This window comes from Ascaphus truei, chromosome 3 (assembly GCF_040206685.1).
Source record: "Ascaphus truei isolate aAscTru1 chromosome 3, aAscTru1.hap1, whole genome shotgun sequence".
In the NCBI taxonomy this organism is placed as follows: Eukaryota; Metazoa; Chordata; class Amphibia; order Anura; family Ascaphidae; genus Ascaphus; species Ascaphus truei.
In genome coordinates, this window is record NC_134485.1 from 31,263,115 (window position 1) to 31,407,293 (window position 144,179).

The window sequence follows — 144,179 nt, forward strand, 5'->3', positions numbered from 1 at the left end:
ATACTGTAGAAGGATGTGTCAATTCTCTTGTCAGAAGCTTATCCTCTCTAATCATTCCTAAATATGGAGCTCTTGACGAAGGGTAGAGATGTTATTTGTGTTTAAATGGGCCTTGTTTTCTTATTCTCAAAGAGGTCACCTTAATTGCTCCCCAACATTGTTTGACCAAGTTAAGATATATAGTGCATAGGTAATGATTTCCAACATAGAGCTTTCTTCCAAACATAGCACCACACATTATTTATATAATAACAGTTATATTAATGTGGGTTTCATCATCTCAGCTGGGTGCTAAAAAAGGGTCTGCTTATTCAGCTTCACATACACGACATCTATGAATACGGTGTCGTGTGTATTTATCAGGTGCCCCTGTGAAACTGATCACATTCCTTTAGCATGTGTTTTGCTAATCCAAAAATTAACAGAAATAATTCAATAAATACAGAATTAATCACTTTCCAAGTACCGAGGATCAGCCAGTGTTCTGTGAATAGCACAAACCTGATGAAGCAATTAGTTCACTCTGTCAGCTGTTTCTCTGTGACTAAAATGGTATTGACTTTAGTGTAATTATGGGACTGTGGAAGTCAGAGCTACAGTATTATGTGTCCAGCATGGAACTACATGTTGATCATTTGAGTATCTCTCGAGCCTTTCTATTAGCGGAAATATTGCAGCATGCTGGCAACTTTGTGTCACATTCATGAAGCAATGTGTACATCTAAATATGAAATGGTTCGATGCAGTTATACATATTCAATGTGATATTTGCCAAACTTGGCATCTTAACTTTAATGAGCACCAAACAGAAAAAGATGGTTATTTTCATGAAATATATCAAACAAATTCCATAATACTTTTTCTATTCGAAAAATTATATTCTTTTTTTATTTTATTTGAGAAGATTAACACTGCCCTGCTTAATATCCCACACCTAGGCTACGGATACAAAAAAAGGAGAGGACTGGGATTGAATGAAATGCATTCACGCGTGGTCTGGCCTATTAGATACCAAGAGAAATCCCAGTGGGCCACTGGATCAGCTCCAGCAATGATTGTGAAACTACAGAAATCTTGAATAGACTCGAAAAACTGTCTGAGTCTCCCATGACAATCTGTGTATGACTGCGGCTGGAGTGCGGCTGCAATGCATTTGGAGTACCGTTGGAGTGCCTTTGGAGTGTGGCTGGAGTGCCTTTGGTGTGCCGTTGGAGTGCCTTTGGAGTGTGGCTGGAATGTGGCTGGAGAGCCTCTGGTGTGCCGTTGGAGTGTGGTTGGAGTGTGGTTGGAGTAGGCTAAGACACCAACCTCTGAATTGGAAGACCCCTTTTGATGAACAGCACTGTCTGTTTTCTATGTTGTGCATGTCACTTCAGTATCCTGCAGCTCTCTAGTGCAGAAATCCATTGTACCTGCATGAGTAGTATACGTTGCTAATAAACAGTAGAAAGGACTCTAGTATAAACCATAAGATAAAGCATCTTCTGTACAAAATGTCATTTATACAGATTTATTTTCAGATATAACGTGTGTGTATGTCTTTATTTATATTGCACCATCCATGTACGTAGCGCTTTACATCAGTAATACATGTCACATTATAGGAATAAGCGCTCCTGACCTCTGCAACCCCAACAGGCCTGGTTTCACAGATATCCCTGCTTCAACACAGGTAGTTCAGTCAAAATGACTGAGCCACTGATGAGCCACGGGTGCTGATGCAGGGATATCCTTAATACCTGGCCTGTTAAGAGTTCTAGAGCAGGGGTGCGCAAACTGGAATTCTCTGCGGGGGGGCGCGGGGTTTACAGAGGCAATGTGTGCTTCCTGAAGGCATTTAAATTAAATGCCGGGGAAGCGGCGAAGGCCTCTGTAAAACTTCACTTACATTGGCTCAGACGGCTTCTGGAGACGCGTCGCCATAGCAACGTGACGTGAACGCCGGAGCCAAGGTAAGGAGAGGGGCACGAGGAGGGGGAGGGGGGGGACAGCTGGCAGGGGGGAGCAGGAGGAAAAAGATTGCGCTCCACTGTTTTAGAGGACTGGAGTTGAGAACCACTGGATTAGACAATGCAATGGCCTTGATAACATACAGTTTAGAGCAGTGTTTCTGAACCTTATTTGGTCATTGTACCGCCTTGTCTCATTGTGACACGTAACGTACCCCCTCTCAGATGCCATTTTGTATGCTAAGCTACGTATATCCTCACAGAGACAAGATACAACAACTCATATTGAGAATCCAAACAAAGATTATTTTTGATTTTATACAAACCTCATTGCAGCACAGAAAACGTTGCACAACTCATAACGCCACAACTTATTGTGTGTTAAGACGGCTGCTGCTTATTAGCAGCCAACACTTCGTCTCTAGGCGACGTCTTTGAGAGAGTCACACGAATGTCATGTTTGACTTTCAGTTTGTTCCTCGTTTTGGTATCAAACGGGCTACTTGCCCTTGTATGTCTTCATGATCCAATACATTTGTATTTTTTTATCTTAGTTAACGGTCTCTCTCTAATCATTTTTTCTCTGCATAGAAGAGTGCTCTGCTTTATCTCCTCCATTTTTGTTCCTCGTTTTGGTCTTTATAGTTCAAAGCACAGCAAATCCCGACTCACAAAAGGGACAAGAACTTGGTAAGCTTGCTTGGTCAGATTGGGATTTGCCTCCACGTGTTTGCACCAGAATTGATCCCGTTCTATTGATTAAAAATCAACATGCAGTGTTTAATTATTGCGCAATTATGCAGTGTTTAATTAATACTAATTTGTTCAAGAGAGACGGTAAAAGGGCTCTGTAACAGGGACTTATCTCTGTTTAAATAAAAAGCCTCTAGTGGTCTGAGAAATCTAGCAGAGAGCTGGTTAATTGCAGCTAGTCAATAAACCAGCTCCACCTGGGTAATCAGACAAGGGAAAAAAAAACCCCTGCTGTTCAGCAGAGAGGCTGTGCTGAGATCAAGACACCCGGACAACACTGACCTGAAGGGCCACCTGCTTTGAGGGACCACTTGAGACTTTGGGGGTGATAGGCTGGTAAGGGGCTTTTCCTCCCAGTCTTGCAGATAGGGACTGGGGAAGTAAGTAAGCCCTTACAAGGGATACTGCAGTTTTTTTTTTTTTTCAACTTTAAATTTTTATTGGAAAAATACATATATAGCCATTATTCCACAGCCCATTATCGTCTTTCCAAATTTAGTAAACATATAACATATTGCCTCTGAGACTCAACCATTTGAGGCTGTACATACAGGACTAGACAAACTAGACAGGGAAACAGGGGAAGAGGGTGGGGGGAGGGGGGGGGGAGGGGGGGGGGTGGATGGCCAGGCAAAATCGTGTCTTTTTCTTTGTGTCTCGGCCCTAATGATAGGCCAAAACCAAGGGGTTTATATGTGGCGGGTCCTCCTATGGGTTCTTTTTAGTATTAGAGTTATCTTATCTTGGGGCCGTGTAAAGGTCTGTTCTCCGCGCGTCACTATGTCTTTTTGTCTAATCTGACCTCAAAGGAGAACGCATTTATTTTAATTAGTGCAGGATTGAGGTGGCCTCCACTCCGGGGATGTCTGCCTGGGTCAACCATGGATCCCAGACTTTTAGAAAGTTTGTGCCGGTGTCATTAACTAAACTCGTTAATTGTTCCATCCGGCAGACGTGCCAAATTCTGTTTTTGATCTTTGGGATAATTGGTACCTCCTGCTGTTTCCATAGTGCTGCGATCTCGCATCTTGTGGCAGTGGTGAAATGCGCGATTAATTTATGCGACGCATTCGATATACCCTGGATCCGCCTGCCCAAGAGGAACAGCCACGGGTCCAAGGGGATCTCTAAATCGAGAATCCGCTGAATCCAGTCTCTGATTTGTTCCCAAATAGGGGCCACTTTAGTGCAAGACCACAGCATATGTCGGAGATCTGCAGGCTCCCCACACTGTTTAGGGCAGAGAGGGGAGTAGCCTTTTACAAATTTCGCTAGGCGCGTCGGAGTGTAGTACCACCTCATAAGGACTTTATATGCGTTCTCCTTTAATGTGGTGCAGATTGAGCTTTTTGCTGCCGCCTTAATAATTTCGTCCCATTCATCGTCCTCTAAAGTCTTGCCTAGATCGGATTCCCAGTGTCTCATATAACTCAGTCTGTTGTCTAGAGGCGACTTCTGACAGACCACTTCCCTGTACATTCTAGATGTGAGTCCCCTTGTGTCCGTAGCTCTAGAACACAGCTGCTCAAAATTTGTTCGCGCCGGTCGAATTGGCGTCTTATTGTAGAAATTTCTGATCTGGAGGTACCTAAAAAATTCGCTGTTTGGGATATTCTTAGAGGATTTAATTTGCTCAAAGATACTGCAGTTTTTATACAGTATATGTTTTGCCTTAAACTGCTGTTTAAAGGGACAGGCTAAATAAAGCCATGTTTTCATTTTCCCAAAACTGTCTCCTTTTGTGTACGTCTGCACCTGCCTCTTACAGGTCCCTTACCCAAACGTCATATAGTACATATGTCATATTCTGTATACACACAATATACCTTTCACTTCTTGAAATAGATCTCATGTACCCCCTGATGAGGCTTCATGTAGCCTCTGGGGGTCCATGTTTATTACACTGATTTTTATCCTACAATGTTATACTATATCTTATAGATATATTTTAAAATAAAGTGCTACCTCTGTTTTTTGCTTTTATTTGTTGGGATACTTTGGTGGATTCTTCCTGGAATTTGGATAAGAACCCTGGTTAACAATGTGTGTGCAGAATAATAACTCTACATTAGTCATCTATCATTTTCTGAAAACGGGATTGCATTCAAAGTATATTGTTTGTATACTTTAGAATCTAGATTATATCAAATTCTTTGCAGGTGTGAGATTATCTTTTTATCACTAGCAGATTATTATTGTCAAACTACATTTGTACAAATTTGAAATCAAATCATAACAATAACATAATACACAATAGTGTGCATTACAAATCAACGATTATGATAAAATCTAAATGAGGTTTTGTGGATCTTACCTCATCCTACAGTGGAAAGTCCCTGGCTAAGGAACTAGACACTAATGAAAAAAGGTTACATACAAACAAGAAGTCACAGAGAGAAGTGATTTATTAAAGGGGAATGTCGAGTGACCTACTGTATATTTATTCTCTGACATTTTAAAAATAATTATGTTATCTTGTTACATATGGTAAGATGTTACTCTCCTGAAAATCAACAGTTATATTACATGAGGTCACAATATCAGTAGCACTCCTTTTTGACAAAAATATATACTGTATGGCAGGGGAGCGAAACTTTTTAAGTTGCACCCCCATGCCAGGCCTCCCCCAGTCTTGCGCCCCCTCTCCTACCTTCCACATGCGTCAAATAACGCTCCGGGGTCACGTGACCCGCGGCGTCATTTGACGCCGGCGACGACCCGTCACATGACCCCGGAGCGTCATGGAGACGCGTCTGAAACAAGGTAAGTTTCCTTGATCCCCGCGATCCCCCGGCATGAAATTAAATGCCTGGGGAAAGAGCGCGGGGCCTGTGCAATGGCCCGCGCCCCCCAGACAAAACTCCCACACCCCCTGGGGGGCCCGCCCCCCAGTTTGTGCACCGCTGATGTATGGTGTGGTAGGCTTAGGCTCTGAGCTAACAGGGGCTGTTCATGCCTCCTGGAAATCAGTCTTATAGGCGAAACACTCCTTTTTGATTCATGGTATTGATTACTTTGAAAATTCACAGAGACAGAAACATTTTAAAATCTTTCAGGCAATTTTTAAAGCCTTTGATGATCATCTTAAGGTCCAGATCCAATTACTGTGGAGAAAAACCTCGCTCAAAAAAACCCCCTAGGTGGTATTAGCGTGCTGCCAAGGGAGTGTACATATAGGATTGGAGGTATGTGCCTAAAGGAGGCACCAAAAGATCCCTTTTGAAAGGCGCACAGCAAAACCTTATAGTATAATATGGTCAGGGGTGAATAAATGTGTGCATAAAAATAAAAAAGTTTTATTAAATGTCTTTATTAAAAATCTTTATACAAATGGTATTGTGTGGTGTAATGTGTATAACATAGATAAAATAGACTAGGAGAGTCTATAGTACTACTCAGGTACCCTAGTAGCTACCAATGATGAAACAATGCTATATATTTACTACTGGCAGTTGATAACTGAAATTTCTGCAGAGTTGTGCTATTTTTATTTGCAGGATTATTTGCTGCGCATATAGCGCAGTGTATTGATCAACACTATGTACATTGGAGCAAAAATAGTCAGGTAAGGTGTAAAACACTACGGAGGAAATTCAAAGTTTTACTTATAAACTTGGAGCAAATACACTGATACAAAGAGGAAAACAGTTAGTGTAGCAGTCTTAGTCAATGCTTCATATCAGTGTTGCTGTTTTAAATGTTTTCCTCTTAGCACATGTAGTGACTGCCAGATATAGTTATAATGGATTGGATATCCAGCTCCAAAGGGTTAAGTGCTGGGTCTTAGGCAGGAGAGGTGTGTATGCTTCCTCAAAATATAGTGGGATTCTGCACTGAAAACGGGTCAGGTTTTCGCTATAGGTATGTACAGTGTAGGGTATTTCCCTTTGTGTGTTGACATATACATGTAGTGTACAATTATACTGCAGATCTAGACTCAGTCACGATGTTGTGCTGCATAGTGCAGGTTTACTGTAGATAGTGTGTATATGCTTCCTCAAAGTGTAGTAGGGATCTGCACTGAAAACGGGTCAGGTTTTCACTTTGATACACCCTTTTAAAGAGGTGTCTAAACTTTTCTTGCAGCATTTTGAGCTCACTGTGAACAAGGGAGGAAAGGTGTTTTAAACTATCTGCAGCTAATCTGCACTGTGCAGAACGAAACTGTTACTGTGTCTAGACCAGCAGTGTAAATACACACTGCACATGTGTTATATATGCTAACACACAGAGGGAAATACCCTAGAGTGTATATACTCAAAGTGAAAACCTGACCCGTTTTCAGTGCAGATCCCTACTACACTTTGAGGAAGCATATACACACTATCTACAGTAAACCTGCACTATGCAGCACAACATCGTGACTGAGTCTAGATCTGCAGTATAATTGTACACTACATGTATATTGCAACACACAAAGGGAAATACCCTACACTGTACATACCTATAGCGAAAACCTGACCCGTTTTCAGTGCAGAATCCCACTATATTTTGAGGAAGCATACACACCTCTCCTGCCTAAGACCCAGCACTTAACCCTTTGGAGCTGGATATCCAATCCATTATAACTATATCTGGCAGTCACTACATGTGCTAAGAGGAAAACATTTAAAACAGCAACACTGATATGAAGCATTGACTAAGACTGCTACACTAACTGTTTTCCTCTTTGTATCAGTGTATTTGCTCCAAGTTTATAAGTAAAACTTTGAATTTCCTCCGTAGTGTTTTACACCTTACCTGACTATTTTTGCTCCAATGTACATAGTGTTGATCAATACACTGCGCTATATGCGCAGCAAATAATCCTGCAAATAAAAATAGCACAACTCTGCAGAAATTTCAGTTATCAACTGCCAGTAGTAAATATATAGCATTGTTTCATCATTGGTAGCTACTAGGGTACCTGAGTAGTACTATAGACTCTCCTAGTCTATTTTATCTATGTTATACACATTACACCACACAATACCATTTGTATAAAGATTTTTAATAAAGACATTTAATAAAACTTTTTTATTTTTATGCACACATTTATTCACCCCTGACCATATTATACTATAAGGTTTTGCTGTGCGCCTTTCAAAAGGGATCTTTTGGTGCCTCCTTTAGGCACATACCTCCAATCCTATAAGGTCCAGATCCACAAGAGGGTGCTATGTTTTAGCATTCATGTGATTGCTAGTAAATGCCTGGCCAGCTTAGCACGATTTTGTGGATCAGGGCCTCAGAGACAGTAACTATAAGTTTTTTTGAAGCTGAGATGATTTTTGTGTTTTATAGAGAAAATTGTAAAATGTTCAATTTGTAAGGAAGTAATATCTCGAACTCTAGAGTATCTGCCAACAGAAAGAATGATCATACTGTAGGTTCTCACTAAATTATTGTAGAAGCATGTTCCTTAATGATTGTGTCAATATATATTTTTTAAATAGCATCTTTTGACACATTTGTTTTAAAACATTTTTTATTGGAAAAATTTTCATACAACAATATTTTTGAGATGATATTCATTTTATATATTTTTTTACATATCTTTTCATTTCACATTACACATTTTGGGGATACACAATCTCCTCGCTTAACATTCCGCTTCGTTAATTAACCTTTTTTTTACCTTGGTTACATTTCTGTATATATCTCTCGTGTAATATCTTTTCCATCTTCCGCGCATGGTCTTTCCATTCTTAACATTATTAACAACATCATGATTTTATTTTCTCTTTTTTTTAAATAGTGATAAAGAAAATAAGCGCAAATAACACCACTTTAAACAGGATAAAAACAACAAATATCCTGCCCTTGAAAAAATGCAACTCCCGAAATAGGATTCAATCCCAATCCAAACAGCAAATGATGAAGAACAGCAGGTGCACAAATTTCATGAGGACATGGAAGAAAATAAAACACCAAATAGTGCAATATTGTCTATTACAACAAGATACATTCAGTATTGTAGACTCTATAGATTTTACACTCACGTGTTAAACGTGATATTCAGGCAGTGTGGTTGTTAGAAGTAACCAACTTTAGTGGTATCCAGACAGGTATTCCAGATCAACACAGGCAATACTCCATAGGAGGGGAGGGAAAATCCACCTGGAAATTCCATGGGGTGGCCTTCATCCAGCAGTGCACCAACAGGGTATGAAGAGGATGTGTGTAGTAACATTATGTATGTATACTGTAGGGGAAATGTTACTACACACATCATCTTCCTACCCTGTTGGTGCACTGCTGGATGAAGGCCTCCCCAAGGAATTTCCAGGTGGATTTTCCCTCCCCTCCTATGGAGTATTGCCTGTGTTGATCCGGAATACCTGTCTGGATACCACTAAAGTTGGTTACTTCTAAGAACCACACTGCCTGAATATCACGTTTAACACGTGAGTGTAAAATCTATAGAGTCTACAATACTGAATGTATATTGTTGTAATAGACGGTATTGCTCTTTTTTTTAAAGCCTGTAACTAACTTTAATGAACATAACAATCCATCTCACCAGTTTAAACCCCTTCTTTATACCTGTTTTAATCTCTGTCTGTCTTGATTTTCTCCTCCCCCTAACTACAATGTCCATCCTTCTTTTCTTTTTCCTTGTTGATCAAGGTTAGAAATGTGCTTTCTAGGTTTTAGTCTCCTTAGGGTATTCTGTTTTTATTTTGTGTGAGTAACTATCTGAATAGATACGATGTCGTACCTGCAAATAGTTTTTCTATGTCCACCATGTGGCTTTTTTCAAACAGGAATTAACCATCCCCATTTCTTGAACTCCTTTTGGAAACTCGCCTCTATTTTATCCATGCTCATCAGTTTGAATAAATATGCTTTAACTACGTCTAGCGTTGGAGGTGTTGAAGATATCCACTGCAGCATCATCGTTTTAGTGGCTGCTAGCAACACCACCTCAGAAGCCTTTACTGCTTTGGTTGTGCTACCTTCCTCATCTAGCCACGATTCTATGTTGGTAAATAATAACACTCATGTTTTGTGACTTTGAGTGTTTTTGTTATACAGACCATAATTTCATCTCAGAATTTCTTGCTGAAGCTGCATGACCACAGGCAATGTTTGAGCTCTGCCCTCGCCGTTTGGTACTTGGGGCATTGATTGATAGCTCCCGCTAACGGATGTGGGTTTTTGTTGAATGCATACGCCCTGTGTTTTGACACATTTTAATCCATTTGAGTATAATATTTCAACAGATTGGCATGTACTGATTCGTATATTAGTAACAGTATTGACCGTCCCTTCTTTGAATCCAAGAATCAAAGTCCCATTCATTATATTTAAGTTCATCTAGGGAACTTGAAATGCTGTAGAATATGTTGCTTTTACATAAAGTAATAGAGACACTAATAATAAATGACGGTCTTTTTGAATTTGGTATAGCTCCTACCTCTAAATATATAAACATTAATCTAATGTTCCCAGCACTCAAAAGAGACCAATTGAAAAGGTAAATGCCACATGTTTTAATGGAGAAGAAAAGCACAAACCCGTAAGGGGTGTAAGTAAATCACAAAACTGTAACATATGTGGCAAGGGAGAAAGGAAAAAACAAGGTGAAGGGAAAGGTTGGGATGGGACAGGGGAGGGTAGCAAACACTGTGAAGATACAGGGGAAAGGGGGGCAACGTTTTGGATTTTTTACCCCTTTTTCAGGCCCGTTCCCAACGGGCAGAATTATGTCCAATGGTACTTCCCTTGTCCCTATGTCCAAAACAGTACTGAGTAATCAAAAGTATAAGTCTACCGGCTAGTATAAGTCCTTAGCATGGTCCAGTATCCTGGGGTGCTTATAGATGTCCGTGTTCTCTCAGTGGGGAAAAGGTGCCGACATTTGATTACTCGGTACTGTTTTTAGCTCTCTTCTGTGGCATCGTTCCCCATCGCCTATTAATAAGTGAGCATTCACTTGACTGTGCTGTGTTGTCTACCAAGTAACTTTGGAACTCCAATTTGTTGCTCTATCTGACTCTCTTCAATCCACAGTTAGGAATTAAATACCCCCTTTTTCTACTGAAAAGTGCTGAATTGTTTGTACACCTTTTCCCTTTGGGATTCAATCTATGGATTATTTTTGCATTTTTTGCATTTTTAGGGAGGATTTTTTTACAGGGTCAAGGGAAGTACCATTGGACATAATTCTGCCCCTTGGGAACGGGCCTGAAGAAGGGGTCAAAACCCTGAAACGTTGCCCCCCGTCCCCTGTATCTTCACCTTGTTTGCTACCCTCCTCCCCTGCTCCCCTCGCCTGTCCCACTCCCCCCTTTCCCTTTCCCTTCTTTTTTCCTTTCTCCCTTGCCACATATGTTATAGTTTTGTGATTTACTTACACCCCTTACGGGTTTGTGCTTTTCTTCTACATTAAAACATTTGGCATTCACCTTTTCAATTCGTCTCTTGAGTGCTGGGAACATTGGATTTATGTTTATTGTTTGTTTTCAGGAAATAGGGTTCCTTCTTGTTTCACGCGGCACCGTCCAAATCCTTATTAGCTTTCTTTTGCGTGCTGTCTATTTTTTTTTATTTTTTTGTCTTGTTACCTCTAAATCATGAACCAGGCCCTTTCAATAAACAATGATACCATTTCAGAGGTTCCAACATGGGGTACATTTTGATCTCCTAACTACGATTTGTGGCATGTAATTCAAAAGAGTAATGAGCAAGTAATCAAAAGAATGGAACAGGGTAACAAATAGATATGCGGACAGTATGTGGAAGGCATCTTGGACATGTGACTGAGCAGGAAAGGAATACAAATAATCGAAAGAATAGAAAACATTTCTGAGTAGTAGAAAAAGATAAAGAAACTTGGCTGTAGAGTAATTTTTTTACATGGTAGGGATATGCCCCTTTATTAACAAAGCAGCGCCATGCCCTAAAACACATTTCAGACAACTTAAAGCCTATTGACTCTCATCTCATAGCGCTCTTTAGTCAAAATGGACTTCAGTCTTTCAACTGGTTAGTGTGTCTGAAGTAATACAGTATATAGGAAGAAGGTGTGACCTGCCTGCATTTTACCCTTTAATAATGGTAGCCTTTCATGTGGTTGGATCAGGTTTTAATCACAATGACCATTTCTTGTGATCTTGGTTAAGATTCTTAGGGTCATATGCACAAAGCGGTGCTAAGCTATAAAAAACACTATAGTCCATCCACCTACAGTACATGAGTCCAACTGCCTTACAACTTGGCACCACAATGTAAATACCGCCCTGTATCTTCTTGTGCCTAATTAACCCAAATCAGTCGATACTGTAGTTCTAAGACTAAAAGTTACGGGAAAGGCAGCTGTACAGTGTTATGTACAATGTCAGCACCGCAATGTATCATCAACAACAACAATTATGGTTAGAATTGATGTTGAGAGAGCTCAGAAAACTAAAATGGAAAAAAAGTGCACTGGTGTTTAAGAAGCTAATCTTAAGCAAATGTTACACTGAGGAGGAATAAGGACGTCTAATACTGGCTGTGCTTCAGATACCTATGAAATAATAAAAAAAAAAAAAAAGCACAATCCCAAATGTATTATTAATGGTAAGTTATCTTTTCTGAGTGTACAATGTCTGGCAAAATACTTCCTCTAGTATTCCTCTAGCAAAAGTATGTTGTATAAATACAGTTCGCCATGCTGTGTGTTTATGCAGGAAGCAGATGTACAATTGAATTAAAGGAAACTGTTGCCAAAATATTGCTACATACTTAATGGAAAAAGTAGATGTCCTCATCGTGGTCATTCAGAAATGTACAGTCCTCTCTTTTCTCTGGGAATTAACAATTGTTGACTCTGCATTATTCTAAATCTCTTTTTATAGTTTTTATTATGATATCATTTTTCCTTTTTCTTTTGTTTCACTTCTGTTAAGATTTTGCTCCTTAACTTTAGCTGTGACTGATGCATTAATATAAACTGTGTGTGTCACTGCAATATGCTTTCAAGCATTAATATTATTAGGATCAACTGATTCTGGTCTGTAACTGTTTCATAAGCCCATAATATATATTTTCTTTAACTATGCATGCAATGTCTTGTATATAATGTATACCCTGTTCATTTATGTAACTGTATTTGTAACCATGTATTATTTGTCTTAACTCTGTGCCCAGGACATACTTGAAAACGAGAGGTAACTCTCAACGTATTACTTCCTGGTAAAATATTTTATAAATAAAATAAATAAATAAATTCTTTAGGGATAAAAATAGAGAAAACAAAGCTTTTGATCCTATTGGCGTTGGGTTTATCTGTTATGTATAGTGCTCCTCTAGCATGAGCCAAACACACTGTGATTTGTTATTTTGTATACTGCAAATGTCTATTGAATATACTTCTATCTAGATATATATATACTTCTATCTAGATATATATACTTCTGTATAGATATATCATTTTTATATATGGATACATTTTTATATACATGTTCTTTACTATAATACTTTGGTAGTGTTTGCCTCTGGATTATTTCAGTATTATTAATATGTACAGTACTGTACCTGAGATTTTACATGTTTTGAATTAAAAGACCGAATAGGGTTAATATTAGGGCTATTAAAAGGCTGGTGGGAGAGCTGGGCCCCTGATGAAGCGTTGTACACTGCGAAACGCGTTGGGATAAATGAGCAAGGTGGACATGGGGAGATAAGGATGAACAGCAGTGGTCACGAGGAAACCAAAAGTGACGTCAGGCACCATGGACGGAGCTTACATCGGGCACCAGTGAGGTTCCCCGCAAATATCAATGTTCTGATTCCTCTCCTTTACTGTGCCTATTCAAGTTGTAAATATGTGTGTGTTTTTAATATGATGAAACGCTCTTTTGTTATGTTTTTTATGTACAGTGTTTCACTATTGGAGTTTCTTGTTCCATTCCTGTCCAAACATGATCGAGGAGACTATCGATATATAATCTCGGATGAGATGTAAAGCTAAAGCCACAACTATACACCGCCTATTTTATAGACACTTCACGTGAGTGAATTTCGTCTTTTTTAATCTATTTTTAAAAAATTGAACCTACTACACTATATATATATATAATATATATATATATATATATATATATATATATATATATATATATATATATATATTTTTTTTTTTTTTTTTCATTCTTTTAATTTTTTAGAAATTTGCACTGGAAATCTTCCAAAAGCTTCTATACATGGACATAATGGATGTTTCTTTTTTCCTAGCAGCACCCCAGGCATACGTGGAAAGCACAGGGCCATAATAGTATTGACATTTTGTACCTTTTTTATTATTTATATTTACTAATGAGACTTGTATTGTGTTATATGCAGATATCACATACATTGTTATAGTGAGTTTCCATTTCACTAGGTGATTTTTCAAAGCATATACTTTTTCATACAGTATCTTAGTTATTTTTCACTCAATCAAGTGAGTGCTCATTTATTTTATTCAATACAACTTGCACTTATTTTCACTTAGAGGTTTTTGCTTTTGCATTTGCATTTAAGTTTTGGCAATGTTTGCTCTGGTTAAGCACCTAATTCTTGTGTTGTATAAGTATAGCATGCATCTCAGTGCATGGCACAGAAATTGGGTGCATTTAAAGAGATGATTTGTGTATTTATTATTGCTTCATTACAATGCGCACTGTCCAGGCAACAAATATTTAAGGGGAAAAAACAGATGACAAATAATTACTTTTGTATGTACAGTTTTAATTGAAAAAATATCTTACTGTACAGTACATAAATGGAATTGTAACAAAGAGCTTTCAAATACATTGGAAAATACAGTGGTAAGTACTGCACCATTTAGCACCTAACAAAGATTTTCCTGCCAACAAACATCTTAAATTATAACAGAAAAATAACCTATTTAACCCTGTAAAATTATTTTGAACGCAATTACAGACATGACTATGTTGTTAAATCACATGATTGCTCTGTATGACGTTTGTCAAATCTATTTTTCCAACAACTATGTCCAATCTATCTCTCCAAGTACACTGTATTAAGTAATTATATTGAACATAACATATTTAAACAATTCTTTCTTTTGTCCACAAAATTATATATATATGCTCCCTTCAATGAAAAGAAGATTTTAAAAAATCTTCACAAAACACAAAAAATTACTCTCTTCAGTTGTCACCATGTGACCTTACCATGGTCCGTCTTCACGCAGAACCATTAAAAGAAAGATGTGTCACTTTCACTCTCTTTATAACTCACTTATGAAAGTATGTTACATCGAATGCATTTCTGGGAGTGTTGGGTAAGTTATTCCAACATATTAAAATATTTTTAATAAGAAAGTGCTGATGTATTTGTCATTTGATCAGAGAATCTTGTGTTGATTTATTATTGCACAGTATCTGTCACATGATAGTTAGGAAGAGCCCTGCCTTTTTTGATACTGTATTCTAAGTTTTTCTAACTGTTCCTTACATCGGGAGTGAGCTAGATTAAGGCTCTGGTTCTCGTTAGTCAGGTCATCATATTCCAGAGCTAGATGAGCAGCATCCAAGTTTTCCTTTTCTACTTTATCCAGTCTGGCAATCAACTCTTTTCTAGGTAAAGAAAAGAAAGAAAAAAAGGTTTATGTTCAATACTTCTATTTTCCTTTGTAATGAGATTTAAGAGTTTATTCATTTAAACCAGCAATCTGCCCTTGTGTTTTTTTTTGTAAGATTTATGTTATTCCCAATTGGAACATAGAATTGGGAAATTATTTTATCCCACTGGAACCTTCTACATGGAACCACTTCTGAGCTGAATGAGTTTAAAGGTATTCACGTCAACGCGTAGATCTGCATTTATGATTGATAAATATTCTCACCGACCATACTGTATCTTTTTCGCTCCATTGGTAAGCTGATAAAATATGGATACGCTTTTTGTTTTAGGTTTTTCACTTCTGCATTTATGATGTACTATTTACTATAATTAGTTTTTTTGTGTGCCAAAATCAATATAATCTTTAAGGATAGGCACATTGACAGGTTCGAAATTTAAACTTAAAAAATGTGGGTGTTGGCTTCAAACTCAGAGTCGAATTAAATATGAGCCAAAGCCCAAGAAAAACTTATTCTCTGATTAATTTTTTAGTTTTTCCCATTTTTTTTCTTATTTAATAAAATGGTTAAACTTTTCAAAAACTCTGCAAACTTTTGTGAAAAGTTTGACCAAATTTCACCAAAAAAAAAAGACTACTACTCTGCATAATGCTTAGCCAATCCTCTGGTTAATAAGAACTCTGAGCAAGTCCTCCGCCAATCATCGGAATTTTCTGCAGCTGTAAGATGCATATGACCCAACTATGTCAAACAGAGCACTAAGCACAAAATACACACAACCCGTAATCAATGTAGTTTGGGGTATTAAGTGTAAAATTAGAAACAAGAACAAAAATGAAACACCTCACAAAAGAGGTGATTCCAAGACCTTAATAACATGCACCCAAAACCATAGCGTGCTTAATATTAAAAGTATTGATAAAACCACAAAGGATGAGAGGAGGATGTGTATAATCAATCTGGACAGGCATTATTATTTACCTTTGTTTCTAAGCCACACATTTTAGGGTATATTAACAATTCTTGGTAGGGCAAGATACCTCCCATAGGGCTATTGCAGGGTTACAGCAATTAGTTAGGTATCATCGCTACTCTAATTGATAGTTTGTTGATATACAGCTACTGTAACACAAAACAGATTATTCTGAAGGCCTACAGTTCTCCACTTATCTCTATTGTTTCTAATACTGAACTACTTTTAATATTAAGCATACTATGGTTTTGAGTTTTGAGGTGTTTCCTTTTTATTCTTGAGATCCAACTATGCAACAATAATTTAAAGAGTTGTTTGGACAGTCCAACTGAAATGATGCATGACATCTACAGTATCTGTGCCAAATTTAGATTTGTGAAGTTCCATGCATAGTGCATAGTGTTTTTGCACTATGCACGAGAGATTATCATTGTGTGATGTCACAACTTTGATTTACAATAAATGTTTTAACAGTTGTTACACTCCTGGGTACATATCCTGGCTTTTCACTAATCTTCCCTATTCCTCATATGTGCAAGGAAGTTATTTTTGGTTAATAATTTATTTCCTAAAGTCTCTTGGCTGCAAACTTTGGTCCAACTAGATTTTTTTTTTTAAAAATGAGCTGCCTATTTATGAAATAAAATTATCCTCATTTGAAGCAGTACCCGGATGTGCTATTTTCTTTGATACATCTGGCGCAATTCTTTTTCACTAGCTTTGCCCCAGTTTTGCAGTCAGGAGTAAAGATCTAAAAATGTGTCAAAACTCGACCCACAAATGATTTGCAGAATTTTTAATAATATTCGATTCGCAGACAAATATTGTATGTACTGTATGCAATTTCACAAGTGGCCACCATTAGAACATGTAATTCGACCTGACATTTGAGGCGCACAATTCTACTTAACCTGATACAAGAGCTATATTTCAGGGCTTAGAACGTTTGAGCGAATCGAATGTTGTCAAGTCGAATGTGCGCACAGTGGCGGCTTGCGGTACTGCATACATTTGAACCAAGGAAGTCGAATGTCCCCTTTTTGAATTCGAGCTGCGACTATTTGTGCTTGAGAATAAACACTATATCCATGGCCAAGTCAAATGTCTGTGAATAATTCACACATCTCTCATCAGGAGACTTTAGTAAATAACTCCCTTTGACCTGCGGCATCAAAAGCATGACTTGTTCAAACTACCACACATTTGTCAATCCTGAACAGGATTGTAGGTGAATGTAAACTCTATCAGATACATTTATAGAGTCTTCTAAATTACTTTCAATTACTGATTGGGTGCAACCCTGCAGAGACAATGGACTTTGGCTCATATTAACTAAGTGGTGCTCGCAATAAGGCACCTTCTAGTACCAGGTGTCCTATGGCACATCGTCACCGGCATTAATAAATATGGGCCTTTATATCTAACGACTATACAATCAGTCACCAAATGTCTAAAGCTGGTTGTTTTTCAAGGACAAGGTACTTACTTTCTTTCTTCCAAAAGTAAAATTTCCCTCTTGACCTCATGATATTCTTCAGCAATTTTGCAGTGCTGCTTAAAGACTTGCATGGATTCTTTTGAGGTATTACATGGTGGAAGTGGCTGCAAGAAAAAATATATATAATATATTTACCGTACCATTCGAAACTGTTATATCTTTGAAAATAAATGTGCAGCTGTATTTACATAGAATAAGATACAATTATAGTAGAATGATTTTTAAAACTGCAATGAAAACACATAGGGTAACACAACTCAGCCCATGCAGGCGCATATTTACAAAGCAGTGCTTTGTCATAAGACACTTTCTGAATGTGCTTTATGGTGTTTTCAGGAGCCGAAAGGTCTTGTGGAATAGCATCACTTAGTAAACATGGGTCCTAATCTCTTAATTCAAGCACAAAATAATATGACCACAAACTTTGACTGATCCTCAGATTGAGCCTCCTGTGCTGAAGCTGGGACATCCTAAAAACCTGACCTGTTGGGGGGGCTTGAGGACTGGAGTTGAGCACCACTGATGTGGGTTCTGTATCTAAGATGACAATTTCTATCAAAGGAGATGAAAATCCTTCAAACGTTGCTATTCTCCTGCTTCCATTGCTAAAAAACAATAATCAAAGTGAACAGGAAAACAATGCAGTATTTCAATTATTCAGTCAATTAACAGGAATAATTTAGCATTCATGCTGTAATGATTCTCTTTTCCGAGGAAGGTGAGAGTAAGGATGGAAATGGGCACATTTTTTGACAAAGCACAAATTCACAGCGAAAACGGCTGTTTTTCTCGCATTTTTTTAACTTTGGCAAAAGTTTAGGGGAAAAAACACAATTCAGGTTTCAAATAATTAAAAAGTATGAACACTATTAGTTACCACAGTGATGGTCAACTCCAGTCCTCAAGGGGCACCAACAGGTTTTAAAGATATCCCTGGCTCAGGGGCAAAGCTATAGCCCGGGGGCCCGCGCTCTTGGAGGGCCCGCTCCCCCCCTGGTATGCTGCGGCTGACGGGGGGACAAACCGCGACCTGGTGTTTGCTGGCAGGCTGGCGGCCGCACAAAGCAGTTGCCGCCGGGCCCAGCTCTCCCCTGATGCAGGTTTCTCTCCCTCACACTCTGTCCTACACTGGCGTGCGCCGGAACGCGCTGACTTCGGAAACGCTGAATGCGAACAGTGTGAGAGAGAGAAGCGTGCAGCAGGGGAGAGCTGGGCCCGTCGGCAACTGCTTTGTGCAGCCGCCGGCCCGCCAGCAAGCACCGGGTCCCGGCCAGAGACTATACTAAGTTGGGGTATTTATTATGTATTGGGGAGGGGGTGTATTTATTATGTATTAGAGAGAGGGGGGTGTATTTAATATGTATTTATTATGTATTGGGAGGGGGTGTATTTATTGTGTATTGTGGACGGGTGTATTTTTATTATGTATTGGGGAGGGGAGAGTGTTTTTATTATGTATTGGGGAGGGGGATGTGTATTTTTTATTATATATTGGAGAGGGGGAGGTGTATGTTTTATTATGTATTGGGGAGGGGAGTGTGTTTTGATTATTATGTATTGGTAGGAGGGGGAGGGATGATGAGACGGGGGAGAGATGATGGGGAGAGATGAGAGAGGATCGGGGAGAGGGTGGGGGAACGGGTAAAAAATTGCAGTCAGTATTAATATTAATCGGGCCCTGAAATATTTTTTTGCCCGGGGGCCCGTGCATTTCTAGCAACACCACTGTCCCTGCTTCAGCACCGGTGGCTCAGTCAACAACTGAACCAAAGATTGAGACACCTGTGCTGAAGCAAGGATATCCTGAAAACCTGATCTCCATGCCACCTCTTTCCCTGCTAATGGTATTAACCCATGTAATTTAACACCGGACAACCTTAAAATTCACATTGCAAAAGAAGCATCCCAATAGCCTGAACTCATGGCTACTGTCCCACATTCAGTCGCTCTTACAACCATTGTGGCTAAGCACTGCCACCTCCTGCCTGTGTAAGTCTCCCAACTTACCACTTAGATTGTGAGCTCTAACACTGCTCTCTTTTCCCTTATATTTTTTTATCCTTTTTATTTTCAAACCTTCTGAACTTTTATTTTTGAAACACACAGCGCTGATTTTGCTGCAAAAGAAATTTCTACTCATTTTCAAAAATAGTTGATGATTAGAAATTTGGGGTTCAAAGTTCATTCGGACATTGTTGCCATTTTTGGAAAAAAAATACAAACTGAATTTAGTCAGTTTGCCCATTACGTGTTAAGAACATGTGGGTATGAGCAAGACTAGAAGTGTGTGTATATTAGCTGATCGATAATATAAATATATATATATGTAGCCGGGCCCCCTTTCCCTCCCTTACCTCAGACGTGGGAGCGGAGAAGGTGGAGGTTACAGCTCCACTGCGGTGTGCGCGGGTGCCGCCGGAGTGGCAGGCGTACCCGCTGGGTGTAGGGAAACTGCACCGGAGTTCAGGAGCTCTCGGGGGGGACCGGGGATCAGGCAGTGGCCATATTTGTTCTGGCACATGCACGGGGCCCAGGTTGCGCATGCGTAGAGAGACCAGGGTTCCGACGGCCACTGTGGAGCTTGCGGAAGCGCAGTACACATGTGCGCATGTGCAGAAGGACTAGAGTAGCGACGGCCATATTACAAGGGGCTCCGTAGGGTAAATACACTCCCCAGAGTGGCCTGGGAGATTTCCCATGTGGGCAGTGTTAGCCAATAGGGCTCTGTGACAGGGTAAATAAAAGCCACCAGTTATATGCCTGGAAAACCTATGTCTAGTCTGCAGTGCAGCACTGACTAGGTTAACTTTAGCTGGGAACCTCACGACAATTAGTTGGATCCCAGCTGCCTAATCAAGGTGAGTTAAAACCCAGGCTGTAGACACATGGATCTTGGCTGTTGATGAGAGAGGAGTAAGAAGTAAAGAGATTCCTGAAAACAAGGTCTGAGTAGCAAAGTAGTTGTCTTGTGAACTGTCTGTCCCCTGCATAGAAAAAGGGTAGCTGCCTTATATATAAACTGTCTGCTAAAGAGAAACTGTTTTGTTTGGTTTGCTGAAGAAAAAGCCATTTTTGTTTTTGCTGATGGAAAGTTATTTTTGTTTTGTGTGCTGTATATCTTTTAAGGCTAAATAAAACAGCCTTGTCAAGAAACCCACGTGTATAGTTGCATGTACCCTGCAACATATGGTGTTAAGAATTGGGAAGGTTTTTTTCAAAAGGCTCCTGCAGTTAAAGGGCCACACACACACACACAAGAATGGAAGAAATGTTGAAAGAGTTTCTGTGTGAGCAAACCAGACAGCAGGGACAGTTAATGCAGGAGCAGGCCCGGCTGCAAGCGGAGAGAGATGAAAGACTACAAGCAGCACAGGATGAACGGATTGCCAAGCTGCTGACCCAATTCCAAGGGTCTGCCAGTGCAGAACTAGCAAGCAGACCCCCTATACTCCTGAGGAAAATGGCTCCGAATGAGGATCCAGAGGCTTTTTTACTGACTTTTGAAAGAGTTGCCGAAGCTCAGGGCTGGGCTACAGATCGCTGGGCAACTGCTTTGGCCCCGCTCCTCATAGGAGAAGCGCAGGCCTCATATCAGGGTCTCCCAGCAGATCAGGCAATGGACTACCGACAAGTAAAAGCCGCCATACTGGATTGCTTAGGTCTGACCCCAGATACCTACCGGCAGCAGTTTCGGAACATGAAGTACACCGCTAAGATGAGACCCCGGGTCCTCGCTCAGCGATTATTGGACTTATGTAAGCGCTGGATACAACCCGAGGAGTGCACTAAGAAGGCAATTCTTGAGCAGGTGGTTTTGGAACAATTTCTACAAATAATACCCCCTTCCGCACGCTCGTGGGTAAAACGCCACGCTGCTGAAACCCTAGCTTTGGCGGTCCAACTCGTAGAGAACTTCCTTGGGGCTGAGCAGCAGGCGAGTGTCCTGGACCCGACTCCACCGGCACTTGCGGACACCCAAAGAGGGAGGTCGGATCAATGGGGAACCTACGGCCCGTCACGGAACCGCCAAGTCCAACGGAAGAAGCAGTCATTCCAGCAAGGACGGAGTCCAAATGCTGGTCCCCGCAGAGACCCTCATCTCCTTCTGGATGTCGGCTCATCGCAAAGTGAGAAAAACTTCCGAGGACGTCGCCCACAGGACCCACCAGATGCCTGGTCTCCAGTAACCGGTCCAGTGGAGCGCTATCCACAGCCCCCTCCTGCGAGGGAACCCTCTCCATGTTCCGCCTGTGGAGAACAAGGCCACCGGTATGTGGACTGTCCACTGATGGAGTGTTCATTCAGCAGAACCGTCGCCTCGGCTTTTACTGAGGAAAATTACAAGCCCTGGCTACTTCCAGCCCTGATTGGGGGAAAAAACGTCCAGGCCCTTGTAGATTCGGGCTCTGGGAAAACTCTGGTCCTCCAGGAACGGTTACCGCCCAACGTGTGTTCTTTTGACTCCCCATGGAGCATAGAATGTATACACGGCAATGTAAAACGCTATCCGACGGCCAAAATCCGGCTACAGGTAAAAGGTCAGGAGGCTTACCTCGAAGTAGGAGTCGCTCCTTGGCTCCCTGCCCCCGTTGTGCTCGGTCGGGACTGGCCTTTCTTTTCGGACCTAATGGCCCCAGTCTTTGACGAGGAGCCTCCTTCTAGGGCTCAGGAGAACCCTGGCAAACTGTTCCCCTTCTTGGCAGACCTTTTTCCCAATAAACACCAGGTTCAAAAGACTCGGAAGCAAAGACGCTTGGACAAACAGGACTGGTTGCAGAAATCTGGGTCTCAAGGTGACCATTCTAGTAGTCAGAGGTCACAAGTGATGGCTGGGGATGGCCAAAGGGAGGGGGATATGGGCCCTGGAGATTTACCAGACCTGTACCTCCCTGACTTTCGCCAGAAGCAAAGGGAAGACCCAGTCCTTGCTAGACAGTATGACAAGGTGGTGAAAATTGATGAACAGATTTTAGATGCACAGGGGGTGATAGTATTCCCCCATTTTGAGCTATCAAATGATATCCTATATAGGGTGAATAGGCAGACACAAACAGGGGAGGTCACCAGACAGATATTGGTTCCCAAGACATTTGTTAAATCTGTATTCACTCTAGCCCATACTGTCCATTGGGGTGGTCACCTGGGCAGGGATAAAACATTGGACCGTATTTCATCCCGATTCTATTGGCCAGGGATGCATAGTGATATTGCTAAGCTATGTGCAGCATGTCCGGAGTGCCAGCTAACTAGTCCAAAAGGACAAAACCAGCTGCTTTGGTTCCTCTACCCTTGGTGTCAGTTCCCTTTGAAAGGATTGGGGTAGACTTGGTAGGACCTCTAGAACCTTCTGCGAAAGGATACAGGTTTATCCTTGTAATAGTGGACTATGCAACAAGGTAAGTCTGTCCCCTGCATAGAAAAAGGGTAGCTGCCTTATATATAAACTGTCTGCTAAAGAGAAACTGTTTTGTTTGGTTTGCTGAAGAAAAAGCCATTTTCGTTTTTGCTGATGGAAAGCTATTTTTGTTTTGTGTGCTGTATATATTTTAAGGCTAAATAAAACAGCCTTGTCAAGAAACCCACGTGTGTAGTTGCATGTACCCTGCAACAGGCTCCCCAATCTCCTGAGGAGATAACTGATACATTTGGCATGCTCAGTATCACGTGCTGGCAGTTGGTTCCAGGAGGCAGAAGGGGAAGATCAGGTCTGGGTGTCTGTGGCTCCCAGACTAGACCTAGATTACCCTTCAGCCCCCAATTAGGACCCATCCATCCTCAGTTTGTGGCTGCTTCAGAGAAAGGCCCTCAGATAGGGACATTTTCCCCAATAGCCTTGATAGTGGTAGGATTAGTGACAGGACGCCGCGCAGTGACTTGCGGCCTGTGGTCTGGGACTAGACCACCTACGCTATAGACTCTTAAAGGTGAGAACCTCCAATGGGAGTTCATCCCACGCAGAGGCGGACGACGACATCGCTGCATCAGCGGATCCCTGTTTGTTGTTCGTCAGTACCCGAGTGCTGGAGTGCCTGGGCAGGTATCACACTAAGTGCAGCAACGGTTGACGAGATAGCGGTATTCCATACACTTTTGGGTGGGCCCTGATATTGGGGGGAAAGGACATCAGGGATATTGGTGTACAGCATCCTATGTACTTTGGGGACACTCAGTTGGTGTATTGGGGGGGGGGGGGGTGATATATACTGTGGAGTGCAGGTTGCATATTATATGTTCAGTAAAACCCGTTATTATATATTGTGTGTGTTTACTATTGGTTCCTGTGAGGGGTTCATCCTGCTACATTGGGATCCCTCGCAGGTGGAGGCGCTGCACCGAGGCGAACAAGAGATCATCCCAGTGGCGGAGGCTCAGGCCTTCTGGGAGCAAACAGGAAACGGCAGTACCAGTAGTTCCTTTAGTTACGGGTAAAAGGGGCTACATATACATATTATATTTTTAACGTAGTGAGTGTTTGAACTAATGTGTTTGTGTTTTTCCTTTATGTCCTGTATAGTACTTCTCTCCTGTACCTATCGGCAAGCATGAATATTGCCAAGTGATGGAGTTACACCCTGATGACACATTGACGCGTCCTCATTGCTTGGCTGCATTCAGCTTCAGTATCACGCTGCCGTTGACCTCTCTGTTTTGATCTCTGGGAGGTGTCACATGGCACTGGGGGTATATATGTCTTAGATAAGCAGGACTGATTTTTATGTTGTATACTATAGGATCCCTGGTGTACTGCTAGAATCTTTTCATGCCTTAAATATTTCTCTCTGTTTCGATTTCTGGTACAGTAGGTGTCACTGAATTGCATAGCTCATTAACAGGACTGGTTTTTATGTTGTATACTATTTGATCCCCGGTGTGCTGCTACAATTTTTCAATGTTTTATACAGTATATTTCTCTTCTGTTCATGGGAACTGAGATAGCGATGAGAATTTTCCTGTGAAGTAATAGGAGCATGATGTGGGTCTGTTAGTGTCGCACCGTACAGAGATTGAGGGCGTGATTGGGTTCTGTAATTAGGATTTTGGAATCTGTGTTGGGGAGGAGTCCATTTGGGTTTCCGCACTACAAGGGAGCAGCTTGCAAGAGTTGCCATTAGAGCTTGATAAAGGGTAATTGCAACCTGAAATGTTGCTTGTGTTACTATGTTTCCTGCTTCCCATCTGACGGAATGAAGGTGAGGTTTTTGCTAATGCTGTGGACGGTTTTGTTTTCTAGTATATATATGTGTGCATGTGTAGATAGAAAAGTAACATCACCACATATGTGACCGATTTGTGTGGCGCAGATTGAAAGGAGAAATGTGATGCATAGGAGCACACTTTAATAGATCTGATTATAATCTGTGTGCTATGAACTCCTCCTTTTTGACACTCCTCTAAAAACAAGCTGATGCACATGGCACAAAAACTGGTGTCAAGTTTTTGATACATTGGTGCAAAGTGGTGCAACATGAATATGACAATTTGCTCCACAATTGCCTTAGTATATAGGCCTCATAGAATGATATATAATATTCTGCCAATAGATAGTAGAGGTAGTTTGGAGTCTATGCTAAAAAACTCTGGACGTAATAGTAAACAGTTGGTGAACCAGATCTGCGTAAATTATTGTCTGAAACCCCAAGACATCAGTGTTTTCAGAGAAACCAAGGGAAACTAACATGGTAGTGCATTGTGTTAATACAGGATCTGCTTCCCAAGTGGCATCTCCTTTCCAAAGAGTGTGTTCTCCTCAGCGTGCACTGATAACACATTGATGACAGTTTGCAAAAGGGAATATGTGAACCCACTGTGATGGTGCTCGTCTCAAATCAGGAGGCGGACCTGCAGAGCTGAGGTACAGATGCAAATAAACCGACCACAACCCAGGGACATGATCCTGTAAGACTATCCGTAGTCTGTATGAAATCAGGGGTCAGGGCTGGCGGCAGAGCTGTAAAGTCCAGGGGACAAGCAGAGGTCAGGGCTGGTGGCAGAGGTGCAAAGTCAAGGAGGCAAGTGGAGATCATGGAAGGTGGAAGGCAGCGAGGTCAGGGTCACAGTCAGGAGTCAGCAACAGGAATTCAAAACAGGCAAGTGGGTAAGGCGTACCTGCAAAAACCAACAGGAGCTGCAAACACAAAGAAATTTGCTCGGTGACTCACAGAACTTTGCTCGGCGACTCCCACCAGGAAGTGCAGCCTTATATTGCAGGCTGCCAGTAACTAAAATTGACAAATTGAACAGAAATGGCAGACAGCCTGGAAAAAATGAACAGGCAGCAAAACCCGGCACAGATCAGCAGAATCCTTACACCCACTGCTGGTCCCTGGGCCTCACCAATTCTTGTCCTTAAATTTTCTGGAGCATTCAGATTTTGTAAATATTAGAGACATCCCTATGACAGTATGTTACTGTAACAGGGTACATCCATTCTGCCTGTCTTTCCCCTCCCTGTTATGTAAGTCCTGCTAGCTGCAGGCTATGACAAGTTAATTCTGTGGGCTTGTGACCCCCCCACCCCCACATGCTTCTCTCTGATGGACAGAAGTAAGGTGGTGACTATGGCCTGTGTAAGCCTGTCAGAGATAGGTATAGACCATGAGCACGCCCCTTCTTCTCCTGATGAGGGGCAGTGCCAAATTTAATCAGTCCTGCTCTGGATGAGAAAGAGAGCAGTAGGGCTATGAGCCTCTCCCATCGTGGGATGAGCGTGCCCACCTCCAGCCCCTGGGGCTTGGGGAACATCTGATTCGACCCACAGATGCCCTGTAATATCTGGGGCAAGCATCATCCAGAGGCCTGGAGCCTCTGAGACCCTGCACCGCTGTATGAAGAAGATATGTAGTGATTGCCAATAAAGACCAATGCTTACTGTCCATCTATAAGAAAGGATATTTGAGAATGTGAGTTCGTCCATACATGCCAGATGACGAATAATAATCTGTCAAAGGGGTATTCACATCCTAAAAATGGCAATAATGGCTTGTCACCAGACAGCATAGAGATTGGGATGGGCTACCATCTTTGGGATTTGTTCTATAATCAGCTCTGCACGCTGGAACGGGACGAAACACTGAATGTCATATGTATGGTAGATATCTGTGTCCCGCCTTGGATTTGACCACTTAATCCCTCCTGACAAATGGTACCCCATTAATATCACTTTAAGAAGAGGACCACAACCATGCCTTAGGAAACAGTTGGAAAATGTCCCCTATACTCAAAAGCTCCATTATGACCATGGGAGACAATAGCTTTCTTTCAAGGTGGGGGATCTGGTCAGAGTATGCACACATCCTAGATTAGATGGCAAAGGAGGTCTCACTGCCAAATACGGTACCTCTATGCGCCTAAATGCGTGACATGTATGTGGTACCTAAACGGTTAAAATTAAGAAGCACTAGATGTGCTATGTATGAGCTTCAATGCAGTTAAAACTGCCCATTAGGAAACTTCTGGTTTTAACTGCATTGAAGCTCATAAATAGCACATGTAGTTCTTCTTAATGTTAACCCTTTAGGTACCACATACATATCACTTATCCCATGCTGTTCACTTGAGTCTGTCTAATTTTTCCCCCTATGTTGGATGGAACCTCTCACTTGGATGGTATATAGTTGCGAGAAAAAGTTTGTAAACCCCAATGATAATTACGGAAATTCCATTGTTTTGCCATGATAACCTTCTTGAATCAAAACGAGCATTTTGTTAAATATTCAATAGGGTTTATATTAACGAATTCCATGTCTTTTGAAACAAAATGATGTATGAATTACACAAGCAATGAGCAATTAAGAGTCAGGGTATGTGAAAAAGTAAGCGAAACCCTGTTTAATCAGCTAAATTAAATGGGATAATTATAATTGGGTGTTTATATTATTAGGTACTGTAGATCTTCAGGTAAGTTTGGACGGCCCCACCCTATATAAAGGTCAAACATTTTGTGATTTTGGTCTTCACTATACAGGTGTGTGGAAACACGTCATGCCACGATCAAAAGAAATCTCTGAGAACCTCTGAATAGCAGTTATTGATGCTGATCAGTCTAGAAAAAAAAGGTTACAAAAATCAATTTCTAAGGATTTGGGACTCCACCAATCCATTGCCAGACAAATGGAGAAATGACCACAGTCAATCTAGCCAGCAGCGGTCGTCCTAACAAAATCTCACCAAGGGCAAACCGGCAAATCACCAAGGAAGTCACAAAGATTCCCAGAGTAACATCCAAGGATCTGCAGGCCACTCTCACCTTGGCTAATGTGAGTGTTCATGACTCAACTATCAGAAAAAGATGGAACAAGAATGGTGTTCATAGAAGAATAGCAAAGAGGAGATCAACGCTCGTTTAAAAAGAACATTGCTACCTGTGAAGTTCGCCAAAGAGCACAACACAAAGATTCACAACACTTAAAGAACAATGTTCTCTGGACAGACGAGTCAAAGGTAGAACTGTTTGGTCATAAGTCTTTCAATGAGAAATCTTATGTTTGGTAACAACCAAAACTGCATTCTAACAGAAGAACCTCATCCCAACCATCAAGGATGATGGTGTGAATGTGCTGGTTTGGGGCTTCTTTGCTGCCGCAGGAGCTGGACGACTTGCCATCATTTCCACAACCATGAATTCTGCAATATATCAGAAGATTCTAGTGGAGAATGTCAGGCCATCTGTTCGTGAGCTGAACAAAAGTGGGTCATGCAGCAAGACCATGATCCTAAACATACACGCAGATCTACAAAAGAATGGCTGCAGAAGAAGAAATTCCACGTTTTAGAATGGCCTACGCATTCATCCCACGCTCTTCACCACAACATTTAAATTAAATACTGGGGGAGGCGTAAGGCCTCTGTAACTCCCTCATATATATAATAATAATAATATAATAATAATAAAATAAATAATCCTATAATAATAATAATAGCATGTTTTTGTATAGCGCTGCTAGTTATACGTAACGCTTTACAGAGACATTTTGCAGGCACAGGACCCTGCCCCGTGGAGCTTACAATCTATATTTTTGGCGCCTGAGGCACAGGGAAATAAAGTGACTTGCCCAATGTCACAACGAGCTGACACCGGGAATTGAACCAGGCTCCCCTGCTTCAAACTCTCAGTGCTAGTAAGTGTCTTTACTCACTGAGCCACTCCCTCTCCCTCTCTCTGACCTGCTCTCAACCGGGTCTTCGGCGTCGCCATGGCAATGTGGCAAGCTGGTAAGGAGGGGGGGGGCGCGTGGGGGGTGGCGGGGGAAGGGGGGGTAGAGCAGCCCTGCTCTACATCATGATTTTGCTTCTTCCAATACAAGGCAAGACTTTGTTGATTACTTCAAGTGCAAGGTGGAATCTATCTGCAGAGCAATCCCCTCTGTTCCTTCCACACCCATACTTCTACTCCTACTATATGTATATTTCCCAATATACCACTTCCATTGTAAGCTCTTTGGTGCAGGGCCTCCCTTCGCCTTATCTTGTCATTTACAGGCTGATCTTATTTTGATATTATAATTTTGTAAAGCAATGTGTACACTGTTGGTGCTGTAATTAAATTATACATACAGGCAGTCCTCGGTTATCCAACAGAACCCGTTCTGGAAGTAGCGTTGGATAGTGAAACCGTTGTAAAGTGAGTCCCATGTTAATCAGTGGCGGTGAGCGTTGGATAACGCATTCCGGCGTCGAAAAGCAGCCCATAGGGTTGCATTGTAAAGCGTTGGATATGCCATTCGTTGTAAAGTGAAACGCTGGTTAGCGAGGACTACCTGTACTGTATATACTGCTGAAGTCATATTGTTTATTCCAGGGGAGCGCAATCTTTTTTTCCCTGCGCCCCCTGCCGGCTGTCCCCCTCTCTCGCGCGCCTCCTCCCCATAACCCCGCTGCATCATTTGACTCCACGTTGCCATGGCGACGTTCTCCAGAAGCCGTCTGACCCAAGATTAGTGAAGTTTACAGAGGACTTCACCACTTCGCCGGCATTTAATTGAAGTGCCTTCTTGAAGCGCCGGGGCCTCTGTAAACCCTGCACCACCCGCAGACAATCCACAGGCGGCAAAGTGCAGCGTTGACGCTGCTACATTTTGCCGCTACAACCGAAAATGATATTTGGGGCTGCAGTCACGTCACGTGAGCTGGTTCAGCGAACCAGTTCGGTGACACGTTCGCCCCGCCCCCTGCCACACCCACAAACACCGCGACCCAACTCCTGCTGCCAAGTCACAGATCGCTGGGCTGCAGGAGCACGCGGGGGAGGCACGGACAGACGCTCGCGTCCGTAGCATCCACCCTGAACTCGGCCTTACTGGGGCAGAGAAGCTGGCCACTCCCCAGATATAAAAGTGTGATTCCATGCAAATTACAAGGAGTCCCTGTCAGGATGTGTGTGCTAGCAGTCCCTTGGATGGGAGCTGGTGCTGCCATGACTCTGGTTGTGTCAGGGGCAAGGCTGACTCCTCCTGAGTCCTGTCCTACCTAGGGGGTGGGTGAGAACCATGGGTGAATATACTACAATCTGAGGCTATCCAGTTCCTGCTGAGGCCTACCTGCCCAGGGAAGCGTGAGGATCAATTACCTTAGGTATCAGTTCCTGCCCAGGAAGTGGTGGATGGTATATTGCCAGGAGAAGGGTAAGCAACCAAGGCACGGATAGTTTCCTGAAGCAAGCTGCAAGGTATTCTCTTACTGGGTTATGTAGGGGGAAATTTCTCTTGCCCAGAAGGAAGCTTTATGTTATGTACTGATGATGATGATATCAGGAACCAATAAAACCTGTTCAATTATACCGTTCCTGGCACTCCTGAAGTGAATTCCTTTGCTACAAGTACCTGTGAGGGGTGAATCCCTGCCTCTGGCTGGGCCTTTGCAGGTGGAGGCGCTGTACCATTATACTCCAAGACAGTATACGCGGTGGCTCAGTCTCCAGATTTACCAATAGGTGAGCACCAATAACATCTCCTAACCATATATATCCTGCCCGAGTGGATAGGGGTGTTACACTTATCATACTGCCTAGCTCAGTTAAGTTTTCCTGACAGTTTGACAAAATGTTACCAGTTGAATTGTTTTATGTACAGTATTTTTCCTATTGTTATAAATGGTGCTTTGTGTATTGTTGACAACTGTTCAATTGTTTTAGTGCCCAAATTTGGCCACGGGCATAAGTGGAGGGGCTTTAAAATCTCCTACCTCTGGGAGGTGAGGGGCTAAGAATGGGAGTATGAGCATGACCAAAATTACATAGCGCTATATAGTATTTTGCCACTAGCGTGCAGCGGTGTTTTTACTTTATTGAGTATGGCAGAGGTTCTCAACTCCAGTCCTCAAGAGGTCAGGTTGTAAGGATATCCCAGATTCAGCACAGGTGGCTCAGTCTTCAGCTGAACCACTGATTGAGCCACCCATGCTGAAGCAGGTATAGCCTTAAAATCTGACCTGTTGGAACTTGAGATGAGAACTTTTGGCATAGGATATTGGATGCCAAAAAGCTGTGGATGTTGGTTCAACATTAAACAGTTGTGAACTGTTGTTACACCTGCTGTACAGGCCAAAGTTTCTGAATGTCTCTCTGCTATATCATCCTGGATGGCCCTACGCTGCGTTAAACTAACATGTCAAAAACAGAGCTCCTCATATTTCCTCCCAAACCTGGCCTTACTACCTCCTTCCACATTACTGTTGGAAGTACCATCATTCACCCAGTAGCACAAGCACACTGCCTAGGGGTCACACTCGACTCCACTCTCACATTCGCCCCTCACATTCAAAAGGTAGCTAAAACCTGTCATTTTTTCCTCCACAATATTACAAAGATACGTCCTTTACTCTATTGCTCGACTGCAAAAACTCTGACACAGGCCCTTATTCTCTCCCATCTCAATTACTGTAACCTCCTGCTTTCCGGCCTTCCTGCCCCTCACCTGTCTCCCCAACCATCTATCCTAAACGCTGTTGCCAGGATCACTCTACTCTTTCCTAAATCTGTCTCAGCGTCTCCCCTGCTGAAATACCTCATCTGGCTTCCTATTAAATCACGTATCACACACTCAATTCTCCTCCTCACTTTTCAAGCTTTACACTCTTCTGCCCCTCCTAACATCTCAGCCCTAATTTCTCGCTATAAACCATCCTGACTCTTGCGTTCTACTTAAGGATGTCTTCTCTCTGCCCCTTTTGTATCTAAGGCCCTCTTCTGCCTTAAACCTTTCTCACTGACTGTCCCACATCTCTGCAATTCCCTTCCCTCAATATCCGACTCGCAGCCTCTCTATCCACCTTTAAAACCCACCTTAAAACCCACCTGCTTAACGAAGCATATGAGTAGCTCTGCTGATACTTTACACCTCCATACATAAACTTTGGCCCCTTGCAGACGCACTTACCAGATTGCCCTCCTACTGTCTCTGCACGTTCTTCCTACCTACCAATTAGATTGTAAGCTCTTCGGAGTAGGGACTCCACTTCATAAATGTTACTTTTATGTCTGCAGCACTTCTTCCCATTGTGTTATTTGTATTATTTGTTATTTATATGATTGTCACGTGTATTACTGCTGTGAAGCGCTATCTACATTAGTGGCGCTATATAAATAAAGACATACATACATACAATAAGATCTCTGGGGATTATTGCCTTCAACCCCGAAGAATTAGCCAAGGATGTCACACAGTACATAGGATAATAAATGTATACAACTTCAACATAGATAACAATATAAAAAATATATATATTGCACGCATGATTTGCGCCAGGGTTATTGTAACATTGATGTTGCCCCGTAACATTCTTTCCCGTAACATTCTTTCCCGTAACATTCTTTCCCGGAACATTCTTTCCCAAGCATACGGCTCAGAGGAATGAGAGGAGCGTGCTTACCTGAAGTTGCTGTTGTAGATCTGGAAAAGCCAGAGGAAAGGTATTCTTCGTGGATGATTCATCTAAAAAGTAAAGATTTTTTTTTTAGTAGTAGTAGTAACAATGCTCCAAATGATTGTCTTAATAAATGTTTAAATAATGCTTTCCACATTTTCCTCTTCCTTCCAAGTTTACTTTTTAAAAGATGGTGTTATTATTCCTATGCCTGTTCCAGTGTTTGTTTTCATAATCCTGCAAAGCTTGTTGCATTTAAGATTGTGACACATTTACAGTTGTTGTGAGATTAGGTCTAAAAAGTAATGCTGAAAACAGGCACTGTCAGCCTTAGAAATGTGCAAAGTTATCTCAGTCCAATTTGTGAATGTGTGTGTGATTTGATTCCGAAATTCAAGTAAGTGAAAAGCTTGGGAAACATTATTTTTTCTCAAAGTTTAAAAATCTTAACTAAATGTTTTGTGTGTTTTTTTCTTGCTTAATAGACCATTCACCACTACAGTGATATTTTCCAAAAGTTACATAAAATATACAAATATATCGTTGTTGTAGAGGTAAACTACATTCGTTGAGTACTGAGGAAAAAGCGATGATTTGTTCATCTTGACATTATTTCAAAATCATACTTTAGGAATTTTATGTTTTGGCAACTCTGAACGATGACAAAATAAGCACTTACAGTAATGAGTTTTTCAATAGAAATATCACGGAATTACACGTCAAAATCCATTTAATAAATTCTACCTCTACCACGGGCTATATAATCCCTGAGTAATCTGTTGGGTTTGGGTGATTTTGGGTAAACTCTTAACAATTTTGCCACATTTCCAAAATCTGTGAATGTTCCAAATTCATGTAAAAGTGCAAAGCTTTTAATCAAACCTCCGGTCAGCTTTATTGTGCAGCACCAACCTCTTGATTTGGGGGGAGGGAGGAGGGAAATGTCATCTATGTAACATATACAGTAGTTTAATAATATATATTTTTTATTATTATTTACTTGCCAGGTAATATATATTGCTATGTTCAGGCCATTTTCAAGAATACCACAAATTATATGACAATCAACAATAACAATTAAGTACCGTGTAGATATCTTGATTTCTTAAGCAACAAGTAGCCTATTTAATCTATTTGGCTAATGTGCACAGTAACGTAAAAGTATAGAGTAAGATTAGCAGTATATGGTACATAAAATTTCATGTTTAATTAATTGTTCTATTTACAAGAACTTACACTGGTACTGTAACTGGCTTCCTTAGAAAGAGTTGACCATTCTTAATGTAACAACTTAACTTATTAGTGTTAAGTAAAACGTAATGCTTTTATTTTCTTCTGGTCTGCTGATGTGTATCATCTACTTATGCATCGCTAGTGAATGATGGCATCATACTTACATTGCAAACAATGAACAGAACAAAAACAATTCACCTGAAAATGTGTGGGTTGACAGTTTTTATCACCAGGAGACATTAGACAAAGATTGTAGAACCCTCCCTCCTCCCTAAAGTATTTGTTTACACGGAAATGTTAAAAGTTAGTAAACATACTTTAAACTTGTCTGCTTTTCTTTTTATTTAAAGGGTTTTAACCAGCGACATTTAACCTTTTAAACATGCAACTGTAGTTAGTTCATTTTCCTCCTAGAATGGATACAAGCAAGGAGTACCAAATTGGGGTCCAAATGAGCTGAAAGACATTTATAAAAACACAGGGGGATGGGAGGGAAAACTAATCTGCTACTGTTATATTAGGAAAAAACCTTGTTTTCAAGCAGATTTAAGCATTGAGCTAGATAATTTGTACATGAGGAAGACTAGTACCCCATTGCATATTATGGCATGTTGTTATTGGCAGCATTGTGTGAGATCAAATCCACACTCGGATTCATCATATCAGATAAAGAAAGACAAGCAACTTTACACAGTGCAGTGGATCAAGGTTCTCCAGCTTCATCCTCAGACATATGTAAGAGGAGAGCAAAGCAAGAGGAGAGCAAAGCAAAGGCAGACCAATATATAGCAGGCAACATTAATACTTCTGTTTATATATGAATATAAATGGGAAGAAGGTGGGAACAAGTCGATTAGAAGAGGACTAAGCCCTAATGGAATCTTCAAAACTGAAAGTGGACAAGTGATGGGGGCCAGGGAGGTGCTGGCAACACCTTTAGCAGAACTATTTAACCAGTTACTATTAAATTGTGTCGTTCCAGATGATTGGAGCAGCGCAAACTTTGTCGCACTTCACAAGAGTGAACGCAAGAAAAAGACAGGTACAGTAACTAGTGAGCCTTACATCAGTGGTTGAGAAATGAATGGAAACACTGTACTGTTGAATATCTAGAATCCAGAAATGTACCCAACCCAGGGAGCATGCATGTACCGGGTTGAGATTCTGTCAGAACATCTGTCTTTGTTTAACTGAGTTTCGAAGGTATTATTTATTTTATTTATAAAATGTTTTACCAGGACAAAGTACAGTGAGAGCTCTTGTTTTCAAGTATGTCCCGGTAATAGATCAGGGTGGAGTTGTACATGGTGCTTACCTAGATTTTAATAGGTCTTTTGGAATTTCCTCTCATAGAGGACTCGTGAAAGTTACAGTGCTTGGAAGTGGATTCTCAGGTGGTTGAATGGATAAAGATCAACAATCACCTCTATGCTGATGACACACATTTATCTTTCAACCCTTGACCTGACACCTGCTGTACAGACCAAAAATGTCTCTGAATGTCTCTCCGCTATATCATTGTAGTTGGGCCTCCACTGACTCAAACTTAACATGCCAAAGAAGGAGCTCCTCATACTTCCTCCCAATCCTGGCCCTAGTGACCCCTGCTGCATTAATGTTGCCAGTACTATCATACACTCAGTATCACAACCATGCTGCCTAAGTGTCACATTTGACTACTCCCTCACATTCTTGTCTCACAAGACTTTTGTTTTTTTCTCCATAACATTGTAAGATTGCAGCCAGGGTGAAGCGAACCGCTCATGCTCGGCGCAATTAGATTGGTGACTCTGTGTGCACTCATCCAATGTGCGGTTGCGTGCTCGTGCGCGTGCACATGTCCATGCTGCTTGGCGAGACAGACAAATTTGATTTGGCTACTTGCTGATGCGTCACGTGAGCAGTTCGCCCCAATGAGGGCGAACCAGCTCTGTGACATCACAGCCGCTCCCCCACCCCAGCACGCCCCCCTTCGCAGGCAACTAGCTGGCCAGGAATCACCCGGCTAAGCAGAGCGCATGATGTCACGCGCTCGAGCGCCAGCGCGCACGCATCCAGCCTGGCCGCAGCCTAAAGATGCGCCCTTTCCCCTTTTGCTCTACTGCTAAAACTCCAGCGCAGGCCCTCATTCTCTCCTGTCTCGACTATTGTAACTTTCTGCTTTATAGCCTTTCTGCCTCTCACCCGCCTCCCCACAATCTATACTAAACACTGCTGCCAGAATCACTTTACTCTCTCCTAAATTTGTCTCTGTGTCGATTCTGCTGAAATCCCTCTCCTGGTTTCCTATTAAATCCTGTATTACTTACAAAATTCAACTCTCTTATAAGGCTTTACAATCTTCTGCCCCTCCTAATAGCTCAGCCTTAATTTGCATTGTAGAGGATTGCGCCATAACAGGGTTGAGCTATACCACTCTATGTAAAAAAAATGGTAGCATGGAAAAGGACACAATGTGTTGATAGCACTTATCTAACAAAGGATTCTAAAAGAGGTCTATCTCAAATGTTGAGCATGAGTTTGGATGTAGCAGTAAAGTAAACTTTGCATGGACCCATAAGAAGACTCTGACAGAAGACTTCCTCCTCTGTGCTGCACCTCTCTGCACCAAAGGGACAAGATGGAGGGCCCCAGTCATTTGTTAAGTTAGTTCTGGTCATATATATATATATATTCTTATAAACTAAGCACTATTTGAAGAAAGGAATTTGGTGGTATTCAAATCTGATACAGAACTCCATACCTTTGTACAGTATAACTGTTTTGGACAAGTAAACGATTTCACAGCCTGTAAGAATTTAGAAATGAATACCCCAAACAATTGCAAATGCGGACACAATGATAAGGATCTAAATAGACCAAATACCAACCACCTTAGTGGGGTGAATACTGTAGTATGATCCTGAGTACTGAAATGACTGGCAAGTGGCAACAATTACAAACCAATGCCTTCCAGGCCCCTAAAGCACTAATGCACCCAATATCTTCCTTGCCAGAGTGTCGCTCTTGCAGCTAAGGGATTAATCAGATATTAAACTATTTGGAGGTGCAGAATAAGCAACTCACATATTTTATTTATTTATTTATAAAATATTTTACCAGAAAGTAATACATTGAGAGTTACCTCTCGTTTTCAAGTATGTCCTGGGCACAGAGTTAAGACAAATAATACATGGTTACAAATACAGTTACATAAATGAGCAGGGTTATACATTATATACAAGACATTGCATGCACAGTTAAAGATAATTTTTATTATGGGCGTATGAAACAGTTACAGACCAGATTAAAATGTGAGACAGCCTTAGATTTGAAAGAACTTAAACTGGTGGTGGATGTGAGAGTCTCCAGTAGGTTATTCCAGTTTTGGGGTGCACAGTAAGAGAAGGAGGAACGGCCGGATACTTTGTTGAGCCTTGGGACCATGAACAGTCTTTTGGAGTCTGATCTCAGGTGATAGGTGCTGCATGTGGTAGGGGTGAGGAGCTTGTTCAGATAGCTGGGTAGCTTGCCCATAAAGAATTTAAAGGCAAGACAGGAAAGGTGAACTTTGCGCTTAGACTCGAGTGATGACCAATCTAGTTCTTTGAGCATTTCGCAGTGATGTGTGTTGTAGTTGCATTGGAGAACAAAACGACAAATTGAATTGTAGAGGGTGTCAAGTTTGCCAAGGTGAGTTTGAGGTGCCGAGCCATATACAATGTCTCCATAGTCAATAATTGGCATTAGCATCTGCTGTGCGATACGCATTCTGACCAGGAGACTTAGGGAGGATTTGTTCCAGTAAAGTACCCCTAGTTTGGCATAAGTCTTGGTTATCAGGGTATCAATGTGCATCCTGAATGTTAAGTGGGAGTCAAACCATAAGTCCAGGTATTTAAAACTAGTGACAGGGGTTAGGGTGGTGTTAGCGTTGGTTCTAATCTGGAGCTCAGTCGCTGGAAGCTTTAAAAATTTGGTCCCAAATACCATTGTTACAGTCTTGTCAGTGTTTAAAAACAGTTTGTTTTGGGAAATCCAGTTTTCGAGTCTCAAAAAGTCAGACTGAAGTATGTGTTGAAGGTCAGAGAGGCTATGGCTGTGTGCATATAGGATTGTGTCATCTGCATACATGTGTATTGAGGCTTCCTTACAAGCTGTGGGAAGATCATTAATGAACACCGAGAAGAGTAGGGGCCCCAGAACAGAGCCTTGCGGGACACCACAGGTGATATCCAGGGGGTTGGAGTTAGAGCCTGAGATGGACACATGTTGGGATCTACCTGATAGTTAGGACTGAAACCAGTTTAAAGCATGCTTCCCTATTCCAGAGATCTGGAGTTTGTTTAGCAGGATAGCATGATCAACTGTATCAAAAGCCTTTGAGATGAAAGCCAGATTAGAATTGGCTAGGGAAATTTGTCTTGGTATAGTAATTGCTTAATTGGGAGTGGACACATTTTTTCATGACTTTGGATAGAATTGGGAGAAGTGAGATTGGCCTGTAGTTTGAGACAGTGTTTTTGTCCCCACTTTTGAATATTGGGACAACTCTGGCAGTTTTCCAGGTCTTAGGGATATGGCCTGCAGACAGGATAGAGTTGACTATGGAAGCAATTGGTTTGGCAATGGCTGGGGCACCAAGTCGTAGGAACCTAGATTGTAGTAAGTCGGGTCCACATTGACTGCTTAGTTTTAGTTTGAGGAGCGCTTGTGTAATCACCTCTTCAGATACTGGGCCAAATTGAAAATTGTGGGCAGTGTTGGGAGGGGGTGGGGCTATGTGGGTACTCCCAGGATGAGATTCAGGTTTGTGATTTGGGCTGCGTTTCGCTAATAAGTTAGTGGCATACCCCACAAAGTAATCATTGAATGCATTTGCAATGTCAATGGGGTTTGTCAGAGTAATAACCCCCTTAGTGATATTACTTGGTTGTTGATGGTTTGAAGGCTGGAATATATTGTTGATAACCTTCCAGAAGTTAGCTGGGTTTGATGTATTTTGGTGGAGATTGTCTGAGAAATATTGTGCTTTTGCGTGCCTTGTTTGCCTTGTGCACATGTTCCGCAGGCATCTGTAGTGATTGAGATCCTTGGTAGTGCCAGTTACTTTGTAGCTTTTCCACAAGGTATCCCTGAGCTGGTAGAGTGCAATAAGGTCAGTTGTAACCCATGGAAGGTGGGCCCCCCTACCCTTATTTTGCATAGTGGAGCATGGGTAACGCAGAGTTTTAAGAACTCTGATTGGAAATAGTCGAGCGCAGAATCAGGGTCGGGAATTAAATCGATTCTGTGTCGTGGGCAGTTGGTAAGGTCATCCAGAGACTGTTGTGGGTTAAAGTTTTTAAATGTTCTAGTGAGGAGAACTTTAGGGCTTGAATGGGGCGGTTTAATTTTTCTTACACAGTACACTATTGCATCGTCACTGAAAATATCAGGAAGGATGCCAGAGAATTGGATTCTGCTGGAGTTTGAGGAAACAATCCAGTCTAGCAAGGAATGGTTATGCGATTTCTGGTTTGTCCGTGTGGGTTGCGAAATGAGTTGCGATAGGTTAAGTGACTTGCGTTGTATCTGGATTTTGTGGTTTTATGGGTCATGCCAAATTAAGTTGAAATCCCCAAGAACTAGCAGCTCACTCTTCTCATTCAGAGAGGAAATGGAACCAAGAAACTGGGTGGTATCAGTCAGGGATTGTAGAGGGGCTTTAGGGGGGCGGTAGATGCCAGCGAGCAAGATGGGCTTAGAAAAGGGGAGGCAGATTTTGCAAACTAGAATTTCAAAAGAGGGTGGGCTTGGGGGGCAATTTAACAGTGTAAATTGAAAGGTATCTGAAATAACACCCCTCCTCCTCTCTTTGACTTATCCTCTTAAAAATGGAGTATCCCTGAATGGCGATATTAGCATCAGGGGTTTTAGGGGTTAGCCATGTTTCTGTAAGAATGATGGCTTTGGGTTTATGCACAAGGCACCATGCCCTTAGTTCGTCCAGTTTGGGCAGCAGGCTCTGGATATTTATATGGGCGACAGAAAGCCCTTTTTGGAATTTAAAGATGAAATTCTTATGGGCATGGGACAGAGCTGAAATGGGAGGACCTGGGTTAGGTTCAATATCACCTGCTAAAGAGAGTAATAGTATGAGTTGAAATTTGGGTAGTTGTTTGCAAGTTGTACATTTGTGGTGTTGGCCATTAGAGTGAGCAGTGGTTGGTGTGCTAGTTTTTAGAATTCTCCACCAACATTCAGTAGATAGTGCAAGGCTTTTGAGTAGTCCAGGGTGTATGGTGATGTTGGGTGTGGGCCAGGAGGGAGGAGTTTGTAGTGTATAGAGGGAGTAACGTCTCCATGAGGCAAGGAGAAAGAAAAAAGTTAAGATATATAGCAGGTTCATTATGCCAGAGGTAGGCAGTGCTGCATGGAGCTGTTGTGAGCAAAGTGAGTGTGTGCAGACTAAACAGCAGGGGCGTGCCTGTTCCTTGTCAAATGTTTTGCTGCATTGCAATGCTGGAGTCAATTCAGGGTTTCAGTGGGCTGAGTGGGTGTGGGAGGTATTTTGTGCAGTCAGTTTTGGGCGAGGCTGCAGTGAAATAAGTTGTAAATATGTGCTTGCATTACTTCTATTAAACTACCTCTTTCCCATATTGCAAACACTGAATAGGAACATACTGTTGGAATCACTCATACAAGAGTATTAGATATCTACACCTTGAAGATGAACATTTTACCCAAGTTACTTTATTTTTTCCAAAGTCTCCAGATTACAAAATTATCAGAGACCTGCAAAACAATTTTTTTTTGTACATTAAACCGTTATCCCCAACCATTAAATGACATCTCTTGTCTAATCCCTCCAAAATGATTCCGCTATGGAATAACCCCAATTTTTCACCAGGAATGCAGGCAAAATCATATGAGAATTAGAGAATAGCAGGTATTAAAGATGTAGGAGAGTTGTTAAATAAAGAAAAACCTCTTAAATTATATTTTTCACAGAAAACCTTGAAATCTATGTGTTGAACCTCAAAACAGGTTAATTTCAAATATATACCTGGAACTAGAACCCTCAAGCGAGCTTCCTTCACACAAAATATATGACCCAATGGGAACAGGATTGCAGGCTTGACATAACAAATTAGGACTGGAGTGACATACAGTATGGGAAGGAGCCTCCAAAACCTGAATATGCACAAACATACTGTAACAGAAAACAGGTACAAAGTTATGTTTAGGTGCTACCTAACCCCAAAGATATTAAGCCAAATATACCCGGGCACCCCAGACAAATGCTAGCGGGAATGTGGTTTAACGAGAGACATGGTCCATATCTGGTGGACCTGCCCACAAAAATACATGTTTCTGGTACTCTATACAAAGCCGCCTAGAGTCTGTTTGATGTCAAGGTTAACTTAGACCCATTAAGCTTTTATTAGTAAAACCAATGAAGTCAATGCCAGGCGCCCAACAGAAACTAACCTCCCACATACTCATGGCAGCCAGGTGCGCAATCGCAGCAGCCTGAAAGAAACAGGGGTCAACCTCCCTAGACAGTCATTCAAAAATTACATGACGTTCTGTTGATGGAAACGCTATCGGCCTAAATTAAACATAGCCCAAAAAGCTGTAACAGAGTTTGGGACTGATGGATGCACAGGTAGAACAGACTTGGGGTTAGAAATAAAAGACGGTGAGTTTGGTTAAGGATGAAATATACAAACAAACCACAATATTTGTATAATCACAATGAGCCCTGGGATATAATTCTTATTCTTACATCAATTAGGTTATTTTATGCTTGGGTTAATAGGGACGCCCGAGGTTCTATTATTGATGGTTGTCTTGTATGTTGTCCCCACCACTCAAACTGCTACTCCCATTTTATTTGTTATAGCTTCCCCTGGCCATATATAAGACAACATAAAAAAATATTAGTACAAAGAAAAGAGTATTAGAATATATAAATAAATTGCAACCTCTACATGATGTAAATGTGTCAGAAGACGCATGTTCTTCCGTAACACCAGTGAAACAAATGTATAATGAATGTAGGATGCAGCAGTGTGATTTGCATAATATCACTCCAAAAAGATTGGGAAATTGAAAAGATTTATATGATAGCAAATGAATGAGTGGTCGCTTATCATGCAAGCAATGTTCTGCCACTCACACTGCATGTTATTAAAGTAAAAAGTGACAACATTATTTCACAGATGAGAGGGCAGCCACAGCACAACTCAGATAGGATTAGCAGCAACATTAAGGAACAAGACTAAACAAGATGATAAAAAGGTATTAACTTTCAATTTCTTGGCTATAAATATCGCTTATGAGAGCCATGGCTTGCCGGTACATTATCACTGTGATAAATTTAACTCCCTTTAATGCATGCTGTCAATCCACATTCCCAGTGTGTTTACTTTAAGGATAATAATTGCCTTCTTTAAAAATAGGCGAAAGAGCTAAAAGCAGAGGGATGAGTCATGCGGAATGGCCCAGGAGAACCAGGAATGACTCAATCTGACTCCTCCAGCTGCTTCTCATACAGTTGGCCAAGTAGCTGTAAAACACTTTGAGCTTATATCTCAAGCTCAAAAAGTATTGCACTTCGCAAAGTACATGTTGCTTCATTTCTGGATATAGAAATGTATCAAGTTGACGTGCATAATTTTGCCTATCTATCAGACACACAAATATGTCTGGGAGCAGGGGGGGGTGGATTAACACCTTGGCTGCCAGAGGGGCCAGCAACATATTGCTCTACAATGTGTTGCTGGCACCTCAGGCAGCCAAAGGGTTAAAACATACCCCCTGTGTCCTTCTGTGAAGTATGGCATGAAACACAAAATGATTGTAACTAAAAAATATAAACGCAGACGTCTACATTATACAAATATAGGACGTTATGCACCAATGTTTCTTGGTGGGAAACTGGTTCTTGGGTAACAGTTGGCCAAAAAGGAGCGTACAGATCTACTACTTCTTTAATTTACAGACCAAGGGTACCACGACTTTCTTTACTTACATGCTTACAGATTTTAGTCACGCGCTTACAGATATGGGCTAACATGACATGACTCTGGGTCAAAAGAACCTGTAGTCGAGACAAAAAAAGGATTTGATTAATGGGAATCTAATGGTAGGTTATAAGTGGCTCGTGAAGTTGAGAGCATGCGGTTGAGAACAAAGGGGAAATGAGAAACAACCTATTCCAGTGTTCCTGGATATAAATGGGTGGTGACTCCTTCCCAACTGCTCTTAAAATAAGGTTAGGTAGCTAGTGGTAAAAATGTTATGAAACAGAGAATCTATTGTATCTATTGTATGAATGCTAGTGTATCCATGTGGTGCTGGCAATATCCTCTTAATTTATGGATGAGATTTAGAATATAATACTGTGACCATTTTCATCCACAATTATGTCTTCTTCTTTTGTATGTAAGAGTGAACAAGAGGGGTGTCCTGGGGGTCGGAGGGGGTATGTGGGGTGGTATGGTCATAAAGCAAAGGGACAATGGAGAATACCATAGTCATGGATTGGTGGACCCATTTACTGATAAACAGCAGCCGCTAATTATATGGGTTTGTATTTGTTTTGAAGATGTAAATCTTAAGGAAAATACTATTTTAAAGAAAAAAACAATGCAGAAGTTCATTACAGCGACAAGCAGATATAATGAGTCCTAGTTCTATAGCAGTTTACAGTGAAATAGAAACTACTCCTATGTACTGAATATTTATACTGTATGTACTGTATATTTATACTGTATGTACTGTGGTACCAACTACCCAAAGTTCTTAAGAGAAAAGTTAACTTAGAGCATCAATGAATACATTGGCTATTTATTCTCCATGATGAAGACTGTATCAAAATGAAATACATTAACGCATTCTTTGTAACAGAGAAGTTTATTTCTGCTGAAACCCCATAATCCACAATAACAAATAGCAGGAATAATTGTTTCCCACTATTATTTTATCCTATGTTTATGTACAGTGTATTTGGATATTTAACATTGGAGGAGGAGTGGCTGCCTAGCATGTAATACCACAATAATGGCAGTAACATACCCTAGCTTTATTTCAGTGCCTCCTGTTTGTGACCTTGTTCAAGTCGCCTTAATGGTAGTTGCTTTAGAAAGCAGACCACTAGACTGTAAAGCGATGGCAATCGGAATTTATGGTGCACGGTAAACTCTATGTACAGCAATGCGCACGGTGTAAATATAATTTGTTATATAATTAGTTCTGTGAATAAGCAGAATGAGCACTTTATAAGCACAAAACAATCGAGTCAATGGCTACAAAAATAACGCTGATTGGTATGCGAAGCATTATTGCATACCGTAGTACATTTCGTAATGGGCCTGTCCGAGCATCTATTGAACAGCTGCAATTTATATTTTTAGTTGCACTACTCTGAGACGTCTTTAAATCGAGGTGCAAATACAGTGCCATAAGAATGTCTTAATGGACCAATTGCTACAGTTTGGCAGGCTAAATTGAGAAGGTGATAGACTTTTGCACTTTAATATTAAACCAGCTATGAATTTTGCAGTGTATGTTTAGAAACCTATCTGTGGATACGTACTTCATGGTTCACGGCAGTTAGGGCAAGCTAGAAACGGTGAAGGAGAAGAGGGGGAAGGAATGTGTGCTGCATATATAATCTTCTGGCAAAAAGTTTCGGTACATCTGGAGGTCTCTTGAAGGAATGTATGGTGGTACTGTAGGTAAATGTATGACTTCTCTAACTGCGGGTTGGACACTTCAACAAACATTTGGCTGTATTATATATTTATTGCAGCCACCAAAATTACCATATCAATCCAGAGAGGAGCATTTTCCCAATGGAATTTGAGTAAATAATCACAGTCTAGAGGTGGGACATACAGTACATGGGGTTTATACTGAGCTCACGAGATGCAGCTAAGTGCACAGCCAAACATGTTTTGCTTCTAACTTCATCAGTTACTGTTTAAGAAGCTTGTTCATTTGGTATTCTGAATGCCAGCTTTTTACCTTGTTTTTTGCAATATATACAACACGAGGTTTACAAAAGAAAAGATATTTTGTGCAGGCATTCAGCAGTACATTTTAGCAGTTGGGGGAACACATAAGTTATACATTCTGCCAAGAACAAATGGAAGTACAGCGGAGGTCATTTCATGTAAGTAAGACTACTGGGTACTTCAGGAACCATACTGAAAAAGTACAATACATTCTTTGAAACTTGTTACCACTTCCAGACTGAAGGTTGTATCCATCATAAGGAAGCAGTACATATTAGTAAGATTGATTGTACCTTTAACAGATGAATCTTTGTAACCCAAAACAACCACACACCTGTTACTAGTCAACAAGACACACTAACGCACAATAGTTGAGAGGAACCTTTTTAACAGCATCTAATTTACATCCATCGCTGTGCAATGATGAAATCACTAACATGTGATAACATGGCTGAAACTTTGCAACGAAGAACTGAGCTAAGAAAATGGCTGGTGTATAAAGATAAACAATGATGTGTCTTTCAGGGATAGAATGTAACGTTTTCTTTTAATCCATTTCCGGTCAGAGCATTTTAAGGGGAGTTGCTTTTATTTATCCGTGGTGTTATTGATTTACCTTTGGTAGTGGAAAGAGTATAATATTCTGGGGGTTATTAATTAAAAAAACAACAGAGCTGATCAGGGCACTATCGCAGTTGAATATCCTGTCTGTCTTTGCTTAGCATTGTGTTAGTACTAAAATTTCCCTGATTCTGGAGAAGTATAGATTCTTTATAGATAAGCTACCTTTCAACAAACTACCAAATAATTATTCATATACGTAAATAGTGAGTACAGGGTTCTCAATACTTTTATAAACATATTATTTCATGGTACAGGCAAGGCATACCCCGATTTAAGGACACTCACTTTAAGTACACTCGCAAGTAAGGACATATCGCCCAATAGGCAAACCGCAGCTCGCGCATGCGCCTGGCAGCATGTCCTGAACAGCAATACCGGCTCCCTACCTGTTCCCTAACTGTGCGCTACCAGGGAGACTATAGAGCCTGTTACAAATGCGTTATTTACATCAGTTATTCACATATATGACGATTGCAATAAAGTACATACATCGATAAGTGGAAAAAAGGTAGTGCTTCACTTTAAGTACATTTTCGCTTTACATACATGCTCCGGTCCCATTGCGTACGTTAATGCGGGGTATGACTGTACACACAAAAAGATCTGAGTGGTTTCAACCTCTCCATACAGTACATACTACACTTTCATTAAAAGATAGTGCAACCTGTGACAAATGTCATCATAGTGGCTATTTATGAAAGTATCCCGACAGCAAAAACAGGGCAAACCCAGTAAAACATACTGCACCAGATTTATTAAAGGGGAAAATTACCATTGCCTTCAGTGAGATTATTTTTCTTTTCTTTGATAAATCTGTTTTTGTAATTGTAATACAATGGTTCCTGACACTGAAACCTTGTAAATCAGCTATCGCCTTAATAAATCAATGCTAGGATATAGCTTCTATATATAAGTAGGTTTTTTTTTAAGCAAAATAAATAATAAACAATGAAATGCATAACTTTAATCTATCTGCTGTGGATGTCATTTGTAGAGACGTGTGAATTATTCTCAAGTGAACCTAAATAAAGCCATTTTTGTGCTGTTTTTTAAACTGTAGGGGAAAAAAACCAACGTCATTAAAAACATCATGCAATTGGCTATAATAATAGTCCTAACCTTATTCATAGAATTTATAGAGATTAGGGAATAGTGATTTAACCTGAAATTGTGTCGTTTCTAGCATCAGAAGCCGCACACAATCCACTGATCACATTTTAACTAGACCTGTTACTTTGCCAGCTCTGAAAGATCTAATATTTGTATTATTGTTTCCCGAGCAGGGCCCTCGTTACCTTGTATCTGTTTGCGCTTGTTTCTCCTTATTTAATACGTGATTCTGTCTATGTAATTTATGCCACTCTGTTCCCATTGTACCACCCTGCGGAATATGTTGGCAATGTTTGATTCCTTTTCTACGATTCATGAAGCATGAATGGTACCGTATGTAATGCTACGTCTAGCTTTAACATTGGATGATATTACATTGATGGGCTAAACAATGGAGTTTTCTTTAACTCATTTCCCCTGTAAGTGCAAGAAGCTCAGGGACAGATGGAAATACTGTCCACTTAGGGGTCAATTTATTGAAGTCAATACGGAGGCAATAGTAATCTAGAAAACTGCACCAGAGGTCACAAAGGAAACACATACAAATCATTTGAATTGGGTTCTGACGCTTTTGAGGGCACCAGTTTTGCAGGCAGGAGACTTTGATAAATATACAATTCCACCAGCTTCCTTTTTTTGTGCGCCTCTGTGACTATCCAATGCATCTTTAATCACCTAACTATATTTGCCTGTCCAATGTCTTTTGGAAGACAGATGCACATACAAGGTTGCCACATGGCTTCAGATTAAACGCCTGTTTTAGCCAGCGATGCTTTTAATATATAAACCAATGGAAGATCTAAATACCCAAACTGACTTCACTCTTTGCCTTTGAATCTATTAATGGAAACCTCAACTACATTATATACTGTAATATCTATGGCCAATGCTGTGTTTTTAATGTAGAACGTATAGGCAGCCCCACTTCCATAGGTATATTCAATGCATACCCTTGATTTTCATCAAGCCTCACCCTTGTTCAAGAAAGTCCTTGTAACATTTACACAATAACTACATTGCTTAAATATCCTCAGTCAAACAAGTTAATTTGGGGTATTTGGCCCACGATTCCAAAAAATATAATAAAATGAATTTATATTTAAGAAGATTATATGTATCCAATACCTGTAGAGTCATTAAGGCTGAAGGAAATTTGAACTGGTTTGTCAGCAGGTATCCTTGCTGTGCTGATCATGTGGGCAGTGGAACTGTGACCTAGAGGCTTCTAGCTGTGTTATAACTGCAAAGGAAAACATAAAATACATGTCAAGCCCTTTAACTGGCGATGAAGATAATCACGTTTAGGATATTGCAAAGGAAAAGTAACGAGAATGCACGAAAAAACATGGCGGGCGACTGAAAACATATTTCAAAAGCATATTTGTTATCATAAAATAGAGTCGTTGTAGGCTTAAAGACATTTTAGGGGACCAAGATAAGAGTTCTTCATAGGTAGCATTATAATAATAATAGCATTTTCTTGTATAGGGCTGCTAGTTTTATGTAGCGCTTTACAGAGACATTTTGCAGGCACAGGTCCCTTCCCATGGAGCTTATAATCTATGTGTTTGGTGCCTGAGGCACAGGGAGATAGGGTGACTTGCCCAAGGTCCTGACACTGGGAATTGAACCAGGCTCCCCTGCTTTAAGCTCTCAGTGCCAGTCAGTGTATTTACTCACTGAGCAACTCCCTCTCCCTATAGAATAAAGAGTTTTAACAGGTCTATTTTCCATGTGTACAATTATAAGTAAAATAATAAACTAAAATACATATGTATGTTCTTGTATGGTTCAACATGTTAGATGTCAAAGAGGTATATTTTAGGTGTGCCCACTAAATCTAAAATTTCACCTCCAAAAGTTACAACACTACAAATAACCATTATTAGCCCAATAATTTGCCACGTAAACATGTACAATAAATCATCAGGATAAAATGTCACTATAAAGATTTTTATCTATGCAAATACAAGAGAATATTCTTTGCTGAAAATCATCGTTCGACATTGTGGTTTTGACTACGTAAAAATAGTATAGCTATTCCAGTCATAAAAAGTTAAAGGTATGTCTGTGTTCTTGTTTCGCTATGTCGGGATATGCAGTGTATGTCCAACAAGTCATGAGCACTGCGTTTCCCCCACAGAGATTACAGTCTCCGCACATACTGTATTGTAAGTCACAGGAACATTATTACCCTACTCGCTGAAGGGAACTACTGTGAGTAGACACTGAATTATTCTTTTCTGGTTTTAACTCCAGCTCTTTAGCCACTGAGCCGTTCTTTGTTAAATCCATTAGATATTGATCAACACAACAGAAAAAAAAACAGAAAGTCTCCTCATGTAAAATAAGCTTACAGAAATTCCAGCTTCTGGAAAAAGCAACATGTTGTTTCTAAATTTGAAACATTATTCTAACTTCTTTTTGTATGCTAATGCATTCATTCTACATTCTATCCACTTTGCAAACACAGCCTGCACATCTAATTGCACTCTCTTTCTTAATAGATAGAACATATTGTATCTAATTAAATCTGGTATCTACTTAACCTCTATCTGTATGCACTGGATGGGAGGACAGCATGGCAAATAGATGTGCTTGTTGCATTACGCTTATTTCTTCTTCCCACTTACTGGGCATATCTTGTACAACCTTTGCCAACACATTTCCCCCCTTGTTTCCACGCGTTACAAGCATGCTGGCTCTGTACATACTGTAGCTACCGTCACCATATGGGGTGGCAGAGCAGGGTGCTGAGTTTGAAGTGCCTAAGCAGGAACTTAACCTGCAGCTGCCTGACTAACACAACTGCCTGCAATACTGACAGTTGTATCTTTCCCAAATCTGTATGAGAACGCAGATTAAGGGATGTTACAGCTTCACCAGTCTGGTTCTGTTTCCACACCTGTTGCCTTACCTCACTCAGCTGAGTGTGTCTGCACTTGAGTAATCCTCCCTGGGTCAGCCACTGCCTTGGCTTGTCTTTGCCTTTATGGAGTGAAGAGTCAATAAGAGTAAAGTCGGCACCTGCTGCATAGCAACACACTGACAGGGTTTGAGAGGCTGGGGCAGCTGTTATGGCCGCATGAGACTACCTGCACTTCTAAATGGCTTTCCCCCCTCAACCACCAGCACCTTCCTTTTTCCGCTTCTCTCCTCAATCCTACTTTCCCTGCCCTTCCTTCCTTACACTGCACATTTAATATGTTGTCATGCTTCAGAAGGGAAATTACTCCCGTCAGGGGGGCTTTAAAAAAAGTGACAACCCTTAAGAGAGTTCAAGGCTTTTAATTCATTAGTCCTGGCAAACCTAAAATACAAACAGACTTACTTCACGGGACAAGAATGTTTTTTCAGCATGACCCAATCAGTGTCTGTGTCTATTCCAGCTAACTGGCAAAGATAGGGTGACTGCAGTCAGCAAAAATGTCTGTGTCTCCAATCAGCTGGGGATGACATGGCCAACTTGGAGAGGCTACAAGCAGGTTATCAAATAATAGGGTTAGTTATTAGAAGAAGGCTCAGTGTTTTACATCCCAACAACCACTGTAAGTTGAGAATATGTAAGGTTCACTTACCCTTACAAGAGGCTAAAATATCTATTTAAGTTTTTTTTGTTTTTTTTTTCAACCTTAATTAATTTTATTTTCACTTAAACACAAAGTTGTCAACCTCCACAGTTGGGGACAAATGGTATTTTAATAGAAATGTACTGATTTGTAGTAGTGAGACTCCGTCGAAGTCTACAAGATGTGGATGCTAGAAATTCTGTACCGAGAATGCCAAAAATCTGTGACATTTGACAGTTCTATTTCTATCAAGTAACATTTTAAAAAATAACTGAGTTGCCTCCCTGGCCAATTGGGAAGCTCTCCTGATAGCTTCATTTCCTTGTTCTGGTAATGCTTTATTACCAGTCAAACGTGCCCCAAACGGACCAGTGAAGCAAAATGGGGATACAGTATTTATTAGAGATGTGCACATTTTTTTGCAGACATTCAACATTTTTCCACGAGTATGGCATTTATCCGCAGGTGCGAATATTCGTGGCTCAATCTGCAAACAGGCACAGTAACTACTTAAAAAAGTAATAATAATAATATTTGGCAGGCAAAGTATTTGGGCACGGCTGCCCCCGCAACGGTGCAAATGTCGGCATTAGGGGAAATTTCTGTGTACATTCACAATCGAATAATATGAACGGAATAACAAATTTTTGTTTTTACAATTGCCTGTCAAATTGGAGAATATGGTTTAGGAAAATTCGCCTGAATTTTCCCGTGCCAAATTTGAGGTTAAATATTGGATCGCAAATCAAATTTCGTCAAAAATACTGCGAAGAAATTTTTACACATTTGTCCATCTCTAATATTTTTAAAGAAGACCAAAAAAGGCACCATTAGTATATCTATCTTAATAATATTCAAATGAAATATGTGTTGCGTGTGCTTTTTCAGAGCAGTTTCAGTGTGGTAATTTACAATACTACTGTGAATAGACAGATGGATTTGAGTAGAAATATATTTTGACTATAAATGAAGGCTTGTTCAATAAGAGAGGCTCAATTTACAGCTAATTACTTAATCTAATAACTCATGACCAATATTTAAATAATGAAAAATACCTGTCACGAACAAGGCCTTCTGTGCACTTTCAACTCTATTATGCAATTTCAACCATATATTGCAGTTAGCACTTATTTACTAATTTAATGAGTAAACTATATGCCAACATATTTCCGGTCTAGCAGCTGTGCAGATAAAGAACATTTATTTGTTTAGGTATGAGGACCAGCAACAAAAAAAAAAGTTAAAATGTGTTATTGGAACCATTTTTAATTTTCTTTTAAATATTTAGCTACAGTATCAAACAGTACAGAACCCTATAGTAGAACTATCAAAATCAGAATTAACAATAGTGTCATTGGGAATCTGAAAGAATAAGACAATGGTATACAGTAATTGAGTTTAGCCTGGACATCTCTTGGTTCTATGGAATTGTACATCCATTTTATATATAACAGTGTTTCCCCCACTCTCTGGGAGATCTGCCTATTACAGAGTATTTGATGCTGGCTACCTGCTGGTTCACAGGATGCTGAGTCGTCCGTGGGTGATAGTGAGGACATCAGGACAGGCTTCTGGGGTAGATGACTAGTCTATCACATGGTGATCAGCGCCTCCATCTGCTGCAGGCTCCAGGGATGTGGAGACAATCCCTGCAGAAGAATTTACTACTACTCCCCCTGATAGATTGCACACCAGGCCGGAGTATATTTGAACACAGGAACACTTTATTGTAGTATCAGATGTATCAGCATACACTGCACAGCACACTTCTTGGGTTTCACCCCCATGATGCTCCTGGACATCCACCCCTGGACAAGGGCACCAAGGGCAGTCCTTGCTCTTCCCTGGCTCCCTAATAGAGTCAGGGGTAAGGTAATTACTCCTCACTCCCCCAAGGGGGAGGGGACAGTAGCTGCCAGATCCCTGCACACTTCTGCGTGATACCTGTCTCTCTCAAGGGGGGAGAGACATTAACTAAATTTGAGTGTGCCGCCCATTAAGTACAGAGGGGTAAGGTCCAAGGTCTGAGCCCAGGATTGGGAAGAACACAGTCCCTGGCCCACCTCCTCCCCTAACACTCAAGGGAGCGGCTCTGTGGGGAAAATCCCTGCATTGGCCCTGACACTGTCTGCACTGTTACCAAGGCTGACATGTCAGGGAGGGCAGACTAGTAGCCAAGCCAGGCATGGCTACATATATGTTAACTGAGTATTTACAAATGTGACCTGAGCCATTTGACATGCTGGAAAATGTAGTAAACAGGACATAACATATAGTTGATTTTGTATAGAATTCATAATAACGCTGGCCTAGCATATCACAACATATCAACACTTTTAAAATGCTGTCAGAAAAATGGGTCAAATCTACAGGAGATATGATAAGCAAATTAAATATGTTGTCCACAGTGTCCCCCAAAATGCTTTTCCAGTGGATTCCCATAGGCATGTGCCTGTGTTTTCCAAAAGTCTGTAGAGTTACACTTATTTCCTGGAAGACTGGTAGGTGGAATACCAGAATGCCAAAAATTCCAAGACTCAAATTCAGTATTAGATTGGATACATATATATATATATATATATATATATATATATATATATATATATATATATATATATATATATATATATATATATATATATATATATATATATATATATATATATATCATATTTGCTAACAAAAATAGCCTTGCTATAGGTATAATTATACTTGAATTTCCACTGTATTGTTGACATTCAGTTTTAGAATTGCGATACTTTATAGAAGCAATCCTCCTCACTCATTTTATTTTTATCCCTCTTTTATTAAAGAATGGGAACCGGAAGGGCCTTTCCCTGGTTTTCAAGGTAATTACTGCTGTAGCTATTGGATTTAAATCTCCCTCCTCGAGTAACAATATGGTCGCCAAATTTCGCCGGAGCCACAAGCCAATAGGAATCTGCAATGTCATTGATTGGGTCTTTCTATGGGACGCAAATTTAAATACCTTTATAAAAACAGGAAGTGAGCTAAAAATAATGCAGTTCGGGTTCAGAGGATCCCCCAGGTTCCCATTCTATCATTACAAAAAGGATCAGGTTGGCAGAATTGCTGTATTAAATTAGATGGATTTATTTTCAAATTATACATGATTTTCTTATTGAGCTGGGTAATCAAACTTTTTTTTATGAGCTTATCAATGCCTTTTTCATGTAAACATAGATAGCTGTTAAAATTAGTATTTCTTTATTTTTGGGATGTTTACTGTAAGTAAAGATAGAGCATTGTATCTAAATACACATATAAGATGCCTTTGTAACTACTGTATACACACACACGTGTGTGTGGGTGTGTGTGTGGATATGTGTGTGTGTAATAAAAGACTTACCGACAAAAGGTGGCCATTTCCCAGAATCCCTTGCTTTAGAGGAAGCACTGTACACTGGCGACACACTTTATTCGAGCTCGGTTGGTCCCACGAATTCGGGTATACCCGGGTGTATTGAGGTTTGTGACTGTTTTCTGCCCGAGTGCATTGAGTTATTTTCCAGGCAGGGATTGAAGCATTTTATTCCCGCTGGCTGCAATACTGCACATTATATATATATATATATATATATATATATATATATATATATATATATATATACTGCATTACAATTCATGAATTTATGCCATCTGGTAGACACGCGAAGCATTGCAGCCTATTAAATCCTAATCATTATCATTTAACAGATCAGCCGCCCATCAGCCAGGCATGAACCCAGGCTGGGAAGGCAAACGCAACGGGGCTTGTCAGAGGTGAGGAGCGGCGCATTCCAGGTATCTGCCAGGTACATACCGGGTATTTGCTCGAATAAAGTGTGTCGCAGCAGTATGCTAAGTGATAATGGAGAAAAGCACGGTTGCATACCGGTCTATGACATGTGAATCTGCTCATGAGTAATATTTTTATATGCTATATGCTATACGGTGGAAAGTTTTTAGTCACCTTTTCACCCACCATAACCTAAATAATGTGTAGTGAAGACCTACCCAAAGTCTCAAATTGCAAAACCAGTACAACCAACCTCACACTGATGAGACCCAAAAGGTTGAAACAGTCTGTCTGTGAGTGGGTTCACTGGTTTTGCATCTCATCCCAGGCTATGTTTAAAAGCTGTGTTTAAGACAGCAAGAATTGACTAAAGGGCTCCATGTAATAATGGACCTGAGACAAAAGGTGGCACTGTGTGCTCATTTGCATGTCATTTCCCAGAATTCTTTGCTGCAGTGGAAGCACCGTATGCTAGGTGATAATGGTGAAAAGCAGGGTTGTGGTGGTTTGTTCCTTTATTGTCACTGAGGATGGTCCCTTGCTCTATTACACATATACTCCCAGCACCTAGGACAAAGGGTTACACATATATTTACTAAGTGGTGCTATGCCATAAGCCATCTTCTAGCCTTCTAGCCTTCAGCCCATTCAACTTTTCTAAGAGAAGATAAAAAACACATTGTAGAAATGCTGACATGTTAATTGAGTGTGGTACCTGCCATCCACCTCACCAACATGACAATCCATCCCCAGAGGGAACATTTTTCTATCACCATCTAGAACAGTGTTTCCCAACCGGGGTTCCGCGCATCCTGGTGCCTTAGGATTTCCTTTGGGAGGAGGAAGCAGCATTGGCCTAAGAGAGGAGAGGCAATGTCTCTGTCGTGTGTGTGTGTGTGTGTGTGTGTGTGTGTGTGTGTGTGTGTGTGTGTGTGTGTGTGTGTGTGTGTGTGTGTGTGTGTGTGTGTGTGTGTGTGTGTATTTCTGTGACTGTTCTGTTTCTGTGTGTGTTTTCGATGACCCTCTGCTCCCTGTAACTCCTGTGACCCTCTGCCCCCTCTGACTCCTGTGACCCTCTGCCCCCTCAGACTCCTGTGACCCTCTGCCCCCTCAGACTCCTGTGACCCTCTGCCTCCTCTGACTCCTGTGACCCTCTGCCTCCTCTGCCTTCTGTGACCCTCTGCCTCCTCTGACTCCTTTGACCCTCTGCCCCCTCTGACTCCTTTGACCCTCTGCCCCCTCTGCCTCCTGTGACCCTCTGCCCCCTGTGACCCTCTGCCCCCTGTGACTCCTGTGACCCTCTGCCCCATTTGAATCCTGTGACCCTCTGCCCCCTCTGACTCCTGTGACCCTCTGCCCCCTCTGACTCCTGTGACCCTCTGTCCCCTCTCTAACTCTTGTGACCCTCTGCCCCTTCTAACTCCTGTGACCCTCTGCCCCTTCTAACTCCTGTGACCCTCTGCCCCCTCTAACTCCTTTGACCCTCTGCCCCCTCTGACTCATGTGACCCTCTGCCTCCTCTGACCTCTCTGACCCTCTGACTCCCGTGACCCTCTGACTCCTGTGACACTCTGCCCCCTCTGACTCCTGTGACACTCTGCCCCCTCTGACTCCTGTGACCCTCTGCCCCCTGACTCCTGTGACCCTCTGCCCACTCTGATTCCTGACCCTCTGCCCCCTCTGACTCCTGTGACCCCTTCTAACTCCTGTGACCCTCTGCCCCCTCTAACTCCTGTGACCCTCTGCCCCCTCTGACTCCTGTGACCCTCTGACTCCTGTGACCCTCTGCCCCCTCTGACTCCTGTGACACTCTGCCCCCTCTGACTCCTGTGACACTCTGCCCCCTCTGACTCCTGTGACCCTCTGCCCCCTGACTCCTGTGACCTTCTGCCCACTCTGATTCCTGACCCTCTGCCCTCTGCCCCCTCTGACTCCTGTGACCCCTATGACTCCTGTGACCCTCTGCCCCCTATAACTCCTGTGACCCTCTGCCCCCTATGACTCCTGTGACCCTCTGCCCCTCTGACTCCTGTGACCCTCTGTCCCCTCTGACCCTCTGCCCCCTCTGACTCCTGTGACCCTCTGCCCCCTCTGACTCCTGTGACCCTCTGCCCCCTATGACTCATGTGACCCTCTGCCTCCTGTGACCATCTGTCCCCTCTGACTCCTGTGACCCTCTGTCCCTCTGCCCCCTCTGACTCCTGTGACCCTCTGCCCCGTCTGACTTCTGTGACCCTCTGCCCCCTCTAACTCCTGTGACTCTTGTCCCCCTATGACTCCCTGCCCCTCTTTACCCTCTGAATGTCTGTCTCTGTCTCCTGTGTCTCTCTGCCCTGTGTTTTCTGTGACCCTGTCCTGTTGTGGGGGTGCCTCAGCAACTGAGCAGTGTGATTAGGGGTGCCCTGAGAGAGCAGAAGGTTGAAAACCCCTGATCTAAAGGGTATCAGAGCAAGTTGATAATACAGCATGTTCACCTTTAAGTGGTAGTTGTGCCCCTGTAAAAATGTTGCACTTTGTCATCATTCGTGTTTACTCTGAAGTGGAATTTTTCACACTTTATTTAAAAATTAACTATGGATTTCCCTCCTTGAAAATAAACGGTGCATCCATCATTCAAGAGAAAATAATCTTTAAGTGACATGCTAATAAGCATGTCATTTAGTAACATTTGCAGAATTGATCAACAATGCAGTTTTCTGTTCAGCTAATCTAGACTTCGAGAGGGTAAATCTAGCTATCTGTATCCACCGGCGGACCTCTTGGGGACATACTGCTGCCTCAGTCACCTGCTGCTGTGCTGGAACCTTGCAGGCCAGCAGACAAAGAGGTCATCTCCTGTGCCCCCGTATAATAAATCCCTAACTCTAGTCCCCACAATCCTTCCTTCTCCGCCCAGGAGCCCAATTTACCCCCAGCTGTCCATACATCACTAAGGGAATCTCACCCTACCATCATGCCCCCCTTCTCTTCTGTGCCCTGTGTCCCTTTTTAGCATGGCTATCGCATAATAAAGCCCATTTGCTGCACAATCCAAAGTGCCCATTTTCTTCTTCTACAGTTAGAGTATCCTACTAGTAGGGTTGCCAGGTGTCCGGTATTGAACCAGACTGCCCGGTATTTGGTTACTCTGTCCGGTAAAAAATTTGAGATAATACCGGACATGTATTACCTCTCTGGACTTAGTAACCTGCCAGCAGGGCGGCTGGAATTGTGGAATTTCCCCTGAGAAGGGATAGAGGAGGGCTGCTGCTGCTAGGGGGCTGGGTAGCTTCATCCATCCTGTTTGGCTGCTGCCGTGTAATGCAGCCAATGCAAAAGGAAAGAGGAGGGGGAGCCCCCTCTTGTGATGCTAACCTGGAGCAGACTATGCTTTGATATAATATATCAACAATATTCATTGCATGAGACAGTTCATAAAACTCAGGAATCCAAATTGTCCAATAATAAACACACTCCCATATACTAGCCACTAGCCTGCATAGGTATATCTTATGTGGTAATCTGGGTCATGTGAAGGACTGATCACATAAACGAAGTAAAATTCATTACTCACTGCTGACCTTGGAGGATATCCTGGTCCTGTCGGCGTGCTCCTACCCAGGAGTAACTGCAGAAGGTAGAGGAAAAACGGCGGTGCATCTGCTGCTGTTGAAGATAAATTGTAACCACAAAACTGCAAACTGCAAAGATCTAGGTGCAAAAATTTATTGTAGGCATATTAAAAACAGCCAAAAGATCACTCTGACGCGTTTCACGTGGTGTCCCACGCTTTATCTTTGAGTATCCACAGTTTTGTGGTTCCAATTTATCTTCAACAGCAGCAGATGCCCCGCCGTGTAATGCAGCCAATCAGGATGGAGGCGGCAGGAGCCTGAGGGTGTGGCCGAAGAGCGAGAAAAATCATGGAGCAGAGAGAGGTGAGGTGGTGTCCTGTGTGTATTTGTTCTGTTTTGTCCTGGTGTGTGTGTCTGTACTTGTACTGTTTTGTCCTGGTGTGTGTGTGTGCGTGTGTTTTTTCTGTGGCTGTCCTGTAGGGGTGAGAGAGGATGAGGGGGGGGGGGGGTGAGAGAGGATGAGGGGGAGAGAGGATGAGGGGAGGGGGGTGAAAGAGGAGGAGGGGCGGTGAGAGAGGATGAGGGAATTTGTGGGAGAGGAGCATTAAGATCAGTATTGCTCGCCATGTATGACTGCAGGTATGTTATTTATAAATGATCTGACTGTTACGTAATTTGTTCTAAATTTCACTCCAAGCATGCACCAATTTGCATAAATTTGCACCATTTCGTATTCTATTTCTTAAAAAAATCCTTGGAAGGGCGCTCCCTCCCAAAACTCCTCCCCAGACTTTTTACGAAACAGAATATAAAATTGGTGCATGGAGTGAAATTTAGAAAAAAATGATGTAACAGTCAGGTCATTCATAAATAACATTCTTCCCCACCAACGATTCTCGCACGTGTCGCACCAGTATTGTTGGACAAGCCACCTGGCAAACCTACAGTAATCCTACAGGACCAAGCAGGGGGCCCCCTCGAGATAAGAGCACCGGTCAGATAAGTAATTGGACTCTAAAAAAAACCCATGGGAGGAGTGCACAAGAATATTCTATTTTTGGCCGTTTAAGCCTACCGTATGATCTTATGATTTCTTTTTCATTCTGAATGAGCCTGTTACAGAAACTGTTGCATGGCTGGATGTGCTTTGCCTCTTGTTGCAACTCCAACATACATAGATTTAATATCATGATAATAAAGGTCTAGCATAATTAAAAGCACCAAATATGGGCAGATTAAACAGTTGCATTTTATTTGTTATAAATATATTGCACAACAAGTGTTCCAGAAGGTTATGTTTAGAAACTCATAGAAGTGATTTATGAATATCCATCCTTGACATAGCTTACATTTTTGTGGTGGAGCTATGATCTTTTTAGCTTTGCAAAGCTTAGCACTAAAAAATATGTTTCACTTGGTACTCAAGGAATAATAATATTACAGAGAGGAGGTGCCAAGATCCAATTTATGGTGTGCTTAAATGGGAGGTGGAAGCTGGACATTTATATATGTATATATTTGCAATGGAAAATCAATCAACTGATCTATTTATCTATAGATATGGAAGTAGGTGTGTGAGAGTGGCACACTACTGCTTGTAAAGAATAAATTAACAATATTGCCTCCTGGTGTTCACCCTCTGTTGACCCCGGCGTCTCAAAGCTGGATCCACGTATAGTATAGATAAGTATCGGAAATGGAGGAAGCACACAGGAGCCTTTTGTATTGTATTGTATGTCTTTATTTATATAGCGCCATTAATGTACATAGCGCTTCACAGCAGTAATACATGTGGTATTGGATAGAGTTCAAAAGAACTTCTGTTGTATTAATACATCAGAGCAGGTATGCAAACATTGACGTTTCTGGACAACCCTGTCCTTTCTTCAGACCTGCTCTGATGCATTAATACAACAGAACTGCATTAGGCAGTGAGGCATTTAAAGTGAGGTTTTTAAGTGATACAGTTAGACTACAGTTTGACTAGTGGTGACTGGGGACTGCACACTCTTTTACTCAAGACAACAAACGGTAAGCTATTCAGATCACACTATGATCCCATGCTTGTTAGCCTGCATAGTTTAACCCCCCACCCCTTTACAACTTCTTTCACTGCAGCCTCTCCCAAAACTGACTGCACAAAACACTGAAACCCTGAATTGACCCTAGCATTGCAATGCAGCAAAACACATGACAAGGTACAGGTTCACCCCTGCTGTTTAGTCTGCACACACTCACTCTGCTCACAACAGCTCCTTGCAGCACTGTCTACCTCTGGCATCATGAACCTGCTATGTCTTCTAACTTTTTTCTTTCTCCTGGCCTCATGGAGATGTTACTCCCTCTATCCACTACAAACTCCTCCATCCTGGCCCGCACCCAACATCACCATACACCCTGGACTACTCAAAAGCCTTTCATTATCTATGGAATGTTGGTGGAGAACTCTAAAAACCAGCACACCAACTACTGCTCACTCTAATGGAAAACACCACAAATTTACAACTTGTAAACAACTACCCAAATTTCTTCTCATACTATTACTCTCTCTAGCAGGTGATATTGAAACTAACCCAGGTCCTCCCATTTCAGCTCTGCCCCATGCCCCTGAGAATTCCACCTTTAAATTCCAAAAAGGGCTATCTGTCGCCCATATAAACATCCGGAGCCTGCTGCCCAAACTAGACGAACTAAGGGCATGGTGCCTTATGCATAAACCCAAAGCCATCGTTCTTACAGAAACATGGCTATCCTCTAAAACCCCTGATGCAAATATCGCCATTCAGGGATACTCCATTTTTAGGAGAGATAGGTCAAAGAGAGGAGGAGGGGTGTTATTTTATATTGCAGACACCTTACAATTTACACTGCTACATTGCCCACCAAGTCCACCCTCTTTTGAAACTCTAGTTGGCAAAATCTGCCTCCCCTTTTCTAAGCCCATCTTGCTTGCTGGCATCTACCGCCCCCCTAAAGCCCCTCTACAATCCTTGACTGATATCACCCAATTCCTTGCCTCCATTTCCTCTCTGAATGAGAAGAGTGAGCTGCTAGTTCTTGGGGATTTCAACTTCAATTGGCTTGACCCTAAAAACCACAAAATCCAGATACAACTCAAGTCACTTAACCTATCGCAACTCATTTCCCAACCGACACGAATAAACCTGAAGTCGCATAACCATTCCTTGCTAGACTGGATTCTCTCCTCAAACCCCAGCAGAATCCAATCCTCTGGCATCCTTCCTGACATTTTCAGTGACCATGCAATAGTGTACTGTGTAAGGAAAATTAAACCGCCCCATTCAAGCCCCAAAGTTCTCCTCACTAGAACATTTAAAAACTTTAACCCACAACAGTTTCTGGATGACCTTACCAACTGCCCATGGCACAGAATCGATTTAATCCCCGACCCTGACTCTGCGCTCGACTATTTCCAATCCGAGTTCTTAAAACTCTGCGATACCCATGCTCCACTACGCAAAATAAGGGTACGGGGGGCCCACCTTCCATGGGTTACACCTGACCTTATAGCACTCTACCAGTTCAGGGATGCCTTGTGGAAAAGCTACAAAGTAACTGGCACTACCAAGGATCTCAATCACTACAGATGCCTGCGGAACGTGTGCACAAGGCAAACAAGGCATGCAAAAGCACAATATTACTCTGACAATCTCCTCCAGAATACATCAAACCCAGCTAATTTCTGGAAGGTTATCAACAATATATTCCAGCCTCCTAACCATCAACAACCAAGTAATATCACTAAGGGGGATATTACTCTGACAAACCCCACTGACATTGCAAATGCATTCAATGATTACTTTGTGGGGTGTGCCACTAACTTATTAGCGAAACGCAGCACAAACCCCAAACCTGAATCTCATCCTGGGAGTACCCCTATAGTCCCACTCCCTCCCAACACTGCCCACAATTTTCAATTTAGCCCAGTATCTGAAGAGGAGATTACACAAGCGCTCCTCAAACTAAAACTAAGCAGCCAATGTGGACCCGACTTACTACAATCTAGGTTCCTACGACTTGGTGCCCCAGCCATTGCCAAACCAATTGCGTCCATAGTCAACTCTATCCTGTCTGCAGGCCATATCCCTAAGACCTGGAAAACTGCCAGAGTTGTCCCAATCTTCAAAAGTGGGGACAAAAACACTGTCTCAAACTACAGGCCAATCTCACTTCTCCCAATTCTATCCAAAGTTATGGAAAAATGTGTCCACTCCCAATTAAGCGATTTCTACACCAAGACAAATTTCCCTAGCCAATTCCAGTCTGGGTTTCGTCCCAAACACTCCACCGTAACTACCCTGCTAAAAGTTTGCAATGAAATCCAGTGTGGAATGGAACGGGGACAACTCACTGGTGCAGTATTCCTAGATTTTGCAAAGGCTTTTGACACAGTTGATCATGCTATCCTGCTTAACAAACTCCAGAGCTCTGGAATAGGGAAACATGCTTTAAACTGGTTTCAGTCCTACCTATCAGGAAGATCCCAACATGTGTCCATCTCAGGCTCTAACTCCAACCCCCTGGATATCACTTGTGGTGTCCCGCAAGGCTCTGTTCTGGGGCCCCTACTCTTCTCAGTGTTCATTAATGATCTTCCCACAGCTTGTAAGGAAGCCTCAATACACATGTATGCAGATGACACAATCCTGTATGCACACAGCCATAGCCTCTCTGACCTTCAACACATACTTCAGTCTGACTTTTTGAGACTCGAAAACTGGATTTCCCAAAACAAACTGTTTTTAAACACTGACAAGACTGTAACAATGGTATTTGGGACCAAGACTAAATTTGTAAAGCTTCCAGTGACTGAGCTCCTGATTAGAACCAACGCTAAAACCACCCTAACACCTGTCACTAGTTTTAAATACCTGGGCTTATGGTTTGACTCCCACTTAACATTCGGGATGCACATTGATACCCTGACAACCAAGACCTATGCCAAACTAGGGGTACTTTACAGGAACAAATCCTCCCTAAGTCTCCTGGTCAGAAAGCGTATTGCACAGCAGATGCTAATGCCAATTATTGACTATGGAGACATAGTATATGGCTCGGCTCCTCAAACCCACCTTAGCAAACTTGACACCCTCTACAATTCAATTTGTCGTTTTGTTCTCCAATGCAACTACAACACACATCACTGCGAAATGCTCAAAGAACTAGATTGGTCAACACTAGAGTCTAGGCGCAAAGTTCACCTTTCCTGTCTCACCCTCAAATACTTTCTGGGCAAGCTACCCAGCTACCTGAACAAGCTCCTCACCCCTACCACATGCAGTACCTATCACCTGAGATCAGACTCCAAAAGACTATTCATGGTCCCAAGACTCAACAAAGTATCCGGACGTTCCTCCTTCTCCTTCCGTGCACCCCAAAACTGGAACAACCTACCAGAGACTCTCATATCCACCACCAGCTTAAGTTCTTTCAAATCTAAGGCTGTCTCACACTTTAATCTGGTCTGTAACTGTTTCATACGCTCATAATATATATTTTCTTTAACTGTGCATGCAATGTCTTGTATATAAATGTATACCTTGTTCATTTATGTAACTGTATTTGTAACCATGTATTATTTGTTTTACTCTGTGCCCAGGACATACTTGAAAACGAGAGGTAACTCTCAATGTATTACTTCCTGGTAAAATATTTTATAAATAAATAAATAAATAAATAATTAATACAACAGAAGTTTTTTTTTTTTTTAACTCTATCCAAGGCTCCTGTGTGCTTCCTCCATTTCCAATACTTATCTGCCTATAGATATGGGAACCTGATCAATACAGAAATGTTGACGATGATACAAAGATAGATAGATAGATAGATAGATAGATAGATAGATAGATAGATAGATAGATAGATAGATAGATAGATAGATAGGTGTGACAAACGCCCCTCTTTTGTAGTGCTGACGTCTGTCTGGGTTCTTCCCGACACAGTCTTCTAGGGTTAATTATACAACAAACAGGATCATGCAAAGTATTATGCTGCTTAACTCAGGCTTCTGCCTGCTTTATTTTCATCCAAGTAAGGTACTGCAGCTTTAACATGTGAAGGTTAGAGGTACTCAGATACTTTCATTCAGCAGTTCACATATTTCAGTGTTACAATATTTCCCACACTGTTATTTCAAGAAATAAAACCAAAATCATATAAGCAAAATCCTATCCCTTTCAGGGATCTAACTACACATCAGAATCAGTCTCTCTAACAGCTGCTGGCCAACTAAACTGGTTCCCCAGCTTAAAACAATGCTCTCTCATTTAGGGTCACAAGATACAGCACAGTCTTTTAGCAACAGCAGTAACCATTTGTTTTGTCTTATCTGCTTGTGGTGTCCAGGCAAATCCTCTGGTACTGTGATACGTGGAGGAGCCGTCAACCCCGACACTGGAAACAGGGGAGCAGCGATACCCCCAGCCTCCAGGCTCTAAGGAGAGAGAATGAAATGCAAAACCTCTCTGCTCTAAGTACCTGTGCATGTGATTAGAAGAGCAGGTGAGGGAGAACTAGAGCCATTGTAATCTGTGGTCTGGATTTTCCATCCAGCTGCCTGAGTTAATGGGAAGATGTGGAACGGATCATTTTTAGCTATTCCTGCACTTTCTGCTCTAAAATGGGGCAGAAAGCTGCCTAACATCTTTGGACTATGTCACAATAGATAGATAGATAGATAGATAGATAGATAGATAGATAGATAGATAGATAGATAGATAGATACCAAAAGAGAATATTAAAATATACATATATATTTTGGGATATTTACTGAAAATAAAAATATATATTGTATTGTATCTAAATACACATTTTGGGGGCTATGTATCAAGTCCATCTTGGTGCAAACCCAGGGCATTTTCATGCTGACATGTGGCCCTTCAGTGCTTCCTGGTGGCTGCAGCAAGAGAGACCATAGATACATGGAAGAAGAAAAGCCTGAGCGCTCTCCAAGAAGCTACTCTCCTGAGCTCCTGAGCTCCTATCGACCAGCAACACCCGGTGGGCTCCCAAGCAGCACAAGGTACAGTGAGTAAATATAACAGAACAGAACAATGATATACAGCACACACTGGAAAGCAAGAGAATTTTTGCAGGGTGCAACGGACTACGGAGGACCCAATACCTCCAATATACAATATAAATAACACAAAGCCCAGCACACACGGTCTATAGATAATAGAACAAATGAAAAGGGATAATGCCAAGAAGAAATGAAATGACATTTAATATGTAACACAAACCACCAGTATAAGAACCACATCCACTACATCAAAAATTGATAACATGCAATAATAAAAAACATATAACAGGCAAAAACAGTCGGCCAATTCTCATCCCGTCGATAATCTGGTACCTCAATTGACTCACGTTGTGCCCAGCCTGTGTTTTTATTGTGAGTCTGGGGGACAGGGAAGTACCCCTCTGTTCCATTGGAGAGAGGGGGAACGGGCCTGACGAAGGGGTGTTCCCCGAAACATTGCCCCCCTGCTGCTTCCCCATTGTTTGTACCCACCTATGTGTTGTCTTGACCCTATTGTATTTGTACCTTATTCACCGCCCTCTCCCCCCTCCATTATTCCCTCTGTTTTTGTTTTTTCATTATTGCATGTTATCAATTTTTGATGTAGTGGATGTGGTTCTTATACTGGTCGTTTGTGTTACATATTAAATGTCATTTCATTTCTTCTTGGCATTATCCCTTTTCATTTGTTCTATTTTCTATAGACAGTGTGTGCTGGGCTTTGTGTTATTTATAAGGTACAGTGAGTATACACTCTATCTGCTGAGAGCTCCATTGCCCCTATCACCCTCTTGTCCACCACTGCCCCTCTGTCACTCGAACTTTCCCGTCACTCCAACTGCTCCCGCTGTCTTTCCAACTGCCCACGCTGTCTTTCCAACTGCCCCCGCTGTCTTTCCAACTGTCCCCCGCTGTCTTTCCAACTGACCCCCGCTGTCTATCCAACTGTCCCCCGCTGTCTTTCCAACTGTCCCCGCTGTCTTTCCAACTGTCCCCCGCTGTCTTTCCAACTGCCTTCCCCGTCACTCCAACTGCCTCCCTCTTGTCACTCCAACTGCCTCCCTCTTGTCACCCAAACTGTCTCGCTCCATGATCCCAAGTGCTCCACATCTTCCCCCGTATTCCCCACTGCCCCCATGTGTCACCCCCTCTCCCCCTCCCCTCCCCTTGTACTCTGTCAGGTTATATCCTGGGTCAGTGTATAGTGCTGAACAACGGAAAGAAGACACAGATAGAGCAGACACACTACCAAACAGATAAGTCCCTATGTCGTGCACTCAGTGTCTGTATATGGGAAAGTACCCTTAAACAATATTGATAAGCAAATAGACAGTGATTCTGTGATTCTGTGTTGCGTAATTAGTAGGTTAAAATAACTATTTATTTGATATACATTAAAATATTCGGACAAGACTATAATGAATATGGTGAGTACAATAAAAACATTTTAAATGATAGCACAGTTTGCTTATTTCCAATAGAGGAAAGTTATAACCAGCAAGTTGCAGCTGGTGGATAAATGCCAATAAATGCCTCTAAAAGAAGTCACGCAAGCCAAAAATGGCTAAGGGTACAGTGACCCAAAATAGAAAATAGCGACCGTGAAGGTAGTATGTACTGTCCACAGCCTTATCAGTTAGGTGACGTTTGGAGCCATGGGAGCATATGAATAAGCCAACAACAGATATTAATAATATGGAGCCAGCACTACTGCTGCGGCACAGTTTATTCGAGCATTTGCCCGTTCTGTGCCGCAGCAGTAGCCTGGCGCGCGCCCGAGTGTGACGGGCGCGCGCCGAAGCAGCGGAAGAGCGCCCTCCGATCGGGGCGCTCTCCCTCCCGCTGCCGGGTCCGCCGGGTCCCCCGGAACCCCCTGCCGCCGTCCCGCAGATCGCGGGACACCAGGGCTCCCTCGGGGAGCCCTGGACACGCGTGCAGGGGGCGCAGGCTCCCGAAGACGCGTGACCGCGCGTCTATGACGCGCGGCACGCCGAGGGGCGGCCACTAGCAAGCCGGGAAATCTCCCGGCTTGCGGATCTGGCCGCACTGCGATAAAGTGTGTCGCCAGTGTACATCCTATATCTCCACGGTGAGCAAATCTCATAAGTAGTAGATGTATAAAAATGGCTGCATTACGTTGCTCTTCAGACTTATCCCTGTAGTCCAATTGTAAACAATGGATGAGTGTGTGAACACGGGGTAGAAGCGGGTGTCTAAGCAAACCTCCCGCAGGTAACCGTTCTCTTTTTGTTTGTTTCCAGTGTATTGTGCTGCAGGCTACATATTCTGAGTCAGTGTATTGTGCCGTCAGGTTATACTTCGCACTATACACTGACACATATAACCTGATGGTTATGCATTGTTGTAAAATACAGATATAGGGCCTCATGCAGTAAGCGTCGATTATGTGAAATCGGCAATCTTACCGATTAGTCATGTTATTGGCGTTTTTTCCTCTCCGTATGCAGTAAGTGCCGAATACATTCAAAATCAACCCGAAAACAAATCCGCCCACTCTCACGATGATTAGCCGATCACACACAGGTGTATCGGCGTGCGTGGCGCGGTGCTGATAGGTTGCCCAATCACAAATCTTGCTGAATCAGGCGAAACAAGCATGTTTTGGATTGCGCGCCATATTTAAAGGCAACGTGTACTGCTAATCATTCTCTGTGTTGTTGGGAGTGAGAGAGAGAGAGACGCACAGAGCTGGCTGTTTGAAGATTTGCATATTGACTGAGAGACTTGTTGTGTATTGGGTGAGCTTTGTCCATTGTTGTTTTGTTTACATCTTTGTCTTGTTTTATATGTGGAAGTGTTTCGTGTGATTGCCTGTACATTTATTGTCTGTTTTTTGTGAGTGCTGGAAGTATGCCCGCAAAGCGTGGGAAGAGTGATGCTGGTGGGAGTGGGAGTGCTACTCGTGGGAGTACGTGTCGGAGTGAACGTACTGTTCAGGGGAGTGATGTTGCTGAGAGTGAGAGTGGTGTTGCAGGGAGTGGGAGTGCTGGTGCTGCGAGTGGGAGTGCTGTTGCTGGGAGTGGGAGTGCTGGTGCTGGGAGTGGGAGTGCTGTTGCTGGGAGTGGGAGTGCTGGTGCTGGGAGTGCTGGTGCTAGGAGTGTGAGTGCTGGTGCTAGGAGTGTGAGTGCTGGTGCTAGGAGTGTGAGTGCTGGTGCTAGGAGTGTGAGTGCTGGTGCTAGGAGTGGGAGTGCTGGTGCTGGGAGTGCTGCTGGTGGCGCAGTTGCTGATGGGGTGGATGGTGGTGGCGTGCTTGCTGGTGGGCAGCTTTTGGAGGCTCTTCCATTGGAAGAAGGAGAGTCCAGTCAGCACCAGCCAAGCTCTGACCCTAAACCTGCTCGGAAGAAACGTGTGGAGAAGCCACGTAATCCTCGCTTCAATGACCAGGAAAATACAGCTCTTGTCACTGGCATTCTGGAGCACTATGACAGTATATATGGACATTTACTAGGTAAGTGTACATTTACATTTATTATTCAAATACATGTGATCCTAGGTCATCTGAGTTTTGTTCATATGCAAATATGGCTTCACAATATCTTTCTATGTTAATTAGTCTGGAAACACAGCTTTTTATCATGCCTTACAAGGACAACTAAACACAGGCGGTCAATTTGCCATAACTGCATACAATATGAATGCAACCTTGCTTACATGTATAGGTTTAGTAGTGAATGCTCATGTGCTTCACATATTACACATAAAACAGCATGTTTGCTATCTCTTGGAACAGCTAGCAGTGTAGGAAACTGGTGCTTATATTATTATTCATTTACCTCATATATTTGATATGTTTTTCAAGGGCGGACAAGTTCAGCAAGCAGAAAAGAAATGTGGGACACAATAGTCATTGGTGTCAATGCGTGTGGGAATCATGTGAGGGACAAGCGGAATTGTCACAAGAGATTTGATGATATTAGGTCCAAATTGAAAAAGAAAATACAACACCAACGCGTGCATGCTACTGGCACTGGAGGTGGGCCCACACCACAACGTCTCATATTAAGTCCATTGGAGGAGCTGCTTCGGGCAAAATTACTTCCCGTCGTCGTGGAAGGCTTACCTGGTGACCGTGATATAGGAATTTACCCCTCACAATTTCCACCAGGTGAGAAATATTACTGTACTAGGCGTGTCGTTGCTTACAGTTATTTTGCATAGTTACACTGCTTTTTATACTGTCTTCACAATATAAGCATACCTGCATCTATATATGTATATGTCTGATTCTGTATATATATATATATCTAAATAGACATATATGTTGTAGTCCTACTAAAAGCAGTAACTAATTGAGCACGTGCCATTGCGTGCTCATTTACATGTGAATTCCCAAAATGCATTGCTGCAGTGGAAGCAATTGATGGTGGGCGAAGATGGGGAACAACAGGGTAGTACACATGTGTAACACATGTTAATCAGAAATTATTACTAGCTACAGGTACAGAACAGAAATATGTAGAATATTATTGTGTATTTATTTATTTTACTCCGACAAACATGACATTACTGCCTATTTTAAGCATGCATCAAATATATTGCATGCAACGGCCTACAAACATCACTTGCACTAACACATCTATAGTTGTTTATGAAAAGGTCCATTTTTGCTTTAAGTCATATACAGACAGCATAATGAGGCACACGTATCATATTTTATGTCATTGTTTTCATAACTTCAAAACTGCACACGACTATTTAGCTCATCTACCATTGTGTTAAAGCAGCTGCAATTAATATCTCATCACAGCATACACTTCAACAGAGGGGGTGGGGTTCAGCACACACACTAATTACAGCCTCATTTTAGGGGCAACTTAGTTCACACCATTTTCACCTGTTTCAAGTAATTGAAAGGTGTGGCTCATTAGGCTTTTTGGGGAAGGGAAAACCGTTCTTACAACCTCACTAGCACAACTGAAGTTAATCACACTCATTTGAAAGCTTCACTTTAGCTACTAAATGCCCCAACAACTCATTACTTATCAAACCGTACGTCACACATTAGTTCACTCATATCTATAGTTGAACTACTATCAACGACACATTATCACACACTGCATGTCTTGTCTTGTTTAGTCACAGCCACATTCATGTGTGCCACATCTTATATTAATGTACCACACATATCCTCTACCAAAAACAACACTTTTTGCAATATGACCACCTTCATGATAACCATTGTGAATGGTCATCTCATGATAGTTATGTACATTATGATACTGATATCACTACACAACATATGATTTTTATGTACTAATTTAATGTATTTTTCCTCACGCATTACTGCAGAACCATAGTATGTTGTATGTTAGGGAACTCAAAACTTCTAAGTACACAGGCATGTACATTGTTATTACAACTATTTATGTTCACTTTCACACACACATTTTGGGTTAAGGAAATGATGCTGTTAGATACTCATAAATACAGAACATACAATAACTGTTTGTTCAATATTTACACATGTAAATGTAAAACTTATGTTATTGTTATATATAGTTGCCCCTGAAGGACATGTGTCACCTGAGACTGAACAAGTGTCTTCACCTGGGTCAGCCAGCTCAACACACCTAGAAGGTGAGTGTATCAGTTGGTGGCCATATAATATGTGCTCTTCTATATGTTATGTTGTCATGTTCATTATTTGTTTTGCACATCTTCTTTAAATAGGATTACTTAGTGTCAGTGAAAATGAAGTGTAAGGCAACTTGTATTGTGTTAGTGATGTTAACTATCATGTAGGAGTTTTGAGTTTACAGCAAGTTTTCATTCACTCATATTTCATACTGAGTCCAAACATTATTCTTAAGTCAAGGTAGTTTTTAATGTGAGGTTATAAAACGTATGGAAACATGTTAGTTGTTACTTATGACACAGTACAATTACATAGTAACACAGCAGAGATTAACATGACATTTAATAATTTGTACATTTATTTGTAGAACATGATGAAGAGGATTATGATGATGATGATGATGACGCCACCGCCATACACACACAAATAGAAGCAAGTGACCATGAAGACGTTCCAATTGAAACTGTTTTACCGGCAAATCGTCCAGCAAATACGACATACGATGCAATTGTAGCTTCTGAGGGAAAAATTGTGGAAGCAGAAAATCGTCGCCATTCTGACTTCATGACAGTGCTGGAAAGGATGATTGCACTGCAGGAAGAAACAGTTTCACAATTGGCACATCTCCACAGAGTCTTCATTGAAGTGCCGAAACAGTTGCAAAAAATCAACACCTCATTCGAAGCATTAGTTGTTCAGCAAACACAAGCTAATTACTGGAGAATGACTAATGTACCACAATTCAACACCTCCCAGCCAGGATCTGTTCATGCAGGTCAGTTTTCACCACATTCATCTGATATTCATTCACCAGGCCCAAATGTTACCGGTCAAGTAGCAGAGATTGCTGTGCAGGTTCCTGACGACATACTACCACTGCCATCTGTACAAAATCAGCAGCTGACACCTACAAAGGAGCCCACAAAAACAAAATACAAGCAGTTACTACTGACCAGTTTTTGGTCAAAAACAACAAAAGACACACATGAAACAGACCAACCATCACTTGTGCAGTGTCTACCAACTTGCTCACAGTCACTACCCAAAAGCCCTGTAGGTGAATCACTGCCCAAAAGCCCTGTAGGTGAATCACTGCCCAAAAGCCCTGTAGGTGAATCACTGCCCAAAAGCCCTGTAGGTGAATCACTGCCCAAAAGCCCTGTAGGTGAATCACTGGCCACAAGCCCTGTAGGTGAGTCACTGGCCACAAGCCCCGTAGGTGAACAGTCACTGCCCAAAAGCCCTGTAGGTGAGTCACTGCCCACAAGCCCTGCCCGTGAAGTGCCAGAGGCCACTCAAAGTGGCTCTGCTGTGCCTAAAGTTGGTGGCAAAAGAAAAAGGAAAATTCAAGAGACAACAAGCAGGCCTGTTACTCGCTCGCAAAAGGAACAAAAAAAATAAATGTTATAATTCAGAAAATATGTCTTTGGCCTTGTTTTGTTGACTTCACATTATCTAATTACTATTGTATGTATGCTGAAGACTGTGTTGTTTCCAAACTTTCAAGTATGTTCTTGTACACGTGAAGTTTTGGAAATGTTAACACTCAATTAATGAATAGTGTTATAAATATTTATGTATTAATCGTCTGTTCAGTAATGGTCCACCTGGAACCAGTTGCAAAGTTTAGAGAAGCTGCCATTGACTTTGCAGCAAAACATTGCATTTGGGTGTGTTAATTGATGTAAGAATTGCATATGCATATTAGTCACATGCATTTATAAAAACACCTAAGTAACTGCAAACATCTTTCTTGTACGTGTACAGCAGGATTATGTGTAAATTATTACTTACCTTTGCCTTGCTTGGGCATTCTAATTTTGTCCTTTAATCATTTGTGTGTTCTTGTTTCAATAACATCTCAGAATGTATAAAAATATATATACACACACTGAGTGTGTGTGTGTGTGTGTGTGTGTGTGTGTGTGTGTGTGTGTGTGTGTGTGTGTGTGTGTGTGTGTGTGTGTGTGTGTATATATATATATATATATATATATATATATATATAGTACTATATAAACTGGTATACATGTATTTTACAAACTAATACACTTCATGCTTCCTTGTGAAAGCACACTATTTTAATAATACAGGCATAATGTTTGAGAAATATCCTAAGTATGAGACTCTAACAGTATTGTGCTTAAACAAATGTTTATTACTTCATTCAATCATGTTTCTCACCATTTAAATAGGTTTCATACAAGGTATACTTACTGCCATCAATGTTGTGTGTACTCCTACAATATTAAAAAAAATAAAATATAATATATAAATATATATATTTTTATAAGAGAGATATATTTAGATATATATATATACACACGTATTTAAACTCATGCAGACAGGGAGTTAACCAGACTTTCACATACACACAGAAATGTAAGCGGGGAAAAAACATTTCTTTTTGCAGGTGTGTGTTTGTACTGATATGCCTGGCTAAGAAATATTTTCACACAGTGGTCTTTGTTAGTGTTCAAAAAAACACTATGTGAACGCATTCAAATTCTAGGGATGTTTTTCACAAACGAGATAAAAGAAGGAGAAATGTTTCTCCCACAGTCCCATATCACAAACCACAACTGTTAACCCAATTAGACAAACAAATCCAATTGGCGTTTGAAATAAGGAGTCAAAGTAGTTAGTTTTGTTGACCTTGACAAGGAAAAACAGGAGTTTGTTAGCCATTCAGCACATTCATTTTGATGAGCAAATAACACAGACCTGCACACAGCTTTTGTGCTACTCAGACATGGCTGATGAATTCGTTAACAATATTAATCCCCTTTTAGGGTATAAGTACATGATCTGTGAAGCCATCTTGAACAGTCGCGGACAGAAAGCAAGCACACGCCAAATCGATGATTTCATTCGAGCAAAATATCCTTATTACCAAGACCGTAAGCATGCACGGAATTTTAATTCCTCAATAAGATTCACTTTATCAAGTAATGACTTTTTTGAACGTGACCAGGATAAGCTACAACACACCTATGGTTTCTGGAAGATTGCCCCGGAAAAACAATTTCTCCTGAAAGACGGCACTTATATTGTCGTGAAAGGCATATTTATTCCTAATGGCAATAGCAATGTATCCGCTACTACTGATCCGTTTGAATCGATACGTGCTGCAATATCTGCAGCCTCCATTCCTGAAACCCACATTGTACAAGAACAAAAGTACTATGATTATGTACCAAGCCTTTCAGCTGAAAATGCATTGGAATGGGAACCCGAAGAAATGAACCTACCTCCCGACCAATTATTTGAAGAAAGCAGTGGCGATTCCTATGAGCGCATCCTGGAGGAGATATGTGTCATACTGGATTCAGCGGTTGGGTCAAGCGTGGATGAAAATGCCTTGCATTTCTGGAGCGACCAGTTGCAGCCAGGCGAAGAGTTAATTCTAGAAGAATGGTAAATATAACAATCGTTATGCGTTGACTCTGCGTTTAAATTTTTTTTTTTTTTGTAACCACCATTTTCACTTTCAATGCGTGGATACAGCGTAACATTGCAGACTGCATAACATGTAGCGATCACAAACAAATTGTTTCCTAATACAATATAGTAGAACCTGAAAGAGTAGTACACATTGCTGACGGTATACATATACGTACTTTCCTATCCCTTTAAACATATTAGCAACATTTTTCCATAACTCTAACACATACCTGTTTTGTTATCATGCAACATCTACAACATTGAAAACCGGGTCCACCACGTATGACGTGGGACCCTTGTCATGGGCCAAGGCGTCCTTAAAAAGGATTACGGATGTAAGTCCCGCCCCCAAGCGACGTGCGCGCCTCAAAGCCTATTGGCTGTCATGTTTTGTTATAGTAACGGTAACTGCAGTGTGTGATGCGTGCGGCTCAGTGTTTGTAGGCGTACCCTGGGCGTTAGCCGAATGTTAATTGAGTGGGAGGAGTGTTAGCGTGCGTTTCACGCTGGCTTAACATGACGTCACACGTATTGCATTTGCGCATTGTGTTATCGGCCGTCCTTTCTGTCCAAACACGTCTGGTTTAAAAGAATACAGATGTACTCGTTTAGAATGATTTTAGTTTCATCTTCATTGTATTTGAAATAAAGATGTGATGTTTACTGGTATTTTCTACATGTATTGAACGCACAACGTTCGCTTTGTTTTGCGCATGCGCTAACAGTTAGTGAAGCCAAGCGTGAAGTGCGTGCGCACACTAAGATGTGCGCGCACATTTTTCAGTATACAGGCAACGTTCACTTCATATACATAGTTATGGCTGCTACAAATGATAATAAAAATTACATACTGATGTACACTTGTAGTTGTAACATATAAATGAGTGACGTGTGTATGTACACAATCATATAGAGCTGTGTAACGCGTTGTCACGGATACATATATAGTAAGGTGCCATATTTGACCATCATGTGTTTGCTGTATTTCAGAGATGTCGGGGAAGATACAATCGGATCAATGTATGATTTCAGAAGAGTCTACCTTTATATGAGATGATTGTGAGGAGGAGCCACCGACTACTATACTACATATGGAACTAATTTTATATAGCTTGCAGCGCTTATTAACAAACAATTAAAAAAGTGATACCCTTATGCCTATATTGCATAAGCACTTAATTAACATAATGATGTTGCAAAATAGTGCCTATTGAATTTTTCTTGAGTGTTCTTTAATGACTACTAACATTTTATGACATGGTGTGTTTTTTATATAACAACCATTCCCACTCTGCTAACACATTTGTGTATTCTATTGTGTAATGGAACGTATGACTGTCGAAACTATGTAACAATAATAATAATAATAATATGAGCATGTTCATGTATAGGGCTGCTAGTTGTACGCAGCGATTTACAGACACATGTTTCAGCCTGAGGTCCCTGGCCCGTGGAACGTACAAATGTTTTTTTGCCGCATGAGGCACAGGGAGATAAAGTGACTTGGCCAAGGTCACAAGGAGCCCACACCGGGAATTGAACCAGACTCCCCTGCTTCAAACTATCAGTGCCAGTGTGTGTCTTTACTCACTGAGCCACTCCTTCTCCCAATGTAAAGGACACTTACAACCAAGTAGCCATTTATATTTAAAATCTCTTGTTACATGGGTATGTAGATAAAATGGTTTGGGACTGTAGCAAATAATGTTACTGGCCAGATGTTATGGTCCCCTCCAATGCATGATGTTCTGAATATGACATCACCATCATGTTATGAAGTACGTTTCTGTGTATATTTCATTAACCTAACTAACTATAGTTTACGGTGTTTATTAATCGTTTAAAAATACATAGTATAGTCAATATGATGATATAAGCTACCATAATAAAGCTGGTGTTATCATTTGTCGGTGTTATACATGGATCCTACACCAATTGATAGAGACACAAACAGTTGTCTTAAAAAGTGTGTCTATGCTAGTGATGAATGTGCTCCCGTAAGTAAACAAATAAGTACAGTTATCCCCTTTTCTCCAAACACCTCTATATTACATGAATGGAAATTATAAGGAAACATACATAAAATGTGATGAAATGTGAGTAATCATTTTGTAATACAATGCACATGAAACCTCAAGAGTAGCTAAATGCATATACATGATACAGAAAGTACATATATGTAACATTTGTGTTTAAACCAATATGTTGGGTTTTTAGTTCAAATAATTATAGGAAGATTGAGGTAGCCACATCTTATGAGAGATGTCAGCAAATATACATACCATGATCAGTCATACTGCAAATATACCTATAATGCAAAGGAACAATATATAAATTGCAAACATTGACATGCCATCTTCAGTACCGTAAACAACACATCAAAGTGTGTATTTGTTGTTAAATGTGCAACACCATGTATATTTAATGACATTCAAAATGTAAATGAGCCTGGTGTACACATCATATGGATGTACATGTTACACTGCACCAATAACATTGTATGTAAGCATACTAGAAGCATGAATGAGTATGGGCATAATATGTGTATTGTGTTAGCATAAGGAACAACACAATGCTAAAATATTAGTGCTTTGTTACCCCAGTTGTATTCACATACACACAACTAAAGTACAATTGAAGAGGGATTATATAACCTGTGCAACAATAACATACCGGTGCCACATCCCTTTGTGCACACAGCAGAGAAAAGAAAGGTGTGCAACCCATATTCATCTGTGTCCTAACAGAAGGTTATATAAAAAAAAATTATTGTTAAGATAACATAATGTAAGTATAAAAGTAGAACTTGGAACATATCTGTTTTTACTTACAAGAAAAAAATGAATTGATGAGATTCTGTCGTGTCTGGCCACCACTGGCTGTTTGTTCATTTTCAGCAGCTACATGGGTGGGATGCTCGTCTACCAAAGGCTCAGCTAGGTCTGATTGTACATTGTGCCTGAGTGCAACATTGTGCAAAATGCAACAGGCAAGGATAATATCAGACACTTTTTGAGGCTTGTATAGAAGAGCCCCACCAGTTCTGTCCAGACACCTAAATCTGGTCTTGAGTAGGCCAAATGTCCTCTCTATAACAGATCTTGTAGATATATGGGCTGCATTGTACCTCTCCTCTGCTTCAGTTTGAGGGTTTAGCACCGGAGTCAAGAGCCACGGCCTAATTCCGTATCCTGAGTCACCTATAATGAATGGAGCACACATAAGCTTACATTAGTGATCAAATTCTACAATGCCAACATTCCTAAATAAAAATGTGTTTTGTGTTATAACATGTAAATGTGTACTCACCCAGCAGCCAACCATATTCAAAAGGTCCCTCTTCGAACGCATGGAAGACTGAAGAGTTCCTCAGGATAGAGGAATCGTGACTGGAACCAGGGAATTTGGGTACCACATGCATTATCCTCATCGTGGCATCACATACCACCTGTACATTGAGTGAATGGTAGTGCTTCCGATTGCGGTACACATGCTCACTCTGACTAGGTGCAATCAAAGCAACATGTGTGCAATCGATTGCACCCAGCACACATGGTATCCCTGCTATATTATAAAAGCCAGTCCTGACTTCCAGCCACTCTGTCGCCTCTGTAGGAAAATGAATATAATTCCTAGCGCGTCTATTGAGTGCATAGAGAAACTGGGTCAAGGCCCGCGAGAATGTAGATTGCGAGACCCCGCCCACTATGCCCACAGTTGTCTGGTATGACGCGGAAGCAAGATAATGTAATGAGCACAGCATTTTAACAAGCCCAGGGACTGCACGACCTCTGGCTGTGAAAAAATCTAAATCTCCCCTTATCTCCTGATAAAGAGCTAAGATTGCTGCTGAACTCAAACGATAGCGACTTACAATCTCCTCCTCACTCATCCCATCTAACAGGGTTCTCTCCCTGTACAGACGCGGACGAGGCACAACTTGTCTCCTCTGTCTTCTCCTCTGATCTCCTGTCCCTCTCCCTGTCCCTCGGCCTGTCCCTCTCCCTGTCCCTGTCGTATCCGCGTCACTGTCCCTGTCACTGTCCCTCCCTTGCCCTATATGATTGTCTTCATCATCAAGCATGTCATAGAAAAGAATGTTCCTCCGTCTCCTAAACAATCTCAACATTTTGAAATGAGTAGCTGTGAATGAGCAGGTAATGGGCGTCCTTTAAATAGGTATAATGATGTCAGGTGACATAGTAAAATGCAAGGTTTTACATGAACATAATAAAGTACTTGTGTGGCAAGCTGTGTGCAGTTGTTGTGTGTATTCTGCAGGGAATGATGATATTTGCCAATGATGTGACGTGATGCTTTGTAGAAACATTGCTTGCAAATAAATAGTTGCATGTGCAATGCATGTAAAACTTGTGAACGCAAGAGTCAGTCATGTAATGAGACAAAAAGGCTGAGATTGATGTGGGAAAAGTTTTGTGTAACATGTGTAATTAGCCATGTTATTGTGACATGTTGCCAACAATGAATAGTCGTGTGCATATGCATGCATTTCTGTAAGGAGGATAGTTGGTATAGAATGAGTTAACAAGGTGTCCCAATGCTGAATTACTGTACATGTGTGTATAAGTTAGGTTGAAGTGCTTGTAATGCTACGGTTATAATGTAAATATGCAATGTGATTGCGCGTCCAATAAGTGACGTCATGAAAATAGGGAGGACCAAACGTAGATGTAAACATGAGAATTTAGATGTACATGAACGTTTAAAGATGCGTGACACATTACAAGCATTGTGTAATGTAAAGGAACATGAATATACGGTGTATGTGTGACATGTGTGACATGTGTAACATCATGTAAACAATTGTCGATCAATGCAGTAAAATGTGTGCTATGATGTGAGGTTCTCCTTTAAGAGTTGAGTATAGTATTTTCCCTTGCCACATCATCACATGATGAGTAATGTGACCCGCAAATGCTGCAAACATGTAAAAGTATAATGTTATGCAAATAATACACGTCAGCCGTGACACAATGCAGGGAATGCCCCCCACACTGTAATGCAAATGACGTTTGTATTGTGAGCAATGAAACGTAAACAGTACTATACTGTTATACGTCCCCGCTCCATTGACTCCATTGATGTACAGAAGATTTTTTTTTTCTAAGTGCCGTTCCGGCAGCCTTAGCGATCGTTCTCCCGTCCAAACTGCCAACTTTAGTTGGCGGGAGAAATCGGCCATAACATCTCAATTTCGTAGTGCCGATCAGCCCCGATAAGCTGTTTTTTTTTGTTGAATCCAGCCGATTTAAAAAAGTGTCGATCAGTGGCGAAAACAGGCTTATCGGCAGCCGACTGGCCATAACAAAATAATCGGCTCCGAAACCTGGCGAAATCAAGCACTTATCGGCGCTTACTGAATCTCAAACCCAATTTTGGCTATAAAATGGTGATAATTCCCTTATCAACGCTTACTGCATGAGGCCCATAGCCTGTTTGTATGTCCAGTTTTCCTTAACTAAAGTCCGGACATCAATCGTTTTGTTTTGGAGATGAAATCAATATACCCAGTTTAGTTGTGTCTTCAGAGAGATGAAAGCTGGCTGGAGGAGACGTCCGTCGATGGCTTCCAACCCAATAGGCACAGATTTATGAAGAAGCGGGACCTTGTTCCTTAAAGCAAAGTCTTGATCAATAAAATTACCTCCTGAACCAGAGTCAATGAAGGCGGATGTAGAGACCTGGAAGTTGTCACCCTTGAGGAGAATGGGCACCATGATCCGGCTCGGCAAAGATTCCTGGGAAGAAGGGGAAGAAGAAATAGTGCCCAATGTGATCCCCTTATACCTCATTGAGCTTTGGCGTTTCCCGGTTTGAGTGAGCAGCGAGATAGTTAATAACCAGGATGACCGCAATAGTGACAGAGTCCGCTGTCCCGCGGGCGTTGTTTCTCAGTGAAAGATAATCGGTAACTTCCCAGTTTCATAGGTTCAGGATAATCAGAAAGTAAAGAATCAATAGGAACAAGATTGTGGATAGAAGGTCTGGCCGGGAGAGGCCGAGAGCAAGAGAGTTCGACCTTCCCTACAGGAGACGCTTGTCCACACGGATACATATCGCAATGAGATCCTCTAAATTAGTATGTCTTTCCTGAGCAGCCAGTTGATCCTTGAGGGGTTCGGCTAACCCCTCCCAGAAGGCCGCAGACAGTGCTTCATCATTCCAGGCTGTCTCGGCTGCGATGGTCCTGAATTCAAGAGCGTACTAAGCGACTAGCTGAAGACCTTGAGAGATATGAAAGAGAGATATGAAAGAGAGGATGCTGCTGTGATCTTGCGAACCGGGGTGTCAAAAACCTGCTTAAATTCTTTTATAAAGCGAAGGTAGTCCTGGGTAATCTCTGTTTTTTGTTCCCAAATGGGGGATGCCTAGGCCAGGGTGTCACCGGTCAGCAGGGCGATGATGTAGGCTACATTCAACCTTGCAGAGGGAAAACGAGAAGGGGTTAATTTGAATTGAATACCACGTTGGTTAAGAAAACCTCTGCATTCGTGGGGGTCACCAGCGTAGCAGTTAGGAGTAGGAAGACGCGGTTCAGCAGACATAGTAAGATCCAAAGAGGGTGAGAAAATCGCTGCCGGTCTCATAGGTCTATTTTTCTGCTGCTGCTGAGAAAGGTTAGCTACCTCCTGGTTTAAAGAGTTAAACTGCATCTCTAACCGATAGATACGTTAAATAGGGCTTGCTTGGCCCACCTCAATGGGGTCCACGTTTGTTGGGCTGAGCATACTGTAACGCTTGCGCTCACCACGAACAAGGTGGGACCCCGGTACTGAGGTGGGAAAGCATAGAACTGTGCACCCACAGCAGCAGAGGCACGCCTGGAGGGTGGATAGTCAAGATCGCCGGGTCTGGGTTGGAGAGTGTGGGTTAGTCGTGATACTTGCCAACGTCGTGGATAGGTGCAAGGAGGATAGTCAGAGTCCGTAGTGCCGTTGTCAAGGGTTGGAACCGGTAGAGTAGTAAATGGTCCATTTGCCGTGGTCAGGAATGGAGAAGGTCGGATGGTCTGAGGCAAGCCGGGGTCGATAATCCAGAGCAGGGTCCAAAGTCTAGCCGGGTCAGTACACAAGGAAGCAAGCAGCAACAGGTTAACAAAAGCAGAAGGTACAAGGCAGAGACAGCGACGTGGGAACACAAGGCAACCAATAACTATGCTCAGCCAAAGAGGAAGTGGCAGAGATGAGCATAAATGGAGGCAGGAGTTCAATGAGAGAAGGGGTGGAGTGGCCTCTGTAGAGGCAGGGATAAGCTGTGAGAGGCAGGAAACAGGTGAGAGCGATATTAGAGTTGACGCACAGCTGGGGAGCGGTACACACTCGTCACGTGTGCGCGCCGCATGTGGCGTCCGCGCAGCACAGGCAGAGGGGCGGAGCCAAGCTCCGTAGGAACTGTGAAAGCCCTGCATGGGCGCGCACACTCTGTAAGATGCGTGGGAGGCTGTGCAGCAGGAGGCAAGGAAGAGGCACGCTGCGGGGGACGCACTCTCAAATAACTTGCAGTGGGATGCTATGCAGCAGGAGGTAAGGAGGGAACACGCCGCAAGGGACGTGTTCCCCGATTCCTTACACACTTAACCTAGTCATTGTCAGCATGTAACATACAGTAGAGATTCAGCCTAGCCCTTGTCAACATGTAACATGCAGTACAGTTTTCCCTACAGCTAGAGGGGAGGGGACACAATAACTCGCGATTACCGACTTCAGTTTCGGGCTGGTATTGCATATAACGCCACATATCGAATTTCTACCCACTTCAGATTTCACTTCGCCCAGGTTAAATTACAGATAACTTGCGTAAATATCTTGGGAAATCTCACATAACGGACAGGCTCGGGTCAGGTAAATCCCGGATACAAACAGACTACATCTGTATGTTATACTGTTCCAAATAAAAAAAGTATCTACAAGTTTTAATGTTATTACTTAGTTTTTAAGGAAACAACAAAAAATACATCTTTTAACTAACAATGAATTCTTTGTTTCTAGAAGCCAATTACATTGGTAAGTTGATTATACAATGTATTTTCTTGGGCCAAAAGGAAATGCCTCCTTAAATACATGGAAGTATAAAATATTTCATATTTTCTTTTGTTTGTCCATGTCTGTAATTTCTTGACCAAACATCCTCAGTCTTTGCACACACCTCTGGCCATATTAGTCATCTAGATGACCTTCATGACTTCATATTGGTACACATTGTTATCTTTCTTATTGCAGTCTATTGTCTCCATCCCATACGTCCACTAAATCATGCCGACTTTTATGACACTACAAGAACAACTTCAGTGTTCAGATGTTGCCCTTGACCTGATTTAATGGTATAAATCATTTAAAGTTTGCCTGGGTGCTTTAGTAAGTCCAGTAGAAAAGGTATCAAAATAACTTCATACTAATTATACTTACTTAAGATCATTCTAGTCACTATTCTATACAATTTGAGCATTTCTATGGGTGAAAACTCACGGAAAAGTGCAAGTAAATGCATCATTGCTTACAGTAAAACCTTTGTCCTGATTACTAAATAAAAATAGTTTTGCAGCCATGTTTATGATTTTTTGTGGTTGACAAATATTCATCAAGCATGCCTGAAGTATGCGGGTACATTTAACGAACACATCACTGAAAGGTTCTACAATATTTATACATTAAGATCCATATTCATTAAAGGGTGCTAAGCTTTAGCATATCTTAACTCCTGATCATTTGTAGTGTAGAACCCTTTACTGCATATGGGCCTAAATGAGGCTACCCTTAAACATTTCCCTGAATTGCCACTATAGCCCCTGCTACAAATATATGTATACTGTTTACAATACAGAATTAATCTGCTCTAATGATCACATGTTGTGATAAGGAATACAGTCCCTGATCTGCCTGGCAACACATGATAGGAGATATGCGATTGGATAAGATGAAACCCAGATAGAATACTGCAACAAACTGTCAGATTGAGAGACAGAGGAAGTCCACCTGCCCGTCTGAGACCAGATGCAGGGAAAGGCAGTGACAGACTAGGTGAGACAGACTGACACTCACAGATAGTGAAAGAGGAGACTTACAGGAGACTGCTAGCCAATGAGAGAGGTAGTGAGAGACAGCTGCAGAAACAAATCTCCTACACACATAGAGAAGTGTGTTATGAGAAGAAGAGTTCACAGTAATAGAGATCCAGATACTTGCTGGGTTGTTAAAGAGCGACCGGATACCAGACAGCCGAGTGGCCTTTTCCTGCAACTTAAGTATCCTTTACCAATTAAACACACACCTCACGAATGTTTAACCCTTAACAGACCTGCAGCACAGGGTATACAGGAGTGCAGTGCTGGCAATTAGCCTAAGTGGCATCCACATGGGATACTGGGACTAGTAAAATGGACAATTGTGCCACATCCTTGTTTATTGTGTGTTGCAACTGTATACATGTGTTATAGGATATTGTTTTCATAGAAAGTGAGGTTGCCCAGGGGGCATAAAGCACCAATAAATATATACAGTACACAGGTCTTGTTTGGTTTAATTCAAGGAGTAAAGTATGGTGTACTAATGGAGGAAGGACTCAGGCCCCACCACAGTACATATAGACTGTGGAAATAAAGGGCTTATACCACATTTTCTCCATCAAGTGGTAGAACAAACACAAAGTGTTCAAGCCATAAGACTACAGCAGCTGAATCAGTTATTTGGAGGCCAATTGGGTATACATGGGTTGGAAATGTCCCATAGCAAATCATTTATTTTATTAGGGTGGGTTCTCAAGAGATGTGCAATTTTTTTCACTAAAGCTCGTGACTTTTAACAATATTTTTTTCATGAGACATTTTGTGAGGCACATTTGAAGACATTTCCACAACTGGGACTATGTGACCTGTTTTTCCAAAAAGTTAGAATATATCAGTTAAAAAAAAAATTAATAATCTGAGAATGAGAATTTCTTGCGTTTTGAATCGTATTTTGTTTGGATTCGAAAAATTTGTTCCAAAGCCTGATTCAATACGAACTTCACATTTTAAAAAACTGTACGAGTAACGCATTGAATGCCAGAATACGCATTTCGAAGCCTGTGATTTACTTGGTGTGTTTTTCGGTCTTAAAAAGGCCATCAAATAGTCCTGAAAACATGGAGATGATGTTGCAGCTTCCTATTGGACGACCTTCTGGGCCATCTTTAAATATAAAGGGAAAATACCGGCCTCTAAAAAAGTAAATATCTCAGGAACAGAGGGATTCCTGGAGCAACAAATAATGTGGTTTATGTGTGGAGGACCCCACATTTCATATTCTGTATTATGAATTAAATAGAAATAGCCGTGTTAGTCCAGTTGCGATAGTGAAGAGTAAATGATAACTTAAGTATTAGGTGATACATTTTTTTATTTGGAATAACAATTGATACTGTAAGACAAGCGTTTGACAGCTCTGCTCTCTTCCTCAGGACAGCAATACTTAATATAAAATAATCTATGAGTTTAACAGGGATGTAAAAACCAAGATAACATTCTAAGGCAGATGATGTAGAGAAGTCATGGTGGGGGGGGATAGTAAATATACAGACATCGCAATAAATTAATGAAAGGGATGGCAAGGAATGTGCAGAGCATGTAGGAACCTACATCCATCAGTAGTGTGAAGGGGTAGGGGATCATGGGAGAGGGGTAGAATTGTAAAAGTAACAGAGAGGCAGGTAGAAACATTACAAAAAAAAAATTAGATAGTGTGTAAGAAACCCCATATCAGCATTAAGTCCTCCTTTTTTAGTGTCAAAGAGCATTATAATTTTGGGTTCAAATGTTTTTCGTTCTTGAGTGTTTTTACACATTCTGTTGAGAATTTGGATTTTTAAATCATTTATGGAAGGATCTGGCTGTGAGAAGTAATGTCCCACTGGAGTACAATATCTTCCTTCATCATGGTGTGTTATTGTGTGTCTGTGTAGGTTCATTCTGGTTTGATGTTTTTTTTCTGGTTTCACCAATGTAGCATCCTTGATCACATTTGCTTCATTGAATCATACATACAACATTCCTTGATGTGCAGCAGTTTAATCCTTTAACATTGAATGTTCTATGTTTGTGACTGGCTGTGAGATCTTGGCATATATGTTTGCAATGTTTGCAACATGTGATGTTGCATGGTCTTGTTTCGTTCTCAGTGTCCTGATCTTGTTAGGAAGTTTTCTGTTGACCAACTTCTGTCTGAGGTTTGGCGGTTGCTAGAATGCAAGGGTGGGAGGTTTGGGGGAGATGTCTTTTGATGTGTTATCCTCTGTCAACATACTGTAGGTTGCAGATCTTTGATTATTTTTCCGTCTAGGGCGGGGTTGTATGTAGCCACAAGTGGTACAGTATGTGTGTTTTTCTTTATTTTTGGATTGGAGCAGGTGTTTTTGTGGGGTTTTTAGTGCAGATGTGATTTTTTTGGCAATAGTCTTTGGCGTGTATCCCTTCTGTCTAAATGATTCAGTAGGGGTCAGGGTTGTGAGGTGTCTGTTTCTGTGTTTAGTGTTAGAGCATATGCAGTGATATCTTATAGCCTGGCTGTGTATGATGCCTCGTTTGGAATGGGTAGGATGCAAGCTGGAGTTATGCAGGTAACTACATCTGCCTTAGTTTCTTGTATAAAGATGTGTGTAGTTTGCCATTTTTCAGTGTAAGTGTTATATCCAGAAAGTTGTAATAATCTGTATTAAAAACAATATTGAAAGAGGGGGGTCACTGCTTTGAGCTTCAGATATGACCAATTTGGGTCATGTGTTCTTATTTGCATCTCTAGGGCCATACATTTTATATTTAAATTGTGTTAGGGGTTTCCCTTCCCTTTTATGTTTGTATTGCGTACCCATGTACTGACCTTGCATTTTATCATTTACACAATGGAGATTATTTTTGGATTTGGTTCAATCTGGCGGATTGGTGCCTTTTCACAATAATAAATGCAGACTCAGGGGTCTATTCTAGTCGTCGTCTCAAATCTTCTCCCTGGGCCTGTTTCACCACCTTTTTTTTTTCAGTGTATTTATCACGGTATTCAGAAAGTCTTTATGAAGGCTACTAGAATAGGCATCTTTCCCCGACCAAAACTTACCAGGATCGGCGATGTGTTGTTCGCCTCTCTGAAAAGGACTCACCCGTGGATCTGCAGCGATCTGGCCCAGCTGCATAGAGCTGCACACAGAGAGCCGCCTCTCTCTGCGCATATGTCGCCCGCGATCACAGGGTTTTAATAAAAAAATGTATTACTAGTGTACGTGAGCAGGGGATCTCCGGAGCAGAACCGCATTGATTTGAGGTCCGGGGACCATCTGCTACCCGAGGTACAGGCCCCATTATGGGGTGCCGGTATCTCCTATGCATTTAAATGTCTCGCGTCACGTGACCGTGGGATTTAAATGCATAGGAGATACCGACACCCCATAAGGGGGCCTATATCTCGGGAAGCAGGGGTTCCCCGGACCTGAAATCAACACGGTTCTGCTTCGGAGACCCCCTGCTCATGCACACTAGTATAATGTTTTTATTTAAACAGCTTAATTACTTTAGCGGCTAGCCGCTAAGGCGATGAAGGGCTTATACTTCAACAGCCAGTTTATTGGGGGCAGAGGGTGTGGAAGAAGGGGGAAGAAGCCCCAGGGTGGGTGGTTAGGACTTTTGTAGTGTGAAGATAGTCAGCGCAAACCTCATGGGCCTCCCGATGTCGATGGAACCGAATGAAATATGGATGAAAAAGAATTAAAATCTCAGTGTATTAGATACACATGTGGGGGATGGGGGAAGAGGGGGGGTGGGGAAAGGGGGAAGGGCAGGGGGTGGAAGCAAGGAGGAGGATAATGCTGGAGGGGTTGATAATTGGTTTTCCCCTTTAACTAATCAAAGAATACATAAAATTATGGATTCAGTGACTCACACGGGCTTGTGTGGTGTCTCTCCCTCAACGCTGACTGTAGTGGATTTATTACAGACTCATATGCTGGAGTCTCAATATACATAAAACTCACACGGCCTGATGTGAGTCCTTGTCCTCAGAGGGGGATGTCCTGTATGGATGGTGTCTGGGTTGTCTCAGCAGAATTATCCCCCGATGGGTGTAGTGTGTGAGTGTCTCCTCTCCCCGTTTCCCAGATGACCAAAAGGAGTGTATGCCAACAAGGGTTAACAACAATAAAAAAGGTCTTTAATGGGTATACAGTGGAGACATAAGCATATGAAATGCAAGCATGTGGTGAACCATAAAATGTATAGAACAATCTATGACACAATGAAATACAATAAAATAAGACACAATGAAATAAAAATGAAATAAAGCAAACACAAGGACTACACTCACACTTGATGTCAGATAAAATGGCCCAGCCTCAGCCGCTCTGTACACTCCTGCACGGTCTCCTCCTCTGTTCTTGTTCCCACTGTCGCGTCCGGCAGTGGAACCGGAAAGGGGGTTCTGCACACAAATCTTAGGGAGCGCCCCATTTCAAACACCCTCGTGGGTGGTTAGGACTGCCTGGAAGGTTGCGGGAGGAGTTAACCCCTTAACTACCATAGTGGTGGGAACTGCTATGGCAATGAAGGGGTTAACCAGTCCCGCAACCCACCCAGAAGGCCTAAACACCCTTGAAGCAACTACCCCCTGCACCCAATAACTCTGCCACAAGAAACAAAAATAAACACAACATTCCTACTACCCACCTCCTCTACCCCCAACACATACATTACAGTAATGGGCCAAATAACTATTATTCACATATGGATAATAGCTCATTTGCCCATTCTAAAATCAAACATTAGCCAGCCAGCATAAAGTAAATAAAACTTCTACTTACCCCAGCCATGATGAAAGGCATCCATGTCACCATACTCCAAGTCCATGTCCTCTGCTGGCATCATGAGTACAAGAAAAAATACAATCTAATGGCCCCTAACCCCTTAAATCACAAGGATGTGACATTATCTCCAAGGGAGGTACGTGGCACCCTTAAAACCACATGGCACATATCACGTGGTATTACAGCCAATGGGAATTGATTGGAAGGCTGCGTCATGTGACGTTGCTGTCACTGCTTGAAAACAAATTTGCCCATCTCCTCAACTGTCTCCTGCTTTGCAGTAGCAAGCGGGGAGAGAGTTGAATTTGGTATAAGCAGTTTTCAGGTCTGTATAACACTTGTTTTTGCGCCGCTTGGTGTCTCTACAGGAGACACCATGGGCGATTTCTGGTATAATCATGGCCTAAGGTGGTTAAAGGCTTAGGGGCCATTAGATTGTATTTTTCTTGTACTCTTGCTGCCAGAGGAGGACAAGGACCTGGAGTATGCTGACTAGGACGCCCTTCATGAAGGCAGGGGTAAGTTCAACGTTTTATTTACTTTATGTTTGATTTTGAATTGGCAGATTAGATATTATCCATATCTGCATAATAGTAATTTCGCCCATTACTGTACTGTATGTGTTAGGGGAGGAGGGGGTTGTTGTTGGGGGTAGAGGAGGTTGGTAGTAGGGTTGTGTTTATTTTTCTTTATTGGGGGTAGAGGGATTGGGTGAAGGGGGTAGTAGCCCCAAGGATGGATGTTTAGGTCTACTGGGTGGGAAGCAGGAGGGGTTTACCTCTTCATTACCATAGCGGTATTAACCACAACAGTAATGAAAGGGTTAACTCCACCTGCAACCCCCCCATAGGGCCTAAACACCCACCAAGGGCAAATACCACATTCACCCACCCCCGCTACCCACAATAAACATTGCAACAGTAGTTAACTCCTTCATTGCCTTAGCGGTTAGCCTCAAAGATAATGAAGTTGCCTGTAAACGCATGTTTCATGCATCCGATTCATGCCAGGGGCCTCGGTTGCTGATATTAATGTGTAGCAGCTCTGGAGACCACTGGCATCAATCTCTCTCTCGCCGCTGCCTCAGCAGCTTGACACCAACTTTTTCTGGCGAGAGGAATTTGGGAGGAAATCACCATTCTAATAGAATTGCACGAATTTCAAAACTGGCGATAAGGGGCTTATCGCCGCTTATCACCGCTTACTTGACGATGTGCTTTTGATGAGAGCCAAAAATGGCAATTCAGCTCACTTATCAATGCTTTCTGAATCACTGTAGACATTTTTGCCTGATAACAGCTAAAAAAGCCTCGATAAGTAGGTTATGACGGCTACTAGAATAGGCCCCTTAGTATTTCAAAATATTGTTCAAACTAAACTGAAAGCTGGATTTTAACTTCCTTAAGCTCGTTGCCTTTTGTGTGATGTCTTTGTAGCGAAGGGTTTTCCATAGGCAAAACAGCTGACATGTTCCTCCTATTGATTAGTTCTCCGATGATGAATAGGGAGGATGGACACAATCAGGGGTTCTTAACTCCAATCCTCGAGACTACCCATCGGGTCAGGTTTTCAGGATATCCCTGTTCCAGCACAGGTGGCACAATCAGTGGCTCAGTCAAAGACTGAGCCACCAGTGCTGAAACAGGGATATCCTAAAAACCTGACCTGCTGGGTAGTCTTGAGGACTGGAGTTGAGAACCCATGGACTAAGGATTATTGAAACAGCTCTATTGGCAGGACCCTCCTCCCTCATCTCATCCTCCGTGAAAAACTTCCCAAAGAAACCAAAACAGCCAAGTGTTTGCGTTAAGTAAGATAACATTTTTAGGTTTGTTTTACAAAAAGGATTTTTCTCTTTTTGTTTTTTTGTTTGTTATAAATTGACTGACTTTTTTTTCGGGTCCACTGGAATTCTTGTCGATCAAATACTTATTGTCCTTTACGTTTATCTGTTTGACTACAAATTTCATCATAAATTCTTTACCTTTAAACAACAAGTATCTGTAGATTTTAGAATGAAGAAACCATCTCATCACCAAGAAAAATTAAAAGAAGTTTACAAACACCCAAAGACTTTTTTTTACTGTGGAATAGTTAAACAATTCTAAATGTGAAAATACTTAGCCATCTGTAACAGAGCGGCCTTGTAGATGTGGTCAGGAAGGGAGCTCACACACCACTTTCTTGTAATGAAAGTTCTTTATTCCCTGTATCAGGGGATGCAGCAATTCGGTAACAAAACAAAACAGTCTTTAACTTAAATAGCATACGTCTGCAAAACAACCGGACAGTACCTAATCGATGGTATCCAAAAGGCAGTTCAGGCTCTCCCCCTGACAGGCTCTCTGCAGTCTGTTCCCTCACAGGTTGAGAGCAAAATGAAAGATAGTGTGGGACGTTTGCTGCCTGCTTTTTAAACCTCCCCTTTCCAATCAGCTTGCAGACCTACAAGCTGGTGTGGTTTTTCCTGGTCTGCTCAGATGAGAGTTTTAACCCTATACACTCCCTCACACAATCTATATTAAAACTTTTAAACATGGTACTGTCATTAGTTTACTTTGGTTAATTAAAGAGCTGTCCCTTTCAACACCATATGCCAGGACATGGAGGGAGGATTAGGAAACGTACAGTATGTGTAGATGTTTGAGATATGTACAGTAGATGTATCCTTGAGTATTTATTCCTTCAGTAATCAAAGGCACCACTTACTGTATGTGGCCTGGTCTGTAAGCCAATTCTAGCACAAATGTGTAACTGTGTTCATCGAAGCACTATATCATTATTAATGGCAATTTCTGATAGAAACCCCAAAAGAGAATTGATATTGTTCTCCTTCTTGAGCTTGCAGAAGGTAAGCAATAAAACATCTTACTCGTACTGTACTAGAAGTTATAGACAGATACAGTAGCATTGCCAAACAATAGGCAGTATATGCAATATATGTTTGTGGATATACAAGTCTGTTTAGATGCATATCTTGCATATATCAGAAAATGGCTTTGTTAATTTCTACTTCACCTGTATGCGACTGTGACTCGATTATAAGTGAGCATCACCCTTACTCTTATGTGGAAGAACAACACTTGTGGTTCTCTGATTTATTAATCTTTTATGTGCATATACAGTAGTTGATCCATTTTGTTTGACTTTAACCATTGGTTTCAATGGTTGCTGCTAGTGAGTATGACATTTCAATATGTTCAACGCATGCAATAGTTTGGGGGAAAGGGTTGCTTCTGCGGCCATGAATGTTGTTAACTCGATCACTTTCATAGCGGTCTATAAAGCAATACATAATTGGTGAAATTTCAAGGTTAAAATGCTGTTGCCTATTCCTTCATTTAGACAAAAAAAATATTATAATCGTCATTCCTCAACCATATTCTAAGACAGTAACTTAAAAAATTACCAAAGCCTTTCATACAATATGTTTATTTATAAAGATCAAATAATATGTTTCTTGGCCAAATTAATAAATTATTGTTTTAGCCTTGAAGATTCTCTCCATAATGATGCATATTTTGAAGGCACTAAGGATCAGATAAAGCTGATAAAGATGGCATTGAATAAAAAGCTAATAATATTCCTTCAACACATTATCTAAATATCCTCATGACATAATATACAAGGCATAATTGCAAGTCTCTCTGGCTGTGAATGTGTTAAGGGACACATTTAAATAAAAATGTAGAAGCATGTTCCATGGCCTGAATACTCTCCAGTACTGGACTGTCTCAGTTATTAATCCAACCATTTAATTGGTGCTTAGCAGAATAAACACGATCTTTGGGACCTATTCTATAAGCCTTGATAAGCCACTTATCGAGCACTTATCGGCCAAAATGCCTACTGCTATTCAGTAGGCCTCGATAAGTGGGCGATAAAAGCATAAATCGCCCAAATTTTCAGCCATCAATAAAAGATCACCGGTTGAGCGGTGATAAGCCACATATTGGCAGGTTCTGAAACTCGTGCAATTCTAGTAGCCATGATTAGCTTATCGAGGCTAATCGCGGCACTAGAATGACGAGTTTCTCCCGAAATCCTCATGCCAGGAAAAGTTGGCACGAGGCTGGTGAGAAGCAGCTGAAAAGGCGGCGAGACAGGACTTTGAAAAAAAAATGCTTACTCCCTGCATCAGATTCATTGTGGGTGTCTCTGGAGCTGATACCCAGTAATATCAGCACTGGAGGCCCCCCGGCATGAATCCCATGCAATAAAAATGCATTTACAATCAACTTCATTACCTTAGCGGCCAACCGCTATGAAGGGATTAACTACCACTACCATGTTTTTTGTGGGTAGCGGGGGTAGGTGAAGGTGGTATTTGGCCCTTAGTGGGTGTTTAGGCCTTACGGGGGGGTTGCAGGTGGAGTTAACCCCTTCATTACCTTAGTGGTTCATAGCGCTATGGTAATAAAGGGGTTAGCCCCTCCCACTACCCACTCGGTAGGTATAAACACCCACCAAGGGCCAAATGCCAACTTCACCCTACCTCACTATCCACAATAAATATTTTAAAACACCATAACCCTACTACCCACCTCCTCTACCCCAACAACCTCCACCCCCAAACACATACAGTACAGTAATGGGCAAAATTACTATTATCCACATATGGATGATAGTGCATTTGCCCATTATAAAATCAAACATTAGCCAGCCAGCAGAAATATAGTAAATAAAGCATTCAACTTACCCCTGCCATCATGAAGGGCATCCTCGTCAACATACTCCAGGTCCATGTCCACCGATGCCAGCAAGAATACAAGAAAAAATACAATATAATGGCCCCTAACCCCTTAATCACCTTAGCGGTTAATAATCTCTATAGTAATTAAGGAGTTAACCCTTAACTCTGCTACCCACCTGCTACCCACCCGGGTGGTCTAACCACCCACCCCGGACCTACTATACCCACCCTCTACCCATTGATTGGCACAGTGGTATATACCCATAATATGGGCATGTTAAGCCATTATATCACCCAATGGTCAACCAATAAAAAAAAGGCCAAAAATACACAATAATCAAAGAAATACACAAGCACCTATACACCCCAACAATAAAAGAACTAAAAAGCCTCAACTAAACATCAGTTACATTAATCTATCACTAAAACAGCAAAATAATTCAAATTATGTTATTCCAAAAACATAAGATTACCCAAAAAATTGGCAAATGCTTGTTTACTATTGCTTGTTATTTTTTCTATTTGTTTTTATTGTTTGGATTCAATTATTTGGAATTTGGATGGCTTGTTTTTAGTACATTTCAGGATTGGTTAGCGTATTTAATTAATTAATTGTTGTGTTGCTACTGGTTTAAATTAATTATTTGTTGTGTTGGCTACTGGTTGTGTTTCTTTAATTGATTTGTTGGATAGATGTTTATTTATTTGTATTCTTATGTTTTGGAATAACATAATTGGATTTTTTTTGCTGTTTTAGTGATAGATTAATGTAATTGATGTGTAGTTAAGGCTTTTTAGTTCTTTTATTATTGGGGTGTTTAGGTGCTTGTGTATTTCTTTGATTATTGTGTATTTTTGGCTTTAATTATTTTTTAGTGAAAAAGTGGCTTATCATGCTCATATTATATGGGTATGATATACACTGTGCCAATCAATGGGTAGAGGGTGGGTATAGTGGGTCCGGGGTGGGTGTTTAGGCCTCCAGGGTGGGTAGCGGGGGACAGGGGTTAACCCCTTAATTACTATAGCGGTTATTAACTGCTAAGGTGATTAAAAGGTTAGGGGCCATTAGATTGTATTCATTGCTGGCATTGGAGGACATGGACCTGGAGTATGCTGACGAGGACACCCTTCATGATGGCAGGGGTAAGATGAACGTTTTTATGTGAATAACAGTAATTTTGCCCATTACTGTACAGTATGTTTTTGGGGGGGGGTGGAGGTGGAGGAGGTGGGTAGTAGGGTTGTTGTGTTTATTTTTGTTTCTTGGGGGTAAAGGGTTGGGTGAAGGGGTAGTAGCCTCAAGGATGGATGTTTAGGCCTTCCGGGGGTAGCGGGACTGGTTAACCCCTTCATTACCACAGTGGTTCCCACCGCTATGGTAGTAAAGGGGTTAACTCCTCCCACAACCTTCCAGGCAGGCCTAAGCACCCACCCTGGTACTACTACCTCATTCATCCACCCCCTCTGCCCCAAGAAACAGGCTATTGAGTTTTAACCCCTTCATTGCCATAGCGGCTGTGTGCTAAGGTAATGAGGTAAGTGAAGAGGAGGGAGGGGGGTTGGAGCACTGCAGTGAAAAATACCAGGCTGGCGGCAGCGTGCAACAGAAAAACTTTAATGCGGCATATAAGCCCTGATTAAAAAGACAGAACAATTCTCTGACGCGTTTCGTCTAAGCGACTTTTTCAAAGAGTGCTATACTACAGCCAGAGGTGTACCTTAAATACCCATGTATTCCCGCGCGAGGATTTGAAACTCCCCGCCCACTTTAATGTAATCTAAACCACTCAGTGATTATGCAAATTTGGAGGGAGCGGCTCACAGGGCCTAATGCAGAAGGGTTTAACCCTTCTATTGCTAGATGCAATAAGGGAAACAATATCTCAATATATGTCAGGGGATGGGTATTACAAATAGGGACCATCTTCTGGCTGTCAAAGCAAACTGGTATGTGGAAGACAATACATAACAGAACAGAACAACAGACTTTACAAAAAATAATAAATAAACATTAATTAAGTAAGTGATACATGGTGTCATAACACCAAACAAACATAAGTAGCTACCTTAACATATTAAACTATATAGTCCTCTAAACATCTATTTCTAAAAAACTGAATATATTCATATCACCTAGTGCAAATAATTAAAAAACATTTAAAAAGCATGTTACAAATCAAATGTCAATTAAAACAGGGAAAGCTATTTTATAGGGACAATGAAACAGAATCATATAACGTGATTCTGGCAGCAGATACAATATAGGTACTACAATTCTAAGGTACTAATAAGATTAATATTATATTTTATATAGGGATGATGCTGACCACAATATTTTGAGGTATTACATTATGTAAATATTTTAGATATTGAAGAAAAAATTTTAATACCATGCAGTTTTCCCACATAATAATGCCAAAATATGGCCTGTATAATTGCAGCCCTTTAGCAAGAATAATATTAAAAAGTAACCAGAATAGACATAGCAGGATCAATGCTATCATCTAATCAGCAAACATTTAACTAATGTATACATAATTTACAGTTTACAGAAAATGGGACAGCTCCCAGTCCACATTCAGACCTTGTGGATGGAGGCTGTCCATGCAAAAAATCCAAGACATTTCTTTCTGATTTAGTGTTTTAAGTCTATTGCCACCTCTTGTCAGGTTAGGAACGTGTTCCAGACCCAAAAAGGAAAAACCTTTTAGGCCCCCATACTGACAAGAGGAGAAATGTCGAGGAACCGGGTGCAACAAGTCCTTTTTCTTTATTAGCCGTACATGTTCCTGTATTCTGGTTTTTAAAGTTCTAACTTTACGGCCAATATATGTCTTGTTGCACCCGCATCTAATCATGTAAACAATATAACTGCTGTTGCAGTTGATAAAGGATTGTATTGTTTTTTGAACCTTCGGTTTGAGACAATCAATTGCCTTAGTAGGTCTGGCATATTGGCACATATTACACCGTCCACATTGAAAGAAGCCCTTAGGGATATTCCTGATTTTATCTGTACTTTGTGTTGAAAAAAGGCTTGGTGACAGGTATGATGATAGGGGTTTGGCTCTGCGAAAGACGAATTTGGGCTTTTCCCTTGTGATATTATGTAAGTCACCGTCCAATTTCAGTGTGTTCCAGTGCTTAACTACGATGGAACGAATATCATTTGATTGACTGCTCTGTCTTGTAATAAACAGAGGCACGGATTGAGTACGGTTACCCCTTTTCTCCTTGACCCTTGTTGAAAGAAGCTCTTCCCTTGACATTGCCCTGACCAAGGTGTAGGTTTCCACTAGATCCTTTTCTGGGTATCCCCTGTTTTTAAATCTAGTAATCAGCATTTTTGCCTGCTTCTCAAAATTATCCTCAGTGGAACACAATCTTCTGAGGCGCATAAATTGCCCCTTAGGTATGCCTTTTTTGAGGGGCCAGGAATGGTTACAATTCGCCATAAGATAGGTGTTTCTTGAGTTGGGCTTTCTGTACACATCAGTCTGAATCTCTCCCCTCATGTCAATATAAATAAAAATATCCAAAAAGTGTATGTGATTACTACTGTGCTCATACGTGAAGTGTAGGTTATAATTATTAGAATTTAACGACTGGATAAACAGATCCAGAGTATGTGTGTCACCCTCCCAAATAAAAAACAGGTCATCAATATACCGACGATAAAAAAGAATGTGCTGCCTAAACAGATTTAAATCACTATAAATGAAAAGTGATTCCCAAAACCCCATGAAAAGATTTGCATAAGATGGTGCAAAAGACGTACCCATTGCAGTGCCCGTGAGTTGCAAATAAAATTGTGAGTCGTAACTAAAATAATTGTGCGTGAGCAGAAAGGTGATAGATTCAATCAAAAATACACAAAGTGCAGGGGAGAGATCAGATCTATTCAGAAAGTGTTGTGCAGCCTCTATGCCCTGTCTGTGGTCTATAATGGAGTACAATGATTGCACATCCATTGTGACCCAGATACAGTTAGTATTCCATTTTGTTGTTTTTAAATCTTCAATTAAGTGTCTGGAGTCTTTTATGTAAGAGGGCAGACTGAGCACTAGAGGCTGCAAAAAGAAATCGACATAACGTGATAAAGCATCTCCCAAAGATCCAATTCCCGACACAATAGGCCTACCTGGAGGCTGCATCAGGGTTTTATGGATCTACCTCGGATCGATTGAGTCATACCACGTTTACCAGTGAAGATGATGTAAGACCATCCACCTCTTCCTCTGTACCCGCTTTTTTAGGATGCGGAGGTCCCAAAGGAAGAGGAACCACCGGATGGGACAAGCACTCCGGTCAGGTTAGAGGTCTCCCTTTCCCCATTAGCGGTTAACCCCAAATGTGCATGAGTAGTATACACCCTACATCTGTCTTTATGAACTGGTGAATTCAAATGGGGGAACCTTTCACACTGCTCATGAAATATAATAAAGCACTGATTCCTTGAAGACTGTGATAACGGTCCTCAACCGACACCGATTTGAAGCACCCTTTTAGGGTTTATTCCCTTACCAACCTATGCTAAGGTAATGAAGCTGTTTTTATATACATTTTAATACTAGTGTAGATGAGCAGGGGGTCTCTGGAGCAGAACCGCGTTAATTTGGGGTCCGGGGATCCCCTGCTTCCCGAGATACAGGCCCGTTATGGGGTGCCGGTATCTCCTATGCATTTAAATGTCTCGCGTCACGTGACCATGAGAATAAAATGCATAGGATATACCGGCACCCCATAATGGGGCCTGTAGCTCAAGAAGCAGGTGTCCCCGTACCTCAAATCTACGCGGTTCTGCTCCGGAGACACCCTGCTCATCTACACTAGTATTACAAACTTTTGATCGCTGGCGAGATATGCACAGGGAGGGGCGTCTCTCTCTGTGCAGCTCTCTCTGCCATCCAAAACAAATCGCCTGGTGAGCCCTTTAGAGAGAGGCGATCATGACGTCACCGGCTACTCGACCCGTTTTGGGAATTTTGCTATCACAGGTAATCGAGCCTTTCTGAATACCGTGGTAGCAACGCCCAAAAACAGGTGCGGAAACAGCATGCGATTTTTTTTTATGAAGGCTTATACAATAGGCCCCTTTGACTTCAAAATTCTTACAGTAATTCCCTTCTTCCCGTTCCTTTGTTTCCAGTTCTACAATCAACAATATAAATTGTATACAATGCACCAAGGTAGTTATTGCCTTTTTTTCATTCAGAGCATGAATCTAATATCTCTCTCAAGGCATAAACAGCATACTGTAGATGTTCTTCAGGTGGGGATATTATTTAAGCTGTTACACAGCTTTAAGTGCTTCTTTGCCTGTATAGAATACTTGGCATCAGCAGCATTATGTGGTGTTCGAATCTGGGACAAGATTTATTTGAAAGGAAATGAGTTTAGGGATGTTTTTCTGCAGTGTTCTATGCGTAGGAATGCATTTATGTTACACTTACTATTCACCATAACCGTATTGTTCCTAAAAATAGAAGCTAGAACTGAACATAATACATTCCAAATTCCCCTGAAGAAGGAAAACAATCCCTCTGATGAAGCTATCACCTACAACTTTCACATGCTGATTCTATTTCTTTTCTGCAGTCGTTTTTTAAAAAAAGACATATTTTCTCCAAAAATCGGTATCTGTCATATAGAGTGATATCAAAATGTGCCAGAGGCATTTAAAACATGAGTATTAGTGCCGTCGTCCTCTGCTTTTCTGACACGAGTGCTGATAAATATATGTAGAAATGACAACTTTAGCTAGTCTCTCCTGAGTACATAAAATGTGCTGTAGAAACAATAATATATACAGTGGTTGACGTGCTTTAAAAAAATAATGCTACAGTATATCAAGAGAGACCCCTTTTTCTAAACAGCAGCAACAATTTAGAAACAAATGTTTATGATACACTAATACTGAGAAAACACAAACAATTGTGGTGGTTTTAAAGCAAACTGCTCTGTATTTTTTTTTTAAAGGGGAGCACAGAGGCAAAAATGAGCACTCAGGAGTCGGAACTATGTGACCACACTTGCTGACCCCATGAAGCAGTTACAAATCAAGAAACCAAACTCATCACTGATACGGCAGAAGAGGTTTGTTTCGGTCAGTGGTGCTCAACTCTAGTCCTCAAGACACCCCCAACAGGTCAGGTTTTAAGGAAATCCCAGTTTCAGCACAGGTGGCTCAATCTATGGCTCAGTCTTTGACTTGAGGTGCATAACTGGAGGTTAAATAGTGCACAGGGATAACTCCACAGGAACTTTCACTGATTTGCCTGATACACAACTTGACATTGCTAGAGCTGTTTCCTATTGCTGTGATTAGTTCCTTTGTGGGGAGCTGTCCAGCAGGCAAGTTGTTTTCTAGAGTGACAAAATTGGGTTGGAGGAGGCATTGAATAGGTTGTCTACCAAACCAGCACTATCTTGCCGCTTTTGTGGCAGGGAAGTGAAGGATGGTTAGTATGAGGCTAGTTTCTTTGAGTAGGTAAGTAGGGATTGAGTAGTTTGTACGAAAGAGAAAGGGTTCCCTGTAAGATGCACTCAAACTCCATTAATATAAAACATAACCTTTAATCATCATTGAAAAGAAAGAATACACATAACATTAAAACCTCTTGGAGCAACAGCCTGTAACTGAGGAGGTGGGATGTGGGGGAGGGGGAGGAGACTTGGGGTTTGCTAATTGTGCAAATATATACAGGTAGTGTTGGGTGCAATATACTACTAAATTATATCCACTATATAAATTGAAACAAACATAAACCATGTAAACCACTGTGTCAACACACAAATAACAGGTGTAGTGAAAGACTCCGTTCAATTGGTCAGGAGAAAATAATTGGCACTTGCCCTTATATCTGGATGTCTATGCTAACTAAAGCTAGTGGCTACCTCCTGGGGTCCACATCTTAGTTTAGCTCTCTCAAGATAACGAGTCCCCGCCAAATAGTAGGGAAATATGAGCAGTTGATATTAGACCATGTACCAGATTGTCTCCGCTGTCTCAGGCTAGTGGCTGCCCCATGGGGTCCACAACTTGGTTTAACTGCATCATGGTGTAGTAACAGCTCCCACAATGTAATGCCCCAGTGCTACCTTACTTTGTTGCGAAGCCGAGACCTGCATCTCAGTCTTGCTCCTGACGTATCAGCTGTGTCTTCATTCAAGCCCGACGCGCGTTTCGTTCAATTCCTGAACTTCTTTGGTGAACTAGGAGGGAACTTTTTGAAACAAAGCAAAATCATTTAATAAAAATCATAGAAGCAGCAAAATGTAGATGAAAAGGAAAGAGAGGACAGTAACGCTACTCCTTGAGAAAGCGCCTATTCGGTGCGAAACGCATGGGAGGAGATTCCCTGTCTTTTTATTTTTTGTCTTTTGTTTCGTATGTAATTAATAAATAGTTTTAATTTTTTATACCTGGTGAGTTTCTCCTTTTCTACGGGGTTGCGGTCCCACCAATCCTCCTTTTCCGCTTTGGCATTTTTTCATGTTATTGGAGAGAGGCACATGGGCAGTACGGATCCTCTTACAGTGCCTGCCGAGTGCTTAGTCAGTTGAACGAGAGGCGGTGAACTACAGGGAGCATAAGCGGCTCCACACCGATCCTATATACGAGGTAACGGGTGTGACCGTTGATCCCTGCCAAGATATAGGGGTTAAACCTTTGCCCCTATCTGACTAGCTGGGTAGGTCATATTCATTACCTAAAATGTGTCCTCTTTACTTCTTTCAACCCAATAGGCTATTCTATGTATTGGATACCATTTGTACTTATTACATTTTTGTATTACCCCATTACTGAGATATAATAGAGACTTTTTTTTGTAGTGCTTTTTCTTGAGCTTTCATTCTGCTTTTTTTCCCCATCTCCCAGGTAAAGATTCTTATCTAAGACTAGGTGGGAATCCTACTCAGAAATTTCAGAGGGAACTTAAAAACCTATTACGTTAAGTTGGTGTAGATCTGGATATTTTTAATAATGATGAATATCAATATATGCTTGTGGAGTCCCCAGTAATTCCAATATCCCTGCAGTTCAGAAGGGTATTGGATTTCCTGTGGGACACCACATTGTTTTGGGTATTAACTCTCTGAATGAAACACTGTGAGAGTATGTCAGTTTACTTTTACGGCATACAGTATAGTGGTTCAATTACCCTCTTATGTTCTATCTAGACACTAAATATGTCTTGAAGATATTTTTAGTTCAAAACCTAAACACTTTTCACTTACATTGGATGTTACATCTTTCTGTTTTATTATTAATTATAAGGATGGTTTGTCTGCAGTTGAGCATTTTTCTTTTCTCTGAGAACTTGTATTATTTAGAACAGAAGGACTTTATTTTGGATCGTATTAATTTCTTGTTAATGCATGCCTATGTTATGTTTGACCGGACCTTCTGCCTCTAAACACATGGGGATGGGCTTTTCTGTCTTTTGTTATAAACACACAGTAGTCGGTTCCCCCTGTGCCAAACTTTCATGGGTTGGCAAGGACAGTGCTGCACATTTGGAGGTGGAAATATATTTTGTCCCCATATAATTATGACTAGCATAAATGATATATTAATGATCTGTTGATATTCTGGGATGGTACTTTTGAGGAATTTAATTTGTCTGGGGGAAAAATCCTTTCGTAATTAACTATTTGGATTTAACCCCGAGTGTTGGTATATATATATTGGTATATATTTTAAGGTGCATATTAATATATTCAGGAAAGAAAAGTGCTGGTAATTAACTTTTAACAACCAGCAGATGTCACCCTAGAAATCTCATTAGAGACTTACCAATTGATTAATTTTTGCACTTCTTCCGCATTTGCTCTGATGACAATGTATTTGCATTTAGGGCTAAAGAGCTATATGACAATTTTCTTGCCACTGGCTATTACAGAATGGCCTGATGCCCTGGAATAAGCCTCATCTAGCAACTGACATGCTTTATTTAACTCTTTGGAAAACTTCAACAGTAGATTTCCCAAACAGCAGCACAGTGTGCTGGGTGTTATTAATATTATTGATGAGAAATCTGGTAAACAGCTTAATACACAGTTTTAAAAGTGCGACATGCGTGAATTACAATATATCACACAATACAGAACAATAGCCTTAGACATATTATATGTTGGAAAGGCATGACCACATCGCTGTCGTGAAATTTCAAAAACCTATCTTCATCATAAATTATTTTCTTCCTCCATTCTTGTGCAGGTACAGGGTTCCCCCTCCCTTAAGTACCCTAAGGCCTGCCCCCTTTAATCAACCTCACCTGCCTGAGTGCTATGTGTGCCGTGCTGGTCATATCCACGCCCGCCTAGCTTATGTACATCTTTGCCCTGTAATACTTTTAATGCGATGCACAAATGTCAGGGCGGTTATACTGTAATGTGAATGTGGTCAGTATTTCTGTTGTTGATCTGTTTAGTAGCAAGTCATAGAACTTATAATATTTACTTTTGTAGTAAAATACCGATTGTAATTTACCTTATCACCTTCGGGTTACAATATGTACAAGGACTATTAGACCTCCCCACAGACGGATTAGGGAAGACCTTGCTAATATTAATAAAATAAGATGGAACACATTGTTTCTATCCATTAGGCTATTTGTCATGATTTTGAATCTAAGGTAATGAAGCTGCTTTAATGTGATTTATATAATAGTGTACAGGAGCAGGGATCTCCTGAGCTGAACCGCATTCATTTCAGCCTCAGGGACCCCCTGCTTCCTGCGTTACAGACCCTGGTATGGGGGTGCCAGTATCCCCGCAATGTTTACATCTTCTGCGTCGTGACCGGGACATTTAAACACACAGGAGATACCGGCACCCCATACCGGGGCCTGTATTTCGGAAAGTAGGGGTTCCCCGGACCTGAAATCAATGTGGTTCAGCCCAGGAGACCCCTTTCTCCCGCACTCTATTAATAAAATGAACATTAAAGCAGCTTCATTAGTTTAGCGGCTAGCCAAAAAAAACAATTAGTACAATCTTGCATTTTTTCACCGCACTTGAATACCGTTTTGACACACGTTTAATAGTGTAGTAAAACAATGCAAAGTCGCTCGCCATTGCACTGAATTTATCGAAGTGTTGTGAATAGGCCCCTAAACCTCTACTTTTTTACTTCCTTCCCTGCCTAATGTTTTATTTTCATGTCCTCTAACTTCTTCTCTCTCAGTCACCACTATTCCTTCTCAGCCCCTAACAATATCATCAGGGGAAATGAAATGCCAAGAACTGGGCACAGGTACTAAAAAGCGTCATTCAAACGGCTGCATACACACACCAACCATCCAGTTGTCTGGGTAAATGCCAGATGCATCAACATATACAATGAATGTGTCAGGTAACACAATCACCTTCATCAGGATTGCAAATGTCTACTGTGGTAAAACATATAATGTCTTTTCATATTAACATAATGGCAGGAATCATTACTAAATGTAACTTCTAGAGTATCTTCAAAAACAACATTTAATTTAAAAAAAAAAAACTTTTAATATAAATAGTAGTGATCATTCCTGGTCTTACAATACCTTCCCCATGTGAATAAAATCAGGATGAGTGAAAAAAGGAAAAGAAAGAAAAGGAAAAGTATATCTCTCACCCCATAATCGAATCCTGACATTCGAAAATGATTATGTAATTATGAAATAGTCAATGTCCTACTCTGTCAGAGATAATTTTTCTATATGTCTTTGACCCATGTATTATGGATGAAGAGTACTTTCACTATCATATTTTACAAGTAGATATTTTAAGATGGCGTGTATTTTAAAATGGCTTTTCATTTAAATGATGTCACAGGCTCTCAGTATACCCACATAAGCCATACATATATCTGTCAACAGAATACTTCACAAGCTAGAGAATTCAAGTCAATATAAATAAGAATAGCTAAAAAAAGGCAGAATGACAGCTGTTTTATTAGATAGCAGATATTTGTCTTTTTAATCTACAAGGATATTGATACCGAGTACTAAATATGTCCAATACAGCTCTTTCTAATTCCTATATGAATTGTGTTGTTTGATGACTTCTTCGTGCTAAAATGTTTTGATGAGTGCAATGTGATCTCTTTCGTATCATGTCCTGTTTGTAGATTATCTAGGCTTTCCATGTGCAATTGAAGGAACTTTGTTTGAGTCCCAAACATTTCATGACTCAGAAAAGTCTGGCAGTGACACAGGGCAGCGCTGGTGATGTCATGCCACATGAAAAACCTCTAGGGATTATCTGCATTCTGTTTTGGAGATTAGATGCCAAGTGTATTCAGTCTGCTAGGAACAAGTGCACCTTCCAGAGTTGATTCTGATATACTAGGGACCCTTTATGTGTGAGAGATAGATATGGAGCTTCATATGGTTTTCTTCATACAGTATGTGCTGTAGTTCAAGGGTAGATTGGTACAATGCTATTTAACAGTATTCTTCACACAAGAAACATACAATGTTCATTCCCTTTTCTAGTGGCCATATATTGGACATATAGTACAGCTGCAACTGCCAGTTGTAGACTGCTTGCCTTCAAAATCCTGCACTAAAGCCCATCCAATGCTGCGAGATTTCTGCAGCCAGACTAATGGCCCATCGGATTAACACAGCGGGGGTCCCTGCATTAGAATGGGACTCACACTGTGAATCCTACCGGGCCGCGAGTCCCATTCAAACACAGAGACCCCAGCTGTGATAATCCGATGGGCCATTACAGCCTTCTGTGGACCATCTGACGAGTTACTGCGAGATGGTCACATGGTGGTCCTTGGCAAGTGGTCTAAAACCGGCAGTTGCATCTGTACATAGGTAAGACATGTATTAATGATCATAAAACGCATAAACTAGCAAAAACACACATTATCAGGAAACAACTTTATTGGTAAAGATGTGCGAAACTGTCCAAAGTGCATACGCAAACTTTTAAGCATATTTGTCCCCCAAATTTGATTCCCTGGTAAATGTTTCCCTAAGCCCCAAAGGGCTAATAATGTCGCCAACTTAGTATATTTTTAGCGAAATATCGCTACACAGTGAGCAAATCATGGTATGTGTGCCATATTTATAGCCTCAGCATTAAGCAAATCTAGCGATTTTTAGAGAATTTCAGACGGTTCACCACCTTGTGCAAAAGTTTCGCACATCTCTTTTCATCTCTATTTATCTGTATTGTCTTAAAACAAGCTAATAACTCTCAACAATGTTTTCTGATTTGTGCAGACATAGTTTTGGGCCACCTTTGCATTTTCCTATAAGCACAATTTACATATAGTGACAGTCGGAGGTAGCTGGCCTTCATTAATAAAGGTGAAGCCCGGCCGGTTGCCTCTAGAGACCGTGGGTAATGGGTTAGCTCTTGGGTCCAGTAAGGTAAAACCATGTATTTCTGTAACCATGTTCCCACATACGGTCCCCTGCAGGGTTTTGGGATAGGAATGCCAAGTAGGGTTGTGATTTCCAACAGGAGATAGCTGCAGGAAAGTGACTTTGGGAAGCAGGGATGATTATTAGGGAACCCTACAGTCAGCCCCATGTGTATTTGGGCAGCAATCCACTGCCCAAACTGTATTAAAAGTATTTGTTGTGTTTTTCCCTTTCCTGGCATTTAACCGAACAGTGATTTCTGGTGCATGAATTTTAAGGGGGATTTTGCAGAGAAAGTGGTGTCAGAATGTGCATACCAGGTTGGGTACCAGAGTTACCGATTCCCCGATAAATGAATCCAACAATCAGGAATGATTTTCGGATACATGTACTGTATGCACATTGCCACGGCAATATATCCCCTTAAAAACGTAATGCGACTCAACACTAGGGTGCCCTGCTTCAGCACAAGCCCAGGAAGGAAAGTGAGCCATAGTAAAATGTATTCCTTTTGTTTGCAGGAGTTCGGGGGGGCCGAGGTACTGGTGGTCCCCTGATTCTCATCGGCATGCAAGCACTATTTGTGGGTACGTGGGGTGAATTACATTGGGGTTGCCCAGTGTCACCAAGACTCCTGGTTTTCGCGCCCAGATATCCCCAACTAATTTCCCACACATATATAAGTTTCCTCAAGGTTTATACTTTATTAAAGTATGGTTTATAGGGTGTTATACTGTATGTATAAAAATCCATGCAGTTAGCCTAAGCATTTGCATAGGAGCCACAATGTCTGCATAGCCATCTGGGCTCAAAAAGGAACCAGGATTTCCAGAGGTGTCGGGCCATTTGGTAGCAAAGAGGGGCAGAGGAACAGGCCCAAAAGCCATTTTTGTTCTCCAAGACACTGTGGAGCCTGCCCATCAGGTGGCCATGAGTAAGATACGGGTTGGCACGCCTCTGACATCAGCCAGATGACCCCCGCTCTGATTGGCTGGTGGGAATAGTTCCCACGCTCTGAGTGGTAGGAAGTTAGTGTTCATGTTAGGCATAGGACACAGAAGTCTATGTAATGGACTACCCAATCAGAAATCTATCTCTCTCAGTCTTCAGACTTACAACTTTGGAACTTGGTCCAGTGAAGCGCCGGTACGGTTTCCCAGAGGCATTGAGGTGCCAGGGAGGCCTAGGCTAGCCGAGGACTGGTTCTAAGGAATACTGTTGCTTGTTCCAGGCTTATTCCAGTGACGTGGAGTGAACATGGTAAGTCCTTTGCTGAAGCGGGCGCCCTGAAACTAGGAAAGTCTAGTTTTCAACCCCCAGACCCCAGTAAGTGTGTATATTTCCTGTATTTTGTGTTTCTGTGTTTTTCCGAGGTCTTATCCAAATAAACCTCATTTTATTTAACTGCCTTGTTTTGCCTATTGATTGATCCCTTAAATATAAATGTGTTAAAAGACCGGGTCTACCGTGACACATATGCTTTAGAAATCTGGAACCAACAACAGAATTATGATCATTATTGTCACTTTTGTTCTCTATAAAAGAACCGCTGACCAAATTAGAGGAAGTGAGCATCACCCTTTTTGGGTTTCAGGTTTATGGATAATGTTATGTTTTATGTTAATTGTTGTTATTATATTTTGAATGGTAATATTTTATAAAAGATAAAAGGCCATATGGTAAGTATGGTGGTGTTATTACATTTGTCACAGCTGTAGGGTTGGGGACTGGTCAGTCATTCCCAGGTGGTTAATGTTGAGAAATGGGAGGGGTCCAAAGTATGCGCTCCTGGGTCAGGGCCAGGTGCGGTGGGCCTAGGGGTGTACTCCTAAGAGGGACCCCAGGGGTTATGAAAGAGGAGTGCTCACTGTGTCATGTAGTGTGGAGTGAGCATAATCAGGTTCAATGGCTGGGGGCTACCTGCTGGGAAGGTCCAGGAGTAGAGATGGGCAAATTGCTTTGGCGGAATTGGATCTGCAGCGGATCGGACCGTTCCTTTAGTCCGCGGATTTCAGTGGATCAATCTCAAAAAGGGCGATTCGCGTTTTACGGATTTTTTAATTATTATTACCCAAACGCGCCATGGATTCCACAACCCATTGATGGATTTTTAAGAGTCCACAAACGGATTGTACCCAATAGCGATTTTTTTGAATCCGCGCAGATTAAAAGCGACCAAATCCGTAAAACGAATTTAACACTGCGAAACGGTATTTGGTGTGTGTGTGGGGGGGGGGAGGGGAATGCGAGAAAATCTTGGAAACAGATTTGGGCAGATTCACCCATCTCTATCCAGAAGTGTTGGTTTATGTTTAATGAAAGGCCGTGGCCATTTGCATCCAACCAAAGTGTCTTTATTTATTTGGGTGAGTTAGTAAACAGAATGGACAAGAATCGAGGGTTCAGGGATCAAGGACTCAACAAGTGCCCAATTGTGCACAAGTTAAAGCAAGGACCCTGAGTTAACTACAGTACATCAGTACATTGCACCACGGCAAGTTATGAAATGTAAAGTATATGTACAGTATTTTTAATATTTGCACTCTTTATTGGGAATGCCAGATCAGGGATCATAATGTGAACTCCTACATACATTCTCATCTTCTTCATTATAAATACCCAGGTGACATTGAACTTAATTACAAATGCTTATCTATAGTTGAATTGCAAGTTACAGTACATTCTAAATAAAGATAGAGTAGCTTTGTGAAGACTAATTCCAATTAGCTGTTATGATGAGGTTATATAAACAGTAAACTCGATTCTATTTCTATTTATGTTTTGTTTTGTTTAGAAAACTCTTTTACAGTGATATATGTATTGGCCTTCAAAAATTACTTCAATTAAATTTCCCTACTGCATGGTTCATGATTTTATTCTGACATAATCGTATCCGTTTTGGTGGAATAGGATTGATTAATCACTGGTATATAACCACCTATTTCAACAGTAATAGAACCCCAAGTTCATGAAGAAGGTGCTGTGTTCATTATTAGAACTGTAGCTGAGGAGATAAAATCAGTCCTATTCTCACCTCAGAACCGTTATTAGCAATTGACCTAATATAAGGTAACATATTTAGATCTCTTAGTAACACAGCCAACTATCTATCTTATACTCATAAATGTATTTTTATGCTCCATCTGTTTTAACTTCTAATATCCAACTTCCTGTACTGGTTCAATAATACTGAGTAACACTTTGTTAAGTATTTCTTTGGTTTAAATACCTGTGTAGAAAGATAAAGAGCAATTTAAAGGCAGTTGTTAATTAAACTGTGATAGGGCCGATCAGGGCACTGTCGCACGGAAACTCCCATAGAAGTCAATGGGAGTTTCCATGTGGTCATGTTCCCATTGGCACTAACTTAGTTTAATAAATAACGCAACAGAAGCACGCGCTGCTCTAAAGAGAGAGTCTCCCACCCTCCCCTCCGGGTTTATATAGATATAGTTATATGGTATATGACGGTTATGGCATGGGTATGTTTTGTACTGTCATTGTGATGGTGGGGGCATGTTCGGTTAATTGTAGGTATTATTGTCACAGCTGCGGCAATGTTGGTTTATTTGGGGTGATAAAACCCTTTCAGAGTGGGGGGGGATATTTTGAGACCTTTGTGGGGCAGTTGGTGAGAGAGAGCTGTATCCACTGGGCGGTGGGTACAGGGAACAGCCTCAGTATGCTCAATTAATTTGGAAGGAGTCAGGTGCTGGCCGGTACGTGGCCAGGGTATGGGGCCAAAGCTAGGCACTGTTGGTCTGTCAAAAGGTTTGCGGGGATGCTGGCAGGGTAAAGTGGGAGTTAAATCTTTGTATAACATTATATTTAATAAAACTGTGGCCGTTTTAACCTCCATCTCATTGTCCATGGTTATTTTTTACCTAGGGTGGAAGTTGTTGGTTGGGAAGGGAGAAGGATAGTGATTGGGTGGGGTGGGGGAGGAGGAGGGCTCGAGGCTACAAGGTCAAGAGCAAACATAGCTAACTACATGAGTACATCACATTAACAAACACACCTGATGGTTCTATCTTCATTACCACAAAGCTAAGTTTGCGGCAGGGAATGTAAATGTGCTTTTTACAACGTGCATTTGTAAAAGATCTCACTGATGTAATTGTTGGATTACTCTACAGTATATATATATATAAAAGTAATGAACATGAGTAGGTTAAGGCAATGGGGCTGTATGTTCTATGCCTCGCAAATTACTTTTTGCTGCAAAATTGATGCAAAGACAACTAATTTTCAATTGCATTTACGTGTGCCTATGTGCTAACTTGAAATGTCTCAATCTGTGGCGGCAGAAGCATCAACAATGATTTTTTTTCTTCCTTTTTATTAACGTGCAGAAATGGACTGTGCTGGGCGTACAGATGTTAATGGTATGTACCTAAAAATAATGTTTCTGTGCGCCAAAATCGCTCTCCAAGTTTGCATAAACGCTCAAGTTTCATTTTAAAATGGGAGGCAGACATCTTCTGAAAAACGTACGGTAAGTATGAGCTATATGTGCCAAGGGACAAAACCAGCTGGCGTGATGCATGACTTACTGCCTGTTTGTGTTAGTTTTTATTTTGATTTTAATTCAATTTATCCACTAAATACAATCCGTACAGATTTTTTTAAGAGTGCGAGAGACCTTCCAAGTTTAACAAGTGTTGCAGTAGTAAATATCTCCCTTCAAACCTCCCTCCAAATAAATTAAGGAGACGGGCTTATAGCTGGGAGATATGCTAATGGCTATGGAAGTATATTTAAATTAGTCCCAGCCTGCACTTCCTATAAGGATTTCCATACCAACTATTCTATAGTTGATAAGCCTAAGGTACCAAACTAATGATTGGAATCGTGTTTGACCCAACAGGACTAAAACCCACAACCCCCGCTTTTCTAGGCCGCAGCTCTAGTAGTGTGAACTAAACCAGCACACTGTCTACTAACAGCATACTACCAAGGGATATCTATTTTGTTGATTGTAACCTTGAAAGGACTTCAAGCACAAAGTAATAATATGTACTGAGGGTTATGAGTTACTGAGGCCAGGTGAGAATAAACAAAAGATGAACAGAACATGGGCAACCTCGCTCTACTTGGTTAGACCAAATTGGGTGCCACCTGTGATGCGGTTCAACAAGCAAGCACTATTATTATTTGTAGATGAATATTATTGGTACTATCTGGATGTTATATATTTTAAACTTATTAGACCAGATCTGTGCAATCTTTTTTATATAGATTGTACAGGGGGCATTAAATCCCTTCTATGTACCGATCTATAAAAGTGAATAGGGTCTCTTTCAGGGTGACTGCACCTCTGAAGAAGCCAACCTGTGATTTAATGTATTTTAATTTTTCAATCTGCATTATCAAACAAACTTTAAATCAGGAGTCTTTTGTTCTGCAAATATAAATATACAGGCTTCGTTCATTGCTTATCATTTTGCTTAAATAAGCACCAAGTACTAGGTCTGCAGCTAAAATGTTCTAAAAATAAAGAGACATTTTCAAAAATGGCTGTTTTAGGCAAACCATATCTATCAAAATGTGCTCATATGTACCCACATTATCTATGACTGTATTTGATTTATATTATGTCATTTATTTTCAGGACTATCAAGCAGAAAGTGCTTTCCAGAGGCTGCAAAGCCCCTGGAGGAAGACCAGGGTGAGGAGACAGTAACCCGATTCCTCGCCGAGGTTCCTCCAGAGGAGTATGCGATGCCTCCTCCAACTGGACCCACCACAGCCCCCCGCCCCCCACAACCCCAGCTGCTCCCATCGCAGCTCCAGCTGCACCAGCCACAGCCTCAGCTGCACCCGCCACAGCCCCAGCTGCACCCATCGCAGTTCCAGCTATACCAGCCACAGCCCCTGCAACACCCACCACTGCACCAGCTGTATCTGCCACTGCCCTGCTACACCCGCCACAGTCCAATCTGCACTAGCCACAGGCCCCAGTAGCACCCACCACTGCCCCAGCTCCACCCGCCGCAGCCCCAGCTGCACCTGCCACAGCTCCAGCTGCAACCAGGCGCTTCAGATTGCCACCTGTGGCAGAGGTGATGTCACACAGAGGGCACACAGATGGTTCTGCAGCATCATGACCCAACTCTCCCAGATAGAGTCCACATCCCGATGTCTGGAGATACCGTAGCAGCCCACTCTCACCAGCACATCAGCATCTATGCCATGTGGCAGCACATAAGTGCCATGCTGAAAGGAATGGTGCAGATTGCATCGGTCCTTAATGGGCTAACATGAGCGATGCAGCAGAGACTGGAGGGAATCCATGCACCCCACCCCACCCCGTGTAAATAATACACCCGATGCCTCCAGCGACTCACTGGCTATATCAGGGGTCTCAATTTTGGAGCCGACTCCCCCTCCTCTTCTATCCTGTGACACCCATACCACTGACACAGCCCGTACCAAGGTTGAGGCGTAGCATACCTTGCACCAGGGGTTCGTGCGAGCCCGGCAAGTTGACAGCAAAGAGGATGAGATAATGTTGTACGGTATATAGTTTAGGGTATATTGTTTTTGTAGTTATTGATGTTAGATTTTTCTGCTTTTAATTTACACACACAGTGAATTAACTGTGTGTGAGTAAAATACATTTTCCCTATGTCTATCTCTTGGTAATTCTTGTTCTAATATGTATACTCATTATTGTACACCCATACTTAATACAATCAATATTATCTACAATAGTAGGCCACACAAACATATAAAAACCATACTATAGTTTATTATTTAAAAATACAGTAACACAATGTCAGATGCATCTGTTGGTGTGCATATGTTCCATCATATATATCTTTGTATGACAATCACATTTAATGAAAGGGTTAAGTCCTGCACTCAGTACAATAATGTGGGTAGCACTTAAGACCGGCCCCTTTTCATTTTAGGCTATTTCAAGAAATAAGGCTATGATAATCCTGGTCTGGATGTGAGTAATGGCAGCTTTTGCTGTGACCTAATTATCATAGTGTTATTATAATGCGCTACCATGTATGGAGGTCTGAGGATCTGCGTTATTAGGTGATCGGCTCTCGTTACCGTATGATTGGCATATGAGTAAGACAGGCGTCCGTTAAAAGTTATCGATCTGCTATTTTACTAGTGAATGCGAGGACAACATAATGCTATGCACCTTTGGGGATATCCATTACCCCTATAACCAATATTCACTAAAGGGTGCTAAGCTTGAGCACAACCTAACATACATATGAATGGGAGTTTCCATGTGCTAAAGCACAGACGTTAGTGAATATGGGCCTAAATAGGATGTTATTGTGCTTTAAAAAAAAATGATGCTTATGTTGTGAATGATGCTTCTGCACAAGCTCTAAATTCAACCAATAGTAGCAAAGTGATTAAGCATGTTACAATAAAGATGTAATTATTTATCAATTAGCAATTCAATCATTTCACAAATGGATGAAGTACTTTCAAATTAGGAAATTGGCAGCATGTTAAATGAATAACGCCGAGGGAGTTAATCATTGTTAACAACAAAATCAGAAGGGCCTACAGAAGTCTATTTATTCAACTCTCCGAGATGCAAAACAACAAAATGCTATTAAAAGAAACGTGGGTTTTTCATTTGATACATCTGATTCTTTTTCAATGGTTTTGCCCCCGTTGTGTAGCCAGGAAACTTTAGTAAATAACCCCCGTACTATTCTAATCACCTCTGAAAAAATATACACATTTTGAAGGATTGAATACATTTAGTCTACCCCAGGTGTGGCTAACTCCAGCCCTCAAGCCACCAACAGGTCAGGTTTTCAGGATATCCCTGCTTTAACACATGTGGCTCAATCAGTGGCTCAGGCACCACCTGTGCTGAAGCAGGGATATCCTGAAAACCTAACCTGTTGCTGGCCCTTGAGGATTGGAGTTGGCCACCCCTGGTCTACACTGAGGTTTATCAGTTTATTACAAATCAATTAATCAAATTATGCATCTGATTCCATTTTCAGTGTTTGTTGAATTTGTAGGGCGCCAAGTCTATAGTAGTGTTGGTGCTGTCTTGCGCTCCGGTAATTAACTGGTACACAGTCAAGTGTTGATGACTCAAGCTGTATGCCGTCAGTTTGGAGAGGAGTGAAGGGGAAATTGCCTCCAGTGGAATGATCGGGGCTCAGAGGTAAAATAAATATTCCTTACCTCTGTAGCCAGTCCTCCAATCTGGGCACAGAGATCCTCTGTGTTCGATCCGTGATCCGCATGATCGTAGGTGGGCAATTTAGCTGAAGCAGAAGTCCCCTGGTAGTACTCTCGCCTGACGGGTGTCTTGGATCTGCGGGGGCAGTGAATCCTCCGATCTGGGCAAAGAGATCCTCTGTGTCAGTTCCTTGATCCGTGTGATCGTGGGCGGGCAATTCAACTGAAGCAGAGGTTTCCCCGTAAGACTCTCTCCTAGCGGGCGTCCTGGATCTTGGGTTAACAATGATGAATTAAAAGAAAAAACATCCGACGCCACTGTAGTAAGGCAGCAAACAGCAGGGATGAACCAAAGTAGAAGAAGGCTTTATTGTTGCACATAAGAGAACAGGCTATACCATATCCTCCCTCTACGCGTTTCACGCTGCCACGGACGCTTCGCCTGGGAGTAAGGAGGTATGGACTGAACAACATTTAAAAGACAGGAAACCTGTGAAAACACAGGTTGTCTCCAATTAGTTAAAATCACATGAAACATGAAACAACCTCTCATAAACTAGAAGGGATTAACCCATTAGTTGACTCTAAAGGTGCACATAAAGACAAGTGAGATCACATTGGAAATAAATTGTCTATATCATTGATATTCATTAATCTATAGATATGAAATGTATAATCATAGCTATATTTCTACGTATATATCTATATATCTAAATATCTATATGGTGGAGGTTTTTTGTTGCCTTTTTCACCCACCATAACTTAAAATGTGATATATACAGTATATATAATCACAACATTGTAACATTGTGAAAAAGACTCCGGAGATTTATGGTCTCAAGGGATTCTAAGTTGGTAAATATAATTAAAGACACTATTTGCTCACAGTGAAAGTATCTTGTCAATGTGCAACATATGGATAAATATGTCTCAAATTAAGTTGGAGGTTAGTATATAAATTGTATCGAAAGGTCATCATAATCTGGAAACCATTTCCGTCTTAACTTGATCAATGATTATGACAAATCGTATTCCTTATAATCCAAAGGACAACTATGCCCCAATATTAATAGATTGACCTCTAGCCAAAAACGTAGTGGTTGTAATGAAACAAAATAATTAAAATAGATTAACTGCAATGCATATAATCAACAAAATAAATCTCTGAATAACATTAGGTTATGGTAAGCTCCATTATGGATGAAGGTTCTTCTCATTCAACATCTATATCAAAAAAGTATGTAACAATCATGATCTATTTCAGAGCCTCATCTTTTATATACCTTCCCCTTAATTATATTATAGGGGATATTGGAACGGAGCAAAAATGAAACTGAGCATTTAATATATAGACTATAGGGACGTTCCTTTGACAAATATACGAAGTCAAAATAAAATAAAAACCGTACCTCTGGAACATTTAAAAAAAACACTTTAGATACCATTCTGCATTTAGCCCATTTGGAAAAAGTGTATTCAATGTGAAAATCCAGTGTTCTTCCCGTTGATGTAAGGTCTTAACCCTATCACCGCCACATATTGGTGGTGGGATATGTCCTAGGCAGGGCTATACAACGTAGTGCTTTCACAGACCCAAGTGGACAAATGGTGAAGTGTTTTGATACAGGGTGCATTGTATCCTGTTTCAGGGCAAATGGTGAAATAGAGATACAATGCACCAAGATATGATTATACATTTCATAGCTACAGATTAATGAATATCAATGATGTAGACACTTTATTTCCAATGTGATCTCACTTGTCTTTATGTGCACCATAGAGTAAACTAATGGGTTAATCCCTTCTAGTTTATGAGAGGTTGTTTCATGTGATTTTAACTAATTGGAGACAACCTGTGTTTTCACGGGGTTCCTGTCTTTTAAATGTTGTTCAGTCAAGGGATCCCTTGAAGAAGTGCGCACATGCGCACGAAACGCATTGGGAAGACATTGTTTTAGAGTGAAGTTTTGGTTCCTGGAGGTGGAAGCTTACTATCCGGTCTGAGGTGTGGGGGACGAGATACGTGCGAGGACAACAGTATTGGGAGGAAGACAGAGCGTGACGTCACATCTGCTCGGAAGTGCTTCAGCTCCTGTGACTTGTGTAGCTCCACACAGCATCTACCTCACGTGGGGACGCCAGTGAGAGGGCTCCGGTCGCCATCTTGAAACCACCGATTGTGTCTCCAGTCCTACTGCCTGATATTATCCTGCATCTTGTGATTAGGGCAACGATTTTACCCCCCCCCCCACCCCCCCAGATTGGTGTCTGCCAGCCATCCTCCAGAACCCTACATTAGTTGTCAATAAATAGCTTTTTTATTATTTTTTAGTCTGGCCTGTGTTGTTGTTAGTCTGTCATGTCTGTTTTGTGTTGTTAGTGTTAAATGTTTTTATGTCCGCATTGACTGACTTACTGCACCATAATCCATTTTCTTTTATTTCCACATATTGCACCGCATCTTGGAGAGAATCCACAGTCCGTTTGCACACCATTTGATCATCCAAGGACTACAATTGGACTTTCAATCATATGGTTTGGACTATCTATTATTGTCACACTTGGCGCCGACATTTTCCTTTTTCTCCTATGCCATCCAACTGACTGTACTGTCAGTATCTGTCTGGCTGCCATTATTGTTATATATATATCTTACACGTGTTTCCCAGTAGGAGTATTGTATGATTTTTAGCACTGTTTTGCACCGTCTTTCTTGTTTCTGTTCTCTTATATGCAACAATAAAGCCTTTTTCTACCTTGGTTCATCCCTGCTGTTTGCTGCCTTACTGCAGTGGCTTCGGATGTTTTTTCTTTTTATTCGCCAAGTCTACAGACCTCCACAACTTCAATATAACAAAGAATTCTGTAGACAAGGCTGTACATGAAGTGATTATTAAAGTTCCTTATTTCATAGGATGACAATCACAGAGACAAATAAATGTCTGAAATATGTCATAGTTGGATTTACATTACATGGGACCTTGTTTGCCTCCGACTAAGTTGGAAAGTCATAGCAGTTCATTGATATTAGAAATAGAGTAGGGGGTTTCCATTTGTACAGTAATAAAGTTTGGCTGGAAAAAGAGTTCCCATTTGCCAGCAGCCAACCCTCCAACCTTTGGCTGAGCTCTCTGCATGGCCAATGTCCCAGCTAAATTATAAACCGAGTGGCTAAAAAAGAGCAAGGTCAAATGAAAGTTATGGCAAAGTAGTTATTAATCCAAGTAGAAATTTCTTTTTAGATTGCAGATGGGACATTTTTGCTGACTTTAAATCTGTAAACATAACATTTCTTGCGCTACTTGATAATTATTTCATCCACAAATATCGTTACTTATTGACATAAAGTGTAATAGTCTTTGTGACGGTTGGGGGTAACCAGGCTATATAATAAAGGTTACGCCCTCTGGTTACCCCTGAAACCGTGGAGTCCCTGGTAGCTACATCAGCACCATAAGGCAGGGACCAGGGATAATACATGTAGAAAATAAAGTGACCCCTGCTTTTTCTGTTTTCATGTTCCCCTGGCCCTAGAACTGAGATTTCTTGTGTGTCCGTTGTAGGGTTAATATTTGGGTGGAATTGCAATTATTTTGTTTGCAGAAGTTCGAGGGCCGAAGTTACAGGCCGTCCTGTAACTCTCCCCGGCGAGCAGGCATGATTTGCTAGGTGGGTTGGCTTTTCAAAGTTGCTATATCCCATATAGGAGAACAAACGGCTTCGTTTTGAAGCTAGGAAAGTCGGCCCTGCAGAGACTATCAGAGGTGAGGACCAAGTTCTCATCTGAGAACGTAGCGGTCGCGGTCAGGCGTTCCTGCCGAAAGCAGTTCCAGGACTATCGGGACCAGGCCCCGGTCAGGAGATCCTGCTGAATCTCGGTCCAGGACGTCCGGAACAAGGTTCCGATCAGGGTCAGCCAGTGCAAGCGGGCGCTCTGCACCTAGGAAAGGCTAGATCTCATACCCCAGACCCCAGTAAGTGTGTATATTTCTGTATTTGGTGTTTTGTTGTATTTCCGAGGTTTTATCCAAATAAACCCCATTTTATTTCACTGCCTTGTTTTGCCTATTGAATGATCCCAGAAATATAAATGTGTTAAGAGACCTGGCCTACCGTGACAGTCTTTAACACAAATTGCTTTGTTACAGTTGCAGTGTTTGTTACGGTCACCTACATCCCACCTATGAGCATGTGATCTGCATACGGGACAAGGGTTAATACTCCGCTCGCAAGCGGCCGCACTTTTTACCTCCGCAAAGGTCCCTCAATTGGACAATATCTCCCCTACAGGACAAGGATTAATACACAGCTCGCAAGCTGCCCCACCCTTCATCTTTGCAAAGGTCCCTCAGATGAGTATACAAACAAATAGTGCAAGCACAAATTGCACTGTGAAGTATATGAAAAGTGTGTATAACACTTAATAGGTGAGTAGTAATATAAATACATTTATAATTACACCATCCTTGGAAATAATGGAGCTCCCAAAACAAGACTCTCCAAGTCCAGAAACAGAGATGGGCAACAAAACACGGGGCACAAATATATCCAAGAACATATACAAAAAAAAGAGACAAAAAGAAAATATAGTGCAATACTGTAATACTGAGAACAAAAAAAGGCTGGAATGCGGGATTATTCAACTCACGTGCTCCAAATCAAATTCAGGCTTGAGTCGATGAAGGTAGGGCGGGCTTTTCAAAGTTGCTCTGTCCCAAATAGCAGAGCAACTGGCTCTCTGTTTGGAAGCTAGGAAAGTTTGCCCAGCAGTGATTAAGGGGTCTATGCACTAAGCAGCGAAAAAAAGCATTAGCCAGTTTTGGAACTAGCCATGTTTTTGGCGTGTTAAACTCGCTGTATGCTGTAAGGGCCGAATCCCTGGCGAATGAATGCGCCACCACCATTTGATAAAATGGCGAGTAACCGGTGGCGAGACGGCTGCCTGGCGAGAAGCTGCCGAGAAATGTCTGCAGCAGAGAGAGATCCGCCGCTCTCTGCGCAAACATCGGCACATTAAAAATTATTGTTAAAACCATTTTTATTCATAGTGTACATGTGCAGGGGGTCTCCGGAGCTGAACCGCATTGGTTTCAGGTCCGGGGACCCCCTGCTTCCCGAGATACAGGCCCCTTTATGAGTTGCCGGTATCCCTCTGCATTTAAAGGTCCCGATCACGTGACCGCGGAATGTAAACAAAGCAGAGGGATATCGGCACCCCCTAAAGGAGCCTGTATCTTGGGGCGCAGGGGGTCCCCGGACCTGAAACCAATGCGGTTCAGCTCCGGAGACCCTCTGCACATCTACACTATGAATAAAAATGGTTTTAACAATACACACACATATCAATACACAATCATTCCTTACCTTTGCGGCTATCTGCTATGGTAACAAAGAAGCATGAATATATTTTTAATACTGTACAGTGAGCAGGGGGTCCCCTGAGCTGAACCGCATTGCTTTGTGGACCAGGGACCCCCTGCTTCCCGAGTTACAGGCCCCGGTATGTGTGATCAGGTGGGCAGTGTCGCCGCCATGTTTATAGCGTCCCATACGCTACGTGCCCGCAATAAAGATGGCGTCGACACTGTAACCGATGCCCCAAACCGGGGCCTGTAACTCGGGAAGCAGGGGGTCTCTGAGCCACAAATCAATGCGGTTCAGCTCAGGGGACCCCCTGCTCCCGCACAATATTATTAAAATACATTAATGCTGCTTCATTACCATAGCAGATAGCCGCTAAGGCAATGAAGGGGTTAACGCATAAAAGCATGTTTATTGGGGACAATTGCCGCCAATAAACAACATGCAATACAGTAATGAGCAACATTACTATTATCAACATATGGATAATAGTGCAGTTGTCCATTTAAAATACATAAACAACAATAAATACATTAAATACATATAGCACTCACCCATGTCCGGCCGCCACGATGAAGGCCATCCTCATTTTCATCCTGCTAATGCCCCATCCGCTTCTGCAAAACAGACACAAGAATAAAAACATCCAAAGTAATGTCCCCTAACCCCTTAATCACCATAGCGGTTATTAACCGCTACAGTCATTAAGGGGTTAACCCACCCTCACCCACCACTCAGGACGCCTACATACCCTCCCCCAATAACCCCCCACCCAGTGATGCCTAACCACCCTCACCCACTACCCACAAGGGAGGCCTACCCACATACCCTTAGGGCCAATACCCCCTCTCCCCACCCCAACACATACATTACAATAATGTGCCAAATAACTATTATCCAGATAGGGATAATAGATTATTTGGCCATTATTAAACACATTAAGTAGCATAGTAAAATAAAGAAACTTCTACTGATCTCATCAATAAAAAGGCCCCGTCGCCAGCATAATCCTTGTAGTCCGCTGCCAAAAGAATACATAGTCAATACATTGCAATTACATTCACATATCAATGAACCCCTTAATCACCTTATCGGATACTAACCGCAAAGGTAATTAAGGGGTTAAGCCACCCTGGCCCGATACCCACCCTTCACACATTCCATTGTACAGTGGCTTCATCATGCAAAAAAAAAAAACATGCTTAAATAAAAATAACACTTCTCTATTACATCCACAATGAAATACTATTTCCTAAACAAATCAAATGTAATCATCCAATCTAAAACATCAAATGGCAATTCAAAACCTCAAATGCCACTGAAAACATTGCATTTACATTCAATACATGCTGCATTAAATCTAAGCAACATGTAGACGCTGCAAATAAATGTTAACCATACAATATTCCAAAGAAAATAGCATTACATCCAAAAAAGTATACTATGGAATCCAATAAAGTCACCAATTTGCATACATTAGTTACATCCCAAAACAATTAAAATAGCATCCTTATCAATTACACAATTAACTATAGCAACCGTTAAAGAGAACAAGTTACCATCATACAAAATAGGACACCAAAAAGAAAAATATCCAAAAGCAATCCTCACCATGACCTAAAGTACAGCATAGAAGCCCAAAAATTACATCTAGCGAATTATAAAATACATTTAACACACACCTATGCATAGCAGCATAGCCAAAATCATTTAAAATAGTGCAAAGCAAGCTTTTCAAACACAATCATTTCTTACCCTGTATGTATATATATCTCTCTAGACATACATACATAAATACTTACAGTGGCAAGAAATGATGTACCACAAAAAAAAAAAAGCACATGTAAAAAGCAAGCAAAAAACAAGTAACATAAAATACATTTCTTTTGTTCACTTACCATTACTTTACCCACTCACCGACTCCCGTTGAACAGCTTACTCGTGAACCAATCCACGGACAGGAACCCATAAAATAACAAACCAGAAAATAATAAACAGTAAAATAATAAAACAAAACAATCCACGGGTCTTGTAGTTGTAATCCATCTTCATCTGTATTCTTCTTTCTTTCAGCTGCGGCTCTCTTCCGGGGTCTTCTTACCGTCTTCTGCCACGCCCGTGTCTTCTTCTTCTTTAGGAGGTCCTTCCTCCTCGGCGTCTGGCTTCAAAATGAGACGACATAGGCTTTTAAAGGCCTATGACGTCACATTTTCGTCATGGTTTCCACGGCACTGATTGGGCCGTGAAAACCATGTGTTTTGGCCAATAAAAAAAAATGATGACGTCACTTAAAGGCAATGAAAGCACAGCCAATCAGAATGGCTTTGCTTCAATTGCCTTTAAGATGTCTTCATTAAAAGAAACATGGCCGGCCTCACATGGTACGGTAGCCAGAGCGTGGGAAGTCTATTCCTACTCTGATTGGCTCAATGTATTGAATGTAAATGCAATGTTTTCAGTGGCATTTGAGGCTTTGAATTGGCATTTGATGTTTTAGATTGGATGATTACATTTGATTTGTTTAGGAAATAGCATAGTATTTCATTGTGGATGTAATAGAGAAGTGTTATTTTTATTTAAGCATGTTTTTTTAACCCTGAGACATTTATTTGTATATTGGTTCATCGTGTGTGTGTATAGATATAGATTATATATATATATACAGTATATATATAGTGTTCGACAAATCACCCAAAAATCTATTCAACCAACCAAAAAATCAACTCGCCACCTAGAACCCGCCCCCAACCCCGCCCCCCAACCCTAGTCCCGCCCCCAAGCCCACTTTCAAATAAAATATATAAATAAAATGCATTTAATAAATTCCTAGTCAGAACATTAGTTTTTGACAAATGTATTTATTGTATTACATTATACTACAATTAGTCCTTGTTACGTGTGTGTGTGTGTGTGTGTGTGTGTGTGTGTGTGTGTGTGTGTGTGTGTGTGGTGTGTGTAAGTAAATGTTGGATCTAGAGAGTGTGGGTGAGAGACAGAGAGAGAGAGAGTGTGGGTGAGAGACAGAGAGAGTGTGGGTGAGAGACAGAGAGAGTGTGGCTGAGAGACAGAGAGAGTGTGGCTGAGAGACCGAGAGAGTGTGGCTGAGAGACCGAGAGAGTGTGGGAGAGAGGGCGGGGGAGAGGCAGGGAGGGGGGAGAGGCAGGGAGGGGGGAGAGACAGGGAGGGGGGAGAGACAGGGAGGGGGGAGAGACAGGGAGGGGGGAGAGACAGGGAGGAGATAGGGGGGGCTGACTGATGGGGGGAACTGGGTGGGGAGATGGTGACTGACTATGTGACTTTGACTGACTAGGTGGGGGGGTGACTGATTGGGGGGTACCTCTGGTGTCCCACACACACACACACACACACACACACACTCCCATATACACACAAACACACACACACACTCCCATATACATACACACATACACACACACACACTCTCTCACTCTACACACATGGGGGGGTCGGAAGAGAGCAAAAATGCCACGACCAGCACCACCACCCCGCTCCCCCCCCCCTCCCGCTCCAATCTCCCGGCCCCGCGGGCTGACATGTGGATCGGGGTGAAGCGGGGACCTGAGGGGACATCCCTGCTCCAGTCTCCCGGCCCCGCGGGCTGACACAGGGACAGCCCCGCTACCACCTCCATAACTTCGGGCAGAGGGAGTGCCGGGGACAGGGGGAAGGCACAGATAATACTTAATGTGTCCTCCATCCTCCAAAGGAAAAGAATGGCTGCTCGTTGAGGGCGGGCTCATATAGAACCTGGCCGCGTGCACCAATCAGCTGTCAGGTAGGCGGAGGTTTTTTGGGGTTTTTTCAGCGCTACCAGGGAAATTTGAGCGCGAGCAGGGAAATTTAAAAAAAACAAAAACACGTGTGCTGCTTGAGCCAATATTTACTCGCCCGGAGGTTAAATCCACCCACCCTGGGCGTGTAAATGTATAGGATTGTCGAACTAATATATATTATATATTTTACCAGATGGGAGTCCGGGAAAAACGAGACAGCACACAGCCAAGGAAATCCAGAAGAACTGTATTCAAATTAACATGGCACCACATCCAACGTTTCGGTCATCAAAGAGTGACCTTCCTATTAACCGCTACGATCGTGAAGGGGTTAAGCGCACCCGCAACCCCCCCGCAAGCCCTAAACAAACAACAAGGGCCAAATACCCCCTTCACCCACCCCCGCTAGCCACAATAAACATGGCACAGCGGCTTAACCCCTTCATTGCCTTAGCGGTTAGCCGCTAAGGTAATGAAGTGGCCTTTAAATGCATTTTTCCTGCCTCGGATGCATGCCCGGGGGCTCCGGTGCTGGTATTAATGGTATCAGCTCAGGAGACCCCCGGCATCAATGCCAGCCAGGAAAAAGGCCAGAATTTTTTCTAAGTGCCGATCCGCCGCTCATTCGCAGCCTCTCACCATCAACTTGACAACTTTTTTTGGCGTGGCTGATTCGGCATAAAAACGCCATTCTAGAGTGGCGAATAGCGGCGCAAAGCTACTCGCCACCACTAGAATACAGCGTGGCGGAAAACATGTCTATTTTAGGCGAAAAGTGCCTTCTCGCCTCGCCACTGGCGGAAAAAAAAAACGGTGTTTTTTTTTTATTCTCGCCCCTTACTGAATAGGGGTAGGCTTTTTTGGCGGGAAACAGGCGAGAAGTGCCTTTCCCCTAAGTGAGGACCAAGTTCTCATCTGAGAACGTAGCGGTCAAGCTCAGTAGTTCCTGTTTTCTCCCAGGGAAGTCATTGGTATAGAACATGAGATATCACGTGTTTGGTCAGAACACACCTCTGTTGAAATCTGATTTTTCTAATACATTGCTATTACTTAAATACATTCTTTCTCCATGTTGAAACAACATAAGCCCACCCCCTTTGTAAATAAACTGTGAGATTGACAGTTTTATGACCGGGGAAAAAAACCTTTACAAAAGATGTTTCAATTGTGCCTCAGTATATAACCGCACTCATAACTTCACTTCTGTTATACTTACACGTGAGCAACATTGCTACATTCAGGCGCTCATAGCGGACATGACAAGACTAAGCATGACAGTTTTACCCCTGAACCTGAGTGTAAGAGGACATGTGCAGAGGTATGCAATGGAGACTGTTTTAAGGTGAAATTAAAATAAGGCTTTATTGTGCCTGTCGCTTTAAACACAGCAAACGTGAAAACCAGCAAACCAAATCTGCTCCACTTTTGAGTAGATATACACTTGTAGTCCAGCCCTCATTAACTGTGGGGTTAGCCCAGCGATTCACCAGCCCAAATCATAGAGACATCATTATATATATATATATATATATATATATATATATATATAGACAAAAAAAGAGAGAGAGCGCACGCCCCATAGCATAATACTGCATAAAAATTTATTAAAACAAGGAAGGGGATGGGAAATGGGGGGGGTAGGAATCGCACTCACAAGATGCAAATGGTTAAAAGGCAATTTGTGATTATATCACCACCATCCGGTTCTGGATACTGGAACACGTCTCCGTGGACTCCTTCAGGGCTGCCAGACACGATCACCAGGGACCAGATGTTAAAGGCTCCGTTCGCTGTCTGTATAGAGTCCAAAACTCCAGCCCTTTGAGAAAGTTACCGGTCAGGTGACGAAACGCGTTAGGGTACTGAGAGCGCGATTACGTCATCACGACGACGCCGCGCACGCGCAGCAGCCTACACCAAGCGCGGGAATCCGATCGGCGGCCATTGGAAGTGTGAGCTGGAGTTTTGGACTCTATACAGACAGCGAACGGAGCCTTTAACATCTGGTCCCTGGTGATCGTGTCTGGCAGCCCTGAAGGAGTCCACGGAGACGTGTTCCAGTATCCAGAACCGGATGGTGGTGATATAATCACAAATTGCCTTTTAACCATTTGCATCTTGTGAGTGCGATTCCTACCCCCCCCATTTCCCATCCCCTTCCTTGTTTTAATAAATTTTTATGCAGTATTATGCTATGGGGCGTGCGCTCTCTCTCTTTTTTTGTCTGTAGATATCTGTGGAGTTGGTTTACCCTGTGTGAGAGCAGCCTAAAGACCCCTTTCAACATCAGACATCCTATCATCATGGACTAATTATGGAAGGACTGGTTGGAGTTTTTTGATTTTTGTGTCTTTCTTTTTCTCTTTTTTGAGCACGTTCATGCACTGTTTTGTATACTTTTATTGGTTGTGTTGTATCCACATGCACTAAGGTCACATTAGTATATTGAGATATTAACCCTTTCATACATCATTCACTTTACACAACTTTTTATTCATTAACTATAGTCATATTTAATTTATTATATCACTAATATATATTTTTATTTTTTGGCGCCACACTTTTTTGTGCTATATATATATATATATATATATATATATATATATATATATATATATATATATATATATATATAGAGAGAGAGAGAGAGAGAGAGAGAGAGAGAGAGAGAGAGAGAGAGAGAGAGAGAGAGAGAGAGAGAGAGAGAGAGAGAGAGAGAGAGAGAGAGAGAGAGAGAGAGAGAGAGAGAGAGAGAGAGAGAGAGAGAGAGAGAGAGAGAGAGAGAGAGAGAGAGAGAGAGAGAGAGAGAGAGAGAGAGAGATAATAGTCTTATATGAAAAAGTCTTATCTGTGTCTTCTTGTAGTTGGAGGGGGGATGCTTCTCTGTTGTCCTGGTGTCCACACCCTTGTGCGATAAGGCAATGTCAGGATCCAGGTTTAGAATCTTGTCCCCCTTTGTCTTGTTGTCAGCTTGCAGCTCAAGACATCTGTTCATGTGCAGTGTTTCCTTGGTCAGCCCCACATGTGAGACTAAGGATATCTCTGCTCTTTCTGCTTCCTGGGTCAGCTCAACTCACGTGTGAGCTCAGGAAGAATCTCCCTGTCTGTCTCAGGAGGAGCCTTTTCTCTAACAAACCTCCAATCAGCCAGGTGCTGGTCAATTAACCAGCACACTGCTGGATTAGAGGCAAGTTTTCTGAACAGGGATAAGTCCCCTGTTACATACCTCCCCAGTTTGTGGGAAGCTTGGGCTTGCTATGGCCAAAGCCCACCCTTCCACTCTCATTCGAGATATCTTAGTGACTTGAATGAGTGGATGGAGGAGAACCCATAGTCCCGCTGGGATTGGAGCCCTTCCTCCAGTTTAGTAGTGTCTCCTCCAGAAGGTACTTGAGATCAGCAGTCCTCAGTCGCTCAAGGAGAACTTTTTCCAAGTCCAGTTTTTCTACTGACCACATGGTCATGAGCTGACCCTTGTGTCGGGCGCTCCTCTTTTTGTAGGCAGACTGTATGGCGACAGTCGCAGAGCGTTTATGCAAATTGCTTTCTCTCGCCATCTTTCCCATGTACTTCACTTTAGCACCAAATGTCCATTTCATGGTATCACAAGAGCGCCCAAAAACAGCCACCTGAGCCCTCAGTTCTTGAAGCTGTCTTCCTTCACTTTTCCCATTCAATGTAGTCGCCAGTTCAGCTTCTTTGGGATTGCGTGCGATTCCAGCTCCATTTCCAGAGAATGTCCTATCTTTTCAGCTTCCTCAGCTAAGGATTCTTCTGGCTTTGATTCTGCACTCCTACCTCTGTTTGACGGTTGCAGGTTTGGCTAGTGCTCTCTTAGGTGGCTCAAACTTCGAAATCTTGTTTTGAAGGTGAGCGGTGTCCCCAGCTCTCACTGTACCCTTGTATTCATGGGCCTTAGTTACTGTGGGATACCGATGCTTTTGCAGAGCCAATACCTTTTCCCGTATTGGAGGCATCTGTAAGTTACTGGTCTGCAGAGTTTCACACTGTTTCTTGAGCGTTTCCCGCCATTCTCCTTTCAGGGTCTTTATTTCTTCCCTGTGCTTTCTCTGAGCTTGCTTCCACCTATCATTCATTATTTTGTGGAGCACTGCGAACTTCTTCGCTTGGTCCGCAGATACTCGTCTCAGTTTCTGGACCTTTTTGTGCTCCCTCTTGTACCGAGTCATCTGGCCTCTAAGCTTAGCCTCTAGCGATGCTTTGGTGATGGTCAGGGTAGCCTTCAGTTTATCATGCTGCTTTGCGAGGACACACTGGGTAATCAGACATTCCTGCAGCACTTGTATTTCCTTAGCAGCCTGCAGATTTTTTTCCTGCAGAGTTCGCTGTTTCTCCTCGGCATTCTGGAGGTGTGTATGCAGACCTTGCAGTTGGTTCTGCAGTCGGTGCTCTGCTTCAAACTTTTCATCCTCCAAAAGTTTCTTTATTTTTTCAAGCTCGTGCAGCTTTCATTCTTTTCATTGACGTGGTCTGTCAAATCAGAATTTTTTTCTTTCAGTCTTAAATTGTCTCCTTTTGCAGTCTCTGTAATATTCAGGGCCTCCTTGTAGTCCCCTTTCCATTTACGCACTTCGGCTTTGAGACTCCTGGTCTCATGGCGTGAGACTTCCATATCTAGGTTGAGGGTCTGAAGCTCCTTTTGAGAGACTTTAAGATCCGTATTAAGACTGAGGATATTTTTTTGAGAGATGTCCAGTTCCTTAGTGAGACTGTGAAGTTCCTTTTTAGAGACTTCCAGTTCTGTGCAACAACTGCTGATCTCTTGGTGTGAGGCATCCAGTGCTGTGCGGAGAGTGTGAACCTCCTTCTGGGATACATCCACCTCTGTCCGGACACTGTTGACCTTTTGTTGTGAGGCATTCAGTTCTAGGCGAAGACTGTGAACCTCTTGCTGAAAGACTAAACTCCTTCAGTGCCAACTGATACTTCTGCTTCAGATTAGCAATCATTCTATCGGATTGACTCTGCTTTTCATCCATGGCGGTAATAGTAGCATTTGCAGTATCTAGCTCAGTCTTGAGATCGTCCAATTCTGTCCTGGCCAAAGAGTACATCGTGAGCACATTCTTCTGTAGCTCCACGTTATTTTTCAGTAGCTCTGCGTTTTCAGTAGCATCTTTCAGTTTCAATTGTTCCCGGAGCAGATCCCAGTCACGCCTGACAATTTTCAGGGCATCTTCAGGGCTTTTTCAGGGCATCTTCAGGGCTGGTCAAGGGATCGTCACTCATTGGTTCCGGCTCCGCTTCCCTGGTATGATTGGTTGAGGGTTTCTCACTATTAGCACTGGACAGACACTTCTTTGGGGTACACGACTTCTGCCTTGGGCCCTCTGGATATTCAGTCATCCGCGGGACGAATTCTACATTTTCTCTAGGCTGCAGGGCATTTCCGACCCCCTTTTCCTCCGCGGGATCTGCAGATGAGTCTGTTCCTTCCACGGTAAGTGAAGAACCTTTTTTCTTTTTCCGCTTTTTTGTTTTTGACGACTCCGTCCCATTGGGGATACTGGGGTCTCCATCTTTATTTGAAACTTCAACAGTATCACTGTATCCGCCATGTTTTCCTTGCAGTTGTGTTAGGTGGTTGTAAATATTCAGCGATCTGCTGTTCCCGCTCTTCCTCCTGCCGATCACATTCGTCATCATAGAGAGCGGTCTTTTCAGTTCGTACCAAGTTCAGACACCCCCACCATTCTTGGGGTGTTTTGTGGGTGTGACTCGGTTCGGGTTCCCCGTAAGAGATGCCTTCCTCCTTATCGGACAGGATGGGCCACTCTTCCATGGGGTAGGGTTCATTACAGGAACGCCGCATCTTGTCCTCCATTTTGGGGCGACCAGGTGTATTTTTCTTCCTGACCTCAGGAGGCGCTATTGCAGCTGTTGCCACTGTTTTTGCTAGAACCCCAAATTGTGGTAGACCTACAGGTGGGCATATTTTGCTTGTAGAGGTTGCAGCTCTCACAGGCATCTCTGTAGACTTTTTCTTCCCTTGGGTAAGTTTTACAATATTAGCAGTACTGTGCATGCATTCACTTTCATCGTCTGAATAAGGCCTGAAGGGACACTGCTCCGTGTGGTGGGGTTCTTTACACCAGGAACACATTTTCTTCCCCATTTTTGCAGAGTCTGTATTTGACTTCAGCTGGGTGGCCATTTTAAATTCCCAGAATCAGTACCTTGCGTCGGTCACCGTCTGTAAAAGTTTCCCTGCTTCAGCACAGTCTTGCATCAATTTTCACACTTTTTGGCATATACTCCATTCACAGCTGTTAGTCCTATGCGGTGTGGAAGCCTTTACTTCCAGAATCAGTACCGCTCGTGGGTCACCGTCTGTATTCACTGCTTCAGCGCATTTTTTTTTTAAAAAGAAAACAATAAACAAAGCCTAGCTCCTCTGGAGCACCAACTCACTTCTTAAACCCTGACTACAGCTGGAAGGCAAACCCTATTACACATTATTGTGATAGGCAAGTAAGGTTTACCTGCTTCAGCAGTCTCTCTCTATCTCCTCTTGGGATTGGGGAAAAGAGTCCATCTGTGGTTTTGTGGCTTTCTTCAGTGCAGTGTAGATTTCCTGCCTGGATGTGTATCCCTTTAATCCTGGTCTCTGCTGCAGGTGAATCTTTGTTTTTGTTGCTCAGGCTGTTTGCAAGACTGCATGCAGGTAAAAAGCACAAAAAAAAATTCACAGGCAGTCCCCGGGACCACTTTTAACTTCAAGGGCCACCTCTCATCCCAACTTCTGACACCATTTGTAAGCAACATAAGCCCACTCCCTTTGTAAATAAACTGTGAGATTGACAGTTTTATGACAGAGGGGAAAAAACGTTTATAAAAGATGTTTCAATTGTGCCTAATAACCGCACTCATAACTTCACTTCTGTTATACTTACACACACGTGAGCAACATTACTACATTCAGGCGCTCATAGCGGACACGACAAGACTAAGCATGACAGTTTTACCCCTAAACCTGAGTGTAAGAGGACATGTGCAGAGGTATGCAATGGAGACTGTTTTAAGGTGAAATTAAAATAAGGCTTTATTGTGCCTGTCGCTTTAAACACAGCAAACGTGAAAACCAGCAAACCAAATCTGCTCCACTTTTGAGTAGATATACACTTGTAGTCCAGCCCTCATTAACTGTGGGGTTAGCCCAGCGATTCACCAGCCCAAATCATAGAGACATCATTATATATATATATATATATATATATATATATAGAGATATAGATAACAGTCTTATATGAAACATTCTTATCTGTGTCTTCTTGTAGTTGGAGGGGGGATGCTTCTCTGTTCTCCTGGTGTACACACCCTTGTGTGATAAGGCAATGTCAGGATCCAGGTTTAGAATCTTGTCCCCCTTTGTCTTGTTGTCAGCTTGCAGCTCAAGACATCTGTTCATGTGCAGTGTTTCCTTGGTCAGCCCCACATGTGAGACTAAGGATATCTCTGCTCTTTCTGCTTCCTGGGTCAGCTCAACTCACGTGTGTGCTCAGGAAGAATCTCCCTGTCTGTCTCAGGAGGAGCCTTTTCTCTAACAAACCTCCAATCAGCCAGGTGCTGGTCAATTAACCAGCACACTGCTGGATTAGAGGCAAGTTTTTTGAACAGGGATAAGTCCCCTGTTACACTGAGCAATAAATTAATATCTGTCACTTATTATCTCTTAACCATGTGATGTGCACTGTTAGTAAACGGCCCTCTGTGACACGATTACAGATTTGTAAATCTTATTATGCAGAGGAGATGACGTCAGTAGTCAAGTTTGCTAAGGTGAGTTTGGGGTGCAGTACCATATACTAAGTTCTTATATATACAGGCATACCCCGGTTTAAGGACACTCACTTTAAGTACACTCGCGAGTAAGTACATCTCGCTCAATAGGCAAACGGCAGTTCACGCATGCGCCTGTCAGCACTTCCTGAACAGCAATACCACCTCCCTACCTGTACCCAAGCTGTGCGCAAGCGGGAGACTATAGAGCCTATTACACATGTGTTATTTACATCAGTTATGCACATATATGACGATTGCAGTACAGTGCATGCATCGATAAGTGGGAAAAAGGGAGTGCTTCACTTTAAGTACATTTTCGCTTTACATACATGCTCCGGTCCCATTGCGTACGTTAATGCGGGGTATGCCTGTATATAATTGGCATTAGTATCGGCTGTGCGATCCGCTTTCTGGCCAGCGGGCTTAGGGAGGATTTATTCCTATAAAGTACACCTAGTTTGGCAAAGGTTTTGGATCTCAGAATATCAATGTGCAATCCAAATGTTAAGTGGGAGTGAAACCATATGCCAGATATTTAAAACTAGTGACAGGGGCTAGAATGTAGTTAGAGTTGGTTCTGATTGGTAGCTCCCTCATTGGTAACTTTAAAAATTATCCTTTGGTCCCAAATACCATTGTTACAGTATTGTCAGTATTAATAAAAGTTTGTTTTGTGAAATTACAGTTTTCAATATCCCTTGTCCCTGTTTCACCCCACTTGCTCCAATGACTCTTTTGTCCACCACAGCCTCCTCTGTCACCACCTTGCCCCCTGTCACCCCCTTGTCCCTAACTGCTCCCCCTGTCATTCCAACTGCCCCCGTCACTTCAATTGCACCTTGTCACTTCATCTACCCCCTGTCATCCCAACTGCTTCACCATGTGTCACCCCCGCCTCCCCCCATCCTCATATGTCACCCCCTTTTCCTCACCTCCCCATGAGTAACCCCCTCTTCCTCCCCTCTTCCCCCCCTCTTCCCCCATCCCCAAGTCACCACCTCCCCATGTGTCCACCACTTCTTTGCCCCCTCCTCCTCCCACTTGTACTCTGTCATGTTTTGCTCTGTGTCAGTGTGCAGTGCCACTGGCTACATACTCTGAGTCAGTGTATAGTGCCATCAGGTTATACATGTAGCGCACTTTCTCCCACCCCCTGGGAGATATGAATGTGGTGCAATACCTGATGATGCCCAGGAGATCTGAGCCTCTGCTACTGGGAACCTGGGATGCACCTGAGTGAAGCTCGATAGCGCCTCCAGCTGTATGGGATTTTGTAGTGTAGAATGACCCCTTTACAGAACACATATAAACAATACACAATTGTATAATTAGAACAAGTTTACTAATGACATAAGAATAATTATAAACCACATACAATAGTGCCACAACAGTAACACTGGGCCTCGCAGTGCCGTAACCCCTCACCGTGCCTCCCCAACACCCTGTGGGATTTACCCCAATATACTGAGGTGCTCCTGGCACTGAGCCATCCCAGTGTCCCCCAAAGATCCAACCCACCCAAATGTGTGAGATAGCGCTGCACCACTAAAGTGTTGAGTTGGTGCACTGGTGAGTTGGGTACCTGCCAGGTGCTCCCACACCCGGGCGTGCCGATGATACAGATGGGATCCACGGATCAGCTGATGAACCGCGACGCTTCCGCCTCTATGGCGGGTGGGTCCCTCGTGGATGTTATCACTGTATGCAATTTCATTTAGTTGCAGGTGTCTGGTCCCAGATCACCTGAGGCCAGGTTGCAGCCACGTAGTCTAGTCAAGAAAGACTCATCCTCAGAGTAGGGTTTTTTTTGGTACTCTCATATTTTTGTGTGAGTTTTTTTTTAATATAAAATAGTCACTCTTTATTTTTTTCCTTTTCTTCTACAAACCAAAACACCAATTAATTAAAGAAATGGAAACCAAAACACATTTTTTTTAGCCATAACCAAAACCCTAGTGAAAGTACCCACCCTCTATATACAGTATATACAGTGTGCTATACTGTGTGATATATTGCATAGTAAGTTATGCAACCTTCGCTAACCCACGGTAGCTTGGAGATTCTCTTTCTTCTGTTTATAAGTATTTCTATTTCTCAGTTTCTTATAAAGAAATGTCCTTGCTAGAAATGTATTTAGCTCTTTGACATTCAGTGTCTCGCCTTCATATGGATGGGCATGTGCTCAATTATGTTTATAGATGATTATTTTCTGTCTACTAATAAACCAACTGTTTCCAAAAACCACCAGCTTCACTCTCTTTAGTATCAATTAGAATTTTTAAAAATCTGTTTTAAATCTGGCTTTATGTTTGTCCTCTGCGCTTTCAAGTTGATACATTCAATTCCACATTTTAAAATGCTTCCTGTACTGTAATTGATTCATGGCTGTAACTCTTCCTGGAGTTGCTAGATCTCATATAGAGGGTTGCTCACTTTAACAGCAGAAATTCCCCCCAGAATCCTATGAGTTTAATTTCATGTAATGTTAGTTTCTTGCCCCCTGTATATATCCTCAGTGGTGGATTTGCCCTTAGGCTGAGTAGAGGGGCAGCAATTTTGGGGGAAGAAAATGTGTGTGTGAGAAAGCCTTTCCTTTTCCGACGCGGCCCCCTCCTGTAGCGTCACGTCATCATGAGGACCCGATGTCAAATGACACCGCAACGTCACATGACGCCGCAATGCCATGACAATACAAAATCATGAAGTCAATATGCTAGGGCAGAGGGACGCCCCCGAGCCTACAGGCGGCAGGAATGTAAGTCCGCCACTGCATGTCCTGCTCTATATTTTAAAAGTCAGCTGCTTCTGCACAACGGACCAGACGTAGTTACACCCTACGCGTTTCGTGACGTAATGCGTCACTTCGCCAGGGGTAATGGAGCTAGCTGGTACTGCACAGGCTTTTATAGAGCCTGTTTGAGCACCTAAGAGTTAACCCCTATAGGTTTGTCTTCACGAACCCATACTGGGTTATCATGAATGCTGCTGCAAAATAAAGAAGCTATGAATAGCCACTACATAGATGTTGTCTGCATTAGAAATATAATACCAGTGCTTTATAAACCCCAAACTGTAGCTTAAAGTGAAATGCATATTAAAATCTGCTAAACAATGGATCATACAGTCAACACACAGTTAATGATCTTATTGTGAACATGAATACTAAAACACTCATAAATGACAATCTTATAAATAAATAAAACACTATATAAAAGCAATGAATATATAATACATATTGTGGAAAATCTGTACAGCTGTTGTCATGGGAAAATACTGTGCAGTTAATGATTTAAAAAGGATGCCAGATCGAATTCTATGTGGAGACCTGAGGTGGCTAATGTTTTTAAAGTATAAATCCAATAACTTTGGCGTCTGGAAATTAGATTCAATTTGTGACCCCCCTCCAACTCTGTTTTTGGACATTCAATACCCTTGCAGATTAAACCATGGGGGTCCTGGCCGTGCTTCAGCTTGAAGTGATTGGAAACGCTATGTGTCTCCAATCCCCTCCTAATGTTGTATACATGTTCAGCCAGGCGTCTATGTAATGGTCTACCGGTCCTCCCCACGTATTGCATCCTGCAAGGGCATTCTAAGAGACATACAGTACAATGAAATTGCTTTTGCAATTCATAAATGTCTCAATGTTAAACTCTTTTCCTGTTACATTTGATCTAAATGTTTTGCATTTGGGGCTGAACTTGCAATCAATGCAATCCGAACAGGTATAATAGCATTTTAAATCTTTTTGTGTGGACTTAAAATTCCTCGCTCTCTGATAAACTATCTGTGGGTTTTTTTGGTAATATTTTATTTAATGCACTATCTCGTAATAAAATGTCCCAATGTCTGTTGACAATTTTATTAATTGTTGCTGTCATTCCATTAAATTTTGTAATGAATGGGATAAAACCGGTCTGATCGTTTTTTGTTCTCTTTTTGCTCTCATACTGTTCCCACAAAAACGGTTTTCCCTGTTGTACCTGGGAAATTTCTTTTTTACAATAATTTCTTTCTAATAATTTTTTCTCCAAATCTATAGCCTGTTGCTCAAAAACATAGTCCTGTGAACAATTTCTCTTCACTCTCAAGAACTGTCCCTATGGGATATTTTTGATCCACTTTTGGTGATGGTGACTTGTGGCCATGATATGTATTGGCACCCACTTTTTTATGGAAAGTCTAGGGGGCCTATGCAGTAAAATCCAATTGAAATTATCTGCATGGTTTTGAACCCGCCATGTTTTTTCACGGTATGCAGAAAGGCCCGAATACCACTGAGAGCAACATTTCAAAACATGGCGAGATGCCGGCGGCGATAGCACCTGCCCTCCGATAAGGGCTCACCTGGCGACTTGTATCTGCTGCCGAGAGATCCGCCTCTCTCTGCGAAAAAAAATATTTTTGCATTTAAATTTTATCAATAGTGTAGATGAGCAGGGGGTCTCCGGAGCTGAACCGCATTGGTTTCAGGTCCGGGGACCCCTGCTTCCCGAGACACAGACCCCGTGATGGGGTGCCGGTATCTCCCATGCATTTAAATGTCCCAGTCACGTGACGCGGGACATTTACATGGCGGGGATACAGGCACCCCATAACGGGGCCGGTATCTCGGGAAGTAGGGGATCCCCGGACCTGGAACCAACGCAGTTCAGCTCTGGAGACCCCCTGCTCATCAACACTATTGATAAAATTTAAATGCAAAAATATTTAGTAAGCACCAATACCCCACCCACCCCGTGACCCCCCCATAAAACCCTGATTTATTATTTGACACACATGATCAATAGCCCAGGCCAGCAGGGGTCCCCGGTGGTCCCGACAGGTGTCTGCAGGCCCTACAGTGCATCCCAGGGGGTACCCACAGGTGTCTGGGGGCCCTTGGGTGGTCCACACTAGGCTCCGTGGGCCTCCAGGTGGTCTCCGCGGGTGTCCGTGGGCCCCAACGGTGTCCATGGGTGGTCCCTGCGGGTGTCTGGGGGTCCCCGGGTCATCCCCACGGCTGTCTGGGGCCCCTCAGGTGGTTCCCACGGGTGTCTGGGGGTCCTAGGGTGGTCCCCGTGGTCCTCGGAGCTCCCACACCTTTGGGGCCCCCGATTCTTCTCCGCAGGTGTCTGTGGGTCCTCAGGTGGTCCCCATGGATGTCTTGGGATTCTCGGCTGGTCCCTGTGGGCGTCCAGAGGTCCTCGGGTGGTCCCCGTGGGTCCCTGCTGGCCTGCGGTACCATTCCTGTATTTAAAAAAAAAAAAAATCATGGCTTACATTTCAATAAATACACCTCCCCCCCCACCAAAACACATACAATAGTTATTTTGACTGTATTGTATGTGTTTTGGTGGGAAGGGAGGTGTATTTATTGAAATGGAGGCAATGTTTATTTTTGTTAAAAACAGGAGGGCCCCCAGACACCCCTGGGAACCACCTGAGGGCCCCCAGACACCCATAGGAACCACCCGAGGGCCCCCAGACACCCTTGGGGATGACCGGGGACCCCCAGACACCCACGGACACAACCCGTGGACCCGTGGGGACCACCTGGAGGCCCACTGAGCCTAGCGTGGACAACCCAAGGACCCCCAGACACCCGTGGGTACCCCCAGGGGCCTGCGGAAACCTGTGGGGACCACCTGGGGACCTCTTGTCGGCCTATGGTATTAATCGTGTGTGTAAAAAAATAAATATTGGTTTTATGTGGGGGCATGGGGTGGGTTGTGTATTGTTGTTTAGTAAATATTGTAATGGTTTTTGGGGGCCTAGGTTGTGGGTAGTAAGGCTGTTGTGTGTATTTTTTTTAATTGTGGGTAGCGGGGGTGGGTGAAGGGGGTATCATCCCCAAGGATGGGTGTTTAGGCCTACCGGGTGGGTAGTGGGGGAGGATGGGTTAACCCCTTAATTACTATAGTGGTTACAAACCGCTAAGGTGATTAAGGGGTTAGGGGACATTAGATTATCTTTTTTTATTGTTCTGTATTGTTTGTAGCAACGGAGGAAATGGATGGTGATGAGTGCAAGATTTATTTACTTTATTTCTGCAGCTTAATGTTGTATTTTAAATGGGTAAATTCCCGGTTATCCATATCTGGATAATAGTAATTTTGACCATTATTGTACTGTATGTGTTAGGGGGGAGAGGGGGGAGTATTTATTTAAAAGTATTTATTTATGTATTTTTGTTTTGGGCACAGGATTGGTACTGCAGGCAAGCGGGGACCCCCAGACACCTGCGGGGACCACCCGAGGGCTACCGCCGGCCTATAGTATAATTCCTGTGCATAAAAAAATGAAGATATTTTATGTATGTTAGGGGGGTATAGGAGTTGTTGGGGGCACCGGGGGTGGGGGTGTTGTGTATTGCAATGTTTATTGGGAGCAATTGTCTAGGATCACAATTGTGACACAATTGAGCTATGATCACAATTGTGACACTCCTTAAAGTGTTTCAACAGGGGGGTTAATGGTAATCCCTTTTCAACAGTTTGAGGGATATTCTTAACATTCCTGATGTGCTCCAGCATAAGTAATTTGAAAGCTCTTTTAGTCTTCCCAATATATTGTAGGTTACATTGACACTGCAAAACATACACAACATGCGTTGTGAGGCAGTTAATAAAGCTTTTAGCTTTATATGTCTTTTGAGTGGCTGTAGATGTAACTTGTTTGTCTACCTTCATATGTGTGCAGGCTTTACATTTGACACATTTAAAGTTCCCCACAATCCCGAGACTAGACCTAATATCTCTAGGGGTCTTATTTGATAATGGACCTTACTAGGAGCTAACAAACCTTTAAGGTTCTGCGCTCGTCTAAATAGAACCTCTGGTTTAGATTTTAATAGTGGGCCCAATATGGGATCCAACTGAAGTACCCTCCAATGTTTGGATAATATGTGTTTGATAGAACTGAGTAATGAATGCTGGTAGATTTTTACTTCTACTTTGTCCTCTATGAGCACCATTCCCCTGTGGTGCATCAGAGTTAACAAATTCCTGATTCACACCAAATTCTGTCCTATATTTTAACAAAGGCTGACGTTTCACCTTCCTAGCATTAACTAGAGATGCCTCTATTAGATCTTCATCATATTCCTTCCCAAGGAATCTATCCTTGAGAAAGTTAGCTTGCTCATTGAAATCCTGTTCTTTCGTGTTATTCCGTTTTAGCCTTAAGAATTGATTATACGGAATATTCTTAATCCATCTGCTGTCATGGCAAATACAAATTAACATTAGTTGTCTTAAAATGAGTCTTAGTGTGGATAGTTCCATTATCAATAAAGATTTCCAAATCAAGGAAATGGATGGTACTAATACTGTTTTCACCACTGAACTTCAGATTTAAATCATTATTGTTCAATGATGAAACGAATTCAAGATATGTGGCTTCACTCCCCTCCCACACAATCACAATATCGTCAATATACCTCCTCCATAATTTGAGCTGTGGAGGGGGTTTGTCCATGATGAAAAGGGACTCCCATCGCCCCAAATACATATTGGCAAATGATGTGGCAAAAGTGGTCCTCACCTATCTGTCTGCATATATTATTAATGTGCCTATGCACCTTGGTCAACATTACTAGATATATAGGCATTGGGGTTGAGCAGTTTATCGTTTGTATAGTGTTTACAATACACATTTTTTTTGGATTATATCTGCGGTGTGCTGTCTTTTTGTCATCAGGTTTTCCCTGGTTAATGCATATATATATATATATAGCAAAGAAATAAGCGCTAGGACTAACACAAATGAAATATTATAAGTGAGTAAATGGGTGACTAATAAATGTACTGACCCAGGTGAAATGAGCTAGCAGGATGCAGCCCTAATGAGGATATGCCTATCCTGATTAAATGGAAGAAAGAAAAAAGGCACAATCCTGTATAGCAATAAAAACCAGGAAAATGTATTAATTAAGCAAGGAAGGCTAGGTGACTGAACAGATTAAAACAAACACAATGATGCCAATAGACACAATAAACACAATATATGACAATAAAAAACAAGAGTACTCTTGAAAATAAAAAAGAAGGGAAATGTGACCAAAAAATATTCAATAGCGCAAATGTAGGAGGCAGTGAGATGTGGGAGGAATTGTCACTCGATAGACTGGAGCAACAAATGGGGAGAAGTAATTAACCCGTCAGATGATAGATTGCAGATGCAAACGTGGAAAAATCAGGCTAATATGGACCTCTATAGATGGACATGGGGGGTAAGCATTTAGCATAGGCAAGGGATTAAGGAATGGTCTCACCAAAGGCTGTACTGTAACCGCGATGACCACAGGGGTTTCCGCGTCCCTCCGTCAGCACACCAACGAAATCACGCTGGAGATGAACATGTGATGCTGATCCGGGTAACACTGGAGACGCTGTTCCACTTCCACTTCCTGGATTACCCCCTCACACAAGACAGCTATATTCGTTCAAGTTGAATATTCACTCGTGTCTCTGCTTGATGTCAGACTCAGACTGTGTGTGTGTGTGTGTGTGTGTGTGTGTGTGTGTGTGTGTGTGTGTGTGTGTGTGTGTGTGTGTGTGTGTGTGATACGAGGATGGAGGAGGGGGGGAGAAAGGATGGAGGGGGATAGAGAGGATAGAGGGGGAGGGAGGAGCGACGATGGGGGAGAGAGGTTGGGGGGAGAGGGAGGAGAGAGGATGTGGGGGAGAGGGAGGAGAGGGGATGTGGGGGAGAGGGAGGAGAGAGGATGTGGGGGAGAGGGAGGATGTGGGGGAGAGGGAGGAGGGGGTGAGGGAGGAGAGAGGAGGGGGAGGAGAGAGGAGGGGGAGAGGGGCAGAGTATGGGGGAGGAGAGGATGGGGGGAGGGAGGAGAGAGGATGGGGGGGAAGAGGGAGGAGAGAGGATGGGGGGAAGAGGGAGGAGAGAGGATGGGGGGAAGAGGGAGGAGAGATGATGGGGAGAGACAGAGGAAAGAGGATGGAGGGGGGGCAGAGAGGATGGAGGGGGGAGATGGAGAGGATGGAGGGGGAGCAGAGAGGATGGAGGGGGGAGATGGAGAGGATGGAGGGGGTGCGGAAGTGAGGATGGAGGGGGGAGAAAGAGAGGAGAGAGGTGGGGGCAGAAAGAGAGGGGGAGGGGAGAAGTACAGAGAGAGGATGGGGAGAGGGAGGATGGGCGCGGAGAGGGAGGAGAGAGGATTGGGTGAGAGGGAGGAGAGAGGATGTGGAGCTTGAAGAAAGCAATAGAAAAAATAGGTGTGGGCGCGTGTTTGTGATTTAATTTGTTTTCTAAATATTTTTTAATGTGTCCCGGTTATTACATTTTAAAATCTGGTCACCCTACTCAGATAGGTCCCCTGTATTTCCCTATTATCTCTTAGCATACAGTGTTTCCACTGCAACCAGGGATTCTGGGAAATGACAGTGTCACTTTTTGCTTCACTTGAAAAAAACACTGAACCAAATATTGGTGTTTGCAGATCTTTGTTCCCAAGGAGTGTACAGTAACTGTAAAATGTCATAGTGTATGTGTGCCACCTAGTGGATTACATATATACTGAATTATTTGCAATGAAGCTTTGTGATTTTCTTTTACTACGGTTTCTAAGTACAGTATAGTCATTTTAAGCCTTTGCAAGCTATAAATACTTTCCAAGTGTAGCCCTGTTTTCTAGTGAACACAGACTGCTACCATATGCTGTATGACCTGCAGGCTCACAGGGCCTGAGCCTCCGCCACGGAGAGCCTGGGGCACGCAATATAATAGATAATACCTGATACTTGGTGCAGCGCCTCCACCTGCGACAGCTCCCGCCAGAGGGGGAGTGGTTCTTCGCAGGACACTTATGTACATCAACACACACACAGCAGTATAACCAACCAAATAACTTTACTAGTGTAACGGTTTTTCTGGCCCGGCCTGACCCACCCAATCTCACATTGGCCCCTGTGGTCTAACCGGTCCCCATTACAGTGTGGTAGTATCTGGTGGTGCACCTGTTGGCAACAGGACTCCTGAGTCTCCCGCATGATGGTGTGTGGGGAGGACCCGTCCAGACAGGCAGCTGAGGTAGTGTGCTGAGTCCTACCTAGTTCCAGTGCAGCGCCTCCACCTCATCAGGGTCCCTTCGGTCACTTGGGGATGGTCCTGGTGAGGAACTCCTCGGTGGTGCAGCCCCCTGTGCAATCACTTGACTCTTACACACGAGGGTTTCTGTGATCAGCTTCATCTTTATTGATACGGTGGGCTAGCTGCCCTCCACAATGGGGTGTCTCTAGCCCATCATGGTGCCCGTGCTTCCCTTTGAAAGGTATGTCACCTTGATCAGGGATTCCCTATCCCAGCCGGGATATCTTTATTCTGCGCCAGGTCCCTGAACACAGACTCCTACTGCAGCTATTAGAACATAACTGTCTTAACTACTTGAACTTGAACTTGACAGAAATCTTCCTCCACTTAGAACTCCTTCCAGAACTAACTTTTGACACAGTGCTGTGCCTTATGTACACTCTGCGGCTGACACACCTCTGACATCACTAACCATGGAGTCAGAGCATGTGACCACTCCCATCCATACACAGGGCACCCCACCAGGGTGTGAGGGCAAACCTCCATAATTACTGCTGGCATGCCCACAACTTACCAGGCCTTACTGTCAGCAGGAGAGATGACTGTAGCCATTTTACATGACCGCTACACTAGCATGAACGGGTTTGCGTATCTCTCACGTATCAACAGGTGTCCCTCCCTAGAGGGGACACTATCTACGGCGTCTCGCAGGACGTTAACTTCCCTCCTTCACCGGGTGATCCCACCACATGTCCAATTTCCCCCCCAAGTCCAATATATCCCCCCACCCTCAAGTGAGATACTGAGCCTATATGTGTGACTGCGCAGCCACTGTGTCCTGAATAAGAGGTGATATAGTTGGTGCACTCCAGTACCCGGGCCTGCAAGGGTCTTCACAAAGGATCAGTGGGGCCGAGGTGACGTCGACAGTAGGAGTCCGGGGTGATCCCACACAGACGTCCGGCAGCACGGTAGCAGGGTCTGAGCCCAGACCTCCTGCTGAATAGGCAATGTCCTTGTTAACGATCACGTACACTCTAAGGGAACCGGAACCTGTCTAGGGCCAGTCTCTATCTCTGCTCCACACTACTGGGGCTCAGGGCCTAACTGGGCCTGGGGTATAAGGCCTAGGTAGGGGCTGACATGCCTCCCTACACTGGAGCTCCGTCCTCTTCCTCCTCCCGCTAGCTCTGACCAACGTGCGCGCCCTTCAACCCCTTTTCCCCCCTTTTTCACGCCTGATTGGTTCTCGCGCGTCACAGGGTCCCGCGGGGTGCTGGGACTTGTAGTTCCCTGGGCTCCCTCCCTATCAGCGCTCTCCTCCTTCGCGGGCTTTCACAACTGCGCCCGCGCATGCGCAACCTCCTGCTTCGCCGGTCCTGCGCCTGCGCCAACCTCCAACATGGCGGCGCCCTCTACGCAGAACCTCCGATATATATCGGAGCGTTCCTTGCACTGCGACAATCTCCCACCCCACAACAACAATTGGGGCCGAGGGGAGCCCGGCTACACAAGCAAAATAAATATAAATGTAATCATATGTATTTATTTAGCATAGTCACATATACTTTCCTCAAAACTGTAGCTGCACATGCCAGACAGTATTATTATGTAAAACGCAGTGTTTTGTGAAAAAATAATTATATATATATATATATATATATATATATATATATATATTAAATGTATAGTTTTGACAGCGCCTGCACGTGTACCAGCCTCACATCAAAACTCCTGATGGCACACAGATCGTCAAAATTGTTAACACAGATGACCTGTATGAAATAAAATATAATATAATATATAGTATATAATATTGATATGGATCGGGCGCGGTTTCTCTTTTCTCTCTACACATATATATATATATATCACCTCTGTTTTTATAACATAACATCTTCCAAGAAAATATAAATCTAGTATAAACAAAAAAAAAGTATTGTGAGCTCATCCGGCACTGAAAGAGTTAACTATATTTGCGGGGAAGTGATTTTTCACGTTTGCTCCATCACAAATGATGGACACTCAAATGTATTTGCCTGTCCAGTTGTTTGCCTTGTGCAGTAATTCTATCAGTAATTCTATCAGTTGAGAAAAAAAAAAAGTTGTGTTTGCTGAGCAAGCGCATTTTAAGTGAATCTTCTTTGTCTTTTGTCACTGTTTTGTCACAGATATTGTATTTGTGATGGTGATATTTTTAATTAAAATTCACAACACAATGGCAGTGGGAAAACGCAAAGAAGTTTGACTTAGAACGTGCGTGCTCGGCACACACCTCTGTTTTAGCTATTTGCACTTATTTAGTTGTAACGGTATTTCTGGCCCGGCCTGACCCACCCAATCTCACATTGGCCCCTGTGGTCTAACCGGCCCCCATTACAGTGTAGATATGCCTGATGGTGCACCTGTTGGCTACAGGACTCCTGAGTCTCCCGCATGATGGTGTGTGGGGAGGACCCGTCAGACAGGCAGCTGAGGTAGTGTGCTGAGTCTCACCTAGTTCCAGTGCAGCGCCTCCACCTCACCAGGGCCCCTGCGTCCGCATGGGGATGATCCTGACGAGGAACTCCTCGGTGGTGCAACCTCCTGTGCAATCATTGGACTCTCACACACAGGGGTTTCTCTGATCAGCTCCATCTTTATTGTCACGGTGGGCATAGCTGCCCTCCACAATGGGTGTATTTAGCCGATCATCTCGCCCGTGCTCCCCTTTGATAGGTATGTCACCTAGATGAGGGATTCACTATTCCCGCAGGAATCACTGCCCTGTGCCAGGTCCCTGGACACAGTCTCCCATGGAGTTACTAGAACATAACTAACACTCTGCAGAACTTGAACTCATTCCTGAACCTTGCAAGAACTTTCCAGCAACTGTACTCGCCTTGAACTCTGACAGAACTCTGACAGAACTAACTCTTTGACACAGTGCTGTGCCTTATGTAACTTCTGAGGCTGACACACCTCTGACATCACTAACCATGGAGTCAGAGCATGTGACCAGTCCCATCCATACACAGGGCACCCCACCAGGGTGTGAGGGAAAACCTCCATGATTACTGCTGGCATGCCCACACTTACCAGGCCTTGCTGCCAGCAGGAGAGATGACTGTAGGCATTTTACATGACCGCTACATTCTCCCCCTGGTGAATCCCATCGTACTCGCTGGGACCTAAATTTGTATACCTCTTTCCAGGAAGCACTGTAACGGAAAACATAATTAACATCACACAAATTTCCTCATAATGCAGTACACATGAATACAGTCATCCGCCAAGCCCGCCCCGACCAGCAGCCACAGACCCGCGTGATGCACAGTACCACCTAAAAATAGTGATAGGGGTCCGGTTTCTTTACTTCTCTACCCCCCATATCCAGAACTGTTACTGAGAAATGCCTGGGTAATCCCCTCTCTGGTCTATATGTTACTCTATGTTTATAGATATTTCTCCCAATGGCCCATATACGGATTAAATGTTCTATCCGTTCCTCGGCCTTCTTTCCTATCACGGAACTCCCTCTCCCCACTAGGTGCATTTCTATGGCCTCCCTAAGCCACCTATCCCGGTTGTCCTCTATCTCATCCATGAGAGGCTCAGGGACATACGGGTACTCCAACCTGTGGGAAGATTTATACCGAGCCATTATGGTTCTCTCGGCCCTACTAATTCTAGTCAGGTCAGCCTTACCTCCCCTCCCAGGCAGCACCCATGATAGGGGTTCATCAGGGTCCACGGGGTCTGACAAAATACTGGGACCCATAGGCTCTATTTCCCTATTCTCAATCTGCAGCCATCGCTCCTGCAGCTCTCTGTCCCTCTGTTCTGGGGTAAACTCTCCCACCGCCCACCAATAGTCCACTACATCCTCTCGCCGGATGAGGAACCGAGTGCGGTCCATCCAGGCCGAGTACCCTTCAAATAATGGGGCCCACCACCGGTTCTCCCGGAATCTGTTTGACCCTCCTGAGTCCCTATCATCGTCCATGGAAAATACCCCTGATGACCTCTCAGATCGCGGTACGGACCACCTAAACGACCCCGAGGCCTTTACTACGGGTTGGGGTGCTGTAGTTGCCACTCTCAATTCTCCCCCTCCCCTTGAATCGCCCTCCGTAGCGCCACTGCGCTGCCTTTCCCCAGTCCGTCTTCCCTCTCCCCCTTGTGAATTGTCCACGTACTCCAGGCTAGGCGGTGAACCCGGTGACCGTGGGATGGGGGTAGGGGTGTTAACTATGGCGGGGGTTTGGGCATAGGGGCACGGAACGGGACCCCACGGGGTTACGACCCGCTCCTGGCTGTCCGTAGACTGGTCCAAGGATGATGTCTCACCCTCCTCAGTCCTGAGATCGTCTCTCCAATTTCTGGGCCTTGTAAGTGATCGGGGACCTTCCCCCGATCGCCGAAGCGTCGCTGCTTTTTCTTCATGGGTTCCGCCGTCGCCGCCGGAAGTGACGTCCTCCCCGGAACGGAAGCGTCGCCATCTTGAGTGGGACCCCCATGCGGGATCTCTTCTTCCACGACAACATCCGGTTGCTCCGCCGTCGCCGCCGGAAGTGATGCCGCCAC

General features: G+C 42.3%; 1 protein-coding gene and 1 long non-coding RNA gene across 7 annotated transcripts; one reads left to right on the forward strand and one right to left on the reverse strand.

The window, feature by feature from the left end:
* Window positions 1–14,378: 14,378 nt before the first annotated feature.
* On the reverse strand, window positions 14,379–89,737 carry MAP3K7CL (MAP3K7 C-terminal like). Of its 6 annotated transcripts, none has more exons than XM_075593916.1 (5): window positions 89,679–89,737; window positions 47,667–47,781; window positions 32,596–32,657; window positions 17,719–17,834; window positions 14,379–15,253 (listed from the first exon to the last, which is right to left on the reverse strand). In XM_075593916.1, exons 2-5 carry the CDS (start codon window positions 47,734–47,736, stop codon window positions 15,073–15,075), a joined length of 429 nt encoding a protein of 142 aa, XP_075450031.1. In that variant the 5' UTR covers window positions 47,737–47,781; window positions 89,679–89,737; the 3' UTR covers window positions 14,379–15,072. The 6 variants fall into 6 exon arrangements, with proteins under 6 accessions (XP_075450031.1, XP_075450030.1, XP_075450028.1 ...); XM_075593915.1 differs by lacking the exon at window positions 89,679–89,737 and adding an exon at window positions 49,447–49,839; XM_075593913.1 differs by lacking the exon at window positions 89,679–89,737 and adding an exon at window positions 49,459–49,836.
* Window positions 68,505–70,546, forward strand: LOC142490897 (uncharacterized). Its single transcript, XR_012800134.1, has 3 exons — window positions 68,505–68,631; window positions 70,026–70,103; window positions 70,469–70,546. It is a non-coding gene; the product is annotated as an uncharacterized LOC142490897 (long non-coding RNA).
* Window positions 89,738–144,179: the final 54,442 nt, after the last annotated feature.

Excerpts from the sequence above, each read along its gene's own strand:
- MAP3K7CL (XM_075593916.1), bottom strand. The coding sequence starts at position 47,736 with ATGATCAGCACAGCAAGGATACCTGCTGACAAACCAGTTCAAATTTCC. Across the intron at positions 32,658-47,666 it reads CAGCCTTAATGACTCTACAG|ATGAATCATCCACGAAGAAT; the intron begins GTATTGGATACA and ends TTTACTTTTTAG. Across the intron at positions 15,254-17,718 it reads TTACTTTTGGAAGAAAGAAA|AAAAGAGTTGATTGCCAGAC; the intron begins GTAAGTACCTTG and ends TTCTTTACCTAG.